The sequence below is a fragment of the Triturus cristatus genome, chromosome 2_2 (assembly GCF_964204655.1).
Source record: "Triturus cristatus chromosome 2_2, aTriCri1.1, whole genome shotgun sequence".
Classification (NCBI taxonomy): domain Eukaryota; kingdom Metazoa; phylum Chordata; class Amphibia; order Caudata; family Salamandridae; genus Triturus; species Triturus cristatus.
In genome coordinates, this window is record NC_140582.1 from 974,492,695 (window position 1) to 974,636,873 (window position 144,179).

General features: G+C 47.3%; 1 long non-coding RNA gene across 1 annotated transcript; it reads right to left on the bottom strand.

The window, feature by feature from the left end:
- Nucleotides 1-15,849: 15,849 nt before the first annotated feature.
- LOC146863022 (uncharacterized) lies at nt 15,850-92,917 on the bottom strand. The gene is made up of 3 exons (XR_014978544.1): nt 92,781-92,917; nt 92,196-92,362; nt 15,850-15,928 (listed from the first exon to the last, which is right to left on the bottom strand). It is a non-coding gene; the product is annotated as an uncharacterized LOC146863022 (long non-coding RNA).
- Nucleotides 92,918-144,179: the final 51,262 nt, after the last annotated feature.

The window sequence follows — 144,179 nt, forward strand, 5'->3', positions numbered from 1 at the left end:
AAGCTTTGGGCATACATCACTGGCGAATCACTCCCCGCTGGCCGCAAGCAAATGGGGAAGCAGAAAGATTCATGAGGACCCTTAATAAAGTAATACGGATAGCTCACGACAAAGCCCAGTCTGTAGAGTTGGCCATCTTCACTTTCCTTCGGAGCTACCGCCAGACACCTCACACAACCACTGGAGTCGCTCCGGCGCACCATCCTATGGGAAGAGTTGTTACGAACACCATACCTCAGCACCCGGAGTGGCGGCCAGAAACTCCTGAGGACAGTGCCATTGATGCCAGGCGACGGAGCGCCCATGCACAGGCCAGTGCACGGCGGAGATCGGCGGTGCCCAACATCATCCCCGGAGACACCGTGCTCCTAAAGAACGGAACACTTGGAACCAAGTTCCGTCTGAAGTTCGAAAAAGAACCCTGGACAGTAGAAACTGTCAAAGGAACTTGCGTTACTGCCACCCGTGGGAGGGAGAGCATAACCCGAAATGTGTCATATTTTAAAAGATACACTCTGCCCCAAAGTACGGTAGGTTCGGACCAGAGAGCCCCTATCGACAACCCGAGGGGTGCGGAAAGTCCCATGATGAACGAGACCACCCGAGATGAAATGACTGACCAGGCCACGGCCCGGTCGGACGAGAATGAGTTTTCGAGGCCTCCGCAGCCGCAAGAGATGCTCAGCCCAAGCGGAAATCCTGAACAACCTAGCTACGGAAGCAGTGCTCCCAGCGAAGAGCAGGGCGGAGGCACCGGAGGCTCACCAACCCGGGGTGCGTCACAATACAACCTCCGAAACAATCCGGAGCCATCTCGCCGCCTTAAGGACTACCTCACGTAAGACTGTTTTTATTTTAGCCACCGATGGGTGGTCTGAGCAAAGCATAGTAATGAGGGGGCGGGAAGTTTATGTAGACCAGAGAAGTTTTGAAAAGTTTGATTTTTGTGTTTGTTGGGGAGGAATGTGATGTCGTGACCATGACGCGATACGCCCAGGGCGTACGCGTCAGGTCACGTGGTACAGTGTAATAAATAGTAAGTCGCGCAAGCACGTACGCCAGAAAGGCTGTGGCGGCAGACTACGCAAATCACAACCACGGTCCCCGCGTCTTCATTTGCCAGCCCAGCGGCCTACCCGGTCACCGCGCGGTAAGCGCACTTAGGGTGTCACCCGACACTACAGACGGGCAGAGTGGTGAGCAGAAGACCGGCAGGTACGTTTTTTGTTGTTTTGTTTGTTACAGCTCACACCCGCACAGCCCCTCCTGCGCTGCCCCTCACCCCCGGCGCTGCCCATCTAATTTCCCTGACACCAAACGCTACTGGCTCAGCCAGCTGATACTCACTGTTGGAAACCTGGCCTTTCCCCCAACTTTTTAATAAAGCAAAAGAGACATGGGATTGATGGGGGAAATACTGCTGATTTGGAGTGGCTTACTCATTCCACCAAACTCTAAATAAATTCATGTTCTCACGACAATATACTTATTTACATTTAAGTGTTACCAACAAAAACCTATGAAGGAAGGTTGCAAAGAATTTAACGTTCACTTTATAGATCTTAAATATTAGAGAGGTAGCAGTCTTACCAACAAGGGCTGAAGTTCTTATTTATCAATTTACAATATGAACTTTTGTTGGAAATAAATTATTTTGATTGCTAGATTGAGAAGTTGTGTCTGAAGTTATTTCAATAAATAGCGCTGAATATGGCTGCGTCCTCTTCCTGTGACTTTACTTTCTTGTGGTGTCCTCTTTCATGTTGTGTAGTCAAACCACTTGATGTTACTTGAGCACATCCTATGATTTCTGTGGATTAATTCCAATGTAAGTACATTCAATTCCATTACTTTCAGCTTGTATAAAAGTTTAAGTGCCAGATATACAATGGCAAAAATAGCGCCTCGCAAATTGCAAGTCTTTGCGACTTGCAATTAGCGAGGTGCTATTTTGGATGTAAAACAGTGTGTAACAGACTGTTAGCGATTCCCAATGGGGTCTCAAATTGAGAGGCTCATGAATATTAATGAGCCTCTCGCAATTAGCTACCCCATTGGGAATGGCAGGCCCTCCCAGGTATGGTGGCCTGCTGGGCTCAGCAGACCACCAAGTCTGGCACTGCTTTTAAATAAAGCTGTTTTTTTTTTTTTTTTTTTAATGCAGCCCGTTTTCCTTAAAGGAAAACGGGATGCATTTAACAAATAAAAAAATAAAACATTTTTGTTTAATTTTTTAAGGGCAGGCGACCACTGACTGCCCATAAAAATATTTTCCCCTGCGTTTGCAAAGGGGAAGGGGTCCCCTTTGGACCCCTTCCCTTTTTCAACCCCATTACCACCCTCTTGAAGAGGGTGGTAATTTGCTAGTGTCTTTGCGCCTGCAATTGCGGACCCAAAACATTCTTACATAGGGTTGCGCTCACTATTAGGAAGGGACCGCCCCTTCTTAATAGCGAGTCGCAAAACCATATTTTACGAGTCGCAAAAAATTGCTAGTCGCAAAACAGTGTTTGTACATTTCTCATGCTGTTTTTGCACGCGCAAGCTGGTTCGCAAACCCTTTTGCACATTCAAAAATGGTCGTACATCTGGCCCCTAAATGTCTTTTAGCTTACTGTAAAAGTGAATCACCCGAAAACAGGGATTGAGGCTGCGTGCTCACCGTCCATCTGAATGCAAAGCTATGCACTCCAGATCAACACTGATGCTGCTTTAAGGCCACTTAAAACAGTTGTTCGACGGGGTACCACAATTGGACACATGAGCATGCCAGAACACAACAAATGGCCTCAGAAAGGTAGGGAAAGGCAAGCAACTCTATAAAGTAGTAAAATGTAATGTTGTCTCCGGCTCCAGCTTGTCTTCCTGCTGAAACACAACATAAACTTTCGGCAATCTTGGTGTTATTTAAAAACACACACTCTTGCCCCAAGCATGCCCTTCCAAACTGAGTTGATGGCATGTGAGACAGGTCGACATAAACACAATTTGCTGTCTTGCACTTTTCGAAATTAAATCCTCTTTTTCAAGTTAGATGGAAGGTTGTTCGGCCTACAGCGTTGACTCTTGGTGATTGATACAGGTTTTTGTATGGTTTTGGAATTGCCTTGTTTGAAAAGTTTCATTTCTGCGTTCCCCTGGCACTTGGCTGAGAACTCGGTGACCCTGGAACATTGCAGAGTGTCTGAGCGCAGGTTGCTTGGAAATGTCAGCGCACAAAAGTAGAGTTAGACAAACGCGTTCTCTCTCCAGTGACCGAGAATAGTTTTCCATTTCATACGAATGAAAACGTCTGGAAAACGAATACGGGGGGGGGGGGGGCGGTTGGGGGGGGAGGGCTGCGTGGAGATCAGTTTCTCAATTCAAAATCTCTACACTTTTATGTTTGAAAATGAGAAAGTGACGAGGGAATTCATTTCATCATGGAACTCGCCAAATATGACACAGGAATATCCTTGCGGGTCTTTTTTCATAGTCAATAGAACATTTCTGCTTCATGATCAAAGCAAATGCAACTTACTGTTGAGATACAGAAGTCTTATTTACATCATATTTCTTGATTGCACTGACCTGCAGCTCGCGATTCCAAAAAAGCCAATGCTACGAGGGCTATCACAGAATGCAGCTCACAATCCTATGGGTTGAAATCTACACCTCCATCTCCCCTATCTTATGTGTACCCCTGTGATGGAGATCTCAGCGCCATTGGCGAAGATCTCCACAAACTTAATTTTGCAAAGTCATCCCGGGCCCTGGGCACCCCCAGATTTGTTTGATGACTGGTACTGTTGGTAACTGACTCTGACGGACCCTAGGCTCTGCTTAACCAGCCCCAGGGCCAGTGCTATGCTAACAAACATAGAATACAGTGAAAACACATGCATACACTAGGGTTCACTATGGGTTAGGGTACCCCTATGATTGACATGACCTCCCCTATAAGGCCCTAATACATAATAGGGCAGGGGTGATTAAAATTACCTTTAGGTCCCCAGTATATAATAGGGCATGGCAGTTTAGAGGCCAGCAGCTCTTTCTGCACTTTGCATGTGTGCACTCCTGAGGCCTGAGGTCAGTTTAAAAGCAGCCCTGTGTTGCAGGACTGCTTTTAACATGTAAATTGTGCCCAAACTTGACTTTGGTGTTTGGGGCACATAAAACTAATAGACTACTATATTTTGGCATATTAGATACCCCCAGGGTCTCTCCTAGGTGTCCCGGTAGTGGGGGTTCAAGTACCTATGAAGAGGACCCTTACAAAATATGTTTATGATATGCCTTGGGTTTAGTGAAATTGCACATCTCACTCCCCACAACAAAGTAAAGTGCTTCTCAAAATCAACTTTTGTTCTACGAGCACTGTGGAGTGAGGATCTGCAATATTTTTACATATTCAGAAACCCCAGGTGTTCCAGGGGTGTGGGGTCCTGTAGATATGGGCAGGGTCCTTATAAAATATGTTTTATTAGTCCTGGTGTTGGAGAAATTTCCCAGTTCATTTTCCTAATAGGTTAACCTAATAATAACTCCCGTCAGGAGCCACAGTAAAATATAATTCAAGGACTTACCAGAATGGTATTGATAATTTCAACAATATGCTGTTGTTGATTTATCCTACAATGTACAGACAAGAAGTTATAATACTTTCTTGTCTGTAAGTCAAAATTCAGCCTTCCGGTGATCTGTCCTGATTGGTCAGAGTTAAGTGGATTAGCCAGGCTGCTTTGCTGAGGTGATAAGTAGCCCTTGGGGTGAAAGTGCCATTCTGGGAGGAGAAGCTTTTGCTACATAGGAATGCCAGAGCAAGGGGGTGGGGTCCTAAACAATGATCTTCAATAGGGGGAGACAGGCAGAAGAAACCAGTTTCATTTACACCCCTACTCTTTGAACCCAGACAGATGGCAGGCTTAAGAAAGGAATGTGCAGATGCCAGGGGGAGGGAGAATATGGAGATGAGCCATCCTGGAGGTTGTTTTATCCAGCTCCTGCCAGTCTGCTGAGACTTCATCCATATTGAATTTTGGAGAAAGAGTGTTTTCTGGGAAACCATTGCGCCACACTTTGGAGGAAATGATCATGCTCTGGGGTGTTGCCCTACACGTCATTGGACAGGGGTGACCTGCTGCGTGACTCCTGAGAACACTGAATACGTATCTGAGAGGGGCAGTGCCTCTCAGATCTGCTGTTTGAAACAAGAGGAAGACCAAAGGTCCATGCTGAGAAGTTTGATTTGCACCAACCAGGTCCTGCACTCTGACGGTCGCACCTGATGCACAATCTGGAACTACAGCTCTGCGAACCTAACGTGCTTCAAAAGACTGGACTCCCTGAAAGAAACAGAATAACAGAGCTTACCTGGACCATCACCACCAAGAATCCTAGGCCTGGAGAACTGCCAGTGGATCTGTAAGTGGATTGTGGGAATTGAAGTTCCAAACTTTCAGGGAGCATCTTGGAGCTTCCAGACCCTTGAAGTCATATACCCACTAACTCGTACAGCTACTACCACATGTACTTACTCACCCATACAGCTACTCAAGCACCCACAAACTCACACTGTGTGTCTGTGCCTATGCTTTTGTAAATACATATGTGAGTTGCAGTATGGGTGAGAGACTGATGGAGAGCAGAACATATGTGTTTGTAAGTGTGCATGTAACTCACTAAAAACTCAAACTGTGGGGTATATGTACAAGAACTGCCGCCAACTAACACAAATGCTAGTTAGCGGCAGTTTCCTTAACAGCCTATCACCAAAAACTATCGTCCTGTTATCAATGTATTTACAATACGTCGCTACTTGGCAATAGTTTCAGGTAGCTGCTGTGAAAACTGTCACTAACACTGGCGTGAAGGTGATACAAATTCTGACGTTAGCGGGCGAAAACTGACGAAAGGCCCATTAGCGGCAAAAAAACTCACGTTAGTCAGCCCAACATGGCTTTTTTTGCCTCTAGAGGCAAAAATAGCCTATAAGTCTACCTCCAATGAAAAATAGTAAACATAACCAATGGAATGCTGAATGGAGCAGCCAGGGCCAAGTGCAGCACAGATCAACAACCCCCCCCAAGCCCTCCAACAGCCAGGATGACCAGTCGGAGTCCCAGGGGAAGAGGAGATTCAGGGCTTTAATCATGAAAAGAGGCCCAGTGCTGGGCAAAACCAGTGATTCATCACTTATCGTTGTGCACTATTTGCAACACCATGGAATCCAAAACCTTGAAAGAACGGTCAGCCCCCGGGGCCTAGAGGCCTCGCAGGGCCTATGTCTGGGATCTGAGTGGGATGCCGAGGTGCTGTGGAGTTGCTGGGCCGTGGAAGTAGACATTGAGGCGTCGGTGATCGCCCATCCTGGTGGTAAAGTCTGCCAGGTTGCAGGGAGACACGTTGCTGACCTGTGTGAGACCTGGTGCGGACCGGACATTGACATCACCATCCACGAAGGCTACAAATTCACCTGCACAGACCACCCTGAACAGCCAGGAAGAGGAATTGCCATTGTCTGAAAAGGCACACTGCGACTGACCACGCACTCTAATGACCCGAGGGTGACCATGGAACACCTCCACTTCCAGATCCGGACCAACTCCATTACCACCCTCCACGGCATCCTCATTTACAGGCTCCCTGGGCCAGGAACCTTCAGTCACCGATGCCATTGTAGACCTTATCGCACCCCAGGCTCTTCCATCCACTGACTTCATCCTACACGGAGACCTCAAGTTCCACCTGGGAAATCCCAGTGACCAGAACACCACTCCCCCCTCCTGGGGAACCTCGCCAACATCAGACTCAAGCAACTAGTCACCTCACCAACACACATAGCCCGACACATGGTCGAGCCTGTCTTCTCCACCAGCGGAAACTTCAACTACAGGACTCTCCTGTACCGACCATGATTGTTTACATCACACTTTTACCACGCCCACCATACACCATCGCCATCATTGCCCCCCGTCGCAGCTGGATCAAGGTCCCCGAAGAACTTCCTGTCAACTCCCTCATCACCACCACTCTGCTAACGCTTACTGAGGCCAACACTGCAGCGTGCATCCTCCACCGATGGATCTCCAACTGCACTGATACCCCGGCACCCCTCCAGAAAAGACTGTGCAAACAACACTCCAAGAAGGCCAACTGGTTCACTCCCGCCCTCCACCAGTCAGCCCCAGCTGCAGACATCTCGAGAAGACATGGAGCCACAACGTCAATCAATTCCACAACACAGTCAACTCTGCAGCATGGCGCAAGAGTGCCTGCCTTGGCACATGGCAGTCATTGTATGCCGGCATAGGGGAAAAAGACAGGGGGGTCTTATTCATGAACCCCTTCTGACAGTTTCACCCCACTGGTGCATCATTTTCTTGACGTACTTGCAGCGTGATTCTTGCACTACGTTGTACTGTATTTGCAAAGTGATACATCTAGGCAAATGAGTGACCTTGTGAAGCCTTGTGCCAAATTGTACCTGCATCAGGTATGATGTATGCAGGGTGGGCGTTCCCACAAAACAAAGCCTCATAGGAGTGTCGCAGTGAAATACATCACATTTCAATGCAACAATTGTAGGACGCCACTGCCTCAGTACCATAAGGCTGATGTAGTGCCACAGGGATGGGCTGGCCTCATGCATTGCTGGAGTTGCATCATGCTTGTGAGACAACTGCAGCAATGCGTGACTTTAGCGCTGACAGATACCTCAGGATTCCAGAGATATCTGTCATTAATTGTGACATGGAGTGACATACAGTGAATACAGCGCATCCATGGTGTCACAAGAAGGGCGTAGTGAAAAGTGTTGCAACACTGTTTTGTCGCAGTGATGCAACACTTTTTATGAATGAGACCAAGGAATGCACCCGCCCTATCTGATTGATGGTGCGCATTCCTGCCCTACAGTTTTGTTTCAGGGCAGCGCAGCAACATTCCTTGCAGTGCTGTCCAGCACCAAAACCTTCTGAAATGAGGCCCCAAGTGTTTGCACAATTTTTAAGACCAGCTATATTCTGTTCTTAAAAAACTGCCTCTAACTTGTTAGAGGCAGATTTTTGGTTTTGCACCTTACAAGGAATTCCTTGTAAATATTGCAAATTGGAGGTAGCAGCAGCTTTTGCACAAGAATGCCTACCTTGCATCTCGTTTTCATTAAGTCCCGGTAACAGAAGTGGCAATCCTAAAAATTAACGTTTACACTGGAAAACTGCCACTAACTGTGGTTAGCGACAACTTGTAAATACGGCAATAAAAAAAAGCTGCCATAACGTCAAAAAATTGACGCTACGGCAACGTTAACTCCTTGTACATTTTCCCCTCTATGTCTTACCTTTTAAGCACATAGCACCATGTGCTATGCCTACCTACAGGCTATCTTAAGGGTGACATATGTAGTAGAAGAGTAGTTTAAGGCCTGACAAAGGGTTTTAAATGCCAAGTCCACATGGCAGTAAAATTGCACACACAGGCTCTGCAATAGCATGGCCCAGACATGTGCAAAGGCTACTTTTCTGGATGAGTGACTTGTTTGTGTCAGTACTTTATTACACATCTGAGTGAGTGTATCAGTCCCTGAATGGGTGTGTCATTGTTTGTGTAAGTAAGTATATCACTATAAGAGTGATCTCTCAGTGATTCTATGGGTATGTAAATCTCTGTGCAAGTGTCTGTATGAATAGCATTGTGGCTGTGTAAGTTAGTGTTAGGATATGTAACTGTGTGTGTAACTAGCTCTGGTACTGCTGCATACATAAGTGCTGTGTGTGAGTGAATGGATAAGCCCCGCTAACTCTGTCTGACAAGGTGTGGGGTATCTTAGCTTTTGTAAATCCATATCTGATTGTAGTTTGGGTGAGAAACTGGATGTGTAACTGAGCATATGTGTCTGCAAGTGTGCCTGTATCTCACTGAAATTTCAAAGTATATGTCTTACTTTTTAAGCACATTGTACCCTGAGCTATGCCTACCTACAGTCTACCTTAAGGGTAACTTGTATGTACTAGAACAGCAGTTTAAGGCCTGGCAAACAGTTGTAAATGCCAAGTTGATATGGTAGTAAAAGTACATACACAAAGTCTGCAGTAGCAGGCCTGAGAAACATTTAAATATCTACTTATCTTAATGTGACTTGTCAGTACTTGAGTACATATCTTGAGTGAGTGAATCAGTCCCTGTGTCGGCATGTGAGTGTTTATGTAAGTAGGTATATCAGTATAAGAGTGGCTCTCTTTGTAACTCTATTGGTGTGTAAATCTGTATGTAAGTGGCTATAGGGAGAGGTTACTGGCTGCGTTAGTTAGTTTTAGGATATGTAACTGTGTGTGAAACTAGCTTTGGTACTGCTGTATACATAAGTGCTATGTAAGTGTGTGATGGAATGCCTAAGTCCTTCTGTCACTGTCTGACTGGGTGTGTGAGTGTAGCTATGCATTTGTAATTAGATATGTGATTGCTGTATGGGTGAGAGGGTGGATGTATAACTGAGCATGTGTCTCTGTAAGTGTTCATGTAACTCACTGAAACTTCAAACTATATTTCTTACATTTTAAGATCATAGCACCCTGTCCTACCTTATGGGTGACTTATATGTAGTAAAAGAGGAGCTTAAGGCCTGACAAAGGGTTTTATATCAAAAACCAAAGGAAATGATGGACGGAGTGTTGAACATTGCAAGTACTCACCCCCAGTCAACTGATCTGGGTTTAATCCATCACCGTTCTTTAGCCCACTCTGCCACCCCAGTTCAGACATGGCCATATGCAAATCAGTCTGACCCTGTGCCTCATGGGAACAGTCCAGCCCGAACTGCCAAGCCATGTCTTCCCTTGACCGGAAACAAGCTTCCTAGGACCGGTTTCTGGCATTTCAGCCGTCTTCAGCCAGGCTTGCTTGAATCGAAGTGGCAAAGTGAGCAAGGGACTCACGTCTGAGCATACCCTGCCAACTTATGGCGAACAAAGTGGTACAAAAGGGGGTGGTGATGGACGGAGCATCAGAACCAATCAAACACTCACACCCAGTCAAAAGATCTGGGGTGGCAGAGTGGGCTAGACTGTTCCCATGAGGCACAGGGTCAGACTGATCACCACCCCCTTTTGTACCACTTTGTTCGCCATAAGTTGGCAGGGTATGCTCAGACGTGAGTCCCTTGCTCACTTTGCCACTGGATTCAAGCTAGCCTGGCTGAAGACGGCTGAAATGCCAGAAACCGGTCCTAGGAAGCTTGTTTCCGGTCCAGGGAAGGCATGGCTTGGCAGTTCGGGCTGGACTGTTCCCATGAGGCACAGGGTCAGACTGATTTGCATATGGCCATGTCTGAACTGGGGTGGCAGAGTGGGCTAAAGAACGGTGATGGATCAAACCCAGATCTGTTGACTGGGTGTGAGTGTTTGATTGGTTCTGATGCTCCGTCCATCACCACCCCCTTTTGTACCGCTTTGTTCGCCATAAGTTGGCAGGGTATGCTCAGACGTGAGTCCCTTGCTCACTTTGCCTCTGGATTCAAGCAAGCCTGGCTGAAGACGGCTGAAATGCCAGAAACCGGTCCTAGGAAGCTTATTTCCTGTCCAGGGAAGGCATGGCTTGGCAGTTCGGGCTGGACTGTTCCCATGAGGCACAGGGTCAGACTGATTTGCATATGGCCATGTCTGAACTGGGGTGGCAGAGTGGGCTAAAAAACGGTGATGGATCAAACCCAGATCTGTTGACTGGGTGTGAGTGTTTGATTGGTTCTGATGCTCCGTCCATCACCACCCCCTTTTGTACCTCTTTGTTCGCCATAAGTTGGCAGGGTATGCTCAGACGTGAGTCCCTTGCTCACTTTGCCACTGGATTCAAGCAAGTCTGGCTGAAGACGGCTGAAATGCCAGAAATCAGTCCTAGGAAGCTTGTTTCCGGTCCAGGGAAGGCATGGCTTGGCAGTTCGGGCTGGACTGTTCCCATGAGGCACAGGATCAGACTGATTTGCATATGGCCATGTGTGAACTGGGGTGGCAGAGTGGGCTAAAGAACGGTGATGGATCAAACCCAGATCTGTTGACTGGGTGTGAGTGTTTGATTGGTGCTGATGCTCCGTCCATCACCACCCCCTTTTGTACCAAAGGGTTTTAAAAGCCAAGTCACCATGGTAAGTAAATGTACATACTCAAATTCTGAAGTAGCAGGCCTGAGACACATTTAAAGGGCTATTTGTCTTAATGGGTGATTTGGTTGTGTCAGTACTTGAGTACATATCTAAGTGAGTGTGTATTTCTCTGTAAGAGTGTGTGAGTGTTTGTGTAAGTAACTATATCATTAGACGAGTGAATCCCTTAATAAATCTTTGCTTTTGTAAATCTATATGCCACTGGTGGCATGGATAGCTTACTGTCTGTGCTAGTGAGTAGTGGGGTATGTTGCTGTGTGTTCGACTGACTCTCTTAACCCCTTGCGTGCGGGTTTATTTCTCCCGCTGTGCGGGAGAAATAAATGGCGTTCGCGATCACGACGGCTCCCGGCCGTCGTGCGCACACGCCCACCGTAATGCACGACGGCCGGGAGCCGTTGTGCGCACACAAGGGGTTAATGCTGCATACATAACTGCTGCCTAGGTGTATGACTGAATGTGTAGGAGCCTCTGTCACTGTGTGACTGGATGTGTGACTAACTGTATGGTTTCATAAATAGGTATCTCAGTGAGTACATACTTAGATGAGTGAGATAAAATTGAGAAAACTGGCGTTTCTAATTCATTCAAACTTCATACCTATGTGTTTTCCCCTTTAAACACATACCTTCCTTCCCTATTGCCTACATACAGCTTATCTTAGGGAGTATTTATATGTAATACTACCTTGTCGACTCATGTCTCTTTGAGTGATAGCGTTCTCCAAACTGTTGCTTTAGCAATGCAGCCTTTTCTTGACAGATTGCACTCAAAGCAGACAAGTGAATTAGAGCACCTTGAGTGTTTAACAGAGGATAACTTTAGAGGGTTGACTTTGACCACATCCTCCGGCTCTCCCTCGAAAACTCTACCCCACACGGTCTGGAAAGAACTGGCAGGTGAACTCTTTACATAACTGTGACAAATTTGTTGCCAATCTCTGCAGAGTGAGGTGGTTCCAGTAAAATGCTTGGAAAAGAGCAATGGTTACCTCGCTATAAAAAGCTGTCTCTAGACCCAGCAACCCTGAGCTATTATAGGCCTATTTCTCTTCTGCCATACCGTGTGAAAATCCTAGAATGCTTTGTCAGCAAAACATTATCTCACCACCTGGAAGTTAGCCAGATTCCGGAGGAAGAGTAGTTTGGATTTCGCGCAGGCCATGGGACTAAAACAGCTTTGCTCACTGTCATGGATGAGCTAAGAATGCAAGTAGACAATTGTCATTCAGTGGTATTGATCTTGTTAGATTTTTCTGCTGCTTTTAATATGGTCAACCATAACATCCTCATCTCTAGACTATCTTCAATTGGAGTCGGGGGCACCGTGGCAAAGTGGCTGCCTTCCTTTATGTCAGACAGACAGCAGGCAGTGTGCCTCCCTCCTTTCTGCTCCGTGTTCAGGCCCATTAAACATGGTGTCCCACAAGGGTCATCAATTATTCCTATACTTTTCAATATTTATATGAGCCCACTCATTTCACTCAAATCACACAAGGTCAGTTTGGTTAACTACGCGGATGACACTCAATTAATATTATCACTAGAAGGAGATCAATTGATGACACTTGATACCTTTAATGAATGCATGAATGATATCACAAATTGTCTGAAATCCAACTCTCTGAAGTTTAATGGAGACAAGCTGTCCTGGGTCTAAGGTCCCGGTTTGGCTTCCATTTAACTTCTGGCCAGTGCCCTCTGATAAGAATATTATTCGATACGAAGCTAAGCCTGGGATCTCATGTCAATAAGACAGCAGGACCTGGTTCTCCATAAACAGAGCACTATGCAAGATTCTTCCGCTGCTTCCAATTTCATCCAGATCACTGGTGGTTCACAGTGTGATCCTTAGCAGACTGGACTATTGTAATGCCCTACTGTTAGGAGCTCTGGATTACCTACTCAAGTGGCTTTAGAGAGTTCAAGCAGCAGCAGCCAAATTTGCCCTGGATAAGCGGAGAAGTTCTTCTGTATCCTTGTTCCTGAAAGAACTACACTGGCTTCCATTGACAAAAAGAATAATTTTTAAAGTCCGTTGTATCACTTTTTAAAATCCCTTCATGGCCTTGGCCCAGCAATGTGCCCAGAGGCGTGTTTGCAGAGTGGTGGAGAAAGAGTGTATGGCCTCTGATAACCTCTCAGCAATCCGGCTGTGTGGGACTTACTGAAGATAACAGGAGGTCTTGTTGGCCCCTAAGGACCTTCAGCAGCCCCCCCCCAACCAGCAGCATACCAGGAGGTGCAAATGCAGAGTGGTGCAGAAAGGGGGCGGGGTCTCCAGCAGTGCACCAAGAGGTGCAATTGCATAGTGGTGAAGAAAGGGGGCGGGGCCTCTGGCTTCGTGCCAGTACAATTTTCTTTCTTTTTTATTTTTTTTATTTATAAAGGAAGGGGAGCCGTGTGGCCCCCCTTGACTAGGCTGTATTTGCCCTGGGGACCCCAGCACCCGGGGCCAGGCATTTTAAGAATGGGGGTGCGCGCCCCCCTCCCTGGTCAGATTATGGCCCCATGGGCCCTTTCCTCGGCTCAACCAAGTCCCAAGATGGCTGCCAACACTTCCTGGTTGAAGTGTTGGTAATAATTTTAGAAGGGTCTTAATTAGCTGTTGGGCTCCCAGATATCTATATTTGGTTACCTAATTATCTCTGAAGCTGCTGAACAGATTTACCCCAAATCACAGAAAGCACGCTTTCTGGACCAACATCTAGCTTTCTGCCAAATTTGGTGTAATTTCGTTCACTGGTTTGGGCTGTAGTCATGTTCAAAGAATGAAAAATCCCCATAGACATAATACAGGGAAAATGTGTTTTGGAACCACCCCCATTTTTTTTCGGCCCTCACTTGACAAATCACACCAAATCGATCAGCAGCTGAACCATAAAGGGGAGGTTTTTAGAAAATTTCGTGAATATTCGTCAAGCGGCGACAAAGTTATTGAAAAAGCGTTTTTTTGCTAATAACTTTTGCGCCGCTTGACGAATCTTCACGAAATTATATATGTATCCTCCAACTTGGTTCCCTTTCATTGGATTGTGGCAGAGCTCATTAAGGGTGCGATATCCCGCGGCAGACCCACGCTGCTTAATCGCTGCTTAAAGATTTTGCGCTCGCTGATAGGTTATAGTTGGGTGTTTCCTTACTATTTTGCTCACAGTGTTGTCCAGCTATAAGATCTTCCAATTTCTGCACAGGATTTTTGTCATTTCCTTCCTTTCCTGTGAATAATCCGCAATTAGCCTGATGGGTTCAAAGTCAGATTTCTCTTCCATGTTCTTTGGCATAATACATTCTTCTCGTGACTTTTCATTTGTCTTCTCCCAACATCTTTTAATTACGCTTTTGTTGTATTTTCTTTGTTTAAATCTTTCCGCAGTTGCTGAACAATGTTTCTGCCATTCTTCTTCCTAACTGCAGATTCTTTTAATTCTGAGGAATTCTCCATATGGGATGCTTGAAATTAGTGACTGCTGATGGAAACTCATTTCTTCTAGGGTGGCATTCGTTGCTGTCATTTTTCGATGTAACGTCGTGTGGATTTGATTACCTTTGATATAAATTTCTGTGTCAAAGCAAACCACCTGTTCAGTACTCATTTCATAAGTGAATTTTAGATTTGTATCACTGTTGTTGATGTTTTCGAAGTATTCTTGGAATGCCGGCTTCATGCCATCCCAGATGATGAGTAAATCATCTATGAAATGTATCCAACTGATGATTTTGTTCATTGATGATCATTTTGTGAGTTCCATGCCACTTGTTTTTCCCACCATCCCATCGCTAGGCAGGCATAGCTGGGACTAAAAGAAAATCCCATTGCGGACCATAACAAGATGTTATTAGAAATTATTTCAATTTGTCTAACCAAAAAAATCTTTTTATTTGGTAAAGAGGTCTATCGCCAAAATAATGGGACCACAATGGGATTTTCTTTCAGTCCCAGCTATGCCTGCTTAGCGATGGGATGGTGGGAAAAAGAATTGGCATGGAACCCGGCATCACAATTCTCGAAACGCTGAAACTTTATTATTCAAGAAGATGTAACACTCTTTGTAAGTACTCTGTTAAATCAACAGTTTAACATTGCATTGATTTGGTTTTGTGAATGTCAACGAGTGTGACTCAGTATAATTTTGTTTGGATTTAGATTTCTGTGTCAATATTCATGCACCCCCAATGTAAGTAAACCTAGGATGGTTAACAGTAACCAAGCACCTTTCACTATTCTGCATGCTCTCAAACCGTAGTTTCGTGCACAACTAGTCACATCTTCTTCTTAACGGCGTCATTGACAGCACCATTTTCATCTCGGTTGGATCATGTTCGTTTGCATGCTTCACTTTAATGTGGTAGGCTTTTTAGCATCTGTCTAGTCCTCATCTCGACAATGTTATGACTGGAATCACGCTTTGCTTATTACGGGTACGTCTTCACGAACCACCTCCATACACACCATCCCGTTTTGGATTTTTAGTTGTTGACACCTTGTGAACTATTCCTACAGACTTGTTTATGCACCGTCACATGTGACACGACCAGTTTTTTAACATCCTTGGGATATAACGTTGCAACTTGGCTTCTAGGAATTTCACGCACTTGTTGCATGTCTCTATGATATTCACACAGGGCTGGATTTCACCTTTCAGATTTTTTTAGAGAATAATGACTGCACTTTGTAGGGGTATTTTCCTCATGCCAGTGCTGTTTACTTGTTGTAGATCTTCCCCTGACGAAGGGCACTGATATGCCCAAAATGCATCGGGATGGATGTGAAATTTATGTTTATGGATCTCTGTGAAACACACAAATTGATATTGGATATTAATGGATATCATAAATTCATGTGAATGAAATTACAGAGTACCTCACCAAGAGGAAGAATCAATATCGCTTGAAAGTTTATTGGATTAACTAATTTAAACCCAATCTACGGGGTTCACTGCTGTGCTACTAATCAGGAGATGCTACTTTGTTCTTGTCTACATGACTGACACTTTTTGATCGGAAAGTGAAACCCCAGAAGCACGCCACACGCTTGACAAATTTAACAACTAGGGTTGTGAGTGTTTTTACACAAAGGATTGGTATATAGTCATAATGGATATTGATGACTATAGAGGTTATGATTTTAAGGTTCTATCACAAGCTAAACAGAAAATATGCAAGGTCAAACATGAGAATGTACCATTTTGTGACAAGAAAATGAAAAAGCAAAGAAAAGGACAGAATTAGGTTCATCACCACTTTTATTTGAAAATCACACAGTCTGAGAAATATTATTAAAAAACATTGGAGCCTCTTGTCAGATCCTGTCATAGGTTCTGCGGTAGGCCAATATCCACCTATTACCTACAGGAAGTCTAGGTTCATTAAAGATTTTCCAGCACACAGCCATTTGGTAAAACAAAAGGCATCTAGTTGGCTTGATGCCCCAAAGGGTTTTCAAATGAGGCTGCAAATACAGCTGTAATCAAAAACATTACAAACTACCGACAGGCAAAATCAGGAGGATTTTGAAGCACATTACCTATGCATCGGATTCTATTGTATTTACTTTGGAGTGCCGCTGTACTTTGACATACATTAGATAACTAAATTACCTGTGTGTAAAAGGATATTAGAGCATACAGGGCCATCAAGAATGTGGACAAATTCCATCTTGTGGCATGACATGTTTTGCAAAAGCATAATAGCAATGGTGACCTATGAGATGGATAGAATCTTAAAATCCATTAGAGGCGGAGATCGTGAGAAACAACTAAGGGTCTTTGAATCCCGATTGTTAATTGAGATCAACACCAAGAATTTAGAATGCAGCACACATAGAAAGAAGAAAGCAAGAGGAGAAATAAAGATATTTCACCTTATTACGCCTCACCTGAGGAGGAGTAGCATTTTTACGCATTCCCAGGTTTACCAGTGTTGGCAAATCTGAGAATTTACCAAAATCGATGGGTGGATATTTAGGAACAACCACGCTCCACCCATGAAATGCCTCCCTGGGGCAGAGTAACGCAAGTCAGTGGTTTGTGTTGCTTTGCGTTACTGTAGACTTATCGAGCCACACAAGGGGGCCTTGTGTGATTGATGAATATTCCTTAGTAGTTGCATCAACCTTGAGCCCCATGGTATGGTTCAAGGGTGACACAACTGCTTGATAAATATGCTCGCGGTGTGCCACTAGGTGTCTTCTGCTGGATTTACAACAGATAACAAACAGGTGCTCAAGCGGTGTTTAGTGCATGCATAAAATGAAAAGAAAATCTGTCAACTGGAGGGGATCTAGCCTGTATCATTTGCATAGTTAAGTGCGTGTTATGCGTCCTTTCAGTCGCAAAAAAAAAAGTGTTGCTCCTGAGAAGTCCCAGTCTAGAATAGCTGCTGCCTTTCTACTGCATGGAAGTGGTTGGCTGAAAAGGGATCGGTGGCCTCAGGTGGTATGTTGTACTTCCACTAATTATTTGTGAGGGGGATGTCACTAAATAGACTGGGAAACCCAATTAGGCACACCAAAAATATAATACTTTGTGAGAAGTTGGCCTGATACATGTATTGGGTATAGGTTAAAGACAACCTTTATTGAAAGCTATCCTAGTGGTAGCTATGGAGAGCAGCCTTCAGGCTAAGTCTTGAAGGAATGTAAAGCAGATTGTTTTGGCAGTCTATAATCTCTTGAGTTACTAAATGAAAGATATCCACACCAGGTAAATATATGTATTTATTACTAAACACTCCCTCCTAGTCTCTTTATGAGACTAGAGGTCAAAACACATAAATTACACTTTAACAATCACAGTAAAATAGCACAAATACACGTCAGGCCCTAGGGGCGAGCCAAACCATATACTAAAATAGTGGTAGAAGAACCATGACTTAACTAGACACAAGGCCTAGAGCCTGTAGAATCGCTGGGACCCCAAGGAACCACCCAAGGTAGTGACACAGCGGACCCACGGGGGCCGTGTGCAGTGTGTGAACACAGCAGCGAGCTCCCGTTAGCTTCTATGGGGAAAGTCACGGTTACATTTTTAAAGATTTGGGACACTTAGAAATGAGTCAGGACCAAACCCTTTTGGACTTAGGAAGTTCTAGGGCTAGCACCCACGGGAGCACCGGAGTACTCGTGTTACCTCACCCAGGGAAGCCGGGTGCATAGGTGTCTTTTGGTGTCTGGTCGCGTCGCCGATTTCAATGGGAGCTGGCGAAGAAATGCTGCTGTCGTGAAGATGCGAAGTGTCCGAAGAGATCCAAGCCTGGATCGAAGAGGAGAAGAACCTGAAAGCAGAGGGGACAGAGTCTGGGGCACTTGCCAGTGACCAGGAAGGCGATGAGCAGATGCCCATCGATGTCGGGTGATTTCAGGTGAAACAGGTGAAGCTTGACTCTTCAGCCACGAGGACCAGGAGGCGTCGAGGACAACCAGGAGCTGGATTCGAGCTGTCCCACGAAGGATGTCGAGTGCAGCATCGGTGCCCGGATTGGACACAACAAGCCTTGGCAACAGCAACCCACGCAGAAACGAGAAAGATGCTTCGGTGCAGACCAGCAAGGTCTGTGGGACTCACCACTTGGTAGGGAGTTGGGGCACGTCTGGAGCAACCAGGAAAGCCCAAGGAAATACAAAGTTACCCCCTCAGAGACCCACCAGTCAACGGACTAGGGATCGCAAAGGGACCTCGAGATGAAACACAAAATGGTAGCCCACTGGTCACTCGGAATGACCAGGCCAACAATCTTTGGTGGATTCAGTGCTCGAGGTGGGGGCTACAAGTCAGCCCAAGCACGACTTCAAGAGATGTCGAAAAGTCCATGCACTTGCAGAAATGCATGGTGATCAGGAGTTCCGGTTCCACGCTACTCACGAGGGCTGCGGGTCTCAGCTTTGCTGGGGACTCAGGTCGGCCTCTGAGATGTCTGTAAAACCTCTTCCTGGACTGCCTGCAAATACTTCGGAGTCCGGCTGGAGCTTCGATAATGCAGACTGACAAATTGCTTTGTTGGTGCCTGCCAAGCAGGGGAGTCACTCCTTGACATCAAGGGAGATTTCTTCAGTCCTCTGGTCTTGAGCAGAGCGTCGAAGGTCCAGGATTCGGCTTCAGAGTTTCGTCCAGGGTAATCTATAGTCCTAAGGACAGGGGTCCCATACTTATACTCAGGTAGGGGGTTGGACATACTCTGGGGACCCACCTATGGGAGGGTTTAGAAAGAGGGGTGGCTACACCCATTTCCTTTGTCCAGTTTCGCGCCAGAGCAGGGGCTGGAACTGGTTTGAGCTGGACTATGCACAGGGACAACAAATGTGCCCCCACTGCAGGACTTCAAAGCACTCAGAGAGTGCTCCCACCCAGTCCCAATACACATCAGCCTGTCTGGGAGGTGATTACACCTTCCTGTGACAGGAAACCTATTGTCCAGGCCTCCCCTGCTGGAATCAAGCTATCCTGGCTGAAGAGGGGTGAAACCCCGAAACCTGTCCCAGGATGCTTGTTTCCAGTCCAGGGAGGACCTGGCTTGGCAGCTCGGGCTGGACTGTTCCCATAAGGCACAGGGTCAAGGCTGATTTGCATATGGCTGGGTTCAAAATGGAACGGCATGGGCAGCAAAAAAACGATGGATTTAGGCCCAGATCTCTGTACTGGGGTGATTGTATGATATTGTTCTGCATTCTGTCCATCAACTGTTGTTTTTGCATTTGTCACCCCGAGTGGGACGGGTATGCCCAGATGTGGGTCCCGTGCTCGCCATGCCACTGGAATCAAGCTATCCTGGCTGAAGAGGGGTGAAACCCCGAAACCGGTCCTAGGATGCTTGTTTTCTGTCCAGGGAGGACCTGGCTTGGCAGTTCGGGCTGGACTGTTCCCATGAGGCACAGGGTCAAGACTGATTTGCATATGGCTGGGTTCAAACTGGTACGGCATGGTGAGAAAAAAACGATGGATTTAGGCCCAGATCTCTGTACTGGGGTGAATGTATGAAATTGTTCTGCATTCTGTCCATCAACTGTTGTTTTTGCATTTGTCACCCCGAGTGGAAAGGGTATGCCCAGACGTGGGTCCCGTGCTCTCCATGCCACTGGAATCAAGCTATCCTGGCTGAAGAGGGGTGAAACCCCAAAACCGGTCCTAGGATGCTTGTTTCCAGTCCAGGGAGGACCTGGCTTGGCAGTTCGGGCTGGACTGTTCCCATGAGGCACAGGGTCAAGACTGATTTGCATATGGCTGGGTTCAAACTGGAACGGCATGGTGAGCAACAAAAACGATGGATTTAGGCCCAGATCTCTGTACTGGGGTGAATATTTGACATTGTTCTGCATTCTGTCCATCAACTGTTGTTTTTGCATTTGTCACCCTGAGTGGAAAGGGTATGCCCAGACGTGGGTTCCGTGCTCTCCATGCCACTGGAATCAAGCTATCCTGGCTGAAGAGGGGTGAAACCCCGAAACCGGTCCTAGGATGCTTGTTTCCAGTCCAGGGAGGACCTGGCTTGGCAGTTCGGGCTGGACTGTTCCCATGAGGCACAGGGTCAAGACTGATTTGCATATGGCTGGGTTCAAACTGGAACGGCATGGTAAGCAAAAAAACGATGGATTTATGCCCAGATCTCTGTACTGGGGTCAATGTATGACATTGTTCTGCATTCCGTCCATCTATTGTTGATTTTGCATTTGTCACCCCAAGTGGGAAGGGTAGCCCAGACGTGGGTCCCAGGCTCTCCATGCCACTGGAATCAAGCTATCCTGGCTGAAGAGTGTTGAAATCCCGAAACCGGTCCTAGGATGCTTGTTTCCAGTCCAGGGAGGATCTGGCTTGGCAGTTCGGGCTGGACTGTCTCCATGAGGCACAGGGTCAAGACTGATTTGCATATGGCTGGGTTCAAACTGGAACGGCATGGTGAGCAAAAAAACCGATGGATTTAGGCCCAGATCTCTGTACTGGGGTGAATGTATGACATTGTTCTGCATTCTGTCCATCAACTGTTGTTTTTGCATTTGTCACCCCGAGTGGGAAGGGTATGCCCAGACGTGGGTCCCGTGCTCTCCATGCCACTGGAATCAAGGTATCTTGGCTGAAGAGGGGTAAAACCCTGAAACCGGTCCTAGGATGCTTGTTTCCAGTCCAAGGAGGACCTGGCTTGGCAGTTCGGGCTGGACTGTTCCCATGAGGCACAGGGTCAAGACTGATTTGCATATGGCTGGGTTCAAACTGGAACGGCATGGTGAGCAAAAAAACGATGGATTTAGGCCCAGATCTCTGTACTGAGGTGAATGTATGACATTGTTCTGCATTCTGCCAACTGCTGTTTTTGCATTGGAGTTTCGGTCAGCAGCAGGAGGCCAGACCCGTGTCTGTGGCTGCAGCATCCATTTTGTGATGCCAGGGCTCTATTAAGTTTCTAACGGGTATACCAGTGCTGTCATGTTTCTCCCTCTAGAAGGGTGGGCTCATAATCCCACACCAGTTACTGGTGTGGTGGTATGATTCCAAGGTGTTTGATACCAAACACGACATGTTTCCGTGCAGCCAGTCCAAAGTTAGCATTTACCGTTTGGTTATAATGCACTTAAGAGCATATGGTCAGGCTGCACTACAAACAGCGTCAGAGAAGGGTCTCCTAACACTGCCTTTTTGGTGTCTTGTTATTGTGCCTTTTTTCCACTTTGTGCCTTTTGTCACAGTTTTTCTGTCTTTCCTGTTGTTTCCTGTTGTTCCTGTTTGTTTCCTCTGCACCTGTTTACTTTCTGCCGCAGCTGCCCCCGCGGCCCCTCCCCCTGCTGGTTCTCGCTCCAGCCTATCCGCCGCGCTTCCTCCCCTCTTCCCTTTTTAATGGCGGCTGCTGCTCGGGTGTCTGAGCAAGACCTCTGACCTCCTGGTCAGAGACCTGCTCTCTCCCCCAGCAACTCCGCTGTTGGGCCACTGCCGCTGACCCCGCTCACCTCTGCTGGTAGGTGTTCGAGTCCCTCCTCCACCCACAGGCTCCTGCCTGCGCCTCATCCCTGGTGATCCAGTGGGAGAGCCTTGCTCTTCTGCCGGTCTACTGCTGTTTGTCTCTGTGTTTCTGCCCATGTGTTCTGTCTTGTTAGTGTATTGGTATTGTGTCTTTTTGGTGTCTTGTTATTGTGCCTTTTTGGTGTCTTGTTATTGTGCCTTTTATTCCTCTTTGTGCCTTTTGTCCCGGTTTTTCTGTCTATCCTGTTGTTTCCTGTTGTTCCTGTTTGTTTCCTCTGTGCCTGTTTCATTCCTGCCGCTGCAGCCCCCACAGCCCCTTCCCCCTGCCAGTTCCCGCTCCTGCCTCCCAGTTGCGCTCCCTTCCCCCTTCCCTATTTAATGGTGGCCGCTGATCGGGTGTCCGAGCAAGACCTCTGACCTCCTGGTCAGAGACCTGCTCTCTCCCCCAGCAGCTCCACTGTTGTGCTGCTGCCGCTGACCTTGCTTACCTCTGCTGGTAGGTGTTCGAGGCCCTCATCCACCTGCAAGCTCCTGCCTGCGCCTCATCCCTTGTGGTCCAGTAGGAAATCTGGGACCTCGTCAGCACCCTCTTGCCAGACGTCGCCTTCTTCACAGAAACCTGGCCCAACATCTCCTCTGCACCTGACATCACCACCGCCTTTCCTGATGGAGGAAGGACCACCCCAACTGCACAGAAGGAGAACTCGCCATCGCACACAAGAGCTCCCTCTCACTCTCCACCTCCAGCACGAGAGACTCCCCCTCCACCACCAAACACCTTCACTTCCAGATCCAGACCAGCCCTAGTACTACGCTTCACGGAACCCTCACCTACAGAACCCCCTGGCCTTGTGCATCATTCACCACTACCATCGCCAACCTCATCAAACCTCACACCATCACCTCCACAGACTACGCACTCATCGGAGACCTGAACTTCCACCCCGACATCCTGAGCGACCCCAACTCCACCGCCCTCCTGGACAACCTCGCCAACATCGGACTGAAACAGCTCATCACCACCCCTACCCACAAGGCAGGACACACAGTTGACCCCATCTTTGCAGGAGGGAAAAACATCTGCTTCAGCCACACCTCGCAACCCCTCCGGACGGGCCACCACTGTGTTCACTTCTCTTTCAACACTGCCAACGCTCACAAACCCATTCCACGCCCACCACGAATGACCTGGAGCTAGGTCACAGAGGAGGACCTCAACTCCACCCTCACCCACAACCCCCCACCTCGACCAATGCCAACTGTGAGGCCAAGGAACTACACCGCTGGATCACCAACTGCACAGACAAGCTTGAACCCCTCCTCAACCCCAATAGACAACGCCCCTTGAAGGCCACCTCGTTCACCACCAACCTCCAAGAAGCCAGACGCACCAGCAGACATCTCGAAAAACGATGCAGAAACAGCAGACCCGAAGGCCCTGAAAAACTACCGACCCATCTATCTCTTTCCCTTCATAGCCAAAGTCACAGAGAAGATCGTCAACACCCAGCTGACACACTTCATCGAAGAGAACACCATCCTCAACTCTTCCTAATCTGGATTCCGCAGTATCCACAGCACCCAGACCACCCTCTTTGCCGCCACAGACGACATGCGCACACTCCTTGACCAAGGCAACACCGTGGCCCTCATCCTTCCAGACCACTCCGCAGCCTCGACATCGTTTCCCACCTCCGTCTCGCAGCCACACTCCTCGATGCCGGCATACAGGGAACCGCCCTCGACTGGCTCCGCTCCTTCCTCGCCTGCAGAACTCAAAGGGTCAGACTCCCGCCTTTCCTCTCTGAACCCACAGAAATCAACTGCGGAGAACCCCAATGATCATCGCTCAAGTCCCACACTCTTTAACATCTACATGTAAATGTAAATGTAAATGTGTATGTACTTGTATAGCGCACTGCCACCCCCAACGGGGGTATCCTGGTGCTTTTTACTCATACCGCTGTGGAACCCTTCCTGGCCTTTCCCTGTGAAATGTCCACTCCTGGGCACCCCCATGGTGAAGCCAGGCATCCCAGCGCTGCTGGGGCCGTTGTGGAGATTAAGCAAGCTATTGCCCAGAGTTGCAGCGTGGGACCCATGATTAGAATAGGCACCTAGTCGAGAATTATCAGGTCCGAGGAAATTGAATCCAAGACCCGCCGAGGCGGGGAATTGAACTCTGGTCCCGGGCCAGAACTCTGCATCAGGGTCTGCCGCTCTAACCATTGAGCCACACTTCTCCACCACCGCCATCGTCAGACAGCATGGACTTGTAGTATCCTACGCCGATGACACCCAGCTCATCCTCTCCCTCACAAAGGACCGTGAAGCCACCTGACTCAGCTTCCAGTAAAGAAATGAACGACGTTGCAACTTGGATGAGCAGAACCTGCCTGAAGCTCAACTCAGAGACGACAGAAGTCCTCATCTTCTGACCCACCAACATCTGGTGACCCTCTGCCCTCGGCAACCCACCCTCCCCCACAAACCACACCCGGAACCTTGGCATCATACATACTCGACTCCTCCCTCACCTTGACCTGCCAGATCAACGGCATCTCCTCCACTTGCTTCAACACCCTTTGCATCCCTTGCAAGACCTTTAAGTGGATACCCCCGGAAGCCAGTAGGACCATCACCCACACACTCATAACAAGCAGACTGGACTACGGAAACGCCCTCTGCGCTGGAATCAACAAATCCCTGCTACGCACACTAAAGACCATCCAGAACACCACGGCCAGACCCGTCCTCGGCATCCCGCGACATGAGCACATCACCCAACACCTTCAAGACCTCCACTGGCTCCCTGTTGAGAAGAGAGTAACCTTCAAGCTACTCACCCACACCTACAAATCTCTCCACAACTCCAGACCCAAATACCTCAATGAAAGAGTCTCCTTCCACTTACCCAAAAGAAACCTCCGCTCCACCGACCGCGCCCTAGCAGAAACCCCGCGAATCCACAGAACCAGAGGGGGTGGAAGAGCCTTCTCCTACATCACAGCTAACGCCTGCAATGAGCTCCCGGTCAACATCAGACTCTACCCTACACACCTTCAGGAAAAGCCTCAAGACCTGTCTCTTCAGCTAACTTGCAGCTGCACCCCCCCTCTCAGCGCCTTGGGCACCTCACGGGTGAGTAGCACGCTTTAAAATTCCCTGATTGATTGATTGAAGGGCGTGCCTGCAGTGCTTTTTTGTTTCTAAACAGAGCCGCATGACGTGTGCAGTCCCGCTATGTTTAAAAACCACGGCAGATAAAACTTTAGTCTGCAGTGATTTTCAACGTGGAGAGACTGCTCCCTCATGCAGCCCTCTTAGAAAAAAACAATTACTGCAGGTTAATTTCCCTGGCTGAGCAGCGGCATTTTAAAGTAATTCTGAGTTAACGCAGAATTATCAAATCCCTCCAATTCCACCTGCGGAATTAATTATTCTGCCCAGGCCTAGTAGTGCACAAAGTGCATGTAAAATTGTGTGATGACTGTAAGAACTTTGAGATGTAAAATAGTCCCTCATGTATAACAATGCAAGCACTCCATTTTTTAAAGCATTGATAACAATGTGGTTTGTAGACAGCTGTCTTATGAAGATAGAATCAAGAATATAATCAGCCATTGGTATTTGTATAAAACACATGACTGTAGAGGCTGAGGTTGGGTTAGAATGTTAATGATAAATGTAATAAGGCAGCAAATTTGTATTATATAGTCAGCCTTTGATGTGTGAAACCTTTAAAGTTGTGTTATGTATATAAAGTTGAGTATGGAAATCTAAAGATTTTGAATTTCCACAGTAGGGTCCTCCATAGGGTGGGATACCTTCTATAGGACAAGGTGGCTATCACTGTGGCCTTGCAACCTCTCACGAATGGACCGACAGGAGAGAGGTTTACACTGGCAGAGAGGGTCAATCAGTGTAAACTTGGTGCTCCACCTAATTCTAGACAGACCTGGTTTACACAAGTTTGGTGGGGTGGTAGCACCTCCAATTTATGGCAGTGCTCCTGCTAACAGAAGTTGAAATAAAGCTCCTAGGGATCGAACTCACAGCCAAGTACAGAATCTGCAATAGAAGTAAGGTGTATTTCTCCCTCTGTAAGCATAGCTAAGCATTAGTTATGGACTGATGATGTTAGAGAACCATAAGGGTGTCTGTTGCCGGTATCAGCACAATTTGTGGCATGCCCTTGAGTCCAGGGTTTGGGTTGGGGCAGGTGTGTGTGTGTATGTGTGTGCGTGCGCAAATTGTTTGAAAACCTGCAGCACATTTTTACATATGAACAAGCTCAATAAACACTTGCAGAAAATTGTATCATGACAAAGTGGGCTCTGGTCCAGAGCCCCCACCTCTCAAGGAGGCCCCCTCATTAGACTTTTAGGACAGTCCTAGACTGTATGCAGTTTATTTAATAACTTTCTTTTTTTTGCCAGTCTAGGCTTCCCACACACTCCAGTTCCTACCTGAGAGATAGTGAGTGTTAAAGAGAAATACCTATTAGATTCTGGTTAGATTCAGCATGTATTTTACATTTTAAAATGTATAGGTCCAGCCCAATTGCACCAGCCTCTACCTTTATGCAGCATGTGCCACTCTTTTTTAAGTAAATAAAAGGTGAAGAACAATGTGATACATTCACCCCAGTACAGAGATCTGGGCCTAAAAGTATTGTTTTTTTGCTCACCATGCCATTCCAGTTTGGACCCAGCCATATGCAAATCAGTCTTGACTCTGTGCCCAATGGGAGCAGACCAGCCTGAACTGCCAGGCCAGGTCCTCCCTGGACTGGAAACAAGCATCCTAGGATCGGTTTCGGGGTTTCACCCCTCTTCAGCCAGGATAGCTTGATTCCAGTGGCAAGGGGAGCACAGGATTCACGTCTGAGCATACCCGTCCCACTCGGGGTGACAAATGCAAAAAGAACTATTGATGGACAGAATGCAGAACAATGTCATACATTCACCCCAGTACAGAGATCTGGGCCTAAATCCATCGTTTTTTTGCTCACCATGCCGTTCCAGTTTGGACCCAGCCATTTTAAAATGTATAGGTCCAGCCCAATTGCACCAACCTCTACCTTTATGCCGCATGTGTCACTCTTTTTTAAGTAAATAAAAGGTGAGTTTATTGAGGGAAAGTAAAGTAGTAGTACAAATGATATAACAATGAAAGATCACATACAGTAAGGCAATCTAAAACTGAGAAATAAAGAAAATGAATGTATAAGTCAGTTTAGCATAGCATACAAAGGGAGATAACAGTGATATGCAAATGATTGGTGAATAAAGGAGAGTTACATTTTATGGCGAGATTGTATACAGAATGGAATATGACCATATAATATGATATTAACATGAGGGAAGTCATGGAGGATTAGACACTTCTTGCTGCATGGGATTCAAAGACAGGAAGCGTTGGGTGCTAACATCAATAAACAACGTAACAGGTAACCATAAATTTGAACGTTTTGATGCCATATGAATAGGATATACAAAAGTTGTGTCCAACCTATGATTATAGCAAACAGCATATCACCATGCTTGATGAGACAGTTTGGTACAGTCTTTACAATTCTTGGTTATCTGTTGAAAGGCAACTGCGAGCAACAAGTCTATTATCTTTATGTTAGAATCACAGTCTGCCCAAACAGGGGATACACTTCCTAAAAAGACATGAGAAGCAGAAAAAGGGCAGCTGGAATAAAAAATTGAGTTAAATTGAGACCATTCATTTTTCCAAAAGTTATGAACAGGTGTGCATGTAAAAAGTAAGTGATGTCGATCAGCATGTGGTGAGGAGCATGTCTAGCAAACATCTTAGAGGTCTGCATGTCTTGCATTTAGAGCAATTGGGGATAGTAGGAGTCTATTATATATAAAGAAGAGTGTCTGTGTGGTGTTCGCTGCTCTAGAGGACTTCCTGATTTTAATCCAAATCTTGTTCCATAATTCTGTGGACCAACAAACCTCTAAATCTTTTTCCCAAGAGAGCTCTACTTTAGTCTTCTCTCTTGAAGTGGGTGAACTATGTAGATAGTTATATATGACAAAGGCCCTAGGATTATTACTTAGAGATTAGATCACTCATACTTCCATTAACAGAAAAATTAAAAGTCATAGCTCGTCAACTGGGGAATTTAGAAAAAACAATTGAGGAGATCAAAGAGGGAACCAAGGATCTAGTAAAGCCTTTAACAGTCCCCTCAATGATCTTACCAACTACAAGAAATAGTAACCAAGAGGGACCGATCACCAGAGCGACTACTCCGCCAAAACCAAACGCTCAGCATACGCTGCCCCCCCGAAAGATATGCACTAATGTACCCCCTAAAGACAACGAGCTAAAGGTAGTCCCGAAACCCAATACCCAATTAATCTCGAAACAAATCACTGAAACAAATTTTGAGCTTGAAGATCTGGCAAGGTCACCTGCTCCACCAAACCGCAATGTAGACCTTCCTCCAGAAGCTGTCCCTTTGGTGGTGGTCCTAACTGGAGTCCCCCCCTTAGAGGACGGGAAAAGAGAAGACCACTCCCAACTAAAAAATAAAGTTATATTTTGTCTCGGACAAAAATGTCCTCTTCCCCCGGAGATTAATGGGGAAATCCTTTTTGTCAGGCGTCTCTCCTGGTTAGGAAGAAGGGAAAAAGATATCATGGGTGACATTATAACAATCAACTTTAGAGACAAAAGAGCTGTAAGACACATTCTAAACTACTCACCTTTTAAATCTTCTAACTCAATAAAACTACATGACCTGACCTACTTTTATCCTAGAGCACATTTTCCTGTCAAAAACAATATAAGCTTACTAACTCAAAATCAGGATAGGTACATAAGTCCCTTGCCACAGCGTCAGGATCCCTATCTTAGGCCCCTATACAACCGACAAAGCAATTGTGATACATACATCCCACAATACTCAGAATACTGTCCAAGGCCCCCTCTGCTATACCAAAGAGACCAAAAACCCTTAGTTACCCCAACCCATCATACATCAGGTCACCCAAGGTCTTCTTTTCAATCTCTGAAGCATCGCTTTTATCCCTCTCGTCGTATACAGGACGATTATTCTTTACCTCTTTATAATCGATATGCTGAACTTACAGACCTAGAAGGAGTGGACTGACTGAAGTTACACGGGGCAGAAATGACAAATTCTGTTAGTTCTCAAAAGGTGCCCTCCAGTAACATGGAGGACAATCCTATTGTTAATCTCGACATGTACATGCCCCAGGATGCCAACTTAACGCATGTTCAAACCTCTCCAGCATCTATGGATTCATTATATAATCATATAATCTTGGATAAAATTCAACCCATTCTAAATATAGAACAGAATTCCAAATTATCCTATACTCCCATCCCTCAGATACGCCTAGGAGATGAGACAAAACCTTGCATAACGTTCCTTTATTGGAATATAGCAGGCCAACGTACTAAGGCTACTAATGACATATGGATGGACTTTGCTCCAAGATTTGATATCCTGGCACTCCAAGAGACCTGGACTGTAGAACCAATACATATGGCAGGTTATAAAACTTTCTTTTCTTGCGCCCTACCCTCTGCCTCAGGTAGAGCGAAAGGAGGTTTAACAACTTATATTTCAAACCTCCTAAATATAAAAAAAGTAGTCCCCATGAGCCTTGACCCAAACGCCCAGATTCTTAGGCTGACTTTAAATGATGGGGAAAGCTTCATTATAGTGAACTTTTATAATAACCTCCCCGAGGCCGAAACACTTATTCTGGTATCTCAGATGCGGTCCACATTAAAATCCAGAATAACGAGGAAAAAAAGTGACGCGGTGATTATCTGGGGGGGGATTTCAATCTAGGTCCATGCAAATGGAAATGAAAACATATGCGGTATAGTGGATGAATTTGATAACCCAATATCTCACTTTAGACACTCAACCCTGGGCAACTACTTAAATGAAACCTTATTCGATCTAGATTTGGTTCAGGCAAATGCCAGAAATGGAAAGAACCAAACCCTGGCTCCTACTTTTCACGGAAGAGGATGTTCAACAACCATAGATTACATCCTGGTTTCAAACGCTGAGAGGACTGAAAATGCAGTTTTTACTAGACATTTAATCCTGCTCAGTGACCACTATCCTCTTGGCATCTCTCTCTCTTTGGCTCATAAACCAAAGAGAGGTATGAGAACCATCCTATCACAAAACAACCTAGCACTCTCTAGACTGACTGGCTATGCCCTCAAATGGGGGAACGTAGTGCCTATGGAGGTGACTAAACAAGTAATTGTAAAAGCTAATTCATCTATCATGTCTTGTCTTAACCCACATGCTACCAACTCAGAGGTCATTGCAAGCTTCGAATTGATTGTTGTGGCAATCAACGAAGCATTGTGGGTGGAAAGAAAAAATGCCTCAAACAAACAAAAAGGCTGGTTCAACCATGATTGTACAGTCGCATACTCCAACCTAAAAACGGCACTGAGAAAAACTACAAGGTCACCACACGAGATATCAATACTTAGGAAAGCCTATAACCAAGCCTTAAGAATCAGGAAAAAAGAATTAAAAACTCAGCTTTGGGAACAATTACACGAAACCTGTTCTCAAAAAAACACGACAGCTTTCTGGCAAGTAGTTAAGTCTCCTTTCTTAAATGACAACACACATCACGCCAAGTTAGATGTAGCAATTGAGGAAAAAGAATGGGTCCTCCACTTTTCTAAAATTTTTTCAATAGATAAGGAGTTACTTGAACGCTCGGACTCATACACCCTGAATTCCAACATTTCAAATGAACCATCCTCAAATTACCCTATTGACCTACATTTTTCTTTGGAACAGACCGCTTTGGCCTTGAATGCAAGCAAGAATGAGAAGGCACCGGGCCCAGACGGAGTTCCTATTGACTTATTTAAAGATCAAATGGAACTCTGGATCCCCATCTTAACCAGAGTCCTGAACGCAACCTGCAAGATGGGCTTATTACCATCTTGGTCAAAATCCATATTAGTCCCCATCTTTAAGAAAGGTGATCGGGACTCAGTATCCTGCTATCGCCCAATCTCTTTATTAGACTCCCTGGGCAAGATGGCAGGGAGAGTCATCCTAGAACAACTACAAGACTGGGCTGACGAAGGCAGGGTTATATCTGACATACAATACGGGTTTCGCCAGGGCATGGGTACGACAGAGCAGGCCCTAAACCTTTCTCTTCTCATTGACAAATACGTCCATATTAAAAAGGGAGACTTTTACATGGTCTACGTGGACTTGTCAGCTGCGTTTGACTGTGTTTCCCACTCCAAATTATGGGCAATACTGGCTGACATGGGGCTCCCTTTGAATTTACTTATATTTGTCAGGGAACTTTATGCCAAAGCCTCTGCTCGAGTTCGTTATGGGGTGGGGGGGAGCTGACGGACTCATTCCCAGTAGAAAAGGGAGTCAGACAAGGATGTGTCCTTGCCCCTCTTCTTTTCACATTGTACACTAATGCACTGGAAAAAGAGATGCTGAAGGGTTCCCAGGATCTCCCAATGATAGGGAAACGCCCAATACCTGCACTACTCTATGCAGATGACTCGGTTATACTGGCACGCACCCCATGCGAATTACAAAAATTTTTGAATAGATACTCCACATTCATGGCAAGCCTTGACCTCAGGATAAACATAACCAAAACCTTTGTTATGAGGTCAAGTTTGTCTCGCATAAATGCAAACAAAATGAGGGGTATCTATTTGAACAATCAAAAGATAGCCACTACCCTTACATATTCATACTTGGGCATAACAATGGACCATAAATTATCATAGAAAGCGGCAGTGGAAACCCGAAGACTACTCTTCCTGAGAACAGTTACAGCCCTCCTCAACTTTACTAGGAAACTGGGCAATAGAGCCCCAATTGTAACCATCCAGATTTACAAAGCCAAATGTTTATCAGTGGCTTTGTATGGGGCTGGTTTATGGGGCTTCGTGAATTTAGATACCATTCAGAAAGTTGAAAACTGTTTTTTGAGGTCTCTTCTTTTAGTCCCGGGAAGTACGGGTACTTTCGCTTGCCACCTAGAACTGGGTCTTGTACACCTGGCGGACCTAGCAAAAGTGGAGCCTCTTTTGCTATGGCGCAAAATATGGACGTCAGATAAAGCTACCCTTTCTCAATCTCTCCTGTTGGACTGTCTAACCCTGGATAACGTTCATAGGTCTAAGTGGCTGAGGTATATTGCAACCTTCCTCCATGATTTGGGCTGGGACAAGTATTTCTACAATCCCTCGTCAATATCTGAGGTGCCGAGAAAGTCCCTAAAAAACAAAGCACTTGCCCACCTGGAGGAGATGAGACTATTGAGTGAAGTTAGCAAACCATCTGTCACTCATAGCCTAATGATTCAATTGGTACCAACCCTGCAGCCATACCTTACCCTAAACATGACAAACCATGAGCGCTATCTATTGGTAAGACTCAGGATGAACATTTTTCACCGAATAATAGCTTTCCCAGTTCAGAACAACTGGGCCAAAACCCTACCAGTTTGCCCTTGTGATCTCGTGTCCGATCAATCAACCATACATACTATTCTTTTCTGCAAATTTTTTGCAGAAAGTAGGAAAAAACTACTTGTTCCCATTCTGAGGAGTACCGGACATAGGCAATGTCGCCCAGCATTTCTTTTCTTGCAGATGTTGGAAGGAGACTTACTGACATTCACAGTAGTCAGTTTTTTGAAATCTATTCTTTATCATCGAAAGATTTTAGACAAAAGAGCCATCGACCTTATATAATGCTACAACTGTGTAACTTTTAAATTTTATAGCTATGCTTACTGAAAGCTCTTGTAACCTAGAGCACTTTTCTTTTTATCTTGGAAATAATTTTACCTCTATTTATTCTTTTAAAAGAATTCCAATTTTATTGATTGTTTTTTATTGTATGCTTTTTATGATTTACAAAACTAAATCGAAATAAAGTAATATTGAAGAAGTACTTAGAGGAGTATGTAATTTGTTAACAGGAGAAACCACAGAGTCAGTGGGAGGGTGTGAGATTGTGTAATGGGAGCAGGCGTTCTGAATGGCTTGTGTTAAGAGGGTGTATTTAGACTGGAAAGATGTAGGCAGGTCAAAAGAACTACTAGCTTGCGAGAAAGACATAATCTCATCATGTACATATAATTGATGTACCCAAATTAAACCTCGTTGTCTCCAGGATTTCCGATACAAAGGTTTATTGCGTATCAATATCCTAATGTTGTGCCATATGGTGGAGTTGAGAAAAGAACTCCAATCCATGGGGTCTGATGTTGAGACAGGTGGCATGATTTTGGAAGTATGTTTAATTATAGGAGTGAATAGAGATTGTGGCTTACTTGAGAAGGATAAATGCAAAAATAACTATTGATGGACAGAATGCAGAACAATGTCATACATTCACCCCAGTACAGAGATCTGGGCCTAAATCCATTGTTGTTTTGCTCACCATGCCATTCCAGTTTGGACCCAGCTATATGCAAATCAGTCTTGACTCTGTGCCTAATGGGAACAGTCCAGCCCGAACTGCCAGGCCAGGTCCTCCCTGGACTGGAAACAAGCATCCTAGGACCGGTTTTGGGGTTTCACCCCTCTTCAGCCAGGACAGCTTGATTCCAGTGGCATGGAGAGCATGGGACTCACGTCTGAGCATACCCGTCCCACTCGGGGTGACAAATGGAAAAAGAACTTTTGATGGACAGAATGCAGAACAATGTCATACATTCACCCCAGTACAGAGATCTGGGCCTAAATCCATCGTTATTTTGCTCACCATGCCATTCCAGTTTGGACACAGCCATATGCGAATCAGTCTTGACCCTGTGCCCAATGGGAACAGTCCAGCCCGAACTGCCAGGCCAGGTCCTCCCTGGACTGGAAACAAGCATCCTAGGACCGGTTTCGGAGTTTCACCCCTCTTCAGCCAGGATAGCTTGATTCCAGTGGCATGGAGAAGGATAAGTATTCTTGAAATGAGAAAGGGGAGATGAAAGACTGTTCAAGTCTAGCCCAAAGAGGACAGTCCACAAGAGACTCAGAGAGAGATCTTGATGCTTGGCGAAGTAAAAAAGACTTATGGTAAGTAGGAAAGTCAGGGAAATTAACACCACCCTCCCATTTTGGACGGATCAATTTTGATAAGGACATACGTGATTTTTTATTACTCCATAAAAAAGAGGAAAAGATAGAATTACATTTCTTAAAATATTTTAAGGGAATAGAGAGTGGAATATTGGAGATTATATAGAGAATTATAGGGGATAACATCATCTTTATGGTCTCTAAACGACTCCACCAAGATAGGTACAGAGAGTACCACTTTGTGGTTAGAGAGGACAATCTCTATGTACAGTTTTCCATGCATCGTGAAATTGTACCTGGAATAGAGGGAGCAAACTGTACGCCTAAATACTTAATATGTTTGGGACTCCATGCGAAACCTGAGATAATAATGTCAGCTTTGAAGGTATATTTTGTTAAAGGGAAAATTTCACATTTGTCTTTATTTAATTTATATCCAGAGATAGCTGCAAAGGAATCAACCTCTTGCAGGAAGGCGGGAGAGAGGATTGAGGTCGTGAGAGGAATAATAAAACATCATCTTCATAGGCTGCCATTTTGATTTGGGTCTTTTTGAAATCGAAACCATGGATGTCCTCGTTATGACGTATTCTTATCAAAAAAGGCTCTAGGCTAAGTTGAAAAGAAACGGAGATAGTGGACAGCCTTGTTGGACACTCCTACCTAAATTGAAATAAGAAGATGTACCGCCATTTGCACACACTGTCGCTCGTGGATTAGAGTTCAAAATAGATATTAAGGAAATAATTTTGGGTCCAAAACCAAACCACTTAAGTGTGTGAAAAAGGTAGGGCCATTCCATTCGATCAAATGCTTTTTCTGCGTCTAAAGCTATTGCTGCTAAAGAATGTGGGACGTGAGAGGATTTGCATAGGATGTAAAAAAATAAACAAGTGTTATCTGTGATGAGGCATCCTTTGAAAAAAACGGATTGTTTCTTTCCTAATAAATCAGCCAAGTGGGATTCCAAACGCAAAGCCAGGACTTTTGAAAACATTTTGTAGTCAATATTGACTAGAGAAATGGGTCTTTAATTTTTACAATATTTGGGATCTTTACCATCTTTAGGAATAAGACAAATTAGGGCGTCAGAAAAGGAGCCAAAGGATTCACCTGATTGTAAAAAGGTATTTAAGAGAGTATGCAGATTTGGAAGTAGTAAATGTGCGAAGTAAGTGGAAAACTCAACAGTGAAACCGTCTGGACCTGGAGCTTTATCTGTCTTGAGTGTTTGTAAAGCGGTAAGGAGCTCTTGTTATGATAAATCAGATTCTAATAGTGTAAGGTCTGGTCATGTATCAGAAGGTTGTTGAATTTTGGATAGAAACTGTGAAATAAAATGGTCTGAGGGAGGAATTTCTGCCATATATAATGTTTTATAAAATTGAAGAAATTCATTTAAAATATCAATATCTTTAAATTTCAGTGTATGATGTTCATCCATAATAGACACTATATTGAATTTGGTATGCTTAACCTTCAAATAATTAGCTAGTACTTTCCCAGATTTATTCTGGCCTCCATAACATTTTGTGCTAGATTTTGATTTATAAGTAGAAGCGCTGTTAGTCGTTTCCTTATTAAACTGAAATTTAACATCTATAAGTTCCGACAAGCAAGCTTTCGACTTGGAAGAGTAATAAGAATGCTCCAATCTCTTTATCCTGGCCAGGAGGCTTCTAGTGAGCTCCTGTGACTTCTTGCGTTTTTTAGAAACATATCCAATAACAAAACCTCTAGCTGTTGTTTGAAAGCATCCCAAACCACATGAAAGGGCAAAGTATCAGATTGATTCAGGAGAAAATAGTCATGGAAAAAAGAAACAAAGGCGGATGTAAATGTTGAATCTAAAAGCAGAGTATTATTGAAACACCATTTCCGAGATGAATTGGGTTTCTGTAAAATGTCCAATTGAATGGTAGTAGGAGCATGATCGGATATTAGAATAGATCCAATGTCCGCCGCCATCAACGACTGAGAAATGTTCTGTGATAAAAAAAAATTATCTAGTCGTGACTGGGTATGATGTGCCGTAGAATAATAAGTATATTCCCTTAATGGGGGATTACAGAGTCTCCAAGCATTTATTAGCTTATGTTGTTTAATAGTTTGTGTGAAAAGTTTGAGTTTTGTGGGGGACAAAGGAAATTGCTGAGTTACGATCTAAAAAAGGGTTGAAGACTTGATTGCAATTGCCTGTGAGGATAAAGTTATCATCATAACAATGTGTAATTTGTTAAGCCAAGGATGTCCAACAGCGGTGGGCACATAAATATTAAGTAAAGAGACCAGAGCATTCCCCATCATCAATTTAACAAACAAACATCTACCATCTTTATCAGCACATTGTGATAGCGATTTAACAGGAAGTGATTTACTGCAGAATTAGAACTCCATTGCGTTTGCCGTCACCTAGAGAAAAAAAGACCTCCCCACCCAACCTTTCTTCAATTTTAGTGACTCCTTAGCCGTCAAATGAGATTTTTGTAGACAAGCTATATCTGTTCCCAATTTAGCTAGATGTGTCAGAACTCTCTGTCTTTTAGTAGGTGAATGTAAACCTCTGACATTCCCCGAAACAAGTTTTAAGGACATAGGACTAAAATGGAGAGAAATAATGGACACCAATCAAAGCAAATCATTGGACACCTAGAGCGTACCAAAGAACAAACCAACTATATGTAAATCGAAACAGGTAAACTGAGAGGGAAAGGAAAGAAAAATAAAGATCCAAGTGTGTAAGCAACATTTGAGATACGAAAAAACAACAAAAAAGAAGAATGAGGATTTCAATGAGAAAAGAGTAAGAAAAAGATATAAGAAAGGAGAATAGAGAAAAGAACAGAAGAAAAATGCAAAGGTAAAGAAAAAGCAACATACTTAGAGACTTACAAGTAATCAAAGACATATGAAAGATGGGGGGAGGTGAGACCACACAGTACAATAATGTATGTCCACACCCCATGCAGGAGGGCAGAAAGGAGAGCAGAACCGACGGGCATTGAAACACAAGGGAGGTGTAACACGGAGACATAACCTGTAGAGGAGAAAAAAGGAGATTAATTCTAGAGTCAAAAATATTGAGAAAAACAAACAGTGTCATCGACTGTTTGCAACAAAGAAAGTTATTAACGACTTAAAGGATGTAACAAAAACGAAGGCATGTCAAACCCTGAGACATCTATCTGGTATGCGATGAAGAAGTGTCCATAAAGTCAGCGTGATGAGAATTAAGGAAGCTTTTCAGTTTCACAGGGTCTTCATATGTAGTAGTCTTACTGTTGATGGTCACCTTAAACGGGCAAGAGTAAAAGAGGCCGTATTGTGCACCTATTGAACGAAGCTGCAGTCTCATTGTTAAGAACTCTTTGCGTCTATCCGCGGTGGGTTTGGAGTAATCTTGAGAGAAGAATAAGGACCATGTGATGAGGTTGATTGCTCTGGCAGCTGATAGAATCTTGATCAAGTAAGTGTATTCCAAAAAATATAGGATCACTCCTCTCGGTTTCCTCACTGTGAGGGAAGACACTGAAGATGCCGGACCCAGCCGATGAGCCCTCTGAACATTGAGATGAGTATCTTCTAGTAATTTAAGGACTTTTGGAATTTAGGATTTTAAAGAAAGTAATTGGATCCACTACCTCCAATCCCTCAGGAAATCCATATATGCGGAGATTGTTTCTTCTATTCCTACTTTCAAAATTTTCAATCTGCTTTTGTAATGCTGACACTTGAGAGTATAAGGATTCAATTTTGGTGGAAGGGGAATTCAGAGAATCAATATTTTGTTCCATTGTGGTGACTCTGTCTTCCAAGCTTGACCGTCTATCAGTTAGGAGTTGTAACTTAGAGTTAGTTTCCTCAACAAATAGACGCAAAGCCCTAATTTATTCCAGCAAAAAGTCCAGAGAGACTGAGGATGGTTGTTTAGGGGGAGAAGGAGGGTCCTCCTTCAAACGTTTGCTCGGCGCCTTGTTAACACCAGAGGATATAGTGGTGACAGATGTTGAGGCGCCCTTAGGCGAGATATTTGTTGAGTCTTCCATGGAGAGACAGCTAAAACGAGAGTTGGAGCGAGTTGAGAGCTTGCATGGCAAAGACTTTGATTGAGAGGAATCCTTCATTAATTTGCCCATGCACTTGAGGAGAATTGTATCGACAAGACTAGGAACACCAGCAAATATAACATTTTATATATGACGTGTTCTTCGCCAATGCCAAAAATACCCCCTCAACACTACATGTAGGAATATATACTTGAAGAAAATGAATCACTTCAGATGTGTCGAGGGAGGCTGAAAATATTTCACACCATGACAAACAACTTCCTATTGGTGTAATATCTTACATTCCTTAATACGTCACAAAATAACAAGAAAGTAAGGCATAGAATTACAGACTTTGTTGAGGCATATGAGGAATACTGGTTTAAGCTCTGCAAGGCAAGCTCAGTCGTTCAAAAAAAAAAGCAGGTCAAAATATGGCATGCGTAGTGATTTGTCTCTCCTAAGAATCAAAATGACAGTGAGAATTTCATTTTGAAGGTACCAAGCAAAATACTGATTATTTAAGGAACAACAAGGCTGTGAAGTAATTGCCAGCAATACAGTTCAGCCCCAGGTGAAACAAAGCTGATGAATGCGTGTCTCCCAAGCCAGTGCGCATGAAATTCTCCTCAGACAAGAAACAAAATGGCGGCCGCTCAACAAACAAAGCCGCTCCACAAGGCAGTAAAAGAAAAATGCTGCTTACGGGTCACTGCAAGAAGGATGGAACATCTCATGTGATGCCATGTAGTTTTCGACGCTCAGACCTCCACTCTGGCATCCGTGTGCACGCTAGTTGCCGTGTCAGGACCGCTGCTGTCTCTTCCGTCCTGGTAGAGTCAGGGACCAGCCGCCATCTTCTTTGGGGGCTAGCCATGGCCCCCCATGTGTGCCACTCTTAATTTACAGTAAAGATTGGCATTTTGTGCCCCCTCTATGAAAACGTCGTCTTTTTGGAGATAGGGCCAGACAGATGCTGCCACAGCCAAATACCACCGAAATCTAAATACCAGTCCCACGCAGCAGCAGCAGTGCAGTAAACAAAACCACCCATCCACACCCTAAGCCTGAATGGTGTTGACAGACAAACTACATCGGTAGAATGCTTGGACGGACCACTAGCCATTCTTATTTTCTGGTGCAGTCCAGCTGAAGACTGCTTTTGCCGAGGTAGCGCCCAAGGGTAGGCCACGAGCCTAGCCACATGCCCATGCACAGTGCTGAGCAGCATGATATGCTCTCTCCTTGACTGCACTATCCATGTGGAGCCGTGCTGTTACAGTGCACTCGCAGCATAGTGACACCTAACTCAGAATCCCTGTTTCTTGCACAGCAGAGACTTGAGTGCATTCAATAAAAATGCACCCTGCACATGTACAGGCCCAAAGATGAGACACAAGTCCCCTGCACCATGTGCTGTGGGCTTGTTCATGCCACTGGTCTTTCTGCCTCTCTGGTGCTGGCCAGCCTCGGTGAAAGTGTTTGTTGCAGGGTTGTGACCAGATGTAGGCTGCCCAAGTATGAGGGTTGTCAATGATCACACCATAGTTGCCGAGGTCGGGATTGTGCTGAAAATGTATCATACATTCAGAGTTGTTGCGAGCAAGGGGCTACAAATTATATTTGGCCCGGGACCCCCAAAAGCTTTAAAAAGTTCCTGTCTACGCAACTCAGATCTGGAGAAACTTCCGTAAATCAGTTTTTGTGTTTATTTCCAAATGCTAGTACAATTGAAGACAAACTTGTAATTTCCACTTCCACCAGTGCAAGTGATCTTGTGAAGCCTAAGATGTTGCAGCAAGAAGGGAAAAAGTTGATGCTTTTAAGATGTTTAACCAACAGTCTGCTATGTTTACATAATTAATCAAACAATGCTCATTGTGCAGAAGTATGAGGAAAAGAAATGTTTTTTTTATCTGACAACAAAAGTATTCCCTTTATTAATCATACTTCATATTTTACAAATGAGGTGACATTTACATACCCCAGAATGTGGCAGGCTGCAGGTGTAGCATTCCGCAGTGCATAGTATTGTGTGTGCGAACTGGAAGGAGTTAAACAGAGAAGCTGCTGCCTGGCGCGTGACACTGTGACCTTGAATGGAACACAGGCCGCCTGCCAGGAGTTATTTTCTCCACTGCGCACAGCCTCTAATGGAAAGTACTACCTGTGCCGTGTAAATTATTCATTTCATCACATTATCAGATGGTGGAAGATAAAAAAGAAAAGACGTTCCAGAAAAATAACACACTCCACAGTGTTCTCCTCTGCTTTCTTCCTGGTTCCGATGTGTACTGTGCAACAGAGCGTCACACATTGTTGGCTGGCGGCTTACAACTTGCCTCTCCTAGTGCGAGTCAATTTCAGCTTCAATTTAAGGTGTTGACAGAGACTAATGACTTTAAGGAGCTCCACATCATCCAATTTAAGTTGTCAAACTTTAAATAGCACATACCAAGGGGTCTACTGTCGTTAGCATTTAATTTATGAGTTGGCTTTATTCTTCAGTTTCAAAGAGGGGTTATTGCTTGTTCTTTGACCAAACACTCTGGACAGCTTTAGGGGTTCCATTTTGCGATCATACTCTCCACTGTCATCCTTCCTAGTGATCCCTGTTCGCTACCTTTGAGGTGAGACACCCACAGAGAGAAAGTTCATAACTGCTCCACTGCCCTAAACAAAACCGTGTCCCCTAAGAAGATGGTGAAAAGAGGAGGGAATACCCTGCCACTAACACGTGTGATGCTGCACATAAGTCCATCCACACAACGTTTATGTTGAAGAAGAAAACTGAACAGGTGCTCATACTCTCGTCACTACACAGATTCCTGAGGGCTTTTCACCACAGTTAACGGGACTAAGGGGCATATTCACAAGAAACTATCGCCGAGTCAACAGCACTTTATCGCAGCCAAAGCTGCGATAAATGTATCACCCCATTCACAAGCTGGTGTTAACACAGCCCACAGGACCAGTTTTCCCGCGAAAGCAGCCGCAAAAAACATCGCCACAGAGCCCCCCCCCAACTATCGCTAATGAGATGCAGAGTGGGCATTCCCGTGCCAAAAGCTGTAACTACATCACACCTCAACATTCTCAACGACCAGACAGAACTGCGATAAAAACACAAAACCTGCCAGCCACATCCAAGTCCCTCACACCTGTCCAGACATCACCATAACCCTGATCCCCCAGTACCCATACATCAAACACAATGCGCAGGTCACGCTGGAGACCAAGCAAGGACCATACGCCAATGCAGGATGTACGCACGTGTTGGGGGCAATCCACAGCACACATGTCTGACCTGTGCCCCCTGGTGACACAGCACACAATCACCACAACAGAAAGCACACGTCCCACCCCAATGTGCAGGCAACAACAGAACACCGTGGAACCTCCAACAATGTCGCCTTCAAATACACAGCCAGTGTGCATGATTCCTCCATCCTCCGTCAGTCCATTAGCAACCAGCGTCCCCAGGATGGCCACAAGGGAAATGCACAGCCCCTTGGCAAGCTCAAAATGAACACCCCACTCATCTGAACTCCACAGCCATGCAGTTCACAACTCTGGCAATGCACACGTCACAAAATCACAACCAACTTGCACAACAACATGCCCACCCACCAGACATGACAGGACAACTCACAATGGTTACCTGGCCAAGCCGTGAACATGAGTCATCGACAGCATGGCAACTCAGCCACACAACAGCAGAATGTGGGGAGAGGTGGCAAACAGGCATGTGTGAAGGATGCAGTAGTACCATGATTGGGAAAGTACACAATGCCGAGAGTGGCGGAGATGTGCTGGACAGACCGCAGTATGCAGCACACACCCATATCCATGGCGAGATACACCTCTGGTGAATGAAGTGTAGTGGACAGTGGACACAACCATGTCACCACAGCCAGTGGGGGACGTTGCAGAAATCTAGCCTGTTACCCACCCCTAAGTGTGACCGGAGTGGAATGGCCCGGCGTACGCCACACCAGCATTGGGGTGTGAATAGAAAGCATGTAGCCCTGGGCGTGTTCCTCTTCTGGAAAGCCCAACGTCTCTGCCAGGGCGGCGCCTCTCACCCCGCCACGAGGCTGATGCCATCCTCTAGAGTGGAGTTGCCAGCGACGGTGTGCAGCTGCCCGACCCCGGCACGCTGGACCATGAACCCGTCAGGCCCGCCCCTGCGCAGCCGGGCCTCACTGATCACCTGCCGACACAGGTGTGTGTCAAGGAGGGCCCACCACATTCTGGCGCAAGCTCCAGGCCCGAGTCCCGCGACCTTGGCAGCCTCCTCAGATCATCACGGACTCCACGGTATGGGCCCGCTTTAGTCCTTTTTCGTTGACGTACTCTACTGCCGCCTCAGGCCTACTCATTGGCCCAGTAGGTCCCATGTGTGAAACTGTGTCCAGAGTCATGAATAGCAGTGACCCCAAATCCGGGCCATCTGCAACAGCACCAGGCCCCACCCGATCAAGGAGGCATAGTTCCATATGGGCTTCTTGCGACACGTGGTGCCACTAACCCTGTTCAACACCAGTCGGCGACACCTGGTGCCAGTAACCCTGTTCAACGCCAGCCGGCGACACCTGGTGCCACTAACCCTGTTCAACGCCAGCCTGCGACATGTGGTGCCACTGAACCTGAACCATGCAGGCCGTTGGGGCCATCCAACCTATGCCGGCGACACTTGGTGAATGGCCCATGCTGACCGCTGCCTCAGGCCTACACCACGGTCAGGTAGGTCACACATTTGGAACTGAGACTTGATTGCACCATGGCAGAGAACACCACGTAAGTCACTATTCTCACTTCGATGTGGTGCCAACAAGTCTGTGCATGGCATCACAACCACACGTGTCTGTGGCCCTATGCGGACAACTGCCCATGGCCTACGCTGCGCACGGGTGGGTCACAGATTTGGAACATGGTTATTCAAAAGGCAGAATACATGTCATCGCACGCACAGAGAGGCGTAAGAGGACGACACGTTGCAGTCCGGAGGGAACAAGATCATCGTTACAGAGGTGATCGAACAGTACCAACAACTGCTCTTGTGTCACTAACTCTGTACCTCGCCAGCCAACGACACGCGGCTGTGGGCCACTGCTGACCACTGCCTCCAGCCGACACTGCGGTCCAGTAGGTCACAGACTCTTCATTTTGCAATGGCTGAGTTAATATCATCGTACCGGCATCATCGCAAACAGCATCCCCTCTTAGCCCCGGTGCCACTAAGTCTGTTCCTCGACAATCATGGACCATCTCTGGTCGAACTTTGGTGGCGTCTGAGTCTATGGACTAGGGGGCAGTTTTTATCCTCATGTAGCTAATACCGAATTGGTGGTGGCAATGAGGCTGTCGCATTCCACACCTCCATTTGCTGCTTCCGGATAAAATCAAACCTTTCGGCGTCATGCCCTGGAGGACAACTTCCACTGTCCCCCGAAACCCTCCGCAACATACATCTCGGACATTGATGGTGACCCGCTCAGATCGCATGGCCCATTTGACTGCACCGCAAGTCACCGTCCCGTGGCTGGGTGCCTGTGCCGGCCGCTGGGGCCACTAACTCTGTACTTGTCAGGTCCAGGACCCCTTCTTCTGAGATATTGGATGGCCCCTGAAGCGTTGGCCTTGGGGTCATCAATGCCATTTCTCTGTGGCCCTGCTCTGTACGCAGCCTCCGGGCCCATCAGCGTCCCACGAGGGCTCACACACCAAATCGAGTCCTGACCGGCCCGGACGTGGCATCACCGCAGGAGGCACACGCCACCACCGCAAGGACCTTTTCCAACCACCATCTGCCAGAGTTGATACGGTGGTCCTGACAGACCTACAGAGTTGCTCATAGCATCATCGGCCTGATACCCTGCTCAGCACTCCAGGTGCCAGTGACTCAGTGCACCGCAAGCCATTGTCCGTTAGTGATTGAGATTTGTGCTGTGGAGATGTAGGGCAGCTATGTCACATCATGCAGTGGGGAGGACCTGGGAATATGATGGGGAAGATGTTTCAAGTGTGCGTACGGGAGATGGCACAGACAATGGGAGGGCAGGAGGCAACATCCCCAAGGCGGGAATGCAGATTGGAGTGGTAGTCAAGCCACACACCCGGAACCATTACTGGGTATTGCGCTGTGGACTGCCGACGCAACTGTCACCTCAGGCAGTGTGGGAGACCTGGGACATTGATGATGAAGTTGATGCAGGTGTAACACACCCCACTGCATCTGCATCAGGACTAACCCAAATGGACACAATCCTAGCAATTCCTTTACATGAACGTGCTCATCTCTAGTGCCCCTAACTCAGTGCACTGCAACTCACGGAACCTCCTGACTGAATATTGGGGGACCTCGGTCCTTACTCTGACTCCCACCATGTTGGTGTGCAGTTGCCTCTGTTATGCATGTGTTTTCTGTTTCTGTTGCACTGGTGTCCAATGTTCAAGTTGTTGCAAGCACCAAGCATTCCGTGTGAACTGGCTTACACTCACCCCACACACATCCAGCACAGGCCTCGCTGTACATGTGGCCCTGCCAATAAAGGGGCCAGGCACACGTGCCCGTAGCCAGTTCGACATGATATCAACGTGTGTCCCTTTGGTCTTGTTGTATGCATGAGGGCCCTAGGACATTACTGTGTGCTGTGTACATCAGATGCAGACATGTCAACGCAGGCAGCGGGTTGAAGCTTGGACATGTAGCTTTGTTGTCACCCACTCAATTCGTAAGGAGAGCAGCCAGGGCCATCGTACGCCGTGCCAACGTGGGTGTGTGACTGAAATGTGCGTGACCCTGGGCATGGTTGTGTACTGTGAATGTGCATGTGCATGTGTCTATGGCAGTGTGGTTCTCCTTTGTGGGGTGTAGGTGGTCCCTGAAGGGTAATAGACACCAGAGTATGTGATCTAGTTCGCCTTCCATGTTTTGGGATCCCACCCACACCTGTTCGGCCACCTCCTTTTGGCATGCTGACACATTGCATTGGGGTGCCATGTGTGGGTGGGTAAAGTGTCGTGGGCCAGCTGTGCTTGCGTGTGCTTCCTGCTCTGTGGTCTGTTGCAGGGGCTGTGTTCTCCTCTAAGTAGCTTGTCTGCCCTGGTCCTGATGGTGGTTTGCGTGGGATATCCATGGGCTGTTGTAGGGTGTTGGTGTCAAAGGTGTGGTGGTCCTCTCCAGCATCACAGATGTGTTATCTTCTGTGCTCTGCTGGAGGAGTTGTGTGCCCCTCTGCAATGTGAAGGGGAGATGCATGTTGACATTGTGTTGACATGTATGTTGGCGCATTGTTCTGGTTTACATGGAGACTGTTTGGCAATGTACATTGTGGCTGTTTGTGAGGTGCTGGATTCTTCTGCGGGACAGTGTACATTTGGACTACATGAAGGAAGTAAGGTCATACCCGTACATTTCCATTTCACAGTTTCCTGCTCTGTCAGATGTGGTAGGCATGTTTCTGTGCATGTGTGGATCCAGTTGTATCCTCTGTTCTGCAGTGTTGGCTATGCGCATTGCACCACGTTGTCGTCCATGTGGGTGTGCTGTTCTCGCTATGTGTGTGTGCTATAGTGTGCCAAGGGGATGTGGGACATGATCCTGGGTAATTGTGGGTGTGCAGTGTGCTACGCCTCGTGCATGTGTGTCATTGTGCCCATCTACCTCCAGCCACCCAGCTCCTGTCTGTTACTTTCCCTGTGGATGTTGTCAGGTCCTGCGGTCTGCACCATGTCTTCCTCTCCCTTTTTTCCTTGGCCTTCCCTGTGCCCGTTGTTCCTTGCTGGTGGTCTGTGGGGGTTGTGGGGTTCAAGTTGTCCTCTGCACTGGGTCAGGGTGCATCCATGTTGCTCTGTGCTTAGGCTTGTTTCTGGTTTGTTGTTTCTGTGGTTTTTATGATGCATTTTCCCGCAAGACGTGTGGGATTTGCAGGCCTGTGGCTGTTTTTCGCTACTTTTTGTTCTGCGATTGGCCTCATCGCATGAATTTCCGCGTTCGCGTTTCGCATTTTTGCGGCGTGGTGTTGATTTTGACGCTGTCATTTGACACATTCTCTGGTGTCTATCGCATGGTACCGCCTTGTTGTGAATTCCACGTTGACACGGGGTTATTTTCCCCTGATGGGCTGCGATATTGAAAGTTGCGTTACACTACTCTTGCGGTAGTTATCACACGTTCTTGTGAATATACCCCTAGTGGTATTGGACCTGACCGACGGTGTAGAAATCATGTTCTATGTGATTTGCACCACAGGATATTTTCATACAGGTCTGAAGACATTCTATCTTATTATGGCAGAGGCCAGACTCCTGTCAATCCAGGCAACATACATCCCTGGAGTAGAGACTGTTATTGTTCAAAGAATTTTATTAACATTTTTAATGAGAAGAGAAACAATAAAGAAGAAAACGAGGGAGTAAAAAAAACGATGTTGAATCATTAGCATTGTCAAGATATGTACATCAATGTGACACTCATGCTTATTGTCAAAAGAATTTGTAAATTGTTATTAACTGTAAACTATACCAGGGGGTTGTAGTGGAAGGTTAGTGTGAAGGTGTGTGGAGGAGGTATGGAGCGATAGACTGTAGGGGATATATTAAATCTTGAGGGGTCCAAGTAAGAAATGCTAATGTTTATTGTACATATGCTCAGACATTTTTCTGGCATAATGTCTAAGGGCAGGGAGAGCTACGGGTACAGGAAGGGGGGGAGGTGGTGTCATGGGAGTCAATAGTAAGGGTGTGAAAATCCAGGTAGTGCTGACGCTGGGAGAACCTGTGTCCAGGGGGAGGACTGGAGGATTTCCCATTAGGGGACGGGTTGTGAATAAGGGATCTAGCGTGTCCCAAATATGCTGGGAGTTACTAGATTGAGTTATGTGTGTGCTTCTTAGATAGGTTACCCAGGCCCACGAGGTATGATACGACACATTGTTGCTGGACTTCCAATCGATCAGTATTACTTTGATGGTGAATAGAAGGTTAAGGAGGGAAAGATCCGTGTCACAGAGATCAACTGGGAGATCTGTCAGATGAGGTCCTCATCTCACCAGTAGGAGTGTTGATGAGGGCAAGAGAAGAACATTTGCTCTTCGTCACCAGGGGACGAATCACATAGCCAGCACTTGTTGGCATCCTTGAGTTTTAATCAAAACAGTTTTCCAGGGGTCTGGTACAGGAAGTGGGATGCAAAAAAATTTGTCTGGGTCAGGGAAGGAATCAGTTTGTGCTGGAGTAGATGTGATCCTACTTTTGCCCAGGTGCCCTCATTCGGGGTAGCAAGGTTCATAGAAGAAAAGTAGGAGGCTCATTTCTGTGCTAAAGGTGGATGGCATAGGAATTTGGAAGTGCTAAGTATTGTGCAGAATTTTGAAGGGTGAACTATGGATGGGACGAAGCTTAGAAATGTTGGCCTAATTTGAAGAGAATCATAAAAATCCATGTTAGAGAGGTCGTGCTTGTATTGTAGGAATGCAAATCAAAGTGGTCTGGTGTTATCGTAGAGGTCTGATATATTTGCAATCCCTTTACTTTCCCATGCTGGACTTATGGGTAGAGAGTTAATAATATGTAGTTTCCTATTGTACCATAATGACGTGAGGGTTGAATTACGAATATTGGTCACCAAGTTGCATCTAAGGAAAGTATGGTGGGTATAGTGTTCTTAAAAAATGTATGGGACTGGATATAAGGATATTGTGTCATCGTCAGTATGGACAGAAGTGGGAAGTGGTGGTAGATGGAGAGTTCCACATCGAGCCAAACAGGCTTCTTTAACGGGTTACTTTCAAACCGCTGTGAGACCTGGGCTGCCAGGAAGGCAGTTTTGTAAGTGATTCAGTTAGAAAGTTTCAACCCCCTAATTTTTCAGGTGTCCTCAACGTTTTAAGGCCAATTCTGGGTTTTGTTATTCTCCCATAGGAAGTGTGAAACAGCTTTATCAATCTTAAGAAAGAAGTCTGGGGAGAGTCGAGTAGGCAACATGCTCAAAAAGAAGTTAATCAGTGGTGAAACCATCATTTTTTTATGGTTTCGAATCTATCCCACCAGGCGATATGTTTTGGTGGCCAAGTCAAAAGTAGTGCTTTTATTTTATATAGGGTTTTGCATTGATGGAAACGGATTTCACAAGGTCTTTCCAAAACCAAATCCCAAGGTATTTGATAGTAGATTTCTATTAGAAGTTGGATGAACTACTCATTGAGGGATAGCAGTGGATGTTCAGAGGGAGGATCTCAGTCTTTGTTCCTATTCAGGGAATATTCCAAGAAGTTGGAAAAACAATCAGTATTGGATAGGGGCCCAGTAATCACAAAATCCGGAGTTTCTGTGAATACCACAATGTCGTCTGTGTAAGCAGCCGTTTTCTAAGGGATGTCGTCAAAGGAAATGCTTGGGATATTGGGTGATTCATTTAGGATCAGGAGCAAGGGGTCAATGTTGAGTAAGAACGGTAGCACGGATAGGTGACACCCCTGTCTGGTTCCCTGTTCAAGCATAAAGGGTTGCAATAGAGCTCGGTTAAATATAATTCTAGTAGAGGGGTTGGAGTATAGTGCCACAGTTATTATGATAAACTTCATCCCCAAATCATGTCTTGAGAGAACGGCTTCAAGGAATGCCCAAGAAACGTTGTTGAAAGCCTTCTCCTCGTCTAGGGCTATGGCCTGTGTCTGTGGAGAAAGCGGATTGGAGGCTCTTTCAGTGATATGGAAGAAGAGGCGTGTGTTGTCACTAGCTATGCGTCCTTTGATAAAACTGGATTGTGTGGATGGACTAGTTTGGGAATCAAAAGGGTGAGATGGTTAGCAATGATTTTTGCTTAAAGTTTAGCTTCCATATTGATAAGGGAAATAAGCCTGAATTTTTGCCGGGTCGCACTGATCCTTTACATCTTTGGGGATAACCACAATGGTGGCCTCAGAGGCCGGCCCTAATACTTAATTAGAGGTAGCGAAGCAGAAGAGAATCAACTCTAACATGGTGATAATTGAGGGAGCAAAGGTTTTGTAAAATTCGATCAAGAAACCGTCTGGTCCTAGAACTTTGCCCGATAGGATACTTTTGATGGCTTGAGAGATCTCCTCTCTAGTGATTGGATTGGCTAGCGAAGTTCCATCGGTTTCAGAGATTTGCTTAATTGGTAAAGACTTCAGAAAGTTTGAGCAAGCATTCACAGGCATGCTGACTGAGGGAGTCTATAGTTTGGTGTAGAAACATTGAAAGACTTTAAGTATCATTTCAGTTGAAGTATGTATTTTGATCTGTTCATCTTTGATCAATTAGATAAGGTTAGAGTTACATTTACACTTAAGGTAGGCACCAGGGACTTTCCAGTTTCATCAAGATAACATTATTTTTTATCTTTATGGGCATGGCCTAAAAGATGTGTGCATTTACCAACTATAGAATTTAATTCATATTTAAACCGCTTTAGGAGTATGAGGGTAGTTGGGTCATTATTCTGCCGATAGCTCAGTTCCTAAGTTTTTATTTCTGAAGTCACTTGGTCTAGGGATGGCTTAATACGTTTGATTTTCAGTGACATTTGGCTTATGATTTGACCTCTACTGTGGCATTTCAGAGAGGACCAGAGAGGATGCAGTGTTTTGACTAATCTGAATGAATTGGGTTAGTTCATCATGGAGTTTCTTGACCACATTTGAATCTTCTGTAATCTCTAGACTCATATGACAGGGCTTTGACTTTGGGGAGGTGGGAAGGAGCTAGAGTTGTATCAAGATGGCTGCATGGTCCGAATAATGATCCGTTTTATAGAGTTAGAGGTGGCGTATTGAAGGAGAGTGGCATTAACTAGGAAATAGATGATTCTGGAGAAAGTATTATGTGGGGGTGATGAGTGGGGTTGTGGAGTCTCCAGATGTCGGCTACTTTGTGAGCCATACACCAGTCGCGGTTGACATTAATCGCGGGTGGGAGGTCGCGCGAGGAGAGGGGGTGGTAAAATAAGAAATTTAAAAACTTACCTGTTCAGCTGCCAGCCGGGTCCTGCATTTTCTTGGCTCCTGCTTCTGTTCTCCTGCCTCTGGCAGGAACAGGTAGAAGGCAGCCTCTTTCCCCTCCCCTAAGCCAATCACAACGCTGCAATGGCAGCATTGTGATTGGTTGGGACAGCGCCCAGTCAGGCGCCTATGGGGAGCCATTTTCTCCATGTAGGCTGCATTGCAGCCTGCATTTAGAAAGGGCTGAGTGTGTATGACTGGTTTGGGCAGCCCAAGAGGTCCGACCAAACCAGTCTGCTCACTCAGGAGTGGGTACACCCCTCCACCACTGCCCAGCCCTGTTCGTAGAGCAGCGCCGCCTTCCTGCAACCAAACACTTCTGCTTTCTCGTAGTGCGATAAGCAGAAACATAAAATGGTAATTTTACCATTTTATGTTTCTGCTTCTCGCACTGTGAAAAAAGCAGTGGGGCACCGCTCCTGCGCTATGGTGGAGGAGCCGCCCGTGCAAAACACAAGGCATGAAGAGCTTTATGAGACCAAGGGGTTCTATAGCTAAAGCCAGATCGCCTGTCTAGGAGGGAGTCCATTGGGCGGTTGAGGTCGCCACCAAATATAATCCGTGCATCCGGGGGGAACAAGTACAAGTAGGGGTGTATATATTTACTGCATAGATTTCCGTAGTTGTATTTTGTAGTCACGTAATTAACCATCTACCATCATTATCTGGTTCAGAACAGATATTTGAGAGGCCAGAATTTTTGGAGATCAATGTGAGGACCCCATTTTATTGAAGATAGAGGAGTAAAAGGCATTGTCTTATACTCATCCTGTGCAGAGTGGGAGTGCTTCTTTATAGACAATTTTGGTCTCCTGCAAAAAAAACAGATCACCCGTAAGAGAGTGGCAGTATTCAGAAACTTTTCTTCGCTTCACAGGGTGGCTGAGTCTTTTGTCTTTATGGAAAATCACTTTAAACATGGTGGTGCTGGTGTCAGAACTTGGAGTCGTAGGTAGAGCAAACATACTCCGATTGGGATCAAAAGTCTGAAGAGACAAGGTGTAAAGTGCGGGACAGTGAATATCACTTGCAAGATACATGCAGTGGAATATAACAAATAAAGGTGGAAAAGGAGGACACAATCCCACCACAACGATTACAAATTTGCATGGTATAACCATTAAGGCCCTGACAGGCAATAAATGTGAACAAAGAATAAACAGACCTTAATGCAACTTATCACAAGCAATTTTCTAGAACAGTAGCATTATTTAAGAACAGTACCAACTGCAAAAATACATTAGAATAGACATGCACATAACAATGGGGGAGTATGCAGAAACATTGCAAGATGTCAAGGGTCGTTAGAGTGCGGAGCATGATATTGCGAGCAAGCGCATCTTGTCTGAAGGATAATGTGGCGTCATGGACAAACAGGGTTGTCGCAGTAAAGCACCACTTCGGGTGAAGAGTATAAATATGTGGAGCTTCGTACTTCGGCTGTGGGTAGGATGACTGTTTCTAGGTAGGGTGCAAGGAGCGCAGTAAGAGGTTGTGTGAAGCAAGAGTATGTTGTATTCACCATGGGTCATTTGTCAGGGCATGCGCAAAGCCGTATGGTGATGCATAGGGTGAGTGTGCCGAGGGAGTTTGGGTCACTTTGTTGGGAGCAGCACATATCGGGAGGACAAATGGAAGTGCTGTAGAGAGGAGGGGAGGGGCATGAGAAAGGGTAGGGCCACACAGTGTGCATAGACAATGACCATGTGGAGAATAAGTATACACGCCAGAGGTATTGTTTCGTGCTAGGGAGAGACATATAGGAGTGGGGAGTCGTGTCTGCATCACTTGAGCATCATACGATTATGGCGTAGGGGCACAGCAAGCCCGCAGGGTGTAGAGTCTGGAACATGGTTGAGACATGTGTGTCAGGCGTGAAATATGCATGACATGTGGGAGCGAGTGGAGGGATATGGAACCTGAAAAGCAAAACATTGATGCATTAAAAGTATTAGGAACAATATAGTACTCTGGTACAGCATGTCATATTGTGTAAGCACGTTGAGCGTGACGTAATTTTTTTAAACATTCTAAAGAACTGTAAAGGATATTGTGCAGGTGGACTGAGCAAATATAGAATGTCCATTGTATTCAACTGGGGCCACAAAGAGAGCCTTCCATATGGGTCTCTACAGAATTGTCCAGGAACACTTGCAGGTCGCTGGGATCAGAGAAGATGTGGGTCTTGCTATGTTAGACAATCTTGAATTTGGCTGGCGTGTTGAATTGCTTTGTCTAACAGTGGCCGTTTGAGGGCTAGGAACCCTTTCCTCCTGACAACTGTTTCTCTGGCGTAGTCTTGGGAAATGTTGATCTTTGCCTCTTGCCAGAAAAGCAACTTAGTTTTCTTCATCTGCGATAGGATGAGTTCTACATGCTGGCAACACAGAGGTCAAAAAATCAGTGCCTGTGGGGTTGGCATGTTTTTAGGCTTGAAAGAGGGCACCTTGTTGGCGCATTCAATTTAAAAGTTTTTACTGAAAGTAATACCCAGATTCGTAGGGATCTATGTTTGGAGGAAGGCGATCACAGAAGGGGCTTTGTCTTCTGATCCTTCTGGAAGTCCAAAGATTCTGAGTTTCCTCCTTCTATTGGGGTCTTCTAACTCTGTGAGTTTGTTTGTGTTTAAGAATAGAGATGGAGTTGTCATTCCGGAGAAGGTGTTTGGATTGCACTGCCGGGTGATCCTCAGTCATGCTTTTACGACTTTCTGTGTTCGTTACTCTCAAATTAAGTTCCTTAAGGTCTTTCCTAATTGTAGCGACTTCTGTTTGCAACATGCCAGTGTTTGTCTTCCTGCTCTGGGCAATGTTGTGGAAGTTGTTCAGTTTTTTTAGCATCATTTCGAGGGTCGACTGGTTCTCATATTTTTAATTGATGGGTTCAAAGCTTCATGTTTTGATCGTTTAAGTCCAGTTTTGGTTTGTTTGTCTGTGAGTGACTTGTGAGCCCTCTGGCCTGCCATGATTGTGCGATGTCCGATGCTTTCTAGTGGAGCAATGAGTGGAGATGGAACCCCTGGGGCAGTGTGGCTTGAGCTAGATGAGTCAAGTAGTAGTAGGGAATCGGGTTGCGGGGACTCATTGATTACGAAATCAATCTTGAGTCACAACCTTACCGTAACTATCCTCCCCGGTGACAGCGTGATCCTAGTAGTGGCCTGTAAGGAAGAAACCCCTCTCACACCGTGCCGGGTGCTAGCTTGCCAGGATGATTGGAAGATGCAATAATAGGCACTACACACAAAGCACTGAAAGTTGAGCACTCTTTGTTGAGATTATGAGGCCAGATGAAATATTCAGGTCTCAGTTGCAGATGTTAAGGTGTAAACAGTGCTGCGGTTTTGAAACTAAATAATAATTCCATCCAAAAATTCCTGCAAAACCAGGTCAGAAGCCAAGGATTCAAATAAGTTCAATTACTCCTGCAGAGACAGGTCAGAAGGCAGTTTAAGCCATTTGGAATCACTGGCTTAGACAGCACAGCAGGATGAGAGGCCAGATGGGGCCAGGTGGGGACCCCAAACTCAGTCTCTGTATCATTCAATGGGTTATGACAGCCCTCACAGTTATTAGTACTGGGGGTATGAGAGTATGCAGTATACAGGTGCAGCTGTAGAGGCATTGTAGGGACAGCCGTACAGGCACTAGAAGGCCTACAAGTCCTATGGCACTGCAAGACCTAAGTGTTCTGATGGCCTGAAGGATCTTGTGAAAGTCAAACAGGATGTACCAGGAGGCCAGCTGAAATCACTCAGTTGCAGGATCGGTAGATAGCCATATTTGAGGATAACCATCCAGGTTGAGGTTGGAGCTTTAATGACGATAGGGATAATGGCGATGGAAGTGACAGCGCTAAGATCCGGATGGAGACTGAGTAGCAGGGGCTTCGAGGCCCACTCCTGGGATCACGCAGCAGAGGCTGCAGAGACGCACTAGCATGCACGCTCTGTAGGCATGTGGGAGAAGCAGAGGCTCACTGGGTTGGCACAACGATATCCGCGGTCAACCTAGGGCAGTGGTGTCCTTTGGAATACCCGCTGAAAGTCTTGGGGAAGATTTAGTGCCATCGCAAATAAGTCAAGTTCGATCTCCCACGAAGCCGCCGCCGTCATCTTAGCGGTCACGCCAGTCTTGGAAGGCAAGGCTGGAAAACAGACCCAGCGAGGTCCCAGATCCTCAAGGACCTCAAAATAAGCACTCCTTCAGGATGAGGCTCTAGTCCTCACTGCGGGCAATCACAAAGGTGCTCAGAGCTGGGTAAAAGCACTGTAGCACTGTTCTTATGACTTGTCTAATTTTGTGGGTAAGCTTAGACCACCTTTCAAAATAGTTAGGATATAGTTTTCGCCTTTCAGGGAGATCAGGTCAGATTGAGGAGGACTGCACCTCTTCATTTGTACTTTCAACATACTTGTTTTTGACCTTTGACTTAGGACAAAGAGGCTCTGTGCCACTTATGTTTTCCATAGATCGGTTGGGTCAAGCAGACAAGTATCACGGTCTATGATCCAGGCCATATTCCTGTATCACAGGTGATTAAGGATCACACAACAAGGGGTTTGGTGGTCTCGTGAGCAGCGTTAACAGGGGTTTCTACCTCTGATGTGCAGAGTATCTATATTGGCAGACCCTTGCACCCCGACACTTGTCTAAAGATTGAGGAAGGGTGGAAGATTTTGCAGTACTGTGCTCATCACTTTTGATGCAAAGATTGTTGTTTCTGCACTTTTGTAAGTAACTTAGGTGTGTTTACAGAAATGAGACCTTGATTTTGGATAAAGCAGGCTGTTACGTCTTGTGAAAACCTCATATAAAGAGCAATCGACCAGGAAGAGGAAAATGTGGTGACGCCCTAATAAGATATTACCAGCAATCCTTGTTATTTAGTTCTATTCCCCTATTCTAGCCCTATTTGCTTATTTCCCCCCTCCAACTCTACATGCGCCCATTGAAGTACTGGATCTTGCATGACTTGGGTACCTCTCCAGAAGATTTAATTATGATAGAAGTGGAGAGTCATTTGATTACCAATGAGGTGTTGTACATAGGCCTCACTGTCTCGACGGGGCTGTCATTATAGGTAGGACTGTGATGATTGCAAAAGCACTCCACATATTGAAGAATTTTTATAAATAATTTGGACATCGTCTGGCATGGTGGAAATAGATTTGGTGCTAGCAGATCGTTTTGAAACCCATCCAGTCACGTAAAATGATCTAGCACAGATGTTTGCTAGGTCTGGTAGCACAGTTGGCTAATGACTGCAGTAATCTGTAATTGAGCTCATGGTTGCCGGTTTGAATCCTGGTGCGCCTAATGTACCTCCCATCCTTCCGAGGTCAATGAAATATGTACCATTGAGTTATTTCAGCACCTAGATACCTTTCAGGGTAAACGTGTGCTTTACAAATGCTCATTTTATGTAAGCTATTCATATTTGTGTTGCTGTTCTATGCTACTTAAACTAATACCATGGGAGGATAACTGACAGAACGTCGAGGAGCAGAATATCGAGCTGCCAGAATATCGATGAGAAAATATTGAGTGACAAAATATCGAATTCCTATCTACAAACTGGTAAGTACATAAATATCTAATCCTAAATATCGTTGTGAATAATATAGTGTGCTAAAATATCGACGTTTTTAAATGTCTTAAAAGTAATATAAAATGTGTTAAATAATAAATATAATTAAGTAAAACATACTTAAAAATAATTAAAACAAATTAAAATAAATAAATGTAATTTTTTTAATTATATATATTAATAATATTTGCATTTTTATAATATTTTTAATTATAAAATGTAAAAAACATAATTTAAAATATAATTACATTTATATATAAATAAACCTATAATATTAATATAAATTAGTTTTAAATATGATAAGGTTAAAGCATTAAAATATATATATATTTTACACTACATTAAGGTGCCGATTGCGATCCTGTAAAACCCGGGTACAAATGGTCGTACGGAGCGTTTTCTCCGTACGACTCGTACCCGGGAATTCCACCGTACAAACCAGCAAGTACGATTCGTACAGAAATACCATTTCCGTACGAATCGTAAAAAACACCGTACGGCTAAAAAATACAGACAATTCCGATCCTGGACAGCGCGTACGCGACGTCCGCACGGAGTCAGGCAGCGTTTTACGGACCAGCAAGTACGATTCGTACCCACAGCACTCCGCACGGCTATATTTTTACGGGAGCCAAAAAGTGCCGGAAAAGCTAAGTACGTCGCGATGCATGAGGAAAAGGGGGCCCGGTACGCGCCGTACACGCCATCACCCACATTGTACGTGTCATCATGTACGGTGCGTACCCCAACATTGCATATGTACGGACCGTACCCCCAGCCCCCCCTGTATGTACACGCCGTACCCCCAGCCCTGTATGTACGCGCCGTACCCCCAGCCCCCCGTATGTATGCGCCGTACCCCAAGCCCCATATGTATGCGCCGTACCCCCAGCCCCCCCGTATGTACGCGCCGTACCCCCAGCCCCGTATGTACGCGCCGTACCCCCAGCCCCGTATGTACGCGCCGTACCCCCAGCCCCCGTATGTACGCACCTTACCCCCAGCCCCCCCGTATGTACGCGCCATACCCCCAGCCCGTATGTACGCGCCGTACCCCCAGCCCCCCTGTATGTATGCGCCGTACCCCCAGCCCCGTATGTATGCGCCATACCCCCAGCCCCATATGAACGCACCGTACCCCCAGCCCCCCGTATGTACGCGCCGTACACCCAGCCCCGTATGTACGCGCCGTACCCCCAGACCCCCTGTATGTACGCGCCGTACCCCCAGCCCCGTATGAACGCGCCGTACCCCCAGCGACCGTATGTACGTGCCTTACCCCCAGCCCCCCATATGTACGCGCCGTACCCCCAGCCCCGTATGAACGCACCATACCCCCAGCCCCCCCCGTATGTACGCGCCGTACCCCCAGCCCCGTATGTACGCGCCGTACCCCCAGCGCATAGCAGGCTCCAGGTCAGGTCCAGTTAGGGCTGGTAAACTGGTAAATTCAGGAAAAGGCCTCTTGAAGCTTGTTGTGCCCCTGTAACTTGACAGTTGAAGGTGAAGTCCTCCTGAGGCTCAGCCGGGAGAGACCAACTTTGCTCCTTTTTTAAAATTGCACTATCTATAGGCCCCCAGGCGCGAGAAAACATTTTATAACCCAAGTTGGCAACTTTTTAGAAATAGGGTTAAACACTTCCTCATATACCATTTTAGGCGATTTTAATACCCATCTTGAGGCAGACTCAGACCCCGATACAGCCAACACTTCTAGATCTTATGATGGGCGGAAATCTAGAACAACTGGTATCTGGTGCCACCCATCAAGCAGGTCACACTCTTGATGATATCTTTTCCAATAACCCCCAACTTTCATTCATGAATATACTCCACCTAACATGGTCCGATCACTCAGCAGTACTCTTCAAGCTTACCATGCCCAACCACTCTGGCATAAAAACCTCTATAAGATATCTTGAAAATAGAGCCTGGAAAAGCATAGCAGCTGAGGATCTACACAATCTCCTAACCTCAACTGATACCCTGGCTCCCACTGACCTCGACCATGCACCTAAATCTTACAGGAAGTGACTAGAAGAGGCAGATAATAAGCTAGCCCCCCCAAAAATGGTACGCCTCAACAGGCAACGACCTTCTGTACCCTGGTATTCGCAGGAGCTCAAAGACCAAAAACGTATTTGTAAACACTGGGAAAGAAGTTGGCGAAAGGGATACAAAGACGAAGACAAAAAAGAATACAGATCGAGCCTGGCTCAATACAAACAGCTGCTTCAAAGCACCAAACAAAAGTATTTCACGGATAATATTCACGAGGCCAAAAACTCGCCCAAAGTACTGTTTAAAACAGATAATTCCCTTGCCCACCCTAGCACCCCATCTATCCCAGTAAGTCAAGAATTATGCAATAATATAGCCAAATTCTTCTTCGACAAAGTTAATGTCATTTTTTTAACATTCTCAGACTCATCAAATAGAAGGGCATCAGACTCTTCCATTTGCCCAATGAAAGACATAAAAGATAACTTCGAACTCAACAGCTTCAGCCCTCTCACGGAAGGGGACACCTATAATCTCCTTGTTAAAGCAAAATCAGGTTCCCAGTACGACCCATGCCCGATAGAGACATTAAAATTAGCGGGAAAGATAGTGGCGGGTAAGCTCAAATCTACCTTCAACCTAATGTACAAAGATGGATACTTCCCAAGAGACTGGAAACAGGCTTCCATTCTGCCATTATTAAAGAACCCCAACCTATATGCCAAAGATCCGAACAACTTAAGGCCCATTTCCAGACTACCCTTTCCAGCAAAAATAATAGAGAGAAATATGAACATCCAACTTAACCAGTTTCTTAAACAAGCTCGAGCATTGGACCCTACTCAGTATGGATTTAGAGAGGGTCACAGCACGGAAACGGCACTTATCAAATCCACGGAAAAGATCAGAGCCACTCTTGATCATGGAGGCAGGGCCGCCCCGATCATGCTGGACCTTTCAGCGGCATTTGATACGGTCCACTATGCTTTGTGTGTTGACCGCTTGGAAGAGATAGGAGTTAAGGGCACGGCCCAAAAACTCCTGGAATCCTTTCTCTCAGAAAGAACCCAAACGGTCAAATTGGACAAATTTGAGGCAGATGCTTTCTCCTTACCTTGGAGAGTCCCGCAGGGGTCCTCATTAAGCCCGACACTTTTTAAAATGTATGTGTCCTCTCTGGCCCCCTCATAGAATCCTATGGTTTTAGTTTGACATCCTACGCCGACGACACCCAAATCGTAGTGGCTATACGACCAGAACTACTACAAGACACCGCATCCAAACTACAGGACTGTATGAACGCGGTAGGAAACTGGATGGCACAGAACTGTCTAAAGTTAAAATCCAGTAAGACTGAGGTTGTGCTCTTTGGCAATAACCCTACCTTTTGGACTCCAAACTGTTGGCTGAACTCACTAGGATCACTGCAAGACCCGACCAGGAAGGTTAAGAACCTGGGAATCTGAATTGATGACACACTTAGTTTCAAGGACCAGGTGAATTCAGTGGCATCCTCCACTTCGTTCACCCTCAGATCTTGTAAAAAAAATAATGCCTCTACTTCCTAAAGACGCACAACAAATGGTGGTCACTGCATTAGTAATGTCCAGACTAGACTTTTGCAACAGTCTTTATCTCAAGCTACAAGAATGATCAATGAATAAACTACAAATTCTGCAGAACGCAGCCCCAGACTCCTTACAGGAACTCCTAAATATGCATCAATCAAAAAACTTCACTGGCTGCCAGTCAGGAAGCGTACCCAGTTCAAGGTCCTGTGTTTGGTCTTCAAGGCGCTGCAGGGAACAGGACCTGAATTTCTAAAACAACACTTCCATTGGTACTCGCCAAAAAGAGCACTCCAATCATCTGATGCAAAATTAGTGATATAGCCCAGGACGAAAAAAGCTAAATGGGGCGGCAGAAGTTTTATTGCCAGCGTAGCTATGGCTTGGAACACCCTCCCACCTTATCTGAGACACATGACCAACTTTATGGCCTTTAGGAAGCCCTTAAAAACGTGGCTTATTAGGTCGCATAATAAACAATCTGTGTTCCTCCGGTAGGTTCTTCACTTCAGCGCCAGGACACCTTCGGGTAACAGTAGCGCTTTACAAATGCAATTAACATTAACAGTAAGCCTTATGATCCTTGTTGTCCAAATCTTTGTCCTGGGAACACAAGGGAGTAGGTCTCTTTCTGCAGGTTCAATCCTCGTCTGATCTTCCTCAGATCCAGTAGTGTTCTGAAAAGGGTACGATGGGATGCCACATTTATTCCTGGCACTAGTTTTGGGTGAATGTGATTCATGGCCCGAGTTTTCAGTGGTAACCTTAACCACTATTTCCTGTCTGGCCTACTTACAACAATCTAATAGTGCCCTTCACTCTTAATATCCTAAAAGGTCCCTACCGTGAGCTGTGGCCATGTTAATGTACAGCTCTTCCTCTGTGGTCATTCCAAGCCAGTTCTGGGAGCAGCTACCCACCCACTGGGATTGGTGCCTTCCAGATTGGGGTAACAAATAAAAGGACCTGTCCAGATATTACCTGACATCTGCTTGTGACAGGGGAGGCCACTTTGAAGTAAATTAAGCTCCTGGTAACAGTCGAAAGGGTCACCCTGTCAGAGGAACAAAAACACCTCCCCACACCCAAGTCTTTGGCCTGATTTAATTTTTGGTGGTAAGGATATTCCATTGAAATGGCAACAAATTATCCTTACTGCCAAGAATACTGTACACCCGCCAAATTTAGATACGAGCAGACCTTGGTTTAGTTACGGCGGAGACCACTTGTTTCACAGTCAATAAACCCTTTCTTTTTTTTATTTGCAAATAGAAAATCCAGCTTAAACAGTCTGATACAAGGCTCTCTCATGTTGACGGACCCTTCGCCCCAAACCGCAAGCAGCATTGACAGGAACCGCCATGACAGCGGTTCCTGTCAGTGCTTTACATATGACCGCAGCTTGTCGGTCATTTCTAAATTAGGAAGTCACCATCTCCGTGTTTTTTATTTCATTGCCCTGCCAAAGAAAGCCACCCACTGTATCTAAAAAGAGCTCTTTGTAGCTGCTGTTTCTGCATATCGTTCAGGGCCATTCACCAGTTGGACGGCTCATATAAATTAGTCTTTATTAGTTTCAGGCAGGGAAAAGTAAACTTTCTAAAAGTTACTTTTCCTTACTATTTATCAAAAAATCCAACTTTACCATTAAATGGTGCTTTTCATAAATATTAAAGATAGTTGTTGAATCATCTTTCCTAGCAATTAATATTTAATATTGCCTCCCAGTGTTTCTCTGTGGACTAGCCAGCCTTCCTACATTGAAATTAGGTTTTGTGTGCTTGTCGCTGTGAGGACATGCAAACTTTAAATTTCTACATGTCCTGCTTCTAAATACCATGCATTCTGCACTGTGGGCTATGATGCCTATGTAGAGGTAACCTAATAAGGTTCATAAGGAAGGTCTAGGCCTGGCAAAAGGGTTTAATTATCCAGGTCAAATTTCGCATTTTACACTGCTACAGTCAGGCTACAGCGATAGGCCTGAATCCATGTTTGCACTGCCACTGTAGTAAATGGCACAATATATACTGCAGTCCACTAATGGGATTTAACTTTCAGGCCTTGAGGGACTTTTTAGGCAGGTTAAATATGCCAGTTAGGGGGGGGGGCGTGGCTTCTGCGCCAGTGAAGATGGCTGCTTTGGCGCGAAGCTCCGTGACAGGATGAGGATGCGGATTCTCCCCTGGTGTTATTCTGCATAATTCGGAACTCGCATCTGCAGGAAAGCTCTTGTGAAGATTTGCGGAGCTTTTGAAGCCGCTTTGCCACTATGCTGGGTCAGCGTTAAATGCTTTTTTCTCTTTATGAACTGACGCCGCGGTAATACTTGCAGCTGCCATTTTGTATTTGGATTTGTCTACCGGACTTTCTCCTTATGGCGCGCTCTCTACCCAGTCTTTTGCCTCAGGTCGCCAGAGCTCATTTAGGGCTATTTTTTCGGCTTTGTGCCCTATATACCCTGTGGTGATTAATGGCCTCATACATTTCTTCATTATGTAATTTTCTTATTCCCCTCATGTATTCTGTATAATACATATCATCTACTGGGGAATACTCTGCTACAATATTGTTCCTTTCAGCCTCTGACCTTTTTGGACAATATTACTTCCTCATTTAGCCTATTTGCATTCAAGGTGTGCCTGCTTGGCTTTATATCTCATGGCAAAACCGCACTCTACTCGCGGCAGTATTATTTCCTCGAGTTCTGCGTCATTAGAGGATTACAATCCTTTTAACATATTACAAGACAATATGGATGAATTGGACTCAGGTTCTGCTGCTATAGGGGGTATGTCACCCATGGTATCTCGCAATGCATCCAAGCAATCTTCTAAAATTCCTACTGCCTCATTGTCTGCAACAGGTAAACGCATCAAGAAAGACCCACCCTCTCCTTCTAAGTCTTCTGTATCAATCTCCATGGAATTGATTTTGGAGGAAATTCGTGCTCTCAAACTTTATATAGAAGATACAAATACTCGTCTCCAAAGTCTTGAGAACAAATGGTCCATTACTGATCAAAATGTTACTCTCATGGAGCAACGTGTGGACTCTATTCAGGGTCTGGCCAATCAAGTTCCTTCCTTTCAGTCGGAGATTTCGCACCTGAAACAACAAGTGGAAATTTTGGAAAACCGTAATAGGCGCAATAACCGGCACATTTATGGCCTTGCGGAGGGTCTTGAAGGTGCAGATCCTCTCTCCTTATTTTCAATCCTTTCTTCCGAAACTTCTGGGTCTTCCTGAAACTCCAAAATTGAATATTCAAAGAGCTCATCGCTTGGGTCAAGGTCCAAAAGATTCATCTTCCTCAACTAAACCAAGAGGTGTTATTCTATATTTTTGGGAGTATACTGATCTACTTAAGATCTTGCACGCTGCCAAACTCAAAGGAAAAATCTCTTGGCAGGATTCCAATTTATTCTTCGCCCTAGAATATGCTAAAGCAACTGCAGACCGAAGGAAGAAATTCTTGGACATGAGACTAGGGGTGGGCGGAATTTGCGAAAGCGACTTTCGCAAATTATCGCGAAAATGTTAAAAATCTCCGCAAACAAGCGGAAATATCGCGAAGATGTGGAAGTTTTTTTCCCGCCCGTTCGCGATATTTTCTGCATGGTTGCGGGTCGCTAACTTACCCCTGCGGTTGCTCGCGGGCGCGGCCATCTTGTTTTCAGTTGCATGATCGCGAGAAGAAAGACGTGATCGCGCGACGCATGACGTCACTGCGGACGCGAACTGTCGCGAGACAGCGCAAATGGCTAAAACAATACAACATCTCATGGAGAACGCGACTGGATCGGGAAAACTTGTCGGCGAACGCGGGGATTCAGGTAAGGCGATCGCGCGCGCGCGAGAATGTATTATTTTACAGCGCGAGCAAGAACCAAATTATCGCAAAGCTGCGGAATGCGGAAATTTTGACATTTCCGCGCTCTCCGCGGAACGCGGAAATGCCAAATTATCGCAAATTCCGCGAACGGAACGGAAATGTTGCCCAGGCCTACATGAGACCTGCTCTTCGCAATTTGAATGCTAGATATGGTTTGTTCCATCCCTGCGTTATGAAAGTGACTCATAATAACAAGACCATCTATGAAGATCCGGCTCGCCTACAGCACTTCTTGGAGTCCTGCAGAGAAGAAAACATGGAGATTCCTCGTTCATCAATGTTTTGATTGTTTTCTTGTTTTTTGTTATGTATATGTATTTTAATCATATTGATACTTAGTTTTTATTGTTTTTTTGTCATACCCTATATAATCAATTTTCTTCTCCATTGTCAGGTGTGGTTTATCGTGGTCCCATGCTACACAGTCCCCCCTTTCCTCGCCTGGAGAATGTCTCCCTTTCTCGTCTTCGTCCTGGAGTTTCCCGCTTGATTGTGCCCTCTTCCTTATGTGGCTCCACCCCCCCTGTGTTCAGTATATGTTCGTGGTATGTTTTTTCGTCCTTCTTTTGTTCTTCTATTATCCTCCTTTTTGTACTACTCTTTGCCAATGTCTTTCTTCTGTTCTTCTTTCCTTATTTGCTTTGTAATCTCCCCCTATCATACACACTTTAATTTTCTTTTAAATCCACTTCTTCCTCTGTACATATCTTATTGACTCTTTTTCCTTCTTTCCATTACTGCTAAATTTTTGTTTCACTATATTTCTTTCCTACTTTATATATATATGCTCAATGCTGTTCATCTTGGTTTTACCTTATTGAAACAGTTACTTATGTTACATTATTGTATTTTGTAAGTTGCAGTTCAGATTAAGTTTTCCTTAAATGTTTTGCCTATATAGCTGTCGTTAAAAGTTATATCCTGGAATGTTAAGGGTTTGGGTTCCCCCATAAAACGTCAACCGGTTTTATCACAGTGCTGGATTGAAAGGAGATATAGTTTTATTGCAAGAAATACATGTGGCAGATAAAGAAATTCCCAAACTTCACCGACAATGGGTGGGTCAGGTTTACGCATCTCCGGGCTCGGGCAAGCATAATGGTGTAGCCATCCTTTGTCATAAATATTTAGATATTCAACTTATACATCAGGATGCAGATTCAGAAGGTAGATGGGTTTCAGTTTTGTTGCTAGTTAACAAAATTCCTCTGACTATTTTTAATTTATATGCACCCACTACCCCGATAAACTCTTCAGGCCTCAGGTCTTATCTAAACTGATGTTATATTCTGATGATCATTTGATATTGGGTGGAGACTGTCATATGATTACGGACCCCTTTATAGATAGATGCTCTAAATCTAAATGAATCCCCTCCTCCATATACACTTAATTTACCTCTGCTATAACTCAAAGATCCCTTGTTGATGCTTGGAGATTATGTCACCCCACTCTTCGAGAGTATACTTATTTCTTACCAGTACATTCCTCACACTCCCGTATAGACTATTTATTTAGCTCTGAAGCCCTTACTCAACATATTTCCCACTCTGACATAGGATCTATATTAATTTCTGACCATGCTCCTGTATCTTTGGATCTAGACCTACTCACTCCCATGGAAGGAACCAGGATATGGAGATTTAATAATGCCCTTCTATTAGATCCTAAATTTACTCCCGCTTTTCAAACATTTGCACACACTTTCTTTTTAGAAAATGAGTCTCCTCATACCTCCCCTCAACTTATTTGGGACACCTTTAAAGCTGCTTCTAGGGACTTTTATTTTTATTCTTTTGTAGCTCAGAAGACGAAGATATCCTCCCAAACCATCCAATTGCTTAGCTCACGTATTAGGCAACTGGAACACTCCTATTACTCTACAAAATCCCAATCTAACTTGAATGAACTTGTCCAAGCTAAATTTACTTTTAATAAACTTTCAACTGAATCCGCTAACCTATATCTACTTAAATCCAGTGCCAAGTATTATAGTGCAAAAAATAAAGCTGGTAATCTTCTTGCTAATTATCTCAAGATTTAAAAAGAACGTACCTGTTAGACCTGGCACATTGGCGTGAGTCTCCCTTCCATTTTTCTCTGTGCCTCATGTATTTTTTGCTGGAGTTAGTTACTCAGGGCACTGTGCCACTGCTGTCCAGTGCCACAGTGCAAGTGCTCCCTTTTGTATATTAATGTATGATTTGTGATTCCATGATTGGTTGGTTTGGTTTACCTGTCAGAACCTAGTACAGTGCACCAGGAGTGCCCAGGGCTTGTAATCCAAATACTGCTGGTGGGCTTGCAGCACTGGTTGTGCCACCCACAGAAGCAGCCTGTAAACATGTGTCTAAGGTCTGCCATTGCAGAGCCTGCATGCAGTCTGGTACTATCATGCTGACTGGGCAAGTGCACCCACTTGCCAGTCCCTAAACCTTCCCTTTTCTTCATTTCAGACACCCCTATGGTAGGCCCAAGGGCAGGGTGCATTGCAAGGATAAGGTAGGACATGCCCTGGTGTGTGTGGCATGTTCTAATAGTGAATTACAGCCATTTTCGTTTTTCACTATTGCAAGGCTACCTGTTCTCCATAGGCCAAAATGGGCAGTTTGGTTATTACATCTTATAATCTTAACTGACTCAGAGAAGATGGTGGAAATTCAAATTTAGTATGCCTGAATTCAGGATGATAAAATACATCTTTTAGTGAAGTTGGTTTTAACATTCTGGGGCCGATTCCGAAACTTTGTACGACTCGTAACCCGGGGTGCAAGTCGTACAGGGGTACGAGTCGTACAGGCCCCCCCTGCATATGTACGCACCTTACAACAACATAATCGCGTATGTATGGTGCGTACCCCAACATCACAACATCATCGCGTATGTACGGTGCGTACCCCAACATCGCGTATGTACGCACCCCACAACAACATCCTCACGTATGTATGCACCTCACAACAACATCATCGCGTATGTACGGTGCGTACCCCAACATCGCGTATGTACGCACCCCACAACAACATCCTCACGTATGTACGCACCGCACAACAACATCATCGCGTATGTACGGTGCGTACCCCAACATCGCGCATGTACGCACCCCACAACAACATCCTCATGTATGTACGCACCTCACAACAACATCATCGCGTATGTACGGTGCGTACCCCAACATCACGTATGTAGGCACCCCACAACAACATCCTCACATATGTACGCACCTCACAACAACATCATCGCGTATGTACGATGCGTACCCCAACATCGCGTATGTACGCTATGTACGCACCCCACAACAACATCCTCACGTATGTACGCAGCTCACAACAACATCATCGCGTATGTACGGTGCGTACCACAACATCGCATATGTACGCACCCCACAACAACATCCTTGCGTATGTACGCACCTCACAACAACATCATCGTGTATGTACGGTGCGTACCCCAACATCGCGTATGTACGCACCTTACAACAACATCATCGCGTATGTACGGTGCGTACCCCAACATCACAACATCATCGCGTATGTACGGTGCGTACCCCAACATCGCGTATGTACGCACCCCACAACAACATCCTCACGTATGTATGCACCTCACAAAAACATCATCGCGTATGTACGGTGCATACCCCAACATTGCGTATGTACGCACCCCACAACAACATCCTCACGTATGTATGCACCTCACAACAACATCATCACGTATGTACGGTGCGTACCCCAACATCACGCATGTACGCACCCCACAACAACATCCTCACGTATGTACGCACCTCACAACAACATCATCGCGTATGTACGTTGCGTACCCCAACATCGCGTATGTACGCACCCCACAACAACTTCCTCACATATGTACGCACCTCACAACAACATCATCGCGTATGTACGATGCGTACCCCAACATCGCGCATGTACACACCCCACAACAACATCCTCACGTGTGTACGCACCTCACAACAACATCATCGCGTATGTACGGTGCGTACCCCAACATTGTGTATGTACGCTATGTACGCACCCCACAACAACATCCTCACGTATGTACGCACCTCACAACAACATCATCGCGTATGTACGGTGCGTACCCCAACATCGCATATGTACGCACCCCACAACAACATCCTCACATATGTACGCACCTCACAACAACATCATCGCGTATGTACGGTGCCTACCCCAACATCGCGTATGTACGGACCCCACAACAACATCATCACGTGTGTATGCACCTCACAACAACATCATCGCGTATGTACGCACCGTACATAGGCAATGTAAAACAGCAAAAGGAGGGTCTATTCGACTCGCACAACACCACAAAACACGTCTACAGTGCACAAAACATGGAAATGACTGACCTGGCTACATCCAAACAGGCAAACAGAGAGGCAAACTCACAACCACCCCTTATAACACACCCACCAAAAATTCAAACTGAGGCCCACCCACAAACCATGAACCTTTGCAACAGACTCACTGCAGCTAGAGAGCACACACCAACAGCTGAACCCATCCACCTTAACATATACACCTTCACACAACCTCCTTCACACATACCCCCTCTTCACATTCAGACCCACAACTTCACATTCACACCCACACACCCACAACCATCCACACCCTCACCCCACACCATGCCCACAGACAAGAATCCAAAGTTCACAAGGGAGGAGCTGGAGATCCTTGTCAATGAAGTCATCAGAGTCGAGCCACTGCTGTTTGGAACATTGGTCAGACAGACCAGCATAGCCGAAAAATCACGCCTGTGGCAGAGGATCGTCGATAGGGTGAATGCTGTTGCACCCATCAGAAGGGCCAGGAATGAATGCCAAGCCAGGTGGTACGATCTGCGGAGGGCGGTCAAGCAAAAAATGAACGACGACTACGCCCAGAGCAACATCTGGAAGGGGTGGGCCCCGCAGACCAGTACATTTCCATCCCTGGGAGGATAAGGTGATGGCCCTGCTTCCGCCGGTGGGAGTACATGGACTTCAAGGACTTCCAGAGCCTGGTGAGTACACAAACAACTTATGTAACATGGGGGTAATGGCATCCACACCCCAACTACAAAAAATGCACGCAACTACCCCCAAGCCCTCACCGGCCACAACCACAGTCAAAAACAACTCTAATGTCAATAACATGTGTATGCCCCATTGAGAAAGGGTCCCATGCTACACGAAGCACCAACCCAAGAATGGATGTCCCGTATGCTGGGAGGGTGGGTGTCACTAAACGCATTGTTGAACTCCAAATCAGATACAATTGCCCTCAACCCATATGGCCCAGGTACATATCCATGCACCATGCGCAATGCACAGGGATTGGGTAAGTACTGACAAGATAGCTGACACTAGGCCCAGGTGTAGGCAGCACAAGGCCCTCCTGTGACCAGTGCAAACACCAAGACAACAAGGTCAGATATCTAGGACAGGAACTCACACTCACTGTCATAGCAGCATGCTCCATGGGGGGACAGCTACATCACCTGGGAGACCCACTGCCAAATCACACTACACCCACCAGCAGGCCCTGTCACACACACCCCTTACACAAGCAGACACCCCGGGAAAGGCAATGGATTTACCCACTGTCACAATGGACATGTAACACAACAACACCAATACATAGCCGAAGAAGCATCCAAAGCCAAAAATCTACATGTCAAAGACTCAGGAGAACATATCAATCTGTCCCCCGCAACATACCCATCTACAAGTGAACATTGAGGAGAATGCTAGGCACATACAACTACCTGGAGGAACAGTGCCAACTTGAATGTGTATGAAACATGGATGTTGCATGAAACAGCATTAACATTGTCTCTCACACACAAAGCAACGTGATGATTCTCCCCCCAACAATGGGGGTGAACAATCACAGTCCCAGGCTTGGGAGGAACCTGATCCCACCGGCAGCGACGCCTCTCAACACTCCGCGGATGACCCCGACCGACCTGTACCCTCTGGTGTCCAAGCCCCTGCAGCACCTGGTTCAGGAACATCTGTGCCAACCACCACCCCCATTCTTGCCACATCCCAGGAGACACCGAGGAGCCCTGCCCGCAGTGAACACCTGAGCCAGTCTGACCAGGAGGGACAAGGTGCGCCAGGCACCCAGGAGGAGGCAGACAACACTGCCACTGCCATCCCTCAGGGGTCCCGTAGACCCGATGTGCCCACAACGGCAGCCCAGGCTCACCTGGGCAGGGGTGGTGGGTGTGGAGGAAGGCGGAGGCGAGAACCTGACCAGCCAGCTGAAGGGACCGGTATGTCACACATAGCCAACATCATGGACGCATACCGGCGTGACACCAGGGAGTTCAGCCAGGTAGTGGTGACCCTCACAGAGATTAAGAACCAGCAGGCCGAGCAACACGCCAGTCAACAAGAACACCAAGGACGGATGGAGGCAAGACTGGCTGAGCTACTGGCGGTGCAAAGGGACATAAGCCATTCACTCCGTTGGATCGCCGACAACATGGGCAACCCTCCCTGTACCACCAGGCGAAGACCACCACCAGCCACAGGGAGGGAGGAGGAGGAGGATTCGTCCGACATAGCGTCCCAAGCATCGTCAAGGCCTGCATCTGAGGGTCCCCAGAGGAAGGTGGGTCGTCCACAGAATAGACCGTGAGAGGCAGTGGACCATCCACATCTCCCAGGTCACCTGGCGTGGCACCTGGCCTCCATGTGCGACAGCATCACCTCATTGACTGACATCATCTGCCACATGGGCTTGCTGGTCACAGTCTGACCAATTATGCCAAACACTGTGGCCTGGACTCTGATGACTCCAAATGCCAAGGATCCCATCTCCCCCTGTGAACTTTGGATTCTATGGTCCCTGTATTGCACCTTTTTCTGTGCACAAATCACGTCCCAGACCTATAATAAATACATTTATAATTGTAATTTTATGTTTGAGTTATTTAGCATGAGTCCACAACATACGTGTGGGGATATGTCAAAGTATGCCTGAGTATGGAACTAACTCCAACCATCCATACACTTGGATCTGAGTCCAGTCGAGGACACACATGGGTCACAATGTATCACCAAATACAGACATGGAGCCCAATACTCACCCGTGATGGCCTCAAGCTGCTGAGGGGGGGCTTGCAATACTGCTCAGACAGACCAATTTGCCAGAGTATCATGAAGGTGTAGAGGTCATGGGTCATGTTGAGGTGCCTGGGGAGGGAGTCCCAGGTCTGTTTTGCGAGGTGGCAGAACTATCTCCTGCATGCAGTTGTTCTGTGGATGTGATGAATGGTGGCCAGGGCCAGGTGGGCTGCACAAAGTTGGAAGACAGATGTCCAAGGTTGGTTTTGGGTCTGGGGTTGTGGACTGCCTCCTGAGTGTGGTTCAGGAGTCTGAAGGTGATCCTGCAGCAGACAGTGAGCCATTCTAGCTATCTCAGGTGGACGGTGATGTGGCTGGGGCGGGGGATGTTGAAGATGAGGTGTGCAGATACACCCTGGATGTGGACAACTTCTCCTGCAGTTTTGCCGTTGTTCCTCCGTAGAGGGCGTTGCTGTAGTTGACCCGGCTGGTGTCGTGGACCTGGGGGATGGTCTGCCTTGCCTTGGAGTGGATCTATCTGTGGATCATTTGCAGCATGTGGAGGGTGTTGCAGCATGAGGTACAGATGGTGTTGAGTTGCATGGTAAGTGTGAGCGATGAGTCCATGATGAACACCAGCTTGCGTGCGTGGCCACTGGGTGCTGGTGCGGTGCCCAGGCCGGTGGGACACAAGGAGTTGGCCCAGCCGTAAGGGGACAATCCTCAGATGATGACGTCAGTCCTGTCCAAGTCCAGCCTCAGGTGGCTGATGGTCAGCCATTTGTCAATGGATCTCATGCCTTCTTGAAGGTTGGATCTGGCAATGGCTGGGTCTTTGGTGAGGTTGAGGAGCAGCTGGGTGTCAATGGCATACGAGATGATGATGAACTCATGTGCGCATGTGATGGTGGAGAGGGGGGTCATGGAGACATTGAAGATCGTCCCGCTGAGAGATTAGCCCTGGGGCATGGGCCACATGACCCCAGTGTACTGCATGCTGCAGGGTGGAGTCCGACTCCCTGGGCCTTGCTGGTGAGCTACTTGGTGATTTAATCCTGGGCCCTCCTCTGATACCAGTGTTGGAGATGTGTGAGCTGACTGTGTGGTAGCACATGGTGTACAATGCCGTTGAGAGGTCAAGGGGGGTGGTCTCACCATTGTTGAGAAGGGCTAAGTTGTCGTTGGTGGTGGCAATGATGACGGTTGCAGTGGTGTGATTACTGTGGAAGATGTTCTGGTGCCGGTTGCTTGGAGCTGTTTGCGCAGAGGAAGTTTGTCAGTCACTTGTTGAGTGTCTTCCTGATGACATTTGCTGGGTAGGGAAGCAGGGTGATGTTCCAGGAGATCCTGCGGTACTGCCATCCGTTGTTGAAGAAGGGCCTGGGTCTCTGCATGCCTCCAGCTCCCATGGAATGTGGCAAACTCAAATGAGACATTCAGGACGCCCTGGGCGTGGGATTCAAGGATGGGGAATGATGTGGTTGAGATGTTGTGTGGGAAGGGGCCTGATGGAGAGCCAGAGTGGATGGTGCACATGAGCCAGGTGGTGTACTTGTTGCTGACGGGAGTCCAGAACCTGAGGGGGGTTTGTCACGTGGATAATAGTGCTGTCTGCCTCTGTGTACCAAGGCTGTTGTGTATGGCCATGAGTTTGCAGTGGTGGAAAATTGCAAGGGATGTGATCTGCCTTCCAAGGGTGGGGTGTCTTTTGGATGGAGATCTGCTGTCAGTCCACTCACAATGCTGATGAGCTCCTTGATGTCGTGTGTTTTGGTGCCTCGGCCCTATCTGAAGGATCTCCACTTGTCCTTGCTGATGATATGGTGATGGCTGTGTGTGGCGTTTTCCAGGGCTGTAAGGTAAATGAAGGTACTTTGTGTTGCAAGGTTTGCACAAGAGTCCAGCTCGATCTGTATGAGTCCAGTAGGTCTGCCTTGTCCCAGGTGGCTTAATTGTTGTTGTGCTTCACAGGAAAGTCCGTCAATGTGGCAAGATTGTTGGATCTGTAGCTGATCCAGTGTGTGAGGTTGCAGGGTGTGGCGGTGGTGTTGGTTCGAGTGTCCCACACAGCTTGTCTGTGGTGACTTACATCAAGCATCTTTGGGGGATCGGTAGCGGGGTGTGGGCCAGTATGTTACTTGTCGGAGACGTGGATGCAAATGTTGATGGACCAATGTTAGATGGTGGTGTGGTTCTCCTCCAGCAAGAAGTTACTGGCCCCCAGCCACATGTAGCCTGTGGAGGTGAGGGCGTGCGTGCAGATGTGCGTGTTGATGGCTTTGCGGAATTGTGGGTGTAGGCCTGGAGATCTGTAGATGAGTGTTACACTGAGGGTTGCCATGTGGTTGGAGCAAAACCGGATTTGTGACTCAGAGGGTGTACTTGGGAATAAATTGCAATTCATCCTCCGGGATTGTTGTTGCCATCCCTGCGGGTGATCTTGTATCCGTCTGAAATGGCAATGAAGAAGTTGTGTGCTGAGGATGCTTTTGACCAGGTTACTGTCATGAAGGTGATGTGTGGGGCCGTTGTGTTGAGGAGGTAACAGAGTCCAATGGCGTGCTTGTGGGCGGAGCGGGTGTGGAGTAGGTGGCACATGACCTGGTTGTTCTGACAGGGTCTGGTAGGCGGGGCGGCGCTGTGTAGGCAGTTGGAGTTGCACACTCAGCATGCAAAGGTGTTGTGTGTGCGCTTAGGGGTTGCCTGATAGCAGGCGGTTGATTGTCTGGAGGACATTGCTTGGAGGGTGGCTGCAGCATGAGCCTGTTGTGTGACGTGGTTCATGCAAGGACCAGAGGGTCGTGCACTGTGCACGTTACAGGCGCAGACGGTCCTGCCTTTGGAACGGTGTTGTTGCAACAGTGGCAGAGACAAGCTGCTGGCTGCATTTAGAATGGGCGGATGGGGAAGGGAGGAGCATTTTGTAGGCATGTGGGTTGCCGAATCAGGGCACTCGGTGGGGCGCTCCCGCAGGTGAGTCAGCAGCAGGCGGAAGGGGTGAGAAACTAGGCAAAAAGTAGCACACAAAGACAAGGAGGTCAGAAAGGCACAGTGCAACAGGTGTATGTAAAGGAAGGAGTGTCAGGTTACTCATGGGTCACTCCGAGAAAATGTATGAAGAATCAACAAAAATGACGGCCACAGGATCAGGCAACAAAATGCGGAGCTGCGCACAGGAGACACACCGTCAGCAGGCATTGACGTCCCGTCGTGGGGAGCAACCTGCACAAATACATACACAACCAGGTATTTCATGCACAATAGAGATTATTAGCCATGAAGAAATGCATGCATGTTGCCTAAGTACACATACACTCATATGCTCAATCTTTGACAATTATGCCATAGATGACCCATGCAAACTGGCAAGAGATATGCAGTGACAGAGATGAGGCACTTTGGATTGTGCAGAACACCTTTATTGCACAAACTCACACAAAGGGAAATGCATCCATATGAACAGACTCACAGGTCAGTTGACAGAACATGTGGGACATACGCTGGACCCCCCCTTCACAACACGGATGTTGGAAATCCCAATGAACTGGCACACAAGTCAAGGGGATGAGCCAAACACATCCTGCTGCACACGGTGATGCTGCAAATCACCATAGAGCCAGTTGTTGTGATGTCCCACACTATGTCCACCCGTAGCATCAGCAATGTTTCAGAGGCAAGGTTTACGCACATTGATGCCTTCATCAGACTCCACACTCCACTACAGATGACTGTCAAGAAGGGTGACTATCATGTCATGGGAGTGATGCTACATGTTATATGCTCCATGGTGAGAAGACATGTATGCATGGTACCAAAACATGCACAGAAGCAGTCCCCACACATTCCCAACCCGTACCACCACCAAAAAGCCTTGCTGCAATCCTTACCCAAACTGACATTTCCACATGTCCGTGTATGGAACGCTGATTCAGCACACGTTGCAATCCTCATGAGGAATAGCAGGAGGACAAAGATGACACGAGCAGACAACAGGCGCAAAAACCTGGGAATGACAGACACACAAGAAGTCACCTAAAACAAATCTCGCCGCACACATGGTCAGTTACGAAACATGAACAATGTTGGACAAATGCAAATTTCAAAGAAAGTCTCTCCGCAAAACTGTGTGGCATGACATCATCACTCGAGTGACACATCAGTACACACATCGAAGTCACTTTGCATTCAGTCAGCTGGACACACACATTGCAACACATGCCACTCAATGCTACAAGCTTGCACACTCATACCCAGTGACTCACCATTATGAGAAGAAGTTGCGTATGAGCTGACTCTGGATATCATCCTCCTCCTCCTCATCACTTGCCTCGTGACTAAGCCCTGGATCCTCCACGGGTGGGTGTTGCTCCTCATCAGGATCAAGGATGAGTGGCACTGCCTTCTCAACGGCCATGTTGTGCAGCATGCAGCACGCAATGAAGATTTTGCACACCTTCTCCGGTGCATATGGGAGGGACCCGCCTGTCTTTTCAAGGCACCGGAATTGGCTCTTCAGAAGGCCAAATGTCCTCTCAATCACTCGCCTGGTCTGCCCGTGTGCATTGTTGTACCTGTGATCTGCAGCTGTTCTTGGGTTGCGGAGAGGTGTCATCAGCCATGGCATGTTGGGATATCCAGAGTCCCCTACATGGAAACATCATGTAAATAAGTGGGTCAGGAGATGCCTTAAGAGCCAAAGATACCGAAACACACAGGACCAACAGAGTGTACCCACCAACAAGAAATGCTCGTTCGTTGTGCAGCCGCAGCATCATTTGTGGCACCCTGCTACGCCTCATGATGTAGGCATCGTGTGCTGATCCTGGAAAACGTGCACAGACATGGGAAATCAGCATGTTAGCAAGACACACCACAAAGGCATTTATTGAGTGGTAATGTTTACAGTTGCGATAGGCTTGCTCCTGTGCCTGTGGTGGTACCAAAGCCACGTGTCCCATCAATGGACCCAATGACATGGGGCATCCCTCCCAGCGCATAGAAATCACCCTTGACATCTGTCAACTCCCCAGGAGTAGGAAATTGGATGAATTCATTAAGGTGCTCCAACATGGCTGCCAAAACGTCACGCAGGACACGGCTGAACATTGTCTGTGACATCCCACCATCATCAGCTATGGTCAATTGAAACGTACCTGTGGCAAAAAAATGTAGGGCTGCCATCACCTTCATCTTTGGGGTCAGCGCAGTAGGATACCTGTGTCGTGGTTGGAGGTGTGGTGCCAGCCTGTCGGTCAAGTCCTCAATCAACTGTTTAGTGAATCTGTAACGTCGGATGCAGGCACGTTCCCTCATGGCAGCCAAGTCTGGCATTGTGCTTGGGACAGGAGGTGCCCTGCAAGACATTGTTAGGAATCATGAAGATTGAAAGTCTGCCAACATCAATGTCAATGAACATAGCACATGCTAGACTGCTACAAAACATCAGGTAACAAAGGAGTCTGGTGTGTGCAATACATCCAGGACACATATGCCACCTTGCTGGCACTCCTACGAAAAGCCAGATACACCTGTTGATTGTCAAGTCTACATGACAGGCCCTGAAATGAGCTGGGGGCAAGTCTGAGTGAACAGCCAGAGAGATCACCGGAGTGACACACATCCACATAGCTGCACTGGAAGGATGTCATCTCATCCAGACAGTTGACTGCAAGGCACACGCACAGGTCACGTGGAATGTCAAATGTACATATGACACACATTGCGATGAAGGGGTACACGTGACAACAATTAAACACAGCCATTGAGACGACGCACACATGTATGCCTGGGAAATTATGATGTCCGTTGCACACAGACCCTACAGCCGTGGGAATCCACATGTGGCATGGTGTGCGTAGATGTTTGATATGCCCATCTCCACACAGACCCATGTTGGATGCACCAACAGCAGATGCAGTTGACGAAACACTAACAGCAAGCTCATGGGAACACATGACACACACCTGACATAGTCACATAGGGGCCTGCTGATCGTGACATGTCAGTTGAGAGAGTGTCCCTGTCCCTGGCATCAGGAGATAGGTGCGGGTAGTGATAACTGTGCCAATCCACTGATGCTGTGCATGACACAGTTGGACTACAGACACACATGTGGCAAGTGGCAAGGTGATGTGTGCCACATAGTGCCCCATCACACATGACATGTGTACACAGGTCATCACACATCAATTGTGCAACTAGATGAGATAACATGTGCAATATCACTGGCTGACACACCTAGGGCCTGCACATGAAAGTATGCAATGACAAGTACTTGATGGACATTCTTGTGCGACTCGTAGCCCTCCATTCCTGTCATGTGCACGCCTGTATTACCATTGTAAGCATGTGAAACGCACCGTACACCCGCAATCATCGCGTGTGTACGCTTCGTTTCACCATTGTACTTGTGCTGTAGGGGTACGTGTGAAACGCACCGTACCTGAGTGTGTGGATTTCAAAATTACATAGGGGAAACATAAGGGACAAGTATTAGGCCCTAAATGCATGCTGGTTGTCATGGATACTGAGTTTTCAGTTGTAATGTGTCCATCAGGTGTCCTGGAACAGTCAGTTGGCCAAAAAATACAATGTTGCAAAGTGGTTGTTGACTTGACCTGATGCTCAAAATTTGAACGATGCAAATGCGTGTCATAGGTGTATGTTTAAAGGGATTGGAGTAAACATACGATGCAAATGTGTCTGACCAATCACTATGTACTCCTCACAATGAATGCCCCTCAGCAAGACAGATATAATGCAGCCAGAACCCATGAGAGGGCACTTGCCTGCACAACTTTCCAGTCGACCACACTGCTGCTGTCTCTGCTTCCTCTGGACCATGTCACGTACTGTGGAGAGGGCCCAGCCATTCACACTGGAGGAGAATGGGGCCTTGCTCGACGTCCTCCTCCCACAGTACCCCAAGCAGTATGGGAGACCAGGGGAGCAGGTGAGTGCTGACTCCACTACCTTTCCCTATGCACCTGTTGTGTGACTGTCACTTCTGGCATTGTGTCCAGGTGTGACAGACATGCAATGTTGTTTAGAGTGGGTCCCGGGGGGGACATGCTTATGTCTCTCATGCAGAGCATGAGGTAGTTCCTGTGTGCACTCCTCACTTGCATTGTGCTTACTGTGACATTCACTGCATAGTGCATGACACATTCAGCCTGGCAAATCCTTGGTGGCTTTTTTTCCTATTGTCCTGAGGTGATTCAGTGGTCCCCCCGATGTGACAGGTGACTGTACCCACAGATGTGTATGAGTTGAGTGGACCTGTGGTGAGAGTGTCCAAATGATGTGTACGACCTCATGGACATTGATGGGTGTGAATGTTCCTTGTCATGTGGGTGAGTGTTTATGTGAAGTGTTGCACCACAGCTGCATGGAGGAGGCAACAGATCTACCCATCTGATGTGACAAGTAAGCCGTGCTGTGTGTCTGACTTGCAGAGCTGGCACGATGCCTGTGACACCCCACTGGCAAGAGGCACATGTGCAGAGTGAGGGTTGTATCCACTGTTGTGACTGACAGGCGAGTGATCTGTGCCTGGGTTTGTCTGTCTAGTCTGCTGAGGGTGCGTCAGTGGAGTGGGACATGTGACTGCTTGACACGTGCTGACCATCAGCCTGCTGTTGCATGTGCTGCACAGTGTGTGCCATGATCAGTGAGTGTGTCGCACCCCTCATGCCACCTGTTGACTTTCAATGCCATGTAGTGCATTGGGGCTTGCACACAGGCCAATTTCTTATTGTGAATGATGCAATTCCTGTCAGCATCCTGTGCCCTGTTCAACATTTTAAAGATGTTCAAATGTGTGTCTCTGGGACATGGAGCAGGTGTATTGATGTTGTGTCACTTTGTCATCCTGACAGGTAATTGCCTACGAGAAGGGGGTGATCTGGTGGGACATCTTCAGGGCCGTGAGATCTGCAGGGGAGCGTAGTCGGAGCCTGCCCCAGGTCCACAAAAGGTGGCAGGACATCCGGTGCTGGACCCGGCGGATCGCCCGGGTCCAGCTGGGGATCGACTCTCCTCGCCCCCACGGCGGGCGCCGACGCCTGACCCCTGACATGAGCCGTGTCCTTGCGGTGGTATTCCCTGACCTCGATAGGCAGTTACAGGAGAGACTGCAGAAATGAGGGGGTAGGTACATGGCTGTTTGTTGTGTTATGTGTCACCAGCTTTTTGAAGTGCTCTGTAGCCTGGATACACTCCCAGAGTTTATATGTGCAGTACATTTTCTGTTCCCCAATGTCACCTGGTGCTCTTTTTCATCCCTTCCCCTCCTGACATGTGTCCCCTGGTCTGTGTGTAATCACAGTTGCACATGGTCATCTAAGGTTCCAGTAAATCTAAGTGCACATTGCTTTCTGCATCATGTGGGAGGGTGGTCTGTGACTTGTGTTGGTACCTTGCCTGTGCCATGACCTGTTCACTATGTTGGGCGTCCATTTTTGTTGGCACTGACGATGATTCTCAACTTAGGAGTGTGAGGTTTCAACTGAACAGCCTTGCAGCATGCATGACCAATGTGGTGGCCTCAGACATGATGTGCATGAGTGTGAGATATGCATAGTGCCTTGACGGTTGCTCATGGTACAGTCAGCTCATTCCAGGAACACGGAGCAGTGTGCCCACTACAGTTCCCTGAGACACCCTGGCCTCCTAATGATGTGTGTCATCCAACACTGTTCAGCATAGGTCTGCCTCTGTGGCATTGGTCCCTGGCCTAGTTTCTATTTTTCTAATGTGTGCTACATGTGTCCACTGGACAGGGATACACCATTTTGCTTGCGCATACTGACACTGGGCAGTGCCTGTGTGGCTATTCACAAAAATCTGTTGCTGGTTGTTTGTCACAAATATGTGTTGCCAGCCCCAGGAGGTGATGTTATGTAAATCTAGCAATTTTTGCTGCACAGTTTTTGTTACCCTGAATAAGAGGTGTCACTTCTTGATCTGTATCAATCACATTGACTAAGGTATAGGTGGTTGTGCGGGAGAGGCCTACATGGGCACCCCTGATTTTTCCTTGCCAGGTCTGACCTGTGTGTGAGAATTGGCTGTACACAGGATCACCGTGCAGTGCCCCTGTGATGCTGGCCAGTGCTTAATGTTCGTGCTTTGCAGCCTGTGTCTTTTTTACTAAAACATGATTCCTGCTCATACATTTTTGCCAACTGTGTGTGGTTCAGATGCAACGCAGTTTGGACTTTGTGTGCTGACATCTGTGTGGACATTCTGGCTTGCCATGAGGGTGTCTCCGCAGTACAGCTATGCTTTTTAACAACCCAATTGCAGGCCCAGTAGCTTATGCATTGTCCTGGTTGTGGACATTGGTGCCACTCCAGATGACTGGCAGTAGGTCATATGTGTAGCCAACAGGGTAATCAGGTAACAACTGACATAATTCAAGTTGTTACTCAAAAGAAATTGTACCTTGGCACTCACAGCACTTGTCAACAGTTCTTTATGTCTTAAATGTGGTAATTTGATGATTTGTGTTGAGAACACTGATGTGCCTGCATGAAAGATGTCTCCCAAGGAAGTGCACACCAAACGACATTTCCACTTTCATGGAACACGCTGGCAGCTTTGCAAAGTAGCCACTGTTAGAATTAAATGGTATTGCAGATACTCCATATACATGTTCCCACAGTGGTCTGGATTTTGTGAGACTCCTTTGTTGTTGGTGATACAAACTAACAAGTCTCAAGACATCCAGACCTCCGTGGGCCCATGTATATGTACTTTCTGCAACACCATTCATTTCTAACAGTGGCTTCTTAGAAAAGGTGCCAGCTTCTTCAATGACAGTGTAAATGTAGTTTTGTGTGCACTGCCATGTGAGACATATTTCATGCAGGCACATGAGTGTTCTTTTTGCGAAATGGCGAATTGGCACATTCCAAACATGTCGATTGTGTAAAGTATTGTGAGTCCCAAGGTACCAACATTTTTTCATTTTGTGTTCAAAAGTACTTACAGGTCTCTGAGTGTGGTGACACCTTGAGTATTGAGGTGTGTCAGTTTACGTTGGGTGCACCACTACTGTTTCTTTCAGGGTAAACAAGAGGTGGCATGACTTCATTGTATTGCTGTGCTCACCGGTTCACAGACACTAGCTTCTCAGTGTATTTCTTATTCAAGTAGTGGCCTGGTGTGTTCTTTTTTTCCTTGTGTCCAAGTGGCATAGTGGGTCTACCAACTGGGCAGTACCGGGCTTACATATGTGCGGTGTAATCTAGCTGTTACTCATGATGCATTGCCTGAGATGCACTGTGACCAATTGCTTTTTGTGCTCATGTGTCAGATGTATACAGGTGACTGATGCATTTCGGTTTCTTCTCCTTGCCCACAGCATCATCATCCGCAACGGAGGGAGACACCTGCACCGACCTGGAGGAGGGGACCCAGCGACAGTGCCACCAGTGCTGTGGAGTCAGGAGGAGCCAGTGGCACGGAGGGCGAGGGGAGTCAATCAGAGGACCTGTCTGGACATGATACCAGCTATGACGCCGACGGGTCCGACGCTGACCTGCTGGGGGAGGCGGAGGCTGCAACACCACCTGGCAGCATCCCCACATCTGTCCCCGCCTCCTCCGTTACCATCTCCGCCCTCCCAGTTGCTCCCATCCCTTCTGTCCGTGCAGAGGCCCACCATGTCTCCTTCGGCCCAGGCACCGCACCCCCTGCCCCGGTCACCCCTGCTGCCCTCAGTGAAGAGTCTGTGGACATAGTGCGGCAGTTGCAGGTTGGGCAGGCATCGGTGCTGAATGTCCTCCATGGACACACTCAACTGCTCACACAGGTGGTGTCGTTCATGGAGGGCATGTCAGCAATGATGTCTGACCAATGCAGGATTCTGCGGTCCATGGACTCTTCCCTGACGGCAGCAGTTAGTCTCCTGCACCGCTCTGTCCCCCCCTACCCCAGACCCATCCAAACTTCCCTCTACCATGCCTGTCCAACGCACACCCACACAGTCACGGGCACGCACCCCACCAGACACAGCCAGCACACCCCCAAGTAAGGCAAAGCGCACACCTCTTGGCATGCACACTCAGGGGGATGTAGGCACACCCACAGGGTCTGAGGACAGACGACATACACACAGCCAAAGTCGCAGTCCGCAGTCCTCACAACCCTGTTCCTCCAAAACCACTCCCCTTGGCTCCCCTGCCAAACTCTCACCCAAGGAGATCTTTATGGGTGAGCTGGACCTCGCCCCCACTGAGCGACCACCCCACAAGCGGGTGAGGAAGTCCCCGGGCACAGGAGTTGAGCCCCACCATGTCGACCCCCTCCCCCAAGAGCGCTGCACCCCATCCCTCACCCACCACACCCTCTGTTGACCCTGGGGAATCCTCAGGTGCAGGGGCTCAGATGGAGGCACTGGCAGCGGTGTGCAGTGCCGAGCTCGCCTCCACCTTCGGCGCTGCCCCACCCCCTGTGGGGGAGACATCCCCCTCTGCACCTGCACACCTACCCTTCCCCCTCCTGTCCCTGCGGTGCCTGGTCCTGCCACAGATGATGCCCCCCCCCGGTCGACAAACCTTGAGGTTCCTTTGTGCAGGCATGCTAGGGGTAGATTCAGTCCCCTACGTCCCCCCTCGGACTTGAATTATGGACTGGCCATTGGCCTCTGTATATAGTCTTATTTTGCAAATCTTTTTAAGTGCTGAATAAAGCCTTTATTTTTACTTTCAACACTATTGCATTTCAGGTACTTGATGTTGGTGCTGAGGCTCCTGGAGTTGGTGTTCTGGTAATGTGTTAGGGTTCTGAGAAATGTTTTTGTATGATGGTCATGCGGTGTACCATGGTATCTGTGTGCCATCACAATGTCTCTGCAAAGAATCATTGGTAGTGTGTGTTAAGTTTGTTTAGAGACATTGTCCCAAGGAGTGTTCCTTCCTCTGTGGCACCTGACATCTTCCCTGCAAACAGTTGCACAATTGTTGTGCTGACCTGTGTCAACATTTCCTTTGTTGGTGATGCATCCCTTCAACAATGGCCATGCCTGCTCACCGATGTCTCCTGCTGAATCGTCTGTGCCATCCTTGCTAGTCACTGTACTTGTGTTTTGAGTATTTCGAAATGCCTTCATGGACAAATTCCCCCTTTTCAGCACTCTGCATGTGTGTAATCACGGCCTACCACACAAATGGCACTTGTTATGCAGGGTATTTGGGCACCTGACTGACAATTGTGGGCATTGTATCTAGGGGACTACCACCCTATTCCTTCCATTAGAGACAACATCTTTGTGGCTGGACCAGCACCTGGACATTCCTATCAGTCCTGGGATGTGCTTGACAGTGTGTGTTCCCTTTGGCTATCTTAGTTTTGTAGGCAGTTACATGACTATACAGTCTTGTGGCATGATATCAGGGTGTGTATTGTGATGCATCCGCCATGGGTGGGTATGCATGTGTTATATGTCCTCACACCCACGTGTGGTGTGCCATGCAGTGTGTGAAAGACATCCATCCTCCTGGGAGTGGGACACTGCTGTCAGTGATGTGTTGTCATTGCACTATCATCATAGTCCAAAGTTAGGGATGCGTCCATACCACCATGTATGTGTGGTCATCTGAAAATGATGTACACCCCCCTATATCTCTGTCCACTGCTGGGAGTCGTCTGCACCCACCCCCATCTCTCTGTCCACTCCTGGGAGTCCTGTGCCCCCATATCTCTGTCAACTGCTGGGAGACATCTGCACCCACCCCCATGTTTCTGTCCACTGCTGGGAGTCCTGTGCACCCACCCCCATATGTCTGTACACTGCTGGTATTCATCTGCACCCACCCCCATGTCTCTGTCCACTGCTGGGAGTCCTGTGCACCCACCCCCATATGTCTGGACACTGCTGGTATTCATCTGCACACACCCCTCATATTGTAGGCCACTGCTGGGAGTCCTGTGCACCCACCCCATATGTCTGGACACTGCTGGTATTCATCTGCACACACCCCCATGTCTCTGTCCACTGCTGGGAGTCCTCTGCACCCACCCCCATGTCTCTGTCCACTGCTGGGAGTCGTCTGCACCCACCCTCATGTCTCTGTCCACTGCTGGGAATCCTCTGCACCCACCCCCATGTCTCTGTCCACTGCTGGGAGTCGTGTGCACCCACCCCATATGTCTGGACACTGCTGGTATTCATCTGCACCCACCCCTCATATTGCAGGCCACTGCTGGGAGTCCTGTGCACCCACCCCCATATGTCTGGACACTGCTAGTATTCCTCTGCACACACCCCTCATATTGCAGGCCACTGCTGAGAGTCCTATGCACCCACCCCCATATGTCTGGACACTGCTGGTATTCATCTGCACCCACCCCCATGTCTCTGTCCACTGCTGGGAGTCCTCTGCACCCACCCCCATGTCTCTGTCCACTGCTGGGAGTCCCCTGCACCCACCCCCATGTCTCTGTCCGCTGCTGGGAGTCCTGTGCACCCACCCCCATATGTCTGGACACTGCTGGTATTCATCTGCACACACCCCTTATATTGCAGGCCACTGCTGGGAGTCCTGTGCACCCACCCCCATATGTCTGGACACTGCTGGTATTCATCTGCACCCACCCCAATGTCTCTGTCCACTGCTGGGAGTCCTGTGCACCCACCCCCATATGTCTGGACACTGCTGGTATTCATCTGCACACACCCCTCATATTGCAGGCCACTGCTGGGAGTCCTGTGCACCCACCCCCAGATGTCTGGACACTGCTGGTATTCATCTGCACCCACCCCATGTCTCTGTCCACTGCTGGGAGTCCTCTGCACCCACCCCCATGTCTCTGTCCACTGCTGGGAGTCGTCTGCACCCACCCCCATGTCTCTGTCCACTGGTGGGAGTCCTGTGCACCCACCCCCATTTGTCTGGACACTGCTGGTATTCATCTGCGCCCACCCCATGTCTCTGTCCACTGCTGGGAGTCCTGTGCACCCACCCCCATATGTCTGGACACTGCTGGTATTCATCTGCACACACCCCTCATATTGCAGGCCACTGCTGGGAGTCCTGTGCACCCACCCCCATATGTCTGGACACTGCTGGTAATTATCTGCACCCACCCCCATGTCTCTGTCCACTGCTGGTAGTCCTGTGCACCCACCCCATGTCTCTGTCCACTGCTGGGAGTCCTGTGCACCCACCCTCATATGTCTGGACACTGCTGGTATTCATATGCACACACCCCTCATATTGCAGGCCACTGCTGGGAGGCCTGTGCACCCACCCCCATATGTCTGGACACTGCTGGTATTCATCTGCACACACCCCTCATATTGCAGGCCACTGCTGGGATTCCTGTGCACCCACCCCCATATGTCTGGACACTGCTGGAATTCATCTGCACCCACCCCTATATGTGTGGCCACTGCTGGGAATCCTCTGCAACCCACCCACCCACCCCCTTGGAGCAGTACACTGCTGGCCTGGACCTACACAAACACCAAAATGAAGGTAACATGCGGGCCAGTCCGTAAGCCCACATTCGTGGCGTGTGTACGCCTCGTATCCCAAATGCACTGGTGCCGTAGGGGTACATGTGAAACGCACCGTACCCACGCATTCATTGCATATGTACGGTCCGTATTACTGTTCTACTGGTGCCGTAGCAGTACGTGTGAAACGCACCGTACCCACGCATTCATTGCGTGTGTATGGTCCGTATGGCTGTTCTACTGGTGCCGTAGGGGTACGTGTGGAACGCACCGTACCCACGCATTCATTGCGTGTGTACGGTCCATATGACTGTTCTACTGGTGCCGTGGGGTAAGTGTGGAACACACCGTACCCACGCATTCATTGCGTGTGTACGGTCCGTATGACTGTTCTACTGGTGCCGTAGGGGTACGTGTGGAACGCACCGTACCCACGCATTCATTGCGTGTGTACGGTCCGTATCACTGTTCTACTGGTGCCGTAGGGGTACGTGTGGAACGCACCATACCCACGCATTCATTGCGTGTGTACGGTCCGTATGGCTGTTCTACTGGTGCCGTAGGGGTACGTGTGGAACGCACCGTACCCACGCATTCATTGCGTGTGTACGGTCCATATGACTGTTCTACTGGTGCCGTGGGGTAAGTGTGGAACACACCGTACCCACGCATTCATTGCGTGTGTACGGTCCGTATGACTGTTCTACTGGTGCCGTAGGGGTACGTGTGGAACGCACCGTACCCACGCATTCATTGCGTGTGTACGGTCCGTATCACTGTTCTACTGGTGCCGTAGGGGTACGTGTGGAACGCACCATACCCACGCCTTCATTGCGTGTGTACGGTCTGTATCACTGTTCTACTGGTGCCGTAGGGGTACGTGTGGAACGCACAGTACCCATTCATTCATTGCGTGTGTACGGTCCGTATCACTGTTCTACTGGTGCCGTAGGGGTACGTGTGGAACGCACCGTACCCACGCATTCATTGCGTGTGTACGGTCCGTATGACTGTTCTACTGGTGCCGTAGGGGTACATGTGGAATGCACCGTACCCACGCATTCATTGCGTGGGTACGGTCCGTATGACTGTTCTACTGGTGCCGTAGGGGTACGTGTGGAACGCACCGTACCCACGCCTTCATTGCGTGTGTACGGTCCGTATCACTGTTCTACAGGTGCCGTAGGGATACGTGTGGAATGCACCGTACCCACGCATTCATTGCGTGTGTATGGTCCGTATCACTGTTCTACTGGTGCCGTAGGGGTACGTGTGGAGCGCACCGTACCCACGCATTCATTGCGTGTGTACGGTCCGTATCACTGTTCTACTGGTGCCGTAGGGGTACGTGTGGAACGCACCATACCCACGCATTCATTGCGTGTGTACGATCCGTATGATTGTTTTACTGGTGCCGTAGGGGTACGTGTGGAACGCAACGTACCCACGCATTCATTGCGTGTGTACGGTCCGTATCACTGTTCTACTGGTGCTAGGGGTACATGTGCAATGCACCGTACACGTCCACTTCCATTGTTGCGGTACGAGGTGTTGCTGGCCACGCCCCCCCAAGTGACCAGACCCTGGTGGTAATGTATGGACTCCATATTATAGGTTTTGCTTTGGGTATGGGGTATGTTTCCTGCCCCTCACCCCCCCTGGCCCCTGGGTGTTGTTCCCACCTTCTGCGGCGTGTGCGTCGGGTCCGGTGCACCAGGTTGTAGGCTAGGAGGACCGGGATGACACGTACGATGGGGTTCATGGCCTGTACTTTGCGTACCGGGGCTTCGTTCCATAGCGGTTCGCGTCGGACTCTGCTTTTCCGGCTACGTTGGGCTCCCGTAAAAAAAGAACCGTACGGAGTGACGTAGGGACGAATCGTACTTGCTGGGCCGGAAACTGCTGCTTGAATGCGTCCGGACGTCGCGTACAAGCTGTTCCGGATCAGAATCGTTGTTTTTTTTTACCCGAACAGTGTTTTCTACGAAACATACGGAAATAGGTTTTCTGTACGAATCGTACTTCCTAGGTTGTATGGACAGTTTACCGGGTAAGAGTCGTACAGAGAAAACGCTCCGTACAACGATTCGTACAGCCTTTTCCCAGGATTGGAATTGGCCCCTCTGTGTTTGAAGATGCCACTTTTAGAAAGTAGGCATTTTCTTGTCTAACCATTCAAACCTGCCTCTGCTAGGCTGTGTGTATTCCTTTGTCTGGAGTTTGAGTGACAGGGCTGGGGAATTCCAGGAGACAGGGTGAGGTGTCCCAGTGGTGAATAGAGAGAGCTGCATCCAGATGGGTGGGAGGAGTTGCACCTGGGACCTGAATAGGGCTGAGCCTGCCTTCCACAATGCTGGCTCCACCTCCTGGGGAGCGGCTGATGTCTCTGCCCTGCACAGTGAATGAAGAGAAGAAATCCTGTCAACAAAGTGCTCCAGAGCTGTACTTGCCTTCCACAATGCTGGCTCCACCTCCTGTGGGGCGTCTAATGTTTCTGCCCTGCACTGTGAGAGGAAAGGAGAAGGCTGGTAAACAGAGTGCTCAGAAACTGGTTTGGAGTGGGCAAAGGCGCCTCTGCCTTCAGAGAACAAAGATTTTCTGGGTATAAATATTGGGACCCTGATCCCAAGAACTTAGGTCACTTTGGGAAAACAAGAAGAACCTCTGCTGAGGGAGGAACTAGAAGAAGCTGAGGAGGAAACTATCCCTGAACCTGGGGGATTGGCCTGCAGTGGTTGCCTTACTGCCAAAGAGAGGAGAAAGGAACTTTGTGTGTACTTGTGCTCAACTTGTGAAGGATCTCCAAGGGCTTGGAAAAGAGCTTGCCTCCTGCTGAAGTCTCAGGAACAACAGACTTTACCCCCCAGCTCCCCGGAGTTCTTTGGAAGTGCCTGCTGCTGTAGTTGGGCCTTCTGAGGGACTGCGTGTTGCAAGGAGCTGGAAGCGCGACTCAAGAAGGAGAAGCGTGCCACCGTCGGAGCTGCTGTCGTTGCATCGCGTAAAGGGGTGTCGCCGCTGCAACATCGCATCGAGCGGACGCGTCTCGCAAACGTCGGAGAAGAGTGTCACTGTCAAGGCCGCTGTTGTCGGATCGCGTAAATGGTGACGCCGCTGCAGCTGAAGCATCGAGTCGAGTCTTCTCGCAACATCGGAGAAGCGTACCGCATCTGGAAGATCTTTACGTCTTTATTTCTTTGCACCAAAATCTTCATCGCATCAACTTCATTGCAACACTTTCGTTGCCCTGCGTGTCGCATCTAAAAGGTACTTCGACTTAAAGTGTCGCATTTAAGAACTTAATTTTAATTTTATTTCTACTCAAAACTCAGGAGGACCTTTTCAGGAAGCCCTGATTTGTCTTCTCCCAAAAGAAAATAAAGACCATACATTCTGTAAAAATTGTAGGTCCATTTCTTTAATTAATTTATACTATAAAATATTTGCAAAAATTCTTGTCCTTCACTTAGACTCGTTCTTACCCCAGTTGATTGGAAAGGAACAATGTGATTTTATAAAGAAACGTCATTTATCTGATAATACTAGATTGTTTTTTAATATCCTAAGTAAGTCTAAATCATACAAAAAAAATCGGTAGCAGCAATTTCACTAGACGCTGAAAAAGCTTTTGATAGAGTCAGTTGGCCTTTCATTTTCTCCACACTTGCTTGTTTTGGTTTTGGCCCAAAATTCATCAATTATGTCTCTTTACTTTATTTATCCCCCAGGTCCTTTATTTTAGCCTATGGCCTTGTATCCTCTTCTTTTCCTCTTTACAGTGGAGTTCTGCAGGGATACCCATTATCTCCCCTTCTATTTATACTTGCCCTAGAACCTTTCTTAATAAGAATTTGATCAAATGCAACCATTACAGGTTTCTCCTATGGCACTAAGCAGTTACAACTTTCAGGATATGCGGATGACATTTTATTATTCATTTCAAATCCACAATCCTCCCTACCAGCATTTGTACCGTAGGTGACTGACTTTGCTTTCGTTTCCGGTTATAAACTTAAAGCTGATAAATGCGAAATCCTTCCGCTAAACAAACTTTGCGTTCATGCTGATTTTTTATCTTCTTCCTTTCATTGGAACCCAGTTAAAATTAAATGTCTTGGTATATGGTTTACTCCTTCTATTAAAGACTGTTGCTTTAAACTTAAAAGTACTACACACACCCTTACCCTCTTCTGTATCACGCAGGCATCCTTTATTCTTATCCTGGTGGGATAGATTAGATTCATTAAAAATGATGCTTGGTCCAGTGATATTGTTTTATCTATCCAATATTCCTATTAATATCCCTAAATCTTTTTACAAATATATATATAATATTCTTTCAAAATGTTTATGGCAAAATAAACAACCTAGAATGTCTCTGTGTAAACTTAATAAAACTAAACACATGGGTGGAGTTCATTTTCTAGACTTCTATTCATATCATACTTCATTTTTTCTAAAACAATCCTCCTTTTTATTGTCTGATAATAAAACCGACTCTAGTCTTCATCCATTGTGGGTAGATATTGAAAAATCCTTTTTCCATCCTTTTTCCTTTAAAGAATAGATTTCCCTTTCCCATATTCTCTTATCACTATCCATCCCCATCCTTAAAAAGGCTCGTAAGATCTTCCAACCACTTTTCTCATCTGCTCTGGATGAATGTACACAATTTGTAAGCTCATCAATTTGGTATATTAAACATATTGGAATTAATAACAGATATATTTTCTGGAAGGACTGGTTAACTTATAGTCTAAAATGGACTCATCAACTTTTTCAAGATGGTATTTGTATACCCTTTCCAATATTACAATCTCATTTTTCTCTTCCACTTTCATATCAATTCAACTATATATCCTTAACAGCGGCTGCCCACATTTCTTATAATTCTTTAATCTCTTCTCCTGTCTCCACCCCCTCAACTCCTATTACTATATCACTTTTAAGTGACTCCCCTTCTGCTTCTCTAATATATAAAAAGTTAATGGATATTCCCATTTCTCATGATAAATATGATGTAGAATGTAGTTGGGAATCTGATTTGGGTGAATCCTTTCCTATTCCAATATGGAATAAAATCTGGACTAAGATAAGGAATTCTTCTAGAGCGATAAACACCAATCAAACTTTATTTTGTATTTATAATAGACTCCTAATCACTACAGCTAAATTACACAAGATTGACCCTAACATCCCTCCTACTTGTTGGCCATGTAAAGCCTCATTAGCTGATCTCAAACATATGCTTTATGATTGCCCAGCGATTCACACCTTTTGGACCCAAATTTGGCGACAAGTTAATACTATTTGTCACTCCCACACCCCTTTCTCTTTTTCACATATTTTTCTGGGTAATATTTCAGAAGCTTGGTCTTCCTCTCCTACTAATTTTCGTATCATTGATTTACTCTTCGCTGTTGCATTTCAACAGATTACTAAATCATGGAAAGATACTTCTGCGGTATCTTTTCAAGCATGGTGGTATGGAGTTTGCTACAATCATAGATTAGATAGGGCCTATGTACACCCATTCACACTTGCTGTTAAATGAGAAATACTCTGGGCACCCGTTACTGAATTCTTGACTACTTCAGCTAAAAAGCTATCTTCACATAACCCTTGCATTGAAGAAGTACCCAAACCCCCTTTAATTTTATAAATACCGTTGCTTTGCTTAATTAAGATTTATATTATTGCTATGGAACAGTTCAATATAGTAGGATATTTATGCATAACTGTTATTTTTCAACTATAATGACTAATATGGATGTTGTACTCTTTCTCCCCCTTTCTATCTTTCTATCCCCCTTATTTTCTCTTTCTTTTGCTATTTTCCCTTTCCTCTGATATTTTACCTCTATTATTCTACAGTTATGAATTATCCTTTGATTACTGTACTATGTTTTATTTTCTTAACAAATAAACTTCTTTTCAAACTTAAGAAATTTAAAATAATAGAGCCCCACCCACTGGTGACTTAAGTCCTCTTTCTTCAAATAAATCACAAACTAAAAAATATGCCAGTTAGAAATATACCATTTCAACCATGTTAAGAGAGTGAGTAAAGTTTTATACCAACGGTATTGTGAGAGGTGAAAAATGTGTTAGGCCCTTACCTGCAGAAGTCCAAAGTGTGAATTGAGCCTGTCTGTCTCCTAGGTGATTCTAAATTGAGGAGCTTTCCAGCCTCCATGGGAAGCAACCTAAGCTTGCTGATTGGCTCCCCAGCTCCCAGGCAAACCTGTACCCTCCTCCCACACCTGCCCAAGCCCCTTACGAGTTTGCTGGGTGAACCCCAAAACATTCACCTCCATTTTGTGAGCTACAGTTTCCCTGTGCCCCAGATTGCAGTGAACCAAAGACCAGGAGGTGGTAAGGAGGCAGACTAGTGCTGTCTCTTTCCTGAAATTTAAAAATTGATTTACCCTACCCGTGATTGTATAATGTTTAACTGTTTTTGCTTGTGTTACTCCTGATTATTAGAGATAAGGTGCACAGAGCTCTACAGCCAGCAAAAACAGATAGGGTAAAACTATGAGTGTACATCATGTAAAGATGACCATTTCCTACTCATAGACTTAAAAAGAATACTCTTAGAAATTGGAAGCCAGTGTTAAAAATTTAAGGCATGTGGAAGTTGAGGCAGTAGCCTGTGGCCCCAAGTGTTATATGAGCAGTGTATTTCTGGTTGTGTTAAAGTGTCTGAATAAGGTGTAAGGATGAGCCCCAAACAAAGAGAGTTACAGTAATCCAAATGACTAAGCATAGTGAACTGAATTATCAGATGGTGTTATTCAGGGAGCAGATAATGAAGAATGCTTTCAGAAGTTTTGACAGAAAAAAGTAAGACGAAGATAATTTGCTATCCTGTGGTAGTTAAGGATGTTTCCAATGAAATAGGACACTCAAGTTACATGCAAAAGCCGCAGGTACAGGCTGGGGAGGGGCAATCTGGCCAAAACAAAATGCCAACGGTGGCAGTCTTCCTCGGTATCTGCACAATGCTTTCTTAGGTAAACAACACCTTGCTGTCTAAGCAGCAGGTGGTTGGTCCAGAATACTGCTGCATGGCTGATTAGCAACTTTCCCGCTCGCATGCCCTACTCTCCCATCCATAGGAAAATTCTATGCAACGTTCCCGCTCACATACCCTCCTCCCCCATCCATAGAAAAATTCTATGGCTGTCTATTAGAAAGCCTGTCCGTTTTAAACAATGCTGCCTGACACACAAGGCTGTCACAAGGCCCGCCCAGCCTATCTGTCCACACTTTTCAATGTCTACCTGCCTTCTAGATGTCTGAAGTCTTTGGATAAGCACTTGTAGTGACCCCATGCATCCATACATCAAGACATGGGGGCAGGTCTTTCTCTTATGCAGCCTCACATCACTGGAATAAACGTCTTCTTCATCTTCGTTCCTGCCCAGATTTCACCACTCAGAATGCCGTTGTGGTGCTGAGTATTGGAGTGGCCATGTGAAGGGAAGGGTTTGGGATGGGAACAAGGAGATCTATAAAAGAAGAAGTTAGCACACTAACTACACAACACAAAATACTTTCAGCTGAATGTTTTCTGTAAGGAGCATAGACTATGCTTGTTTCTGACATGCAGATCTTCACAAAGGAGTTATCTGCTTCCTGGCTAAAGAGATTTGTGTTGCAGAAGAGATGATTTAATGTCTCACCTCACATTCAACATCACACTCGCCTCAAAAAACGTGCACGCTAGACAATACAAACAGATAGACAGTTTAATCACTGCTTAGTGAAATTATAACTCTGCATCTCCTTTCTTAATGTTTTCACTTTGTATGCCAACAAGAATTCAAGCTCTAGTGTGGCCAATATTAGTTGAGGTCAATCTGAAATCTGACCAGTAGCATCCATCAACATAAAAATATGGCGGGGCGCGATGCCCAAAAAACTCACCATATTTAAGTTGCTGGCCACAGGCTCCGGTCTCCGTGTCTCGTTCCGGCGCTCTCGTTGGACTCGGGCACAATGAGAGGCACTTCCTCCTTTGTGCCACGCAAATCCAATCAATCCTGGAGCTGCAGCACAGCCCCGGGAATGGTTGAAGAAGGCTAATCCAGTGCTCATTTTGAGGCTGGGGGCTTGCGGCTGCAATCCCTCAGCTGTTTTTTCAGCCCTGGGATTGCAGGCTTTGAGGTGCGCATGACAGATTGGTCAGCTGTCGACAGCCCATCTTTCATGCACACTGGCAGGGAGCTGATGTAAGTGCAATCAAACTAATTAGCCCTGCCCCCTGCCCTCGCGCTGATGCAGGACGAGCCTGCCACACATAATAAAATGGTATTTATTACCATTTTATGAATGTGTGTGTCTGCTGCACTCGCAGCAGGCAGGGCGAGGCTCCGCTGCTATAACGGCGGATCCGCCGCTGAATCTGACCTGAACGCCGGCCAAAACTAGAAGTCTGCACTCGCCAAAACCGCTTCTAGAATAGTAAGTATTATGGGGTAAAGTATATCCAGATTGTTCCCCATGCTCCTGGTGAAATTAAAAGCTTACCGCACAGGGCAGGGCGGGCCCTAAAAAAGCTCAAGGAGCATCAGGAAAACATTCTCATGGACTGCTTTGAGTCAGAAGTGGGAGCTGCCAATAAAGAATGAAGACTTGAAAAGTCACCGATCGTCCAGCACGGCCACACAGTAGGAAGTCAGAGCGACTGTAGATGGGAGAGGCAGCTTCGGAACACTGATGTAAGCGGGGGCGCCAGACTGGAAGAGAGCAGGAGAATAATGAGCGTCTCCCCTAGGGCACCCACACTCACGCTGGCCACTATTCAGGGCATCTGGGATACATTGTACCCATATTGGAATTGCATTGCAAAGGAAAACAGCACATATGAACGCACTATACGTGGCACAGTCAAAATCAACAATGGTCATTGCAGCATGGCCACAAGCGCACAGAACCAGGGAAACAATGTCTCTTACCACACAGAAAAGTCCCAAAGTGGTGCACCTTACAGCAGAGAAAAAATAACCATGATCTGTGGATTGAACTAGTTGAGGCGGGCCCTAGATTACACATTGATGAGACACTGACGAAGGGGCAGACTGGTAAAATTTGAGGTCTAATCTTCCAAGAAAAGATGATGATCTTGGTTTTGTCTGTATTTATCTTCAAAGAGTTCTTCCTCATCTAATCGGCCTCCTGAAGCATGCGATCATGAAAAGTGGAGCCATTGTTCCAAAAATGATCTTCAAAAGGGACCTGGATCTTGAGTGTCATCCACGTAATACACAAAACTAAGGCCAGCCGAGTGAATCAGTTCTACCAAAGGGAAAATATACAGGTTAAAAAGAATAGGACTCAGGGAAGAGCATCACAGAACTCCATGTATAAAAGCTTTAAAGTTCAAGCAGTAGGAAGCAGGATCGACAGCTTGGGAGCATTTGCACAATTAGGACTTCATCCCAATGCAATGCCTGTAATGACGGCCTCATGGAGCTGGCTGATCACTATTGCTTGTGTCATTGAATCGCATGTGGCAAACAAGTCTAATAAGACCATGGCACTGGAACTGCCATGATCCGCCAGCATTGATAGGTTGTCAAAACACACAAGATGATGGACGGAATGTTGCACATTGGCAAAACATTCACCCCCAGTCACACATCTGGGTTTAATCCATCGTTATTTTGCTCACCACGCCACCCCAGTTCAGACATGGCCATATGCAAATCAGTCTTGACCCTGTGCCTCATGGGAACAGTCCAGCCCGAACTGCCAAGCCATGTCTTCCCTGGACCGGAATCAAGCATCCTACGATCGGTTTCGGGGTTTCACCCCTCTTCAGCCAGGATAGCTTGACTCCAGTGGCGTAGTGAGCACGGGACCCAAGTCTTGGCACACCCTTCCCACATAGGGTGAACAGCAAAACACACAAGATGATGGACAGAATGTTGCACATTGGCAAAACATTCACCCCCAGTCACAGATCTGGGTTTAATCCATCGTTATTTTGCTCATCACGCCACCCCAGTTCAGACATGGCCATATGCAAATCAGTCTTGACCCTGTGCATCATGGGAACAGTCCAGCCCGAACTGCGAAGACATGTCTTCCCTGGACCGTAATCAAGCATCCTAAGACCAGTTTCGGGGTTTCACCCCTCTTCAGCCAGGATAGCTTGACTCCAGTGGCGTAGTGAGCACGGGATCCACGTCTGGGCATACCCTTCCCACATAGGGTGAACAGCAAAACACACAAGATGATGGACGGAATGTTGCACATTGGCAAAACATTCACCCCCAGTCACAGATCTGGGTTTAATCCATCGTTATTTTGCTCACCACGCCACCCCAGTTCAGACATGGCCATATGCAAATCAGTCTTGACCCTGTGCCTCATGGGAACAGTCCAGCCCGAACTGCCAAGCCATGTCTTCCCTGGACCTGAATCAAGCATCCTAGGACCGGTTTCGGGGTTTCACCCCTCTTCAGCCAGGATAGCTTGACTCCAGTGGCATAGTAAGCACAGGACCCACGTCTGGGCATACCCTTCCCACATAGGGTGAACAGCAAAACACACAAGATGATGGACAGAATGTTGCACATTGGCAAAACATTCACCCCCAGTCACAGATCTGGGTTTAATCCATCGTTATTTTGCTCACCACGCCACCCCAGTTCAGACATGGCCATATGCAAATCTGTCTTGACCCTGTGCATCATGGGAATAGTCCAGCCCGAACTGCCAAGACATGTCTTCCCTGGACCGGAATCAAGCATCCTAAGACCAGTTTCGGGGTTTCACCCCTCTTCAGCCAGGATAGCTTGACTCCGTTGGCGTAGTGAGCACGGGACCCACGTCTGGGCATACCCTTCCCACATAGGGTAAACAGCAAAACACACAAGATGATGGACGGAATGTTGCACATTGGCAAAACATTCACCCCCAGTCACAGATCCGGGTGTAGTCCATCGTTATTTTGCTCACCACGCCACACCAGTTAAGACATGGCCATATGCAATCAGTCTTGACCCTGTGCCTCATGGGAACAGTCCAGCCCGAACTGCCAAGCCATGTCTTCCCTGGATTAGAATCAAGCATCCTAGGACCGGTTTCGGGGTGTCACCCCTCTTCAGCCAGGGTAGCTTGACTCCAGTGGCATAGTGCACACGGGACCCACCTCTGGGCATACCCTTCCCACATAGGGTGAACAGCAAAACACACAAGATGATGGACGGAATGTTGCACATTGGCAAAATATTCACCCCCAGTCACAGATCTGTGATTAGTCCATCGTTATTTTGCTCACCACGCCACCCCAGTTCAGACATGGCCATATGCAAATCAGTCTTGACCCTGTGCCTCATGGGAACAGTCCATCCCGAACTGCCAAGCCATGTCTTCCCTGGACTGGAATCAAGCATCCTAGGACCGGTTTCGGGGTTTCACCCCTCTTCAGCCAGGATAGCTTGACTCCAGTGGCGTAGTGAGCACGGGACCAACGTCCGGGCATACCCTTCCCACATAGGGTGAACAGCAAAACACACAAGATGATGGACGGAATGTTGCACATTGGCAAAACATTCACCCCCAGTCACAGATCTGGGTTTAATCCATCGTTATTTTGCTCACCACGCCACCCCAGTACAGACATGGCCATATGCAAATCAGTCTTGACCCTGTGCCTCATGGGAACAGTCCAGCCCGAACTGCCAAGCCATGTCTTCCCTGGACCGGAATCAAGCATCCTAGGACCGGTTTCGGGGTTTCACCCTTCTTCAGCCAGGATAGCTTGACTCCAGTGGCGTAGTGAGCACAGGACCCACGTCTGGGCATACCCTTCCCACATAGGGTGAACAGCAAAACACACAAGATGATGGACGGAATGTTGCACATTGGCAAAACATTCACCCCCAGTCACATATCTGGATTTAATCCATCGTTATTTTGCTCACCACCCCAGTTCAGACATGGCCATATGCAAATCAGTCATGACCCTGTGCATCATGGAAACAGTCTAGCCCGAACTGTCAAGCCATGTCTTCCCTGGATTAGAATCAAGCATCCTAGGACCGGTTTACGGGGTTTCACCCCTCTTCAGCCAGGATAGCTTGACTCCAGTGGCGTAGTGAGCACGGGACCCACGTCTGGGCATACCCTTCCCACATAGGGTGAACAGCAAAACACACAAGATGATGGACGGAATGTTGCACATTGGCAAAACATTCACCCCCAGTCACAGATCTGGGTTTAGTCCATCGTTATTTTGCTCACCACGCCACCCCAGTTCAAACATGGCCATATGCAAATCAGTCTTGACCCTGTGCCTCATGGGAACAGTCCAGCCCGAACTGCCAAGCCATGTCTTCCCTGGACCGGAATCAAGCATCCTAGGACCGGTTTCGGGGTTTCCCCCCTCTTCAGCCAGGATAGCTTGACTCCAGTGGCGTAGTGAGCACGGGACCCACGTCTGGGCATACCCTTCCCACATAGGGTGAACAGCAAAATACACAAGATGATGGACAGAATGTTGCACATTGGCAAAACATTCACCCCCAGTCACAGATCTGGGTTTAATCCATTGTTATTTTGCTCACCACGCCACCCCAGTTCAGACATGGCCATATGCAAATCAGTCTTGACCCTTGGCCTCATGGGAACAGTCCAGCCCGAACTGCCAAGCCATGTCTTCCCTGGACCAGAATCAAGCATCCTAGGACCGGTTTCGGAGTTTCACCCCTCTTCAGCCAGGATAGCTTGACTCCAGTGGCGTAGTGAGCACGGGACCCACGTCTGGGCATACCCTTCCCACATAGGGTGAACAGCAAAACACACAAGATGATGGACGGAATGTTGCACATTGGCAAAACATTCACCCCCAGTCACAGATCTGGATTTAGTCCATCGTTATTTTGCCCACCACGCCACCCCAGTTCAGATACGGCCATATGCAAATCAGTCTTGACCCTGTGCCTCATGGGAACAGTCCAGCCCGAACTGCCAAGCCATGTCTTCCCTGGACCGGAATCAAGCACACTAGGACCGGTTTCGGGGTTTCACCCCTCTTCAGCCAGGATAGCTTGACTCCAGTGGCGTAGTGAGCACGGGACCCACGTCTGGGCATACCCTTCCCACATAGGGTGAACAGTAAAACACACAAGATGATGGACGGAATGTTGCACATTGGCAAAACATTCACCCCCAGTCACAGATCTGGGTTTAGTCCATCGGTATTTTGCTCACCACGCCACACCAGTTCAGACATGGCCATATGCAATCAGTCTTGACCCTGTGCCTCATGGGAACAGTCCAGCCCGAACTGCCAAGCCATGTCTTCCCTGGACCAGAATTAAGCATCCTAGGACCGGTTTCGGGGTTTCACCCCTCTTCAGCCAGGATAGCTTGACTCCAGTGGCGTAGTGAACACGGGACCCACGTCTGGGCATACCCTTCCCACATAGGGTGAACAGCAAAACACAAAAGATGATGAACGGAATTTTGCATATAGGCAAAACATTCACCCCCAGTCACAGATCTGGGATTAGTCCATCGTTATTTTGCTCACCACGCCACCCCAGTTCAGACATGGCCATATGCAAATCAGTCTTGACCCTGTGCCTCATGGGAAAAGTCCAGCCCGAACTGCCAAGCCATGTCTTCCCTGGACTGGAATCAAGCATCCTAGGACCGGTTTCGGGGTTTCACCCCTCTTCAGCCAGGATAGCTTGACTCCAGTGGCGTAGTGAGCACGGGACCAACGTCTGGGCATACCCTTCTCACATAGGGTGAACAGCTAAACACACAAGATGATGGACGGAATGTTGCACATTGGCAAAACATTCACCCCAGGTCACAGATCTGGGCTCAATCCATCATTATTTTGCTCACCACGCCACCCCAGTTCAGACATGGCCATATGCAAATCAGTCTTGACCCTGTGCCTCATGGGAACAGTCCAGCCCGAACTGCCAAGCCATGTGTTCCCTGGACCGGAATCAAGCATCCTAGGACCGGGAGGACCTGGCTTGGCAGTTCGGGCTGGACGGTTCACATGAGGAACAGGGTCAAGACTGATTTGCATATGGCTGGGTTCAAACTGGAATGGCATGGTGAGCAAAAAAACGATGGATTTAGGCCCAGATCTCTGTACTGGGGTGAATGTATGACATTGTTCTGCATTCTGTCCATCAACTGTTGTTTTTGCATTTGTCACCCCGAGTGGGACGGGTATGCTCAGACGTGAGTCCCGTGCTCTCCATGCCACTGGAATCAAGCTATCCTGACTGAAGAGGGGTGAAACCCCGAAACCGGTCGTAGGATATTGGTTCCAGTTCGGGGAGGACCTGGCTTGGCGGTTCGGGCTGGACTGTTCCCATGAGGCACAGGGTCAAGACTGATTTGCATATGGCAGGGTTCAAACTGGAATGGCATGGTGAGCAAAAAAACAATGGATATAGGCCCAGTTCTCTGTACTGGGGTGAATGTATGACATTGTTCTGCATTCTGTCCATCAACTGTTGTTTTTGCATTTGTCACCCCGAGTGGGACGGGTATGTTCAGACACGAGTCCCGTGTTCTCCATGCCACTGGAATCAAGCTATCCTGGCTGAAGAGGGGTGAAACCCCGAAACCGGTCCTAGGATGCTTGGTTCCAGTCCAGGGAGGACCTGGCTTGGCAGTTCGGGCTGTACTATTCCCATGAGGCACAGGGTCAAGACTGATTTGCATATGGCTGGGTTCAAACTGGAATGGCATGGTGAGCAAAAAAACGATGAATTTAGGCCCAGATCTCTGTAATGGGGTAAATGTATGACATTGTTCTGCATTCTGTCCATCAACTGTTGTTTTTGCATTTGTCACCCCGAGTGGGACGGGTATGCTCAGACGTGAGTCCCGTGTTCTCCATGCCACTGGAATCAAGCTATCCTGGCTGAAGAGGGGTGAAACCCCGAAACCGGTCCTAGGATGCTTGGTTCCAGTCCAGGGAGGACATGGCTTGGCAGTTCGGGCTGTACTATTCCCATGAGGCACAGGGTCAAGACTGATTTGCATATGGCTGGGTTCAAACTGGAATGGCATGGTGAGCAAAAAAAACGATGGATTTAGGCCCAGATCTCTGTACTGGGGTGAATGCATGACATTGTTCTGTATTATTTCCATCAACTGTTGTTTTTGCATTTGATAGGTTGTCAAACAGTTACCAATTCAGACTAGGACAGCTTTCTTTACAGCACTTTCTTTACAAAAGGATATACGTATTCCCACTATCATGTCTATGTACCTTGTTCTCTAATTCAATTCATCTTCTTCCTCACTTCTCTCTTTCTACCTAGCTCTACCTCACCTCTGTATCTACCCCACTTGTAATCTCACAACTCTCTCTGCTTCACCCTAGCCCTTCCTAAGTATCAATTTCACTTCTCTTTTTCTACCTTACCTATGTCTTGATACTTTTATCAATATTAGAGCGAGAGTGGTCTGGCAACTAGAGATTAAAGTCTTATAATATGTAAATATTAAAAGCATATGGTTGCAATATTTCTCAATGCAGCCCAAGAGTGACAACTGCAACCAAAAGACAGACAATCTAAACCAACACTTTACATGCCTGCTGAATTCCCACAGCCATCTCTCATAGTATCTTCTTGTAGTGTGATTTATGAGCAATTTGTCTGCAGACATTAGAGGCCCATAAGCAACTAATTGATGTCAAATGGATGGATAGATGGAAGGAGGGTGAGGAGAGTCAAAGGAAATCTTCTAATGAGAGTTGCATTTGCCCGCTTTGCACACTCTGTTCGATTAGAGGTATGTTTCAAGTAGCAGTATTTTAATTTTCTGGCTACTCCATTGCAAGGGAGGACTGACTTGTAACAACAGTTAGCTTAGGCTAAATTTTTAAACTTTCCATACAGTTTTGAATTTGATATATGTAACCGATGTACAGTGCTCCATAAATAGTGATTGTCACAATTTCATGATTTTCACTAATTTTACTTATTAACCATATATACATACTTAGGCTTACCAAAGTCTAAACGTTTGTCAATTAGAGAAATGCAACAAAATATTGAGCAAATTTGTTTTAAAGAAAAGAGCATGTCTCCACAATTTTCATTACTGCTCTGAATGTGCCAAAAAAATGATTTGTGTGGATACACAAAGAGACTAAAGAGGGACATGTATTTGAAAATCCTAATGCAGATTTGTTTTTAAAAAGCTCCATCACTGAGGAGCGCAAACACCCTGGCAGTGAAAGGGTTAATATTGTATCAATAAAATTGTCCAGGAGTTGAGATGCTAACTTTTGAGAGTTGACTTGACTAGGAGTAGCTCAGTTAGAATGCTGAAAGGCACCATATAAAAAGGATAGCAAAGGTAGTGTTTGCACAACCCATGATTTAGTATCACTTTGAATCAAAAAGCAAGAGAGACCTCAGGAAACATCTCAGCCTACAGTAGCAAGGGCAGAGGTGAATAGTGTCAGGTTCTGAGTGTGTGGGCATCCTGAAAACCACTGCTGCCCCCACGTCGCTACTACGATAGTAAAGCTGAACTTGTCTGCAATCAGAAAGAGGGGACAAGAGAGTAGGGTAAAGAGAGATGTGAACACCATACTCAGTGCTCTTTTGGAACCTCAGCAATTCACTCAAAGAGCAGTAGCTCACGGACAATTCTTGATTGAGTTTGTGGAATTGACTCAGCTGTATGACAGTAAATGATTGCAAGTATAATGCAACAGGTAGTAATGTCACACAAACCGATACACACACAGTAGGCTTACCGGTCTCAGCAGCGGGTGTGGCTCTAATGACCATGAACTAACATGGGAACAAGCTGGTCACCCCATACCGCTGCTGACAACACATAGGTCCAACTTTGAGTAATAAGTTGAGGACAAAAGCACAGTCCAAAAAAACAGCAGACTTATAAGAGGTGATGGACTGTATGTCGATGGAACTGAAATGGAGGAAAACAACAAAGGTGAGGGAATGAAGCACGGGCGGTGAACTAAACATATGCAAACTCATTGCCAAGTATGGTGCATGAGTCCTCATAGGTCTTATATAGGTTTCAGTCACCAATGATCTGGAACTGACCTAATACCCCAGGACTTAGTAATGCAAGGGTCTGCAGTTAGCAGTCTAGTGTTCACAATCTTCCACTGTCTAAACTTCTGACTGTCTTCGAGCTCCTGCAGCTCCACAATGCAGGTCTAGTGGTATTTCTGTCCCAAGCCTTCAATGGTACAGCGTGATCAACCATATCGAACCCTTCCTGTGCTAGGGCAGAGGAAGGTGCACTTACATTTGTAAAGTCTGGGCCCTGCCCTCACACAAAGGGCCTGTTTATCCCCTACTGATGTCTCGAGCCAGAGCTGGGATTGAGTGGGAGTGGTAGTGTTGTGCACTTCTAAAAGTTAATTTGAGGTTACCTCCAAATCAAAGGCATTTAAAGTATAGGTACAGGGGCTCTGACCCCATGTGTTTTAGTCACTGCGTGGGACTTGTAACCAAACGCTACTGGCTCTACAGACTGCACCTGGCCAGAAGGAACTGTTATGCTGCCAGGAGGACCCACAATCAGACCCCCATGTTTGTTGTGCTGACCTGTTGCCTGCTGGGCTACCAGAAGGACTGCATGCCACTCTACAAGGACCCTGCGCACTGGTCTGCTGCCTACATTCCTGCTTGAGTGCCCCCAGTGATCTCCCAGGGCGTGGTGGCCTGCTCTGTGGTATTAACCAACCTTACATGTGATGAGTGCTTTACTCTTTTGTTTCTTGTACTTGAAAGCGCTTGCCGGTTAACTTGTAAGAGAATCGCAGGTGCGCTGTATCTATGTAATGGCTGCTTCTATGGTGATAATGTGATTAACATGATTTCATGTTATAACCATACTGCTGCCTTTCACACCCTGATGTTATCATATGTGTAGTTTTTACCTAGCATATCAGAATGACGAGTATTTTGTCAGAATTTGCATTTGCGTGCACAGTGATAGTGTTTTCATGATGTGTGCAACATATAAGACTTTATCTTATTGCACTAACTGTGATGTTATGACAATTGCCTAGTTGGCAAAGTGATTATTGGTTTATGTGGTTTTGGTCTATGTTTATATTCAATACAGAAACATATTTTTATATAATACTTTTGGAGTTTCCTTTGTGGTGTATTTATTGTGTAACTGGTCTGTGTGTGTGTGTTGCGCAAACACTTTACACATTGCCTCTGGAATAAGCCTGACTGCTTGTGCCAAGCTACCAATGGGGTGAGCAGCAGTTAACTTGGATGTGTAACCCCCTTACCCTGACTAGAGTGGTGGATCTGCCTGATGTAGGTGCATACCCTAACCAACCAGAAACCCAGTTTCTAACATCGACCCATTCTGCTCCCCTTGCTGTCTCTGTGCCTATCATGAAGATTGTAGTCCACCTGCTGGCCATGGCAGCCTGTCCCCGGTAGTGCTTTTTGCTTAGAAAATGCTTATTGAATTGAATTGTCTTGGTCTAGCATTTATATATCAAAATGGCTGCCAAGCATGAGGGCATACACAGTAGCTATCTTGGAATGGATCTGAAAAACATTACGAGATAACTGCCAAGTATATCTGCATATGCACGGCAAACATCTTGTAATAGTTTTTCATAAACCAAAAGTGAAAACTGTTATGAAATGGCTACTATGCTCGTGGGTGCAAGGTAGGTGGTTTTCTGGGAGTAAAAACATGTTATGAGGAATAACATAGCCGAGAGTCCAAAACAATACAAAATCGGTTTATTGGATAAGGTATGCGGACAGCACACGGCGATCCAGATCCAGCAGCAATGGACAAGATTTGGAGCACTCAACTGGAACCTTGGGATAAGCACTCCATAGTAGAACACAACACACATATTCCCCTTAACCAAAGACTGAACAACAGCAAAACCCAAATAAACACAATTTCTTTTATGATACTAAAAAGGTGTGTACTCACCAACAGTTCCATGGTAAAGCAGTGAAGTAGTGACTCCTGATGTCCCCAAATGTTACGTGTGACATAGTGGTGGTGTCCGTGGGGCAGCCGGGGCTCGAATTCTCCTCCTTGTCGCCAAAGTCTGTTATCAGGAATATAAAATCAGTTTATTGGATGAGGTAATAGAACAGCACACAGTAATACCCATTGACTGCTCCAGTTCCCGCAGCAACTGACAAGATCTGGAACACTCAACTGGAACCCCTAGATAAGCATTCCAAAGGAGAACAAAACAAAACATTACCAAGGCCAGTAGAACTGTGCCCTGCATCAAATGGGAGACCCATTGGTTTTGACAATCTATTTAATGTTTGTCCCGCTGCTACACTCACTTATTCGGTACTCACTTCTAGAAATTTCAAGCCATTTCTGGTGTTAAATTAATAATATTGAGCTACCTCAAATACATACCAGTCTCAACAGGTTACCATTTAATAATTTATTCAGGATATTGTTATTATAATTTTATAATTTATAATTTTGTTCTTATTTCTCATTTACTTCAAGAAATGTACGCCATTCTCCTTTAAAAATATGTCAAGAAGAAGAAAGGCAGGTTTGATTTTTTTTAAAATATCTTTGCTATACTTTCTATTATATTGACCTCAATAAGAAGGCTTCCTCATCAATTTTTCTTCGTGTATTTTTTTCTGATGCATACATTTTAATAAGTGTTGGCAAAATCAATAGATCCACTCTTTTTAAAGAAGCAGTTGAATTTACATTTTCATTCTTTCAAAAGCGGATATCAGCCTGTTCCGTTTGCAGGTTACAGTGCCTGAGGATGATGCTAGAAGTCCCTTGTACATTTGTATGTATGTATACAGCCAGCATTTCTATAGTGGAAACATAGCCAAAAGGCAGCGGAGCACTGTACATGGTCAAAGACAAGCATAACGTCAATGGGAAGAAGCTGGATTGCATTTTGATGTGGTGTCCCTTTAAGAGGTCTTGGTGGATGCGGGATGTTGTTCCAGATCCTGGGTGCATATATGGAAAAGGCCTGTTGTCTGTTTTTTCCTTTTTACACTTCATAGTCTGAAGTCTAATGGTGTCCTGGCTACCTGTGTGAGAAGAATCACCAGAGATGATGAGCTTGTCTGGAAGATAAGTGAGGGGTACTGACTATGATGGCTTGTAAATGATGCAGTTGTTTTTGAAGATGGTGCAGCTGGGAGAGGGAGCAAAGGGAGTTCCATCTGTATGGGGGTGATCATATTTCCACAGGCCCCATATGAGACATGATGTGGCGTGCAGGATACCTCGAAGGAGTGTCATTGTGGAGTTTGGGAGGCCATGAAGTAGAGCATTACCACCATCCAGATGCAAAAGTATGAGGGCTTGAACAGGAGTTCTGAACTTCCCAATGAATGGTAGGTGAGTGATGGGAGGGTAGTTGTTGAGGTCATCAGGGTCCAGTGTAGGTTTCTTTAGGAGTGGGAGAATGTGGCCTGCCTTAACAGCTTCTGTGAATATGCCTTGAGTGAGGGAGGCATTGACAAGTAAAAGGAGGTATTGTATGGAATGGTAACATTATTTTTAAATGAAGTATTTTTACAAGGAAGGTGTGTTTAGATTTTAAAAGTTAATATACATCCTTCAAAAGTGAAAACTTTCCCCAACAATAATTGGGTTGGAGTTCGGATAGAAAAATTGTATCTGATAAAAATCAAACACATTTCCCAGAAGCAGTTGATTTGGAGGAAGAATAGTAAATCTGGACTCCAAAAAATAAGCACATTCCGCAAAGTTAGCTGGGTTGGGGTGACAATAGTAAATCTGTAGTCCCCAAAAATATATACATTCCTCAATGGTATTTGGGGTTGGGTGATAATAGTAAGTCTGTACTCCACAAAATTAAACATATTCCCCAATAAAGCTGGGTTGGAAAAGAATAGTAATGCTGATTTTCCCAAAAATAAGCACTAACCCGATGGGTATTAAGGTTGGAATGAGAGTAATTAATATGCTTCCATATTAAATATATACACTCACTTTAATTGCACTTTGGTTGGAGTGAGAATAGTAAATAAGTGCTCCTATAATCAAACACTTTTCCCAATGGTTGGTTGATTAGAATTAGAATAGTCAAGTTATATTCCAAAAGATCAAACACTTTTCACAATGGTAGTAGGGCTGGGATGAGAATAGTAAACTGCACTCCCCAAATATAAATACTTTCCCCAACGGAAGTTGAGTTGGGGGGAGAATAGTAAGTTTGCAGTATCTGAAAATAAAGACTTTACTCACTCGTAGTTGGGTTGGAGTCAAGTGAGAATAGTAAATCTAAACTTTCGAAAATCAAAGACTTTCCTCATTGGTAGTTGGGTTGGAGCTGGAATAGCAAATCTAAATTCTGCTACAAACATTTTCTTAACTGTTTGGTTGTTTGGAGTTACTTACAAATTCTAACTTAAAAAAAACATTCTTCAAATGTGTGGGTTAGTGTTCAAAATATTTATTTACTTTTAATGTTAGTTGACATATTTTTTCTTGTTTGACTATAGTTACATTTATCTTGCTAAGGGGCCAATTCCGATCCGGGTAGAAAGGGCACCAAACACGATCCGGCCGGAAAAACTACAAGCCGTATGCATGTTTTCCTCCCGACTCGTACAGCTGTACGAGCGAGCAAGTACGATGCGAGCTACGTGAAATTCACCGGGTCTGAACCGCTCCGTACGTCTCAACCGTAAGCTAACTGTGGCGTGCAATGGATGCGATTTACGACCGAGCCAGTACGATGGATGCGGTGGACAGCTGGTGCGAGCCGGAGTGTCCGGCTCACAAAACGTCCGGGAAGTTGCCTTTGGGGGTCCGCGTCGGACCCTCTGTCACCCGCAGCCCTATGACTCGGACACAGGGGGAGACCCAAGGATCTCCCCAACACAGGCATGTACGGTGCAGATGGCACCAACGCGTACGCACTGTAAGGGGGCGCCCTTATGCGAAATGTACCCATTCAGTCAATGTGAGCCCATGTACGCATCGTACGACCAGCTCCCATAGACTTCTATGGGAGTCCGACCGAACCGAGTCAGGCAGCATACGGCCGCATCGTACTCGCTCGGTCGGACTGCAGGACTCCGGCTTGGTGGAAAACACTCCGGATCCGGCTCGGTCGGAGAGCTTTCAGACCCAGATCGGAATCGGCCCCTTAGTATCTGGGAGGAAAGAACCTATTTTCAAGGTCACCCCCACTTCCCCCCCTCCTTTTGCTAGATTTAGTGCTGGTTCACTGACTCTGTACACGGAGGCCCTTACGTCAGGGTTTAATTCGTAAAATATTAAGTCCAGGTGCTCAATTATTTGTAGGAGGCTGCACCCACTTTTCCCCCCTCCACCCACTCCCTCCACTGGCTCCTCCCACTTACTCTATTGGATCCGCCCACAGCCTAATTGGCACTGCTGAAAGCCAGATGTAATACCCAATCTGAATTTCAGCTAGGGAGCCTTCCTCATGTAAGGTTTTGATGGGAGGTTCCACCTGCCCGCGAACATTTTGAAAACGATGTACTCAAAAGTGCATTTAAAGCACAATTTTGGAATAAATTTGCTAAAATGACTAATGCCTTAAAAAGGGGCATGTGAAATATTCCAATGCACTGTGTGCTGTTTGGGGGAAAGGACAATATTGAAGTATGTGCAAAGCTGCTTTGTGTTGTCATTTTTAGCAGAGTCTAATTGTGGGCTGTGAGTTCAAAGATCTAACGTTTACATATCTTATGTGACAAAAATAAACCAAAAAGCTCTGTCAAAGAGCAGGATCTCACCATCAACGAAGCAAGTGTGCAAATGGCAGGTGCAGAGTATTTGCCATAAATGCACCCAAGTGCCTCCTTGATTTCATCTCTTGGGCTTTTCAGAACATTTTCATGTGTGCATTTCAGCAATTTTAAATTTGAATTAGCTAAAGTGGGAATATTGTTTTGTGAACAGACTTATATTGATTTAAATATATAAACTAACATCTTTGACCCTTTTAGCACAGGGTGTATGTTTCATGTGTCCTCAGCAATGGACAGTACAGAGAGCAGGATTCAGAAATCAGTTGTTCTATAACGCACCATAACATATCTTTGAGGCACCAGCAGTGCTGCAGAATGGCCTCCCCATGAAGTCGCACTGAATGTCTTGGTGTTAGAAATATCTCTACCAGCACAGCTCTATGTGGCTGTTGACGAAGGAGAAACACATCACGTTGTCCCATTTTCAAACTGAATAACAATGGTGCATGCTTTTTTTTCAGATTGCTCCAGATCGTTGCCCCTCTCCCAAAAACTATTGGTCTCATTACGATGGCGGGCGGACCTGAGTCTGCCCGCCATCGTTGCGGTGTTCGGGACCGCCCGACAGACATGCAGGGGTCCCACCACTGCAATTAGGATGCGCCCGCCATACTGGTGGGCGCATCCAGGGCATTTAACATTGCAGACGGTGCTGCTGGCTGCAGCACCGTACGCAATGTTAATATGGTATGGCATGCACTGCATTTCCCTGCACTACGTGGCAGGCACCATGCGGTGCCTGCCACTTAGTGCATGGAAATGCCCCAGTGCAACCCCCAACACATCGGGGGCCCGCAACAGGCCCCCAAATCCAGCTTCTGCCAGCCTTTCCTTGGCTAGGCACCGCCGCCATTTTATGCCCCCTTGTCCGTCTGCCAAGTAATCAGACTGATTGCTTCTGGCGGACTGGTGGCGGACGGACTTTTCGTCCGTCGCGGACTGATTGGTATTCCCACCGCCATCCTAATTCGGCAGTGGGAATATCGCTGTGTGATGGCGGAAGTACAGCCGGGTCCTTCCGCCATCCTAATCGGCCCCTATTTTCCTATATTCGTAGTTAGTCTTGATTATGGCAAAATCCTTTGACATAGTATATGGTAAATGCAGGCACATTCCAAGAAGCTGCAAGTGAGGGGTTTATTACAGCCATCAGTCGCTTTATAAAAACCTTCACCCCCACACCATGGTGTTCTGCTTTGTGCCACTTTTGCAGAAACCAACTCTAGAGACCACAGTTGTTCCACATAGTAGGTTGTACAATACTACCTCACATTATTCCCCTCCATGCATGCCCTCTACTTATCTTATACACCCCCACCCACACAACTTCAAACTGGTATAGCCATCACAATTGCAGTAGGTGCAATGGTAGTGCTTTAAATGGGCAGGTACTGTCTGCTATTGAGTACCTGCGCTTCTTTAATTTGAAAGGGAGAGTACCTGCACCTCTCAGCACTACTGCAATTCCATTTAATGGGAGAGTAGCAGCACATCTGAGGAGCAAACAAATTCACTCGAGTGAGTACCTGCACTTCTATATTTTCATTTTCAACACTGTGCAGTGGTATTGTGGCCCCAGACTTGGCAGGGGCCCACTGCACCCCAATTAGTAGTGTGGCTGTTTCTTTGTACTAGGGTTTTGGTGCCCAATTTCCTTCTTTGCTGGAGGGCCCATGGCTGTGCCACTGCAATGTCACTGAACCCTGGTCCTTGCCTCTCTCAATATGGAAAAACGCATTCCTCAAAGCAACAATCAAAAATGGTGGATAGTAAACTTTGTGTACTCACTTATTTTCAAGGGTTTTTAATCACAACTGGACAGCTTGATCAATGAGAGATATGGGCACCAACCTTTGCATGCTAAACATGCAGGATTTGTTATCGGAGATACTATTTCTCGAGTAGACTCTGCAGTGCTGCTGTAGGCATGAGTAGAATGGTCTGACATGCTGGGGTATGTCCAAGTGCTCATGCCCTTATGCAGGTACAGCAGCATTGTCGAAAGTAGTCCCAGAAAGGCTGGGTCAAACCTAGATTCTAAGAATTATCAGTCATTATCTAAGTGAATTCCTTTTACAATCTCTGTATGCAAATGTATCTTATGTTGATATCCTAAAACTGTAACCCAGCTCCGGCCTTCTTAGGCATATCTTAGACACCCCTGAGATACAAGCTAAATCCTGAACAGTGTCACAATAACAGGTAATATCTACCTGGTCCTTGGGTGCGGAGGGCCATCTTGGAATAAAAACGTAAAGGATATAGGTCTCTTTCATTAGAAGGGCTAGCATCATAGCATTATTCTAGCAAGATAGCCTATGTGTGTATGCACCTGCAGCAGGAATCCATGATTCAACGGAGTCCGACTCATATCTGGGCATGACAGACTGGCTTAACATTTAATGCTCTAGAGCCTCAATAATATGCATACCACTGAGCGGGGTAATAGCAACACCTATCATTAACAGGCAGAGTGGAGAGTCAGTTTCCGATGTGCAGGATATAAACGGTCAGTATTAGCAATTTCAAGGTCCTCATCTGCATCTCATTTTATCAAACAGAGGTCGGCACTTCAACAAAAAAATGCTTCAGTCTTTCATAGATAGCGATGTTATATTGCGTATTGTTGCTCAGAAAAGCGGGGCACCATGGACCACAGATCTCTATCAACCCCGATCCGCCATTGCCCCTGTCATTCCAGTTCTGGTAACCCAGCGTTGCATTTCACAAACGTGGGGACTTGCCTTGCCACAGCCACTCTGCTCACTCTAGAATGTTGTACCACATAATTACATCTCGGAACTTCTGAAGTATTTTTACAAACTAGCTTGCTGTTACATTATTTTAAAAAGTAAGCCTTGCTGGCTAGCACGTTGAGTATCACTGCCCTACATTTTAGACTTGACACCCCTCTAATCAGAGAGTTACACCTGGTTATGTAGCACTAAACTGTGAAAGAGAGCAACATTCATGGCTTTTAGGGCTTGTTTTGGTTGCACACAAGCAGGCAGCTGCTGCTGAAGGCTGTGCAATGTGCCCCTAAAAAGCTTACCTAAATCTTGGCCTTTAACATGCTCAGCTAGTCCATTACAGATAACGTCAACACCACACAAGCGTATCAATGCATGATGCCATTGCTTGACACGTGGGCTCTAGGCCAACATTCTTTATAAATAATTGATACAGACACTTGAGTGTACAACTTTGAACTGGCCCTCGAGCACGTGCTCTCGGGCACTTTTATTTGCAGGGTCACCTGACCGGTGACGCCTGTGTTGGATGGGTATGGGGTGGGTGTATGGGCCAACCCTTGAGGGAGTGGCTGGCAAAACACTAGACTGTGTCCAGCAGGACACAACATTCCTCCCAAATTTTATTAAAAACAAAAACAACAAACAAGAGTCTAACCTGTGGGAAGGAATGAGAAGACAACTAAAAAATAACTGAAGTCTCACAATTCTGAGATGCAGTTCGCAGGACAGCGGTGGACAAGTGCAGCTAATTGTTAGTTTTATATTAGTTTTATGTTTGTTAATAGTAATCAGAGAAATGGCCATTGTCATTTTTTGAAATAGTTGATTTCAAATTTCTTACTCGAGGTATTCTCTTTTCCTCTTTTTCCCATAAACGGCAACGTCACACATCTTTTGATGTGATACGCAATATGACTGGTGAATTGGACTTCTTTTGGGTCTCAATATAATTTGATTTGGTAAGGTTCTTTCACGTAGTCCCCTTATTTAGAGGTGATTAATGGGTAAGCAAGTAACCAGAAAACCACAAGGAAAATGTGATATATGCACAGAAAATCTTTGGGGAAAATTGTTTGGGACTTATTTTGTACAGATTATATTGTAGGTGTTATAATTGAACAGTAGGCTACTGAAATAAATGTGGAGTAAAAAGTAAAGTTAATGGTGCTGTTCTAGAGAATGTGTTGCAAACATAGAATGTCTTTTTGTACACATAGTTTTGATAATAAATGTTTCTAATTTTTATTTAGATAAACGGAAATAATTTTTGTCCTGAAGAAGGCGAAGAACTATCAAACCTCTGTCAAAATGCCGCGTCGAAAAATTCTCTGTTTTTACTGTTACACTTATTAAAATTTGCATTTGTTATTTGTCTTTTGAAATAATGAAGTGGATATAAAAAATTATACCAATGTGCCAAGGAAATTACTGTTTTGAAATATACTAGTGATCTTATGAACTTGCACTTTATAAATTTCCACGAGAAGAATTTTAAAACAATTTGTTTTTGTTTTTATATTTACAATGGTTTTAAATAAATAATTAAAATTTGAGTACATTATTGATTCTTGAGCAATTATTGTTACACGTCTAAGCAACTTGTAAATTAATCTGTTTTCTCTTCTTTCTGTAATAACTTTAGGAGGTTTTGTGTGTGCTATAACAAGTACCTATACCACATGATCCGAAATTTGGCTTGGTTTAATATCCACTCGTATATCCATCTTGTTTATATTTGATCTCTTTGAAAAGGGTTTTCTTTGGCTTTGTGAAACACAAGTGAGCTTCTGCTGGGACAGGTAGTCATTCTGCTTTCACTTCCATTGACACACCGATCGGCAGCATTCAGTGGCGGCAAACGGACCATAGGGGGCATACAGCGCTCTCTCTGACAGTCTCAGCTTTCCTAAACACCCACGGCCCTCCTCGTAAAGCAAAATACTGAGGTGCCGATTACGATCCTGTAAAAAAATTCCCCGTACGACTCGTATCCGGTCTTTTTACCGTACGAATCGTACAAGTGCCGTACAAACTGCCAAGCACGATTCGCATGGGAAAAAGTCCATACGAATCGCATTGGGAATAATTCCCCACACGTCCTCGGGTCGGAAAATGTGTCCGACACATCCTCGGACGATTTACCGTACAAATGTGAAAAGTGAAGTCCGACCGCGCAAGTACGATCCATCCCGTGCGTCCGATGTTACAACCGGATGGAAAAAACACCGTCCGCACCGAACTCCCATAGCAACCATGGAGACATGTGCCCGCATACGCGCCCAACTCCCCCCCCAGCCCCCGTATGTACGCGCCCAACCCCCCCCAGGCCTCGTATGTACGTGTCGAACCCCCACCCATGTATGTACACCCGTGTACGTACGAGTCGAACCCCCACCCGTGTATGTACACCCATGTACGTACGAGTCGAACCCCCACCCGTGTATGAACACCCGTGTACGTACGAGTCGAACCCCCACCCGTGTATGTACACCCGTGTACGTACGAGTCGAACCCCCACCTGTGTATGCACACCCGTGTACGTACGAGTCGAACCCCCACCCGTGTATGAACACCCGTGTACGTACGAGTTGAACCCCCACCCGTGTATGTACACCCCCGTACGTACGGCCCGTACCCCCACCCGCGTATGTATGGAGCGTACCCCCACCCCAACCGTGTATGTACGGCCCGTACCCTCACCCGCGTATGTATGGAGCGTACCCCCACCCCAACCGTGTATGTACGGCCCGTACCCTCACCCGCGTATGTATGGAGCGTACCTCCACCCCAACGTGTATGTACGGCCCGTACCCTCACCCGCGTATGTATGGAGTGTACCCCCACCCCAACCGTGTATGTACGGCCCATACCCTCACCCGCGTATGTATGGAGCGTACCCCCACCCCAACCGTGTATGTACGGCCCGTACCCTCACCCGCGTATGTATGGAGCGTACCCCCACCCCAACCGTGTATGTACGGCCCGTACCCTCACCCGAGTATGTATGGAGCGTACCCCCACCCCAACCGTGTATGTACGGCCCGTACCCTCACCCGCGTATGTATGGAGCGTACCCCCACCCCAACCGTGTATGTACGGCCCGTACCCTCACCCGCGTATGTATGGAGCGTACCCCCACCCCAACCGTCTATGTACGGCCCGTACCCTCACCCGCGTATGTATGGAGCGTACCCCCACCCCAACCGTGTATGTACGGCCTGTACCCTCACCCGCGTATGTATGGAGCGTACCCCCACCCCAACCGTGTATGTACAGCCCGTACCCCCACCCGCGTATGTATTGAGCGTACCCCGACCCCAACCGTGTATGTACGGCCCGTACCCCCACCCGCGTATGTATTGAGCGTACCCCGACCCCAACAGTCTAAGTACGGAGCGCACCCCGGGCCCCAACAGCAGCACCTTCACCCAACATCGCGCATGTACGAGTCGTACCAAGCCAGAGACAAGGACAGCACTGTACAACAAAATGGCCGATGTCCACACCGTACACACGCTAAAAACACACGTACACAACCAGGACAAAGCAAAACAACACAAGAAGACTCTATTCGAATCGCACAAAGCCACAAAACATGTCCAACAAGCACAAATACAACACATTCACTCACCTGCAACTGCCAAACTCCCAAACAGAGGCCCAAAACACAACCACTCCTTATAACACACCCACCCAAAGTTCAAACACAGCCTCTGTCGTACTTTAATCTCTGTTTCCGCGTAGGGGACAGGGCCCCACCCCTGTCTATCCTGGTATTGGCGAACCGCAAATGGTTAATGCGGTATGTACAAGTGCTTTGTATACCATTCTAGCTATGAATGCACTGTGTACACGTTATTCTGCATCACTACGCGGGTTCCATTTTGGAAGCAGTGGCCATCTTGTGATTGCCCTCACATAGGCTATAATGAAGCAAATACGGGCCTCACAGCACATTTGCCTTTCCATGACTCTTCTGTGACCTGGGCAGCTTGGCTCTGCTGCCCCAGGTCAAACTGGTTTCACGAGCTCCCCTTCCTCCGGCCACCTGTGATTAGCATCAGGGCTTGACACGCCATAAAGTCCTTTCATCCTACACAAGCCTCTGGCTAATCTCTTTCACACCTGACTGTTCCTGCTTTATGACTTGTTTCTATCAACAGGAGCTGCCCGTGTTTTATTGGGGCCTATCGATATCTGATGTGGGATCTGAACCTTGCTGTGTAAATAATTGTGGGCTGGCTTAGCTGGAATGTGGGATGGTCATCATGACTCTGCCTTTTCGTTTGTAATGTACACGTGTATATGGCCGAATCATAAACCTAGGAATGTATGCCTGAGGCAGGAAAAACTGTACTTAAGGAGAAGCCCGTTACTATGATTTTTATCAGTCTCCTGAGAACATACACGCTGTTGTACTTCTAGGATACCTGTAATTGGTCTGCAGCCAATAAATGAATCTTTGACTTCACCCAGAAGACTCTGTGTTTCTGTAGGTCTGGAACAGGGAGAACCCAGAAGTCATAGGGTGTGTGCCCCTGCACCGCTGGGCTTAAAATACCCAGTACTTCAGTTTGGCGCCCAACTCGGGACGATTTCAGCGGTACCAGTCCAAGCCAGATGTTCGTGAGGAGCTTCGTGTGGAAATTCCGGAGGAAGGCCGCCACTTCATCGACCCCTGCATGTCGACGTGGTCCGAAAGTCTTTTCTGCGAGGTTCTCCGCGTCCCGACGGCTACGAAGGACTGCTGCCCTGATTAATCGACCTGTTTTGGACCCTTGACGAGTTTTGATAGAGCGAAACAATCGAGAGAGTCTTCTGGTGACGCCATTGATCATCAATATTCAGTTAAGTATAAGTGGAGCGTCTCCCATTTGTTTGGTATCCCTCGGGATCGTTTTGATTTGGGAATTTGGAGTTTTCAAACGCCAAAGCCAGAGGACTCGTGTATTCACAAGACTATCGTAATCGATAATCCTTTGACGTTTTGGGTCTAGACTAGTGAGCGAAGATGCCTGGTTCTAGAATATTTGGTAGATTGTTTTGTTTGGGTTGTGGAAGAGATTTCCAGCTGGAGGAATCATGTCCGGTTCCTCCGGTTGGAACTCCAACTTATGAGCTCTATGTAAAACATGGCGTAGGCCCCATTGCATATAACGAAGTATGGATCCACTACACCAGAAAAGACGGTGTTTTAAAATGGCCCCAGAATGGTAGTTTCGATACCGATATTTTAGATAATTTGGAAATTAAATTGTTTAAAAAGAAAGCCCGGCCGGCGATGTTTGATTCTTTCCGCTTATGGCGGAAGGAAGCCAAACAGAAGGAAATTAAGCTAGCGAAAAAGAATAGGAGAGAAAAAGGTATGACAGTAATGCAAGCAGCTGTACAATTCAAAGACAATGAGGAGGAGCAGATGAATGAGCAATTGCACAGACAGCGTAAGTTGGGGATAGACAAATGTTACCCAGCTTTACCGCACTCTAAACAGAATGAGTTAGAAGAAAAGGAGAAAGATCCCCTGATGTCGCATTTGTTGAGTTCGCCACCCCCGTATGCTCAAAATGCCACGGCGCCTGCCCTGCTTGTGAATATGCCACCTCCAGTTAATATTCTGCAAGCTTTGCCGCTACCGCCAGCTGCTTCGCAGCCGGCTCCTATCCCTATAGCGCAGCCCTCTCAAGGGCCGCCAGTTGTGTTTCCAACTGCCCCCGCGCTTCCTGCGACTTTGTCTAATTCAGCAGCTGCCTCCCCTGACACTCTCCCTTGCACCACTCCAGTACCTGTTTCTGCATCTTCTTTTCTCCCCTCTGTTTATCCCCCTGTTTTCGCCTCAACTTCTCCTTCAGCGCGACAGCGTTTGGCTAATGTGGTTACTACGTTAATGTCACCTCTCTTTGAGTCATCCGGTGCGACTCCTGGCTTACAGCGTAAGCAATTGCGCAGTCAATTGCCTAACCCCGATGAGAAAAAGGTAATAGATCGCATGGCGCGTAGATGGATTGTTTTCCCTTCACTATATGATGTAGAATCAGTTGTCAACGTTTTCCATCAATGGGATGCCCCAAAACAGAGGTATGTCTTTGAGAAAATGTGCGAAATTCTCTGTGAGGAATTGGATGATAGTGGTAGAGACCCAAGCCCGCAGGAGTTGTGTCGAGTGAGATTTGATTTTGGAACTGGTACCATTGTGGATCGCGATGTAGATAAAGCAGTTGCGGTTGTATTATCCTTCAGGAATGATGATTGTCAACAGTCGTTGCTTGAACCTGATGTCCCTGTGGGAAAAAGGGTAAAAGCACGCCAATATCCGATGCGTGAGGTTCCCCCAGTTTGGAGACCTGCTGAACCAAATGCTAATCCACCTGTCTTAGCACATTTTCAGCGTATTTGGGTACATGTTCCATGGAAAAGATCTGAGGTGCTAGCACTTAAGCAGACATTGCCTGATACCCGTAAAAACCCTACCGGTTATTATAAGGAGTTGTCACAAACTGCAGAATCCTGTGTAATGAATCTGGCTGATATAGATATGCTGTTTGGGAATGTGGTTCCACAGCCTTTGTGGGGATCCATTCGTAATATGGATCATGCTGCAGAACTAGGGGACACATGGGCTAACATCATCGCTGCTGACGCTAGACAGATTGGTGGCGCGAAACCAGAGCCTTTAATAGCAGAACTCCCTGGTAGAATCATCACGTATATGAAGACAATAATGCCCGCGATGCGCGTAAATTGGGACAAGCTATCTGCATGCAAGCAGAAGAAAGATAAGACAGTGTCAGACTTCTTTACCAGGTTTGAAGAAACGTTTATTGACCACAGTGGGCAAGATATGAGTACTGAGTGTGGCCAACGGTTATTTGTGGATAAATTTGTGCAGAATTTACTTCCTGACCTGTGTAAAAAGTTAAAAGATTCAGAAAGTTCTTGGGCTGTTTCTTCTTCAGCGCAAATACTGGCTACTGCACAGTATTATGAAAACAGAGATAAAGACGAGAAAGATAGAACAGAAAAGAAAACGAAAGAACTAAAAACAAAGGTCCTTTTACAGCAGGCCTATCCGCCACGTGGAGGTCAAAATAATAATAGGCAACCCCAAGGTGTCTATCACCAACCCCAACAATTTCAGAACAATCAGCAAATGAATGGGTATTATCAACCACGTGTCCCTGTAGGTCCCAACCAATGTTCATACTGCAAAGAGGAAGGTCATTTTAAATATAGTTGCCCTAAATTGATGCAGCGTAACGGCAATATGTATGGCGCAAGAGGGAAGGGTGGTCAGCAAGCTCCTAGAGGCAGAGGGCGTGGAAATGTTCCCCAGAACGCGCGTCCTCTTCCGCCTCAAAATACCATCAATAGCTTTGATCAGCAAGCCAACGCGACTAGTAATACAGCTCAGTACTACAATAATGATTATTATGCAGAAAATAATGATTACTAGGACAGCCGTAGACAGAGAGAGGGAGTTGTTTCAGTGCCAGTGGATCAGAGCGGACCGTATGTTGAGGTGACTACAGCAAATGTAACGGAGCCCTTTCTGCTAGACACTGGTGCTGCAAAGAGTTCAATCATGCATTCAAAACTCCCTGGCGCACCTTTGTCTGGCGATATAAATGTTTCAGTAGGTTTTTCTGGCGCCCCAGTTAGAAACCCGATTTCTAGTCCCATGTCACTTTCTATTGGACCTTGCGAGCTAAAAGCACCTCTCATCCTAACAACAGGTTGTGGTGAGAATTTGCTAGGATTAGATTTGTTTAAAAGATTGCATGCTACACTGTATTGTTCACCGTCGGGAGTACAACTTACATTAGGCAGGAAAGTTATTTCCCCGATGTACTTGTCTAAAAATACAATGCCGCCTGAATTGTCATCCCTTCCGTATGTCCTTTGGGCTACTGGTCCCAATGATGTGGGCCTCTTGGAGATACCGCCATACGTGGTAACTTTAAAGGCTAATGTCAGACTGCCACGCATTCCCCAGTACAAGATCTCTAATGAAGGCCAGAAAGCATTGTTAGACATTGTCAGCGACTTGATTATTAAGGGTGTAATTGAAGAGACAAGAGGCAACGTTTGCAATAGTCCGATTTTACCTGTTTTAAAACGAACGGACCCTTCACAGCCACCTGTTTACAGATTTGTGATTGATCTCAGAGAGGTTAATAAGATTGTTGTACCACAGTTTCCAGTTGTCCCTGATATAACTGCCTTGTTAACGATGATTCCAGCCTCTGCTGCATGGTTTTCAGTGATCGATTTAAAGAATGCTTTCTTTAGCATCCCAATTGCAGAGGAGAGCAGAGACATTTTTGGCTTCAGTCTGGGAGGCCGAAGCTTCCGCTTCAAACGCGCTCCCCAGGGCTACTGTGAAAGTCCATCAATATACAGCCAAGCTTTGAAAGCGCAGCTTGATGCACTGGTTTTACCTAGTGGCGCTATCCTCATTCAGTACGTTGACGATTTACTAATTGCCGCGGATACTGAGAAGATTTGCAAAGAAGCCACATTATCAATGTTGCGTCATTTATCTGCTTTCCATCACAAAGTGTCTCTCTCAAAGCTGCAATATTGTCGACAAGATGTGACCTACTTAGGTCATCTCTTATCGAAGGAGGGAAGGAAACTGACCCCAGAAAGAATTCAAGCCATTGCACAGTTGAGTGTGCCAAGAACACAGAGAGAAGTGCGTGCTTTCTTGGGCATTACCTCATACTGTAGGCACTGGATCCCAAATTTTTCCCTGCTGGCAAAACCTTTGTTAGCATTAACATGCAAAAACACACCGAATCCTATCCCATGGTCTGAAGAGTGCCAGAAAAGTTTTGTGGAATTGCGCAGTGCATTATGTTCAGCTCCTGTGTTGGGTACCCCTGACTACAGCAAGCCTTTTACATTGTATGTTCACGAGAAAGATGGTTGTGCATTATCAGTGTTAACACAGCCTTTTGGTGACAGACCGCGCCCATGCGCATATTTTTCATCAACCTTGGACCCTGTAGCGAGGGCATTGCCAAGCTGTCTGAGAGCGACAGCTGCTGCAGCTATGTCTATCCGACAATCTGCTGGTTTGGTAATGGACAACACATTGATCGTTATGGTTCCACATGCTGTAGACACATTATTAAACAGAACCAAGACACAACACTTGACTAGTGCGCGATTATCAGGCTATGAGCTCACACTGTTAGCAAACCACATACACATAAAGAGATGCAACACGCTGAATCCAGCTACGTTATTGCCAAATCCAGCAGACCTAGATGAGAATGAGCAACATGACTGTCTGTTCAGAACAGAAGAAGAGACGAAAGGGAGAGTAGATCTAAAAGATACTCCCCTGACTGAGTGTGATGGTACTTTATGGGTGGATGGTTCGTGTTTCAAGCTCCCTAATGGTGACACGACTGCTGCATATGCTATCACGACTTTACACACGGTTGTGGAAACTGCACGAGTGCCACATAATTCGGCCCAAGCAGCAGAATTAATCGCCCTCACAAGAGCATGCGTGTTGTCTGAAGGAATGAGAGTGAATATATACACCGATAGCCAGTACGCCTTTGGCGTGGCTCATAGTTTTGGGCGATTGTGGAAAGAACGTGGGTTCCTGACGTCGCATGGAGCTAAAATTCAGAATGGCAAGTTGGTGAATGATCTCCTTGAGTCACTGACCCTACCGTTGCAAGTTGCGATTATGAAATGCAGTGCGCACAGGAAAATCACAGATGATTTTGGATGTGGGAATGCGTTTGCTGATGAGATAGCGAAAGAAACAGCACAGAATGTAAAGACTAGAATGTATGTTGCAGGCCCCGCAAGATGGGTTGATGATGTTGGGATGTGTGAAAACACGATAGAGAGTGTGAAGTCGCTTCAAGCTGAAGCTACAGAGAAAGAATTAAGCAAGTGGAGAGAAAGTGTGGGTAAGTTGGATGAGAATGGTTGTTGGATTGATCTGACAGACCATAGGCGATGGTTGTTGCCTGATGCATATGTGCTTCCAGTAGTTACAATGGCACATGGAATGGCACATATCAGTACAAAAGGAATTTGTAAGTTGTTGGCTCCAGTATGGCAGAATGCTGGAATTCCTAAGTGCGCAGAGAATGTGGTCAAGAATTGTATGATATGTCTGAAGTATAACCCTGGTAGGGGAACCCCAACTCCAGCTGGTCATTTTGCACCCCCATCATACCCATTTGAAGTTTTGCAGCTGGACTTTATCCACATGGGAAGGTGCAACAACCTGAAATATGTATTGGTGGTTGTCTGCGCTTTTTCAAAATGGGTAGAGGCCTATCCTCTAAAGGATAACACTGCCCTATCCACAGCCAAAGCCCTGGTGAAAGAGTTCTTCCCTAGGTTTGGAATGCCAAGAATGATGTGGTGTGATAACGGAAGTGAGTTTGTGGGTAAAGTGATGAAGAATGTGTGTGAGGGGCTAGGTGTTAGGCAGAAGTTCCACGCTGCAAATCACCCCCAATCAGCTGGATTAGTAGAGCGCTACAACGGCGCTCTAAAACTTAAACTGGCCAAAATCCAGGCGAGCACCGGTCTTAAATGGCCTGATGCTCTGCCTTTAGCACTCCTGTCCACCAGAATGACCGTACACTCACGAGTGGGACTTAGTCCTTATGAAGTGGTTTTTGGCCGCCCGGCCAACGTATGGGGTGTACCAAGGCCTACGAAATTCAGTGAGATCGAGCATCCAGTACTACTCGATTACTTGTATGATTTGACTGCTAAACTACGTGTTTTACATCACCAGGTGCATGATACTCTTCCCCAAGCTTCTGAAACTCCTGGACACCCTATCGACCCTGGCACATGGGTGCTGATTAGAAACTTCCAGCGCAAAAGCAACGACGAGCCTCGTTGGATCGGCCCCCACCTGGTACTTCTGTCAACGAGATCAGCGGTTCGGGTGAAAGGCAAGAAGAACTGGATCCACGCCACCCACGTGAAAAGGATCCCCTTGCCTCTACCGTATGACCAGTGGGTCCAGGAGGGTATCGCCGACTCTGAAACAGACACTGTACCTCGTTTTGTACCATTCAGTGATGCGCGCATAAAAGGCACAGTTTCAGACCAAAAGAGTAACGATATTTGCAAGAAGCTGTGCCACCATCAAGTCGATTGGACACCACAGAGCCTGAACTTTTGTTCAAGGATCAAACAGCACCTGGCCGTCTCCACTATAATTTGAGACCAAGGCCTATGGACAAATAAAGATTTCCTTACTATCTCTTTCTTTTTGACATTATAAGCTCTCCCATCTGAAGGACTTTCTTGGTTTTTGTTTTTCGAACCACCATCCGGGTTCAGCCGCAGGGTCGCGGTGCCAAGACTTTGGGGTACAGGCCGAAGACGTTAGGTCAACGGTTCTGGTTGGTCTAGGGCGTTTCCCTGGACAGACAGGCGTACTCCTTAGCAGAAGAAACTCATCCGCCGCGAGCGGCCCGATTAGAGGATGGAGTTTTTTAAGATGGAGAGACCCGTTGAGGAAATGAACTTTAAAGCAAGGATGTGTAAAACTATGAAGAATAAATGTTTTGTATTTTTGTGCCTATTTATACTATGTAGTATAATAATGTTCATCGTTGGATTTGTATTTTTCTCCTCTCAAAAGCCCATTGCACCCACTGTACAGCCTATACCTCTTTCTACTGCCTCCTCACACTCTTTTCACCCTCTGCCTGAACATGAACAAACCAGACGATCAGAATTTGTAAATAACTCGTTTATTCAGCTCTTGCACCAACACCAACTAGTAATGAATACAACCAATTGCTGGGTGTGTGGGTTAATGCCACATACCATCAACAAGGGTATTCCCTATCTAGTGTTGCCGTACAGTTAGAATGGATCGTCATGGGCATTCCAGACCATGTTTCTCTATGCTCTAGATACGTACTCCCCTCGACAGCCGCGTTCCATCAGACCTATCACCAATAATAAGGCTTTGATGAAAGGAGTTGCCGATATGAGCAGAGATATCGATGCATACTCGTCTATACCCAAGGAAGAATTGAGACCTTATGTAGGATGGAACGCAACGGGGTATAGTATTAGTCTGGGTGAAAGACAGCGAAAAATCTCATCCCCAATCTGGGTCGTACCCCACATAGGTCGGTTCTGCTTACAAGGTAATGGTCAGAATCCTAGAGCTCAACTGGGGAGAAGTGACTGTACTGAAACGTACACTTTCCCATCACAGTTTTCTCCTGCGTTTTTGGCTGCCAAGGGCACATATTTCATCTGCAATGACCGAGCATATACATGGTTGCCCCCTGATTTCTCGGGCACATGTTATATTGCGAACTTGCTACCGCCAACATTTACTGCTGCCTCTGACTATCACAAGACTAGAGTTGTGAGGGGCGTGATTAGTAAGGAGGATACTGCCGGTCAGGAAGCAGGAGACTTCTTCTTGGGTTTCCTGCCGTTTTGGGGACCTATGGTAAATAGTAGGAACCTGAGACAACTGACTCGTGTGATTGAATCCACTGTCAATGTAACGGCTGGTGCCCTCGGTAATTTGACAGCTGAGCTCCAAGCGGATCGCCTTATGACTTTGCAGAACCGCATGGTTCTAGACGTTATTCTTGCAGACCGCGGTGGGGTATGTAAGGTTATCCAATCCAGTTGTTGCATTTTCATACCAGATAACGCTCCAACAGTCTATCAAGCCATCTCCAAACTCCATAAAATATCTGAGTCCATACACGTGGATAAAGGAGATTGGTCACGGGTGGGGTGGTTCTGGGAACTGATATCTGCCTGGGGTTGGAAAGTTCTGATGGTCATTGGAATGATCTTAGCCATCCTTTTCCTGTTCTATCTGTGCATACAGTGTACTCCTGCGATATGTGGCCTCTGTGCTACATTATGTGTAAGGAAACCTGTATCAAGGGACGAGCTAAGTAATAGGATGATGCTACAGCAACATCTCCATGACTTTGTGAACATTGACCTAGACTCGGATTAAGATGAGTATAGTGATTGCCTATGTAAGGGCAAAAGGAGGGTCTGTCATACTTTAATCTCTGTTTCCGCGTAGGGGACAAGGCCCCACCCCTGTCTATCCTGGTATTGGCGAACCGCAAATGGTTAATGCGGTTTTTACAAGTGCTTTGTATACCATTCTAGCTATGAATGCACTGTGTACACGATATTCTGCATCACTACGCGGGTTCCATTTTGGAAGCAGTGGCCATCTTGTGATTGCCCTCACATAGGCTATAATGAAGCAAATACGGGCCTCACAGCACATTTGCCTTTCCATGACTCTTCTGTGACCTGGGCAGCTTGGCTCTGCTGCACCAGGTCAAACTGGTTTCACGAGCTCCCCTTCCTCCGGCCACCTGTGATTAGCATCAGGGCTTGACACGCCATAAAGTCCTTTCATCCTACACAAGCCTCTGGCTAATCTCTTTCACACCTGACTGGTCCTGCTTTATGACTTGTTTCTATCAACAGGAGCTGCCCGTGTTTTATTGGGGCCTATCGATATCTGATGTGGGATCTGAACCTTGCTGTGTAAATAATTGTGGGCTGGCTTAGCTGGAATGTGGGATGGTCATCATGACTCTGCCTTTTCGTTTGTAATGTACACATGTATATGGCCGTATCATAAACCTAGGAATGTATGCCTGAGGCAGGAAAAACTGTACTTAAGGAGAAGCCCGTTACTATGATTTTTAGCAGTCTCCTGAGAACATACACGCTGTTGTACTTCTAGGATACCTGTAATTGGTCTGCAGCCAATAAATGAATCTTTGACTTTACCCAGAAGACTCTGTGTTTCTGTAGGTCTGGAACAGGGAGAACCCAGAAGTCATAGGGTGTGTGCGCCTGCACCGCTGGGCTTAAAATACCCAGTACTTCACCACACCCACCAATGGACCAATAAAAAGGGCCCACAGACACAAACCATGAGCCTTTGCAACAGACTCACTGCTGCCAGACCCCACAGACAACCCACAGCACCATACTTGAACCTTTACTACACCTTACACTTGCACACCTTCACACAACCACCTTCACAAACACCCCCTCATCACATTCACACACAGACCTGCACAACCACACCCACACACCCACAACCATCCACACCCACACCCCCCACAACCATCCACACCCACACCCCTCACCATGCCCACTAACAAGAATCCAAAGTTCACTAGCCAAGAGTTGGAGGTCCTTGTCGACGAAATCCTCAGAGTCGAGCCACACCTCTTTGGAACATTGGTCAGACAGACCAGCATTTCCGAAAAAACAGCCATGTGGCAAAGGATTGTCGATGCCGTGAATGCTGTTGCGTCCACCAGAAGGACCAGGCATGAATGCCAAGCCAGGTGGTACGATCTGCGGAGGAGGGTCCGAGCCAAAATGACCGACGACCACAACCAGGCCAACATCACTGGAGGAGGGCTGCCCCGCAGACGCGTACAATACCATCCCTGGGAGGAGAGGGTGATGGCCATACTGCCGGTGGTGGCAGTGGACGGAGTAGAAGGACTCGGAGAGCCTGGTGAGTACACAAACAACTCACCTCACATGGGGGGAACGTCATCCACAACCAAACTCACAATCATGCATGCAACCACCCCAAGCTATCGCATGACTCAACCACACTCCATAAACACGCACATGCCACTAGCGCCACCATGCCCCATGCACCCAGCTGGACAATCCCAAGTCACAGGCCACAGAAAACACCAACACAAGACACGGTAACCCGGATGGCGGGAGTGTGGGCCTCAAAAATCACATAGTGCAACTCAGAAGCAGACAACAATGCCCTCCGCCCATATGGCCTAGGTCACAGCCAGACAAACAGTGTGTCCCCACACAGGAAAGACTTGCCAGCAAATGGCGGACGCCTTGCATTAAGACATGGGGGTGAAGGCCCTTTTTGCACATGACAGCAGCTAATGAACAGCCAACACTGTGAAAGAGTGGCAGCACACACCACCACAGCAGCAGCGCAGACACAGACACTACACCCAATGGGTGCCTGGAGATCAGAAACAAACTCACATGAACAAGCCAAGGGCCATTCAAAGATCTGCAAAAAGTGTGTGCCTAGGAAGCTGGGCTGAGGTGACAGAGGGTGACACACAGAGGGAGGGAGAGGGGGGAGAGAGAGGGAGGGAGACACAGGGAGACGGACAGAGGGAGGAGGCTGACACAGGGAGGGAGGGAGAGGGGGACAGAGAGGGAGTGAGAAAGGGAGACACAGGGAGACCAATTCAGCCTTGGGTGGTTTGGGAATGTCTGCTTGTCAGCAGGTGGACTGCGTGCATGTAGACAAGGGTGGCCAGTGCCTGAATCCCCCTCTCTTCTCCATGGCAAAACACTGGGCCATGTCTCAACCTGTGCACGAGCACAACGCCAGCTACCTGCATTAAATAAGTGTGTGGAACAACTCCATGTGCCCACGTACAGTGCAACACGGAAGGCGCCAATGCATGGCTCGCCACACCTGCTCACTCCACTGCTGACTGCAGTCACAATTGACGCAGCAAGTAAGACTGTGTCACACATAGGTAAAGTCTCAAAAGCTGTGGCCAAGGGACATACCCATGCACAAGTGCACTGTGAGTGGAATGCAAGACGTATCCAAATACCCAGAGGAAATGTGCCAACTTTCAAACGAATGAAACATGGATGTTGCATGGAACAAAAATAACATTGTCTCTCTCACACACAGGTCAACGTCGTGGATCACCCCCCAACACTGGGGGGGAAGACTCACAGGACCCAGCTCTGCGGGATGACGATCCCACCGGCAGCGACGACTCTCACCACTCTGTGGACGACCCCGACCAACCTGGCCCCTCTGGTGTCCAACCACCTGCAGCACCTGCGTCAGGTACAACTGGGCCAATCACCACCCCCACTCCTGCCACATCCCAGGAGACACCCAGGATCCCTGCCCCACCACCACAACGCAGCCAGGCTGACCAGGAGGGACACGGTGTACCGGGCACCCAGGAGGAGGCAGGCGACAACGCTAATGCCACCCCTCAGGGGTCCCGGAGACCCGATGTGCCCACAAGGGCAGGCCAGGTGCAAGTGGGCAGGGGTGGTGGGAGTGGAGGACGGCGGAGGCGCGAGCCTGACCAGTTGGCTGCGGAACCGGTATATTCCCATGTGAGAAACATCCTGGACACATACCGGCAGGACACCACCGGCATGAGCCAGGTTGTTTCCACCCTCAACGAGATGAAGGGGACCCTCGAGGAGATCAAGACCCAGCAGGCCCAGCAACATGCGGAGCAACATGCCTGTCAACTGCGACACCAAGGGCGGATGGAGGACAGACAGGCTGAGCTCGTGACGGTGTTCACGGGAATTCACCGTACACTCCGTCGGATAGCCGACAACATGGGCAACCCTCCCTGTGCCACCAGGCGAAGAACATCACCACCCACAGGGAGGGATCAGGAGGAGGAGGAGACATCCGACGGAGCATCCCAAACATCGTCACGGCCTGCTTCTGAGGGTTCCCGCAGGAGGGCGGGTCGTCCACGGAAAAGACCGTGAGGGTCGGCGCAACAGCACCATCTCCCAGGACACCTGGCCTGGCACCTGGCCCACTGGACCAACAGCAGCACATCAGCAAAAGACATTCTCTGCCACATGGACTTGCTGGTCACTGTCTGACCAATGTTGACAAAGACTGTGGCATGGACTCTGATGATTTCCAATGGCAAGGACACCAACTCCCCCAGTGAACTTTGGATTCCACACACCCGGAAAGCCCCTCTTGTCATACCCCCCCCCCCCAACACGTACCCCAACACAAATAAAAAGTTACACGATAAAGAGATGATGCCTACATTTTGCATTATTACCGTACATGTGTCTTGTAAAGTCTAACCATGCCTGAGTTCTCATATGACTTCAACCATCCATACCCTGGGGCCTGAGTCTGGCACAGGACACACATGGGTCACAATGTATTAGGCAAGACAGACATGGAGCACCATACACACCCGTGATGGGCCCAACCAGCTGAGGGGGTGGCCGCACAACCGTGCCGACAGACATATTGAGTACAGCAACAGTCATGCGCAGAGGTCAGGGATCATGTGGAGTGTCCTGGGGGGCACCCAGGTATGTGTAGACAGGTGGCAGAACCATGTCCTGCAAGCTTGAGTCAGGTGGATGCAGAGAATGGTGGCCTGGCCAACGTTGGATGCATGGGGATGGCACATGTCACAATACCCACACAGTCATGGACATCATGCACAATACAGAGTCTAATCCCACACAAACAGCTTGCATCTTGCTACTCTACACATAGACACATAGCCACTATCACGGAAAACCATGCCAGACATGCCGTATGCACCGTGGCAACACACCAGCATTGACTGAGAAGAGGCACCTTGGAGGCCTAGGGACACCTTTATTAGTCATGTATTCCGGAATGCAGAGGCAACTCGGAGTACACATACACAGGTCATGTGGAGTAACATGTGGGTCCAACACTGGAACCCCCCTTCTGCAGCACAAATGCGTGATAGCCATGGAACTGGCACACAAGTGTCGGGTAACAGCTAAACACCCCCTGCTGCTCACGGAGAGGCTGCCATACACCATTGCTCCTCTGATGTGGAAGTCCCACACCATGTCAAGCCAATGCAAACCGTATGTGTCCGAGGGCAGTGTTACACACATTGATGCCATCATCACAATCCACTATCCCATCACAGATGACTGTCAACAAGTCTGACCATCTATTCAGATGTATCCAGCTACATGTAATGTGTCCCATGGTGATGCGACATGTCTGCAGAGGAACCAAACATCGACAGGGGCAGTGTGCACACATCGTAAACAACTGCCACACCCAATACACCCCTGATGCATCCCTTACCCTAAGGAGACTTCCAAACTTGTCCGTGCGTGTAACACTGAGTCAGCACACGATGACGTGTCCATGAGGAATAGCAGTGCCACAACAATGCAACCAGCAGACGGCATGCACAAGTACCTGGGGATGAGAGACACACAAGAAGTCAGCCACAAAAAGCACAGCCACTTGCATGTGCATGTACTCGACACATGTAAGGATGACAACATGCTAGGTCACAATTATGACTGTGGAAATGCACTCATCACTGGCACCATCACTCGAGTGACACATCCACACACACCTCTGACTCACGTGGCATACATGCAGATGGACAAACACATCGCAACACATGCCACACGGGGACCAATGCATGCACACTCAGACACTGGTACTCACCACTAAGCAAAGAAGTCGCGTATGAGCCGACTCCGGATGTCCTCTTGCGGAACCACATCCTCCACATCACTAGCCCCATTGCCAAGCCCTTCGTCCTCCATGGGTGGATGGTCCTGATCATCTTGATCCAGGATGAGTGGCACAGCTTTCTCAACTGCCATATTGTGCAGCATGCAGCAGACCATGAAGATTTTGCAGACCTTCGCCGGGGCATATGGGAGGGCGCCGCCGGTCTTGTGTAGGCACCTGAATCGGCTCTTCAGGAGGCCAAATGTCCTCTCTATCACTCGCCTTGTCCGGCCATGGGCGGTGTTGTAGCGGAGCTGGGCCGGCGTGCTGGGGCTGCGGAGAGGTGTGATCAGCCATGGCATGTTGGGATAGCCAGCGTCCCCTACATGGAAACCACATGGACATAAGTAGGACAGGAGAAGCGGTCGTGCTGGAAGTCTACGCAAAATACAGGACAGACAGAGTGTACCCACCAACAACACATGCTCGTTCGTTGCGCAGCTGCGTCATCATTTCAGGCACCCTGCTACGCCTCATGATGTAGGCATCGTGTGCTGATCCTGGAAAACGAGCACAGACATGTGAAATCACCATGTTGGACAGACACACCACAAGGGCATTGATGGAGTGGTAGTGTTTGCGATTCCTGTACGCTACCTCCTGTGCCTGTGGTGGTACCAAAGCCACATGTGTCCCATCTATGGACCCAATGACATAGGGCATCCCTCCCAGGGCATAGAATCCACGCTTGACCACAGTCAACTGTTCAGGAGTTGGGAAATGGATAAACTCATCCAGGTGAAGCAACATGGCCTTTAAGAAATCATGCAGCACATGGCTGAACATGCTCTGGGACATGCCACCAACATGAGCTATGGTATATTGAAAGGTACCCGTGGCAAGAAAATGTAGGGCTGCCATTACCTTCAGCTTGGGTGTCAGTGCCGTAGGTGTGGTGCCAGCCTTGCCATCAACTCCTCAATCAACGGTTGTGGGAAGCGGTAGCAGCGTATACAGTCATTCTCCCGCATGTCAGCCAAGTCCGGAATTGGTCGGAGAAGAGGCGGCGCTCTGCAGTAATTTGGAAGTGACAAGGAAGAGTGAGTGCACTACAATAACAATTTATATGTACTGAGCACATGTTAATCTGTCAATACACATATGCCACATAGGGAGTCAGGTATGTGCTACATGCCCTGGACATGTATGGCTGCCTGGTGACACTCCTACCAAGACCCAGCTACACACGGAGATTGTGAACCTCCACATCCCATGGCATGGGACTAGCTGTGTCCCAGTGTAAGTGAACAGCCAGACGCAACACAGGAGTGACATACATCAACACAGCAGCAGAAGTAGGATGTTGATTGCAGAGACAGGTAGCGGAACACTAGATCCACAGGTCACATGACATTACACTAGGACAGCCCACACACCTTGCCATTAAGGTGTACATGTCATGACTCACCACACATACATTGAGAGGATGCAGACAGGTCCTTGTTACGCTACTCCGTGTCCCATGCATACATACACACCTTACATCCGATACCACATGTGGCCTGGTGTGCGTAACAGCGTAAGCATACGCGAGCACACCCATAGTGATACGGACCGTACACACGCGCTTACGCTCACTATCACTATGGGTGTGCTCGCGTATGCGTACCCATAGTGATACGGACCGTACACACGCGCGTACGCTCACTATCACTATGGGTGTGCTCGCATATGCGTACCCATAGTGATACGGATCATACACACGCCTGTACGGGCCGTTGCTATGCATTTGGGGTGCCCTAGGGCCCCGGAACGCACCGTACCTGTGTGTGAATCTCCAAATTACATAGGGGACACATGAGGGACAAGTATAAAGGCCTACATGCATGCTGGTTGTCATGGAGACCAAGTTTAAAGTATGAATATTTTTCTGCAGGTGCACAGCAAAAGTCGGTTTGAATGAATCTACTTTGTTGCAAAGTGGTTGTGGAGTTGACATCATGCTTAAGAAAAAAAACAATAAAAACCCACTGACTGTGCTAGGTTTAAAGGGATTGGATGAAACATAGGATGCAAATGTGAGTGACCAATCACTCTGTACTCCTGTGCATGAAACAGGCCAGCAAGGCAGATATAAGGCAGCCAGGTCCCATGAGAGAGCATTTGCCTGCACATCTTTGGATTCTACGACCCAGCTGCTGCTCGTGATTCCCTGGAACCATGTCAAGGTCTGTGGAGAGGGCCCAGCATTTCACCCTGGAGGAGAACCTGGCATTGCTGGATGTGATCCTCCCACAGTACCCCCTGCTGTATGGGGGACCAGGGTATCAGGTGAGTGCAGAGTCCACTAGCACAGACTGTGTCCCTTTTTTGTGACTGTGACTTCTGGCATTGTGTCCAGGTGTGACACACATGCAATGTACTGTAGGGGGGGTTCCAGGGGGGGGAATGCCTGATGTCTCCCAGCCAGAGCATGCTGTGGTGCATGTCTGCCGTCCTCACTTGCATTGTGTTTACTGTGACAATCACTGCATGGTGCATGCCACATTCTGCCTGTCTTATCCTCCTGGGAATGTTGCCTCTACAGTCCTCATGTGATTATGTGGTCAGCCCAGTGTGACAGGAGACTGTACCCACAGATGTGTGTTAGTTCTGTGTACCTGTGCTGAGAGTGTCCACATGATGTGTTCGTACCCTGGACATCGGTGTGTGCGTAAGTCCCCTGTCATGTGGGTGGGTGCATATGTGGAGTGTAGCACCCAAGCTGCATGATGGATGGATATACCCTGCCCATCTGATGTGAGCAGGGAGCAGTGCTGTGTGTCTGACGTGCAGAGCCAGCCCCACACCTGTGAGCCCCCCCCCGTCTAGTGGCACATGTGCAGAGTGAGGTTTGTAGCTGCATTTGGCAATGGCAGGTGAATGTCCTGTGCCTGTGTGTGTCTGTGTACTCTGCTGAGGTAGCGTCAGTGGCCTGTGGCATGTGACTGCTTTGAGGTGCTGCACATAATCCTGGTGTAGCTTGTGATGCACAGTGTGAGCCTGGATCATTGATTGTGTCGTTGCCCTCATTCCACCTGTGTACTTTCAATGGCACGTACTGCTTTTGCCCTTCCCCAGAGGATAATGTCCCTATGACAAAGGTGCAATGCGTTGGCTGCATACTATGCCTGGTTGTAACCAGCAAATTTGTTCTAATATGTGTCTCTGTGACATGTGCCAGGTGTATTGATGTAGTGTCACTTGTTCATCCTCACAGGTAGGCGCCTCTGCCAAGAAGCAGATCTGGATGAACGCCGTTAGTGCCGTGAGGAGGACGGAGGGTCGCAAGCGGCGCCTGGCCCAGGTGAGAAAACGCTGGCAGGATATCCGGTGCTGGACGCGGAGGATCGCACGGGTCCTGCTGGGGGACTCACCTGAGACCCATAAGAACTGTGGGCGCCGCCGTCTGACCCACATCCACAAGCGTGTGCTGGCGGTGGTCTTTCCAGACTTGGACAGGCGCTTACAGGAGAAGCAGCAGCAGGAAGGGGGTAGGTACATGTGTGTTTGTTGTGTGTCACCAGCATTTGTAAGTGCGCAGTTGCATGGATTCACTGCCAGGGTTCAAAGGTGCTGTGCAGATCCTGTCACCCACAGTATAGCGGTGCTCTCCTGCCTCCCTTCCCCTCCTTGCAATGTGTTCCCTGGTCTGTGTGTAGTCACTCCTTCACAAGGTTATCTAGGCTGGCAGTTTATCCACGTGAACAATGCCTGTAGCATCATGTGTGGGGGTGGTGTGTAACAGGTTTTGGGACCTTGCCTGTGCCCTGTCCAGTTCAGTACTTGTGGGTTCCATGTCAGTTGGCACTGATGCTGAGTCCAGACATGGGAGTTAGTCTCTCAAGTATCATGCCTTACAGCACGCATGTCCTATGTTGTGGCCTGTTACATGATGTGCATGAGTGTGCGATACGCATAGTGCAGGGATGGTGGCGTGTGTTGCAGTCATTCCCATTCAGGACCATGGAGTTGTGTGGCCACTACTGTCCCCTGGGGCATATTTTCCTAGGTGTCATGTGTGTCATCACAAAATGTGGACACTCTCAGTGTCTACAGCATAGGTTGTGCTCTGTGCCATTGTCCCCTGGCACCATGTATATTGACGTAAAATGTAGTACAAGTGTCCACTGTACAGCCTGACCTGATTTTCCTTGTTCATACTCACGGTGGCCAGTGCCTGTGTGTCTTGTTACAATCATCTGATGATGGCCATTTGTACATGATTATTTGGACAGGCGCACCTTGGGTATTTTGTGCCCAATCTTGCATTTTTCCAGCCCATGTGTATTTCACCCAGACTAAGAGATGTAAGTGCTTCCTGTGTCTCAACAAATTGTCTCATGTGGGGGTGGTTGGTGCGGGCAAAGCCTACATGTCAAAACCTGAAATCTCCTTGCTAGGTCTGGCCAGTGTGTGATGTTTGTCTGGACATACACTCAAGGTGCAGTGAGCCAGTCATGGTGGGCATGTTTTCAGTATTACCTATGCAGCATGTGCCTCAAGTTCATGGATATGGTCCCTGCTCATCCCTATTTTCGGCAACGCTGTGTGGTGCAGATGCAGTGCTAGATTGTCCCCAGAGCCTGGCTCCTCTGTCAAAATCCATTTCATGTCATTTGCTATTGTGTCATGCTCTCCATAGTTTCTCAGTGGCATGGTGGGTCAACCAACTGTGTGTTGCAGGGCCTACATATGTACCTTGTATTGTAGATATTACTCATCTTTCTTTTCAGGCTATGCACTGTAACCTATGTTGATTGGACTCATGTGACATATGTATACAGGTGTATGATTAATTCCTGTCTCTTCACCTTGCCCACAGCATCGTCGGGGGACACGGATGGAGACATCAGCACAGACTGAGCGGAGGGACCGAGCACCAGTGCCAGCAGTGACATCTTGGCTGGCACATCGAGTGGAACTGAGGCGGAGGGGAGTGAGGCGGAGGACCTGTCCACTGCCACCACAGAATATGAAGCTGACGGGTCCGAGGCTGAGCTCTCCGAGTGGGCGGAGGCTGCACCACCAGCTGACAGCGGCACAACATCTCTCCCCGCCCCCTCCATTGCCATCAGCCGCCTCCCACTTGCTCGTGTCCCTTCCCAGCGTGCCCGGTCACCACATGTCTCCTTCCTGCCAGGCACCGCACCCCCTGCCCCTGTCTCCACTGCTGCCGCCAATGCCGAGTCTGTGGACATCCAGCGGCAGTTGCAGGTTGGTCAGGCTGCGATGCTTAATGTCCTCCATGGCCACAGCCAAGTGCTGAACAACATGGAGGCATACTTGAAGGGCATTTTCTCATCGCAGGCTGACCAACGCAACTTGCTGAGGTCCATTGACTCGACACTGACTGCAGCAGTGGGTCTCCTGCAGCGCTTCGTCCAACCCCCTACCCCTGACCCATCCACACTTCCCACTCCCATGCCTGTCCCACGTACACCCAGATGTCAGCATGCACCCACCACAACAGACACAGGCACCACACCAGCAGGGAAGGTCAAACGCACACCTCCTGGCACGCACACACAGGGTGAAGTAGGCACACCCACTGGGTCGGGGGGCAAACGTAAGACATGCAGCCAGAGTGGGAGTCCGCATTCCACAAAATCCACTCCCTCCAAATCCCCTCCCCTCAGCACTCCTGGCCAAAAGTCGGATACAGGGTCAGTCCTGCCCAGTCTGTCCATCAGCCCCAGTGTGGCACCACCCCGCAAGCGGTGGAGGCAGGACACCGGCAGGGGAGTTGAGTCCCCCCCCCTGTCCACACCCTCCCCCAGTGGCGCTGCGACCCATCCCTCCGACCCCCCCCCCCCCCTCCTTGGGGCCTGTGGTTCCTTCGGGTGCAGGGGAGTCGCTGGAGGACCTTGCTAAGGTGTGCAGCGCCATCCTGACCTCCGCCTTTGGTGCTGCCCCACCCCCTGTGGTGGAGTCCTCTGTCCCTGCACCCATGACGCCTACCCTTCGCCCTCATGTCCCTGCGGTGCCTGGTCCTTCCCCCCCACATGATGCCCCCCCCCCTCTGGAAGACAAAGAAGTCTGACTGTGCAGGCAGGCTAGGGGACACGCGTCCCACTGTGTCCCCCACCTGGATTTGAACTTTGGATTGCCCTATGGGCATTGTACATTTTGAACTTTCAAGGGACAAACAGATTTTTGGATGCTGAATAAACCAATTTATTTTTCCTTAGTACACTACTGTCTATCTGGTATTGCTGTTGGTGGACCTGCTCCATTATTTTGGGTGGTGATAATGTGTTGGCTGTGTGGGAATTGTAGTCTTGTGCTGGTCATAGGGTGGACCCTGGTATCTGTGTGCCATCACAAGCTGTTGGCTACATAACTTTGTTCATGTAAGCAGTTACTGCATGGTGACATCGTCCCAAGGTGTGTTCCTTCCTCTGTGTAACCTGACTTCTTCCCTGCAGGGTCTTTCCAATATGTGGGGCTGAGCTGTGTCTACATTGGCTGGGTGTGTGACGGACTCGTTAGACTTTGGCCATGCATGCTGAGCGATGTCTCCATCTGCATCATTCGTGGCATCCTTGGTGGTCACTGTACTTGTGTATGTAGACTGCTGACATGACTTCATGTGGACATGTTTTCTTTTCGGCGCTATGCATGTGTATACTCCCAGCCTCGCACACATGTGGTACATGTACTGCAGGATCTTTGTGCACCTGACTGACATTTGTGGGCATTGGATCTGTGGGTACTCCACCCTTTTCTTTGCAGGGGCACTACTGAGAGTGTTGGGCACCCACCCCTCCTGTGTCTGGGCACTGCTGTGAGTGTTAGGCACCCACCCCTCCTGTGTCTGGGCACTGCTGGGAGGACTCTGCACACACCCCTCTTATGTCTGGGCACTGCTGGGAGTGTTAGGCACCCACCCCTCCTGTGTCTGGGCACTGCTGTGAGTGTTACGCACCCACCCCTCCTGTGTCTGGGCACTGCTGGGAGGACTCTGCACACACCCCTCCTGTGTCTGGGCACTGCTGGGAGGACTCTGCACACACCCCTCCTGTGTCTGGGCACTGCTGTGAGTGTTAGGCACCCACCCCTCCTGTGTCTGGGCACTGCTGGGAGGACTCTGCACACACCCCTCTTATGTCTGGGCACTGCTGGGAGTGTTAGGCACCCACCCCTCCTGTGTCTGGGCACTGCTGGGAGGACTCTGCACACACCCCTCTTATGTCCGGGCACTGCTGGGAGGACTCTGCACCCAACCCTCTTATGTCCGGGCACAGCTGGGAGGACTCTGCACACACCCCTCTTATGTCCGGGCACTGCTGGGAGGACTCTGCACCCAACCCTCCTATATCAGGATATGTACGCTTAGAACATACACAGGTGTGGGTTCGCTCCATGCATACGCGGGTGGGGGTACGGTCCGTACGTACACTGTTGGGGGGTGGTACGCTCCATACATACGGGGGTGGTGTTACGGTCCGTACATACACTGTTGGGGTGGGGGGTAAGCTCCATTCATACACGGGTGGGGTACACTCCGTACATACGCGGGTGGGGGTATGGTCCGTACGTACACTGTTTGGGGGGTACGCTCCATACATACGGGGGTGGTGTTACGGTCCGTACGTACAGTGTTGGGGTGGGGGGTAAGCTCCATTCATACACGGGTGGGGGTACGCTCCGTACATACGCGGGTGGGGGTACGGTCCGTATGTACACTGTTGGGGGGGTACGCTCCATTCATACACGGGTGGGGGTACGCTCTATTCATACACGGGTGGGGGTACGCTCCGTACATACACTGGTGGGGTGGGGGTACGCTCCATTCATACACGGGTGGGGGTATGCTCCGTACGTACACTGTTGGGGTGGGGGGTACGCTCCATACATACGGGGTGGTGTTACGGTCCGTACGTACACTGTTGGGGTGGGGGGTAAGCTCCATTCATACACGGGTGGGGGTACGCTTCGTACATACACTGGTGGGGTGGGGGTATGCTCCATTCATACACGGGTGGGGGTACGCTCCATTCATACAGGGGTGGTGGTACGCTCCATACATACACTGGTGGGGTGGGGGTACGCTCCATTCATACATGGGTGGGGGTATGCTCCGTACGTACACTGTTGGGGTGGGGGGTACGCTCCATACATACGGGGGTGGTGTTACGGTCCGTACGTAAGCTGTTGGGGTGGGGGGTACGCTCCATGCATACGGGGGTGGTGTACGGTCCGTACGTACACTGTTGGGGTGGGGGGTACGCTCCATACATATGGGGGTGGTGTTACGGTCCGTACATACACTGTTGGGGTGGGGGGTATGCTCCATGCATACGGGGGTGGTGTTACGGTCTGTACGTACACTGTTGGGGGGTTCGCTCCATACATACGGGGGTGGTGTTACGGTCCGTACGTACACTGTTGGGGTGGGGGGTAAGCTCCATTCATACACGGGTGAGGGTACGCTCCGTACATACGTGAGTGGGGGTACGGTCCGTTCGTACACTGTTGGGGGGGTGTACGCTCCATACATATGGGGGTGGTGTTACGGTCCGTACGTACACTGTTGGGGTGGGGGTAAGCTCCATTCATACACGGGTGGGGGTACGCTCCATTCATACACGGGTGGGGGTACGCTCCATACGTACACTGTTGGGGTGGGGGGTACGCTCCATACATACGGGGGTGGTGTTACGGTCCATACGTACACTGTTGGGGTGGGGGTAAGCTCCATTCATACACGGGTGGGGGTACGCTCCGTACATACACTAGTGGGGTGGAGGTATGCTCCATTCATACACGGGTGGGGGTACGCTCCATTCATACACGGGTGGGGGTACGCTCCATACATACACTGGTGGGGTGGGGGTACGCTCCATTCATACACGGGTGGGGGTACGCTCCGTACGTACACTGTTGGGGTGGGGGGTACGCTCCATACATACGGGGGTGGTGTTACGGTCCGTACGTACACTGTTGGGGTGGGGGGTACGCTCCATGCATACGGGGGTGGTGTTACGGTCCGTACGTACACTGTTGGGGTGGGGGGTACGCTCCATGCATACGGGGGTGGTGTTACGGTCCGTACGTATACTGTTGGGGTGGGGGGTACGCTCCATGCATACGGGGGTGGTGTTACGGTCCGTACGTACACTGTTGGGGTGGGGGGTACGCTCCATGCATACGGGGGTGGTGTTACGTTCCGTACGTACACTGTTGTGGTGGGGGTACGCTCCATGCATACGGGGGTGGGGGTACGGTCCGTACGTACACTGTTGGGATGGGGGTACGCTCCATGCATAAGCGGGTGGGGGTACGGTCAGTACATATCCGTACCCACGCTGTGGAATGCTTGTGCGAGCCGGTTACCGGTTCGCGTCATCAACCACAACTTTGCTGGACACGCCCCCACCCCCTCGTAGTGACCAGGGCCTGGGGGTCAGGTATGTCCAGGGCATGTGTGCTGTGTGACTTGGGTGGGGGTTTTGTGGCCTGCCCCTGCTCCTGCCCCCCCCCCCTTTACCCCCTCCCTTTGTTGTTCTGACCTTCTGCGGCGTCGGAACCTGTAGAGGAGGTCGACTGCTATGAGGGCCGGGATGACACGTAGGTTCGGGTCCATGTCTGTCCGTCGCGTGCAGGTACTCCTTGTTCGCGTCGTCCTGATTTCCCGGCAGTTTTTGGCTGCCGGAAAATATTCTCCGTGCGGGATGACGTCGGTGCGAATCGTACTTCCTGGTTCGTGAAAGGCAGGCTGCGTGCGTCCCGACGTCACGTCGGCGCTTTCCCGGATCACATTTGTATGTATATTTTCGTCGGTCGGTGTTTTGTACAAATCGTACGGAAATAGTATTTCCGTGCGAATCGTACTTCCATGTTTGTATATTGTTCCGACCGGGTACGCGTCGGACGGAGAATATGCTCCGTCCGACGGTTCGTACCCGGTTTTTACAGGATCGTAATCGGCACCAGAATGTGTTCAGGATGAACCGGTACTCGGGGAGTTTAAGCAGAGAGTGTGTGTAAACTTTGACTTTGGTTTATTTCACCCTGGTTGCTCAGGCACTGGAGATGTGCGCAGGCCTCTGTGCAGCGCTGGCGTGGCGCTCTTCGTGCCCGTGGTGAGCTTCGTATGACTTCTGTGGAGTGGCTTTAATCCTTTTATGTGCTGGTGGGCTGCCTCAGGCGGCTACTGGTGCACTTGTCAGCCCATCTCATCTCAGGCCCGTGCTGGCACTGTGATAGCTGCCTAGGAGGCAGGCCATTCTGCGGTGCAGGGGCACTGGTGTCAGCAGGGTGGCATCAGTGGGCACGCCGTCTCATGCTGCAACTCTCTCCTTCCTCTTGGGGGTCGACGTATAACGCGGGGCGGACAATGCCGCTGGTGGGCCTCTCTCAGTGCTTGCACGCCATCACCCGTCATGGCAGGATTATGGGCCTTCAAGGCCAGATAATGCCAGTGCCGGCCACTCTGTGCCAGGCTCATTGTTCGGCTTCGCTTCACCTTGCGGGAGTCTGGACTCGTTCCGTTCTCTGCACCAACTTCTCCTTATCGCACTGCCCAGTTCCTCAGCTGGCAGACGGCCACAGAGACATCGGACTGCGGAAGATGAACACTCTCTTCTCTTTCCTCTTTGACTGCGAGGAATGGTGCCACCCTCTCTCCACGGGGTGTTACGCTGTCATCAGTTGCGGGGTGTCTTAGACTGGGCTACTAAACCCACGGACAATTGCTGAGTTGCAATCAGCAAACACACGGGGTCACACTTGCTCATCGCCAATGTGACGTTGGGGGCTCTAGGCCCACATACTTTATAAATAATTGATACAGACATTTGAGTGTACTACTTTGAACTGGCCCTCGAGCACGTGCACTGGGCTCTTTTATTTGCAGGGTCACCTGATTGATGACGCTTGTGATGCATGGGTGTGGGATGGGTGTATGGGCCAGCCATCGAGGGAGTGGCTGGCAAAACACTAGACTGTGTCCAGCAGGATACAACACAGGTGACGTATGGAGCTGATTACACAGCTTAGTTTTCAAACGCAAAGCAACCATTCCAGAATTGCTTTGTTGACTTAGGTCAAATGAAGAACTGTAGCATCCATAAACTAGTAAACTACATTGCATCGGAACAGAAAACATGAGCTCAGGAAAAGAAAATCCCAGACCAAACAAGGTTTAGAGTTCAACTCTCCATTAAGCCCTTATGCCAAGGCCACTGCTGGTTTCCTCGTAGCCAAGGCCAGGCCCATCTTTTGATGTCCATCTATGCTATGGCTGTGCCCTAGATAGATGACAGGGTAGAGAGTGGCTATGTTAACCAGCCTACCTTTATTAGGGCCTGCTTCTTGGTGGACATTGGCGGTTCACCCAACACCACCTTGAGCAAGGTGTCCTAAAAGTGATATAATGGCATGTCTTCAGAAAATAAAACATAAGACAAGTATATTTCTGGCAGCCGTGGCTCAGTCGTCCTTCCCAGAGCATGTACAGCAAGGGAAGCACACTGAGAGCTTCAGTCACACCCACAGAAAAGGCGCACCACGGCAGCACCCGTCTGAAAGGAGCAGCACCTTCGGAGGCAGCCTGGAACTTAAGCCTTTTATTGCGTGTGTTAAATCATTTTAGTTTCATAGTTACCACACACTAGTAATAATGTTTGGAGATAACCAGATCAGGCTGGGTGCAATTGATAATTTTACTCACTACCGACCATCTTTTCAAGTATATCATAGCAACGCAAGCGTACGTGATGGTTATTTTATCTGCCCAAGGAAAGGCAGCGTTACTTGTATTTACTGCCTTTTAATTTGAATCTAAGCCCCTCTGCTGTTACCCAACGGCACACTTCTTGCTTTTTCAACTAACTGAATAGCGCAGCCCTGCATTTGCGCAGTATGCTGGGGTGGGTGGCAGAGCGTCATGCGTCTGTTTGTCATGATAAGGTGGGCAAAAGACACACAATTGATGGATGGAGTGCAGAACAAATCAAAACATTCACCCCCAGTCAAGAGATCTGGGTTAAATCCATCATTCTTTTACTCACCATGCCAACCCAGTTTAGACCTGGCCATATGCAAATCAGTCTTGACCCTGTGCCTCATGGGAATAGTCCAGCCCGAACTGCCAAGCCAGGTCCTCCCTGGACCGGAAACAAGCATCCTAGGAACGGTTTCGGGGTTTCACCCCTCTTCAGCCAGAATAGCTTGATTCCAGCGGCACAGAGAGCCCAGCAGCAAATCTTAAAAAGGTTACTGATAAGGCCAGATTCTTGCCTACCTGGTTATCTCCAAGAATTCTTCCAGGTCACCAGGATCTTTTTATTTGCCAGATAGCGTGGAGGGGATGAACAAAATTATCAAAATACATCTACCACAATTAGACTTTATTTGGAAAGGACCACTGACTCCGAATCTAAAATTTGTCAGATTTTATTACAACCAAAAACAACTGGACATACAAACACCTTAATACAAGGTGCAATAGGTAAATGAGCACTAATACAAATGCGAGCCTACGCAAAATTCTCATTCGACTTAATACAAAGAGAATCACTGACTCCAAAATCATCAAAAAGGCGATTGTAAGGCCAATATCTAAATTTGGAATCATTAGTCAAAAAGAAAAACTTTAGTCTGTCCCTACTCTACCTCTAAGGTGACATCCCTACTTAGCATTCCCATCCCAGGCAAGAAAATCACAGAAAATGTGTCAGAAGTGAAGACTCCTTTAAGAAGTACCTTCACTTAGTCAGAGCCCGTTCTAAGATGCTCCTTCTAGCTTCCCATCTAAACCTCATCTGCCCAACCCACGGGGCACTGTCCCTAATACAAAACCTCAAAATCACAGAACACGCCCTTCGGCACACCTCTTCAGGCAGGTCTTCTCTCGGTAGTTTTCCACAAAGTTGTCTTGCATCCAACAACGGTTAGCTTGACCTTGGGTCCCAGGCACCTTGCGCAGCAAAAGTATCTATCTCACATTCCAATGCACTCCCCTGTTGGCTTCTCACAGCATCCTAACTCCTAAAACAAAGATCTATTCTCTCTAACAAGCTAAATGTCCTTGCACCTGCAACAGAAACATGGGAACGAGAAAAGCCATTTCACATCTTTAAGATTTTACATTTCCCTGCTACCCAAAGCCTTTACCGTGGGAATCATTTTCGGCCTACAACATTAGCTAACATAAGGAATGAACAGGCCTTCTCTTTGACATATGTGATCAAGTCTTTACAATAATAAACACACTAGTAAACCACACTCTAAGCATTAGTTCATTATTTTGATATACGTGAATAAGCAACCTACGCGTAAAACTTTAACATGGCACACGTTAAGCCTAATACATTGCATTGTACGAAAACTAATGATTATTCGTTTTATTGAATACATTCACAATAACTTGCAACATCGATCCTCACAAAAACATTATCACATTTCTAATCACATCTAAGTTAAACGATTACATCAATACATTTCTATGACACTTCTAAACATACATTGATTAATATGCGGGTGCTGACTAACGGTGAATATGATGCACCCCTACAAATTTCAGAATCTTATGACGCTCTTTCATTACCATGCCGCACACAGGACCTAATCCAGACCAATCAGTGGCCCACCACAAGACTGATTGAAGGCATGGATGTACCGTGTGAAATCAGTTGGCTCTTCACCGGGAGACAGTTGTGAAGGGCCGATGTTGTGTGACACACATCACCACCATGTGAGTTAGCACTCTCAGGTATGTCAATAGACCCGGCCCTAAGAAATAAGTGCTGGTGCTAAGCACCGGAAACCACCGGCACAAATTAAGCGCTGACTGACGTCCAGCACCCAGTGTATGAGCTCTGATCCATAAGGTGTAGTTGGAATTGGTAATTTTTGGGGGGTTTTTTGGTCCCAATTGTGCAATATTTTGGAGAGGGAGGTATCAGGTGCCCCTGGCCAATCTGTTCCGATCTGGGTCACCCCCTTGAGGAAACACCTGTATAGGAGGGGGGTCATAGTACATTCAAAAGGTCATCATGTGTACTGATTGTATTGCTCCCAGATTTCCCAAAATATATATCTCTTACTTTTCCTCCTGCTTCTATCTAATTTATTTACCCTCTGAATTGAGGCCAGCCATTCCCTTTGTGTTGGAGGTATAGGTTTCACCCACTTAATGCATATTTGTCTTCAGTATCAGCAGGAAAAGTAGGCAATTGGTTAATACCCGATTGGCATATTTACCTTACCTATAAATCTCTAGTATATGGTACTCTGTGTACCCAGGGAATGTAAGGTAAAAGTCTCTAGTGAGCTGAAGCACTTATGGGGCCACCAGCAAAGCGACAAGGCAAAGTATGTCTTCAGGCCTGCCCCTGCAGCCTGAGTGTGCAGTTTTAGAAAATACATATTTTGCCAGGCCTAAACCTTCCTTTTTAATACTCCCCCAGTCACTCCTAAGGTATACCCTAGATCCCCTTGGGGCAGGGTGCATGGCATTTTAAAAGTGTGATATGTGTACTTAGGTTTTCTATGTCCTGGAATTAAAAAATCTCCCAAGTGTTTTTTCACTGTGGCAAGGCTGGCTCTCCCATAGAAGAGCACTGGGTTACATTATAACACTTTATGGTATGTAACTTTGGTTTGGGAATAGCTATATCCATGTAAAGGTCTCAAATTAATATGAATTTAAAATCCAATCTGATGGTAATGATTTCAAATTACTATTTTGAAAATGGCACTTTTAAAAAGTTGACATTTTCCTGCCCAGATCATCTACTAGCCCTTTTAGAGATAATCTCCAACTCTTAGCCTGATGGGTGGTGTGAATTGCTGTCAGGGGGAACAAAAATGCCATGGCTGGGAGGAGGTGTGACTGCCGCCTCTAAGAATAGCCTGGAGGAATGTGGCCACCAAATGTACAAGCTTCAAAGGTGCAGCCCCTGTCACAGACAAATGTAACTCACACCTAGGCCTGCCACTGCCATTGCCTACGTATCTAGAGGAGCACCAATCCCAGTGGGGAAAACCTGCCCTACTACCTACGTCATAACCCTGCTGGGGGTATGAAAAACAGAAAGAGAACTGCACCTGCAGAACCAAAGGACTGAGACTCGAAAGAAGGACTGAACCTGCTGCTTAACTTGAGGAGAGAAACCACAAGGGCTGGGCCTGATCCCACTTGAACCCAGGACAAAAGAGTGGACACTAAGGACCACCATGTCTGTGACTGCTTTTTAATAAATCAATGTTTTACTTTTTTAAATGCAGCCTCTTTTCCTAAAGGAAAACGTGATACATTTAAAAAGAAAAAATGAAACTTTGCAGTTTCATTTTTTTAAGAGTTGGAAGTGGTCTGTTGAAGTGCTGCCTGCTCCATAAAATATGTTTTAACCTTCTCAAAGGGGAAGGGCCCCCATAGGATCCATTTCCCTCTGCAAATGGTTTTATACCAGTTTTAAACTAGTGGTAAAATATTACTGTTTTGCGCCCGAAA